Source organism: Lissotriton vulgaris, chromosome 6 (assembly GCF_964263255.1).
Source record: "Lissotriton vulgaris chromosome 6, aLisVul1.2, whole genome shotgun sequence".
NCBI lineage: Eukaryota > Metazoa > Chordata > Amphibia > Caudata > Salamandridae > Lissotriton > Lissotriton vulgaris.
In genome coordinates, this window is record NC_141694.1 from 1,534,850,899 (window position 1) to 1,534,995,077 (window position 144,179).

Here is a 144,179-nt window from a genome sequence, read left to right on the forward strand (position 1 = left end):
CTGCGAAGCACAGCTCTGCTGCCCAGCACAAACCCACTGTGTATATTCATTTGTGAAAGATTCATCAGATGACCTACCTCTCCTCCAGCGTGGACAACATGAAACAATTTATTTCTAGTGAAGACCCAGGAGGACTTGGTTAATGGCAGATTTTCAAGATAGCCATTGACCACGTAAATGAATTCCACTCGCATTGTCTGCAAAGTTATCTTATGTGAATAGCCTGAAACATCTGGCATGAAACTATCCCTCTTGGACTTCATTGTTTAGGCACACCTGCTCCCTGGAGGGGTACAACAATAACACATACAGAACAAATGCCATTAGACAATCTGATGTATTTAAAACTAGATCAGGAAATGTAAGGAACTCCTCTCTGTTGTTTACCTTCGTTTCCATGTTACTCAAAAGCAACACTTCACTCATTTGTATGTTGATTTTCATTTTACCACTGGGATGTCCCATTCATGTCAAGGTGACACTCAACATTGGAGAACAGAATTATTATTTGCACATTGACTGCATTGAGAGGGATCATTGGTTATTCGTACTCGTTTGGATTTTTTAATGTGTGCCTTTTCTTTCAGCTGTTCTGTCAGTTTGTGTTTCATCCTTGTCATTTTAGGTGTATTTGTAAGGTGCACTGTCACTCACAAGGTTATCCTGGCATTGAGCAGGTGTATGCACCTAGCCCCACCTATGGTAGGTTTGCAAATTGAAAAGCCAGGGGTCTCATTTATGAGGCTGTGCGTCACTTTTTCGCCGCTGGTGCGTCACTTTTTGTGACACACCAGCAGCGTAAAAAATGCGCCTTGTTGCGCCATATTTACAAAGTGACGCATCTAGGTAGATGCGTCACTTTGTAAACCCCTGCGCCACATTATAACTGCTCCAGGTATAATGTATGCAAGGGGGGCGTATTGACGCAAGGAAGGGTCATAGAAGTGACGCAGTGAAATCTATGAGGTTTCACTGCGTCACTTTTAGGACGCCGTTGCGTCAAAATATTGCGCCTGCCTCAGAGCAGGCGTAAGACTGATGCAGGCCCTTTCACATGGGGCTTGCCCCATGTGAAAGGATGCATTGCTGGAGTTGCGTCACTTTTGTGACACACTCCAGCAATGCGTCACTTTTGCGCCAGATACGTCAGAAATACTGACGTATCTGTAACTCCTTGCGACATGATGCGTCATACATTAAATATGACGCATCAGGAATGTCGCCAGGAGTGCGCACTGAGAAGTGACGCATCGCTGCTTTCAGGCAGCGATGCGTAATTTCTCATAAATGAGGCCCCAGGTCTGTAGCTTCTTGCGGAATTCAAGAGAGGAAGCAGCTCTGATGTGAGTGCTTGAGTGCTCGTTTAGCAGGTTAGTCCCTTATGTTTGCTGGTTGCTGTGTTTATGTATCTGTATCTGTATGTTGAGATGTGCTGGTCCCAAAATAGTTTTTCCTAAGTCCACATTTATGTTTTTTGTGTTACAGACAACCTTTACAGAGCTTGAAAGAAATATATAGCGCCTGGTGTGATGTCAGTAGTTTGGAGTAGCTGTGATGATACCGATCTGGTTGGTGTTGTCAGTTACACTGTGTTGCTCTTGTGACAAGTTCCAAAATTCCTTCAGGCCCAGCGGGCAGTAGTGGAATCTTTGTGGCCTGCATACAAGGTTACCACCGCCATGCACAGTACACTTAGGGGGCTGCGCCGGTCTGATTTCTGTCAGTTATGGATTTGACCTCTTTTGTGCTGCACAGAGAACAGAGAAATGTAAGTCCTTCCTCTTGAACTTCACCATTGTCAAACCTTGCCAGAGAGTATTATGAATTGATCAGAGGCCCTCTTTGAAGCTTTAGATCATGATGCCCTTTGGGAACACCCTGCAGTCTCATGTACCATCTTGATGAGGCCCCCACCCTACATATAAAACATGTCACAGGCAGCTGCTCTCTGGCCGCATGGTGAGCAGGGAGCTGGAATTCCCTTTCTTTGCAGCTAAGAATGATCAAGCACAAAAAGCCGGTTAGAGTCAAATTGAACTTGTTTAAAGCAGCTTTTGACTGGCTTCTGCTATACTGTATGGCATCAGTGCCATTGCCCCTAAGCCGCATCTTGCACCTCTGTAGTGCGTTAAAATACAGAAATTGTCAGACAGATGCTGAAGATAGACCTTTGTTTGCAGATGTATTTCTATATGGTTTTTAAGTATGGGCCCAACACTCACCTTTATAATCTTAAAGTTTCCCCAAAGGGGATAATTCATTTTCTGTAAGCAGTAGTGAGAAGACGGCAACAGCAAAAGTAGGTTCTAGGAACCAGGTAAAAGCCTGCAGCTCAAGGAACCTAGAACCAGAACACACAGCCCGATATAAACGACCTCGCCTTCAGAAAGAAAATACATCAACTTTGCACAGTGCTGTTCTAAAGAATCTACTGTGAATTGATGTAAAGGGAATTCATTTATACAGCCTGGGATTCTTGGTAAAATTCCAACTTTCAGAAGCAACAGAGCAGAGGAGACAGAAGGTGAAAATCTTTATATTTAAAAAAATTCCAAAAATGTAATATGCAGGCATGCTTTTAATAACCTAACAAACTAAAATTCAGCTCAAGTTGCTGTTTCCAAAGACGAGTATGGGGATTTTTTGTCAAGACACACTGAAGGCCGGGGTAGTAATACAAGTGGAAAGTAAACTTAGTAATTAATACAAAGAGAAAAGATACAGAGACATGAGACATTAACTACTGAGAAGGGAGTAGCTAGATCTTAGGGTGCCGGTTTGATGGGTTATGAGTATGGTCTGAGGGTGTGTAAAACAGGTGAAAGGCTGAGATAGGAGCATTTTGGTGTGCTACCTAATTCAAATATTAATTCAATGTCTGCAGAGTCATTTCTTTCCTTTTCCAGCGACAAGCAACAGAATGCACATCCTCTTTAAAGAGGGGTAGGACATTCTAGGGTTAAATCCAAATCAATATTTTCTGTTTTACATCACAAGATCAGATAAATACGATATAAGAATGTAGGAGAGTACTTATGAACTCTAAAAGTAATAAGATAAACCAGATGGTTGCAACAACTACTGGCTAGATGGGTAGAATAAAGTGAATGTGATAAAAAATATTAGAAACCCACGTGTCATGCTCTGAAGCTGCTCAATATTTAAAAACAGAATAAACATAACTGGGGGGTTGATTACGATGATGGAGGGACCACCACCAACAGCCCGTTGGTGGCGGTCCCACCGCCATCGGAACCACATATTCCATCCCCCATATTACCACGGCAGGCGGATGGTTGGCATCGGAAAGACCGACCGACACGCATCCGACGGGCTCATTGAGCCCGGCGATGCGTCAGAGGGAAATACAATCCCTACAATGATGGCGGTGCCTGCTAGGGACAGCAGTATGAATTATGATGTCCCTTTCTGCCCGCCTTTTCATGACTGTTAACCTGCCATGAAAAGGCCGGTGGAAAGTGACTTTGGGGGCCCGTAGTGGGTCTCCCTTCCCCCCTGGCCCTAAGCTGTGGGTTTTGGAGGGCACCTACGCATGGTGACTGCCATGTAGTGCAGGGATATGTAAAGTGTTTCTTTTTGCATTGTGGTGTGTGCTGCAGCCAGCAGCACCTGCCGCAATGCAAAACATAGGCATTGCGTCCACCGTGGTGGCAGTCGCATCCTAAGGCCTCTGGCGAGACCACCGACAGCCTGACGGGCGGTCCTGTCCACGATAGGGTGGCGGTCGGACGAAAGACTGACCACCGTTTCTTGTGTTCATCAGGAATTGGTACTGGGAAAATATTATGCAATAACTCAGAAAGATAAATTATAAGAGAGTCACATAGTGAGTTAGAAACCGTAACTACTGCAGGGTTCTACACTCCGAATTATCATGAATACATTTGAAACAAATAGGCAAAGCTCTTGCAAGATTTAAAAAGTAGTCCATAATAGTAGATGCTGGCTTTAAGTTGACACAACATCCTGAAAAGGAAGACGGCTGTAATGCCAGAAACCGGTCCCCGGGAGCTTGTTTCCTTCCCAGTGTAAGAATTGACTTTTGTAGTTTGGTTTGCCCTGTTCCCATCATGCACTGGGACAGGAACAGACTAATTTGCATACAGCCAGGTTCTGAAACTGGGATGGTGCAGTGAGCTAAAAAACGGTGTTGGATCTAGCCCTGATCTCTTGACTGGGTGAGAGCTTTCTGCTTAATTCAGAGACTCTGTCCCTCACCACCCCTTGTTGTAAATACAGATTTATAAATGGGCAGACAGTCCATTGTTTCGCCAGGGGTAAGGAGTAAATTACTCCATCTCCCATGTGGAAGGACCACCTGCCATATTTATTTTTTAAAAAACACCAAGCAGGTGGGCATTGATCATGCATTAACAGGAATCAGTGTCACTGGGATTTTGCCAATGCATTTTGCTGTTTGGTACAGTGATCCATCAGCAGGATAGAGCCCTGGATCAAACAGTTTCATTTTTTTATTTTCAAAATAGAAAATCTCCAAACTGGATTTTCTTTTTGAAAATGAAAATGCCCTTGATCACCATTGGAGTCTTCTCTCATGGCGAGTGGGGCATTATTTCTATTATACTATCCCTCACCACCAGGGTTTTTGCCTGGCGGTGATGGATAGTAAAAAACGGCCATGTGTCTGCCTATCCTAAATGGATGAGTGGACATATAGCCATTTCTTCGACAGCCCTTACTCTGTTGGGCTGTCGTAAAAGTTAGGTTATGGCTGTGCGTCTTAAATGCCTTTGAGATTCAACCTAGAAACGTCCAACTCCCTAATAATAAAAGTGCAAAGAGAACACAGTCTTTTCTATTTGTACTAATTGGATATGAATATTCCCTGAATATTCCGATTTTAATTGTTTTGACAATTCACTAAGGCATATTTGAGTACGTGCAAGAGTACTAAAGTAACCCTTATTTGTGTACTCCAAAATGCCTTCCTGAATAGGCTTCAGAGTTAATAAGTTAAGAAATCATGAATGCTTCTTCTGCCCAATTACTGCCACATTTCCTGATGTTATTGATAAGTAACAGCATGACTGATCAAAAAGTACATGCCTGTGTGATTAATCTGACTATAGCTGTTGTGGCTGCACATGTAAATCAAAAACGTATATCTCCAGTGATAATTTAGGTAGAAAAAAGTATTTTTGTGGCCCGTTATGTGAGAAATGGGGTATTCCACTATATTGATTGATTGAATGCATATGGATATTATATCACCCCCACCCATCCTTCAGGTGCAGTGTTTGGCTGTCAGTAAGTGCTTGAATGTAGTGTCATTTAAACGATGAAAAACATCTGGATGAAATTTTGAAACAACTTGTGAGATTGTGGAAGTAAAGTCTATTAATGGTTGGACATATAAAATATCCTAATCTGACCATTTTATTCATAATTCTGTTGTTCATGATCCCACTAATGTGGAAGTATTTTTCTGAGATAAGATAATTGTTAATGAGATTCATTTTGAAAACAAGGTTCAAGATGGGCTAATATAAAATTAGTTCAACATAAAAGTGATGGTAGGTGGGAGCTTCCAGACTTTAAGAAATATTACCAGGCTGCCTTCATTAAAATGTTTGTATCCTTGACTATATGAACCAATATTAGATTTTCACGAATTTAGTTAGTTGAATGCATTGAGCCTGAAAGAGTTCTGTATATGATTTTGCATCATAAATATTTTATAAAGATGAAGGATAAGTATTAGCATGAATTGCTAGGTGGCTGACAAATATTGATTCTCTGCAAAAAAAATAAAAAAATACCTCAACCTATATGCCATTTTGGACAATCCTGTACTGCCAGGAGTATTTAAAAAAAAAAGGCGCAGAAGAGGTGGAGGAAGGTTAGAGAGACCTAGGTTAAAGAGGTGCAGTGTTTATGGGGTAATGAGCAATTTATATTTTCACAAGATGCAGCTTAAAAGCAGACCACAGGGCATATTACCAAGCAATAGCGATAATTATCGCTATTGCTTGGTTAGCGTGAAAAAATTAACGCTGAGCTGCGGCGATTTTTATCGCAGATAAACCTTGGTATTACCAAGGTTTATCGCAAATGCGATAAAAATCGACCGCAATGCATGAATATCGCTGAAAAGTCAGCGATATTCATGCATTAGCGAGCTAATGCTCTTAGCCATGTTATCCACCTCCCATTGGATAACATGGCTAAGAACTGCTCAGGGCAGGTGTTAGCTTTTGGAGATATTCGCGCTTAGCGCGAATATCTCCAAAAGTTGGTAATAGGAGATAGCGATGTTAGCGACTGTTTTCAGTCACTAACATTTTGGCACGCCCACTTTGCATGTCATTAGTGATAAATATCACTGACATGCAAAGTGGGGCCCAAGATGGTCGCTATCTCCTACTAGCTGTCGCTAACTGGTGTTAGCGACAGCTAGGTAATAGGGAGATAATTTTATCTCCGCTTTCTTGGCTTTTAAAGCCAAAAAAGTGGAGATAAACCCCCTTGAAAATATGCCCCCACATTCTTTCATTACTTTCAGATCCAGTTATTTATAGCTCCTAGGGTAAAGGACAAAATCTCCTACCAAGATACCCCTAGGGGTGATTCGACTGCCTTATAAATGGCATTAACATTAACATTAACAAAACATAGTAGACAAATGTATAGGTCAATACTACACTATTCTAAGGTTGCAGTAAAACATTGTATTGGCTGTAATTTATAAATTGAACAGTATTAGGATAAAAAATGAAATGAGCCCTTGGTGAAGCTACACAAAACAGTGAACTACACTAATATGCAGCATAATTAAGGCTCCCTGTTTTCCGTTTTTACTGATTTTTACAGATAAATGCAGACAGAAAACATTGATTTTCTTGTCTGTATATATTTTTTAATGTGTATAAAAACAGAAATTGTTTTTTTTTTTTAGTAATTCTAAATAATGACTGCCATGCCAACAGAACTGTGGATTGATAGATAAGGGGGTTTACCAAAGGAGTTTTAGTAAAGAGGCTTTAGCATTTGTAGATATGCAGAATGTTGATACTGAAATTTGCATATTTTCATTTAAGTGCACTGATTTATCTTTCGCGGCTGTTCACAGCACTGAAACCTGGCAGACATTCAAGCATGAGTGCAAATTTATCGGTTAAAAAAATGTGGAAATATACAAATTTCAACATAATTTTTGCACAAATTCAAAAATAAATATGGTTAAATACAGATGAAATTAGCAAAAAATAAAGATGGATAAATACAGACGGAAATGGCAAAAAAAATACCATAAAACCGGGAGCCCTAGGCATAATCAGTATTAGATGGTATATAGATTGTATTTCAAGCTAAGTATAAGGCATAAAATGAATTACCCCCAGGTCCCTCCTGACCTCGTCCCATTCCTTAAAATATGGAGATAACCATCTCCACGAGAGAAAAAAAGAAAATGAGCATGCGGGGATACCATACCCACTCCCTCCCACTGGGAGTACATAAGCGGTACCAACCCAGCATGCAGCCTGTTCTTTTTTTCTGTCTTCCGACAGAAAGGTTGTGGAGTTTGCTGTTCCTTACCTGCTGTGGACTTCCTGGGACGTCTCGTCGGGCTGCTGGGCTGTCCTCTCCGTCCCTGTTGTCCTCCTTCTTGCCATGTCGTGCTGCTGGGCTTCTCGACGTTCTGCTTCCACGGTCTCCTGGCCTGCCGGGCTTGCCGGGAGCCGCGTTGTGGGCGGCCGGTCCTTAGTGGCTGGGGCGCCGCTCCTCCGGGCTTGTTCCGGGTTGTTGGCCGCGTCTTCCTTTAGCTTGGCTGGTTGGGGAGACGTGCTGCTGCTTGGAGCGCCACGGGCCGGTCTTGAGGAGGCTCTTGGTGTTCCTGGATGCCGGTTGGAGCTATTCAGGGGCGCCTGGACTTTCTTTGGCTTTCCTCCCTGATCTCGGCTTGAGTGCTTAGGAGTTACTGTTGCTCCCGGTTTCCTGCTGACTCGGCGCTCGTTCCTGAGGGCGCCTGAGCTGGTGTTTGGGGGTCAGTCTCTGGGTCTTGATGTTTGACTGCCCCTGTGGTGAGTACCGCGTAGCGGTTTCCTTTGCCCTTGTTTGGTGCTCGCTTCGGCGGCTCCTGTTCTTCCATGGGTGCAGTCATGGGGAGTTTTGGCTTGACAGTATGTGGCCCCTGCGCATTGATTTTCCTGCACATTCGTGTTTCTTTCCTTTTTCAATTTTGCTTTTGTGCGGGTGCCTGGTCTTTGCTTTCTCCTTCAGGTGCCGAGTCTTGTGGTTTGGTTTCCTGCTTCTTCCTTTGGCTCCTCCCGGCGCTGGTTTCCTGGTAGGCGCCAGGGCTGGATTCATGGGGGTATTGGGCTGGTGGTGCGCCCTTCCTGCCCCCTGGGTGAGTACCACGTAGCGGCCCCCTTTTCTGCTTGCTCGTGGGCCTGTGTTTGCCTGTGGGTTGTTCACTTGGTTTTCCTTGTGTTGGGTGCGGGCCATGGGGTTGGGTGGTCATGGCCGCGCTTTCTGTTGCCTGCTTTGTGTTTGGCTGGGGCTGTGTTCATGTGCCTGTTGACGAGGTCCCGTGCTCTGGCCGTGGTGTCGGGCTTGCTCGCCCCTTATCCTCCTTTGGGGGTTCGCCTTCTGGCATTGTTGTTTGGGGGTTGCTCTTGCTCTTTGCTGATCCATTTGTTTGGTGCATGTGGGTCTCTGTGTGTGCCTTTCCCGGTTGGGTTTGGTCTCTTGGCCTGTTCTTGCCTGGTGTTTTTCCAGGGTGGCTTTCTTCTTGCCTTGCTGGGTCCCTGTGGCCTGGTATTTGTGGTCATATACTCTTTTATAGCGTTCTCTGTGTTTCGCTCTATGGTGTTTCGCTTGCTGTGTTGGCTGTCTGTGGAGGGTGGTTTTGCGTTTCCCCACTTGCCGCCTGCTGTGGGTCCGTCTGTGCTGCTTGTGGTCTGCTGTTGCACTTTGGATGGGCTTGGTGCTGGGGGGGGGGGCTGCAGCGTTGTTCTCGCCTCCTTTTGGTGGGTGGTCGCTTGTTCCCTGGCTGCTCTCCTCCTTTTCGCTGGTTTGCTTCCTCCCTGTGCCCCTCGCTCCGGGGGATGGTCGGGGTTTTGTCCTGGGGCCTCCTCCTTGCACTGCTTGCGCTCTGCTCTGGCGCTGGGTTCGGCTGGTCTCGTCCGTTGCTGTTCCCTGAGTGCGTGGCTGGTTGCTTTTGGTCTGTTTGTTGCCTCGGTCCGGGGTGTTTGGTGTCTCCTGCCTGTTGCTCTGTCTCCGCTGCCCTCTGCTCTGGCTGCGCCGTTGGCTCCCCTGTGTTGCTACTCGCTTGCTCGGCCCTTCTTGCTGGTTTGCGTCTGGGCTGGGGTCCTGTGGGTCTGCTGTGTCCTGTACCCTTGGTGCTCTCCGCCTAGCGGTTTCTGCCTGTGTTACTGTCCCGTGGCTTTGTCGCCTGCTGCCCGCCTTGTGGTTTGGCTGTGTTGGCTTTCTTCCTCCCTGGGGTGGTGTCTGCCTCCTGGGCCTTGGCTCGCTTTGGGCGGTCTCTCCTGCTGTTTTTGTTGGTTTCCTCTGGGACCTCTTTGCTCTGTCCTCGGGTTGTTTGGCCGTCCTGTCCTTCGGGCTTCTATTGTCCCTGGTCGTACCTGGGGGTTGACTGGGTTGCTGTGCGCCTGGGTTTTCCCGATGCGGTTGCCTTTTTCTGGTCTCCTCTGGCTGCTTGTCGCTGGTGCTGTGGGCTTCTTGGTCTTCCTTTGGTTGCCTGAGCCCTTCCGCCCCTTGGTTCCTGCCCTTTTGTGGGTTCGGGCCGGGTGTGTGCTTCTCTGGGTCCCGGCCTGTCTGCTGCCTGAGGTTTTCTGTTGGGTGCTTCCTGCTCCCTTTTGGGTGCTTTTTGCTTTCCCCGTGCTCGGGGTGTATGACTTCTGGTGTGGTCTCCCCCTTCTTTTACGGGTGGGGGGGGGTTTGTTGTGCCCCTCCTCTGTCCTGGTGGGCCTTGGCCTTGTTGGGGTGTTGGCTCACTTGTCTGTTTCCCTCTGGTGGTGGCTGGGATTCGTTGGTCTTCCTTGGCTTCGGCCTTGGGTGGCCTCTTGTTCTTCCGGGGCTCGGCTCTTGTGCCCTGTCCGGTTGGCTGTGCCTTTCCCTGCTTCTGGGGTTGGATGTCTGCTTCCTCTGCTGGGTGGCACATTTTTCCCTTCTCGCCCCTCTCCTTCGGCTTTTGGTTGGGGTTGGCGTTGTTTCGGGTCGCGGGTTTTGGGGGCCTGTCGTTGGCTCTGTGCTCGTGTGCTGGCTCTGTTCGGCCTGGGCCCTTTGCTCTCTTTTTCATGCTGTTGGTTCCTTCCCGCTCCCTTGTTCTGTGTTGGGGCGCCTTTGGCTTCTTCGGGCTCCTTTCCTTTGCTTTCGGTCCCTGGGTGGTCCCGTTGTGCTCTGGGGCCTGGGCTCTGCCTCTGTTGGTTTTGGCTTTGGGTTTCCTGTTTTTGGCCTCCCGTTCACTTGTGCGTTTGGGTCGCTGGTGCGCCTCTCGGCTTGGTTGTGTGGGGCTTTGTGCTGTGGGGCCCTTCTTTGCTTGCGGTCCTCTTTTTGCCCTTGCTGCGGTCCTTCCCTGGCCGCTTGTTCTCTTGGGCTTTGTCTTGGTCCTGGGCTTTTCTTCTGTCCTTTCCTGTGCCGCTTCTTTCGGTTGGCTGTGGCGCTGGGTCCTTTGTGTGGGCTCTGGGCTTCCTTCCTCTGCTTCTCCTTTTCGGCGGGTCTGGCTGTGGTTGGCTGCTGTACCCTTCCCTGTGCCCCTTCCTGGTTGGGTGTTGTTTTTCCTCTCCTTCCGGGTCCTGGTGGTGCGGTCTTGTGTGCCTCCTGGCTGGCCGGCCTGCCTGTTCGGAGGCTGGCTTCCTGGGGTTGGGCGGTGGTTCTCCTTGTTTGTCTTTCCTGTTTTGCTCTTCTGCCTCTGGGGGTTCGCCTTCGGTGGTTCCGTGGTGTCCTCCTTTCTCCTCCTGGTGGTCAGTCTGGTTTTTTGGTTGCTGGGTTTTCCTCCTTCCGGTGCTGGGGTTTTTGTTCCCTGGCTCCGTGTGGGGCTCCTTTGGTCTTCTTTGACTGTGGCCTGGTTTTACCGGGTCTGTCTTGGGTTGGGCTTTTTGCTCTCCCTCACCTCTGTTTGGTGGGTTGCTGTTTTTTTTTTGTCCCGGTGGCTCCTGCTTTCGGGTTGTGCCTCGCTCCTGGCCGGTTCTTGTGCTCCAGGTTCTTCTCCCGCTGGGTTGGCCTTTGTGGGGTGCTGCCGCTTTTCGGTGTTTCGGCTGGAGTTGGCCTTTTGGTCGGTCCTGCCCTGTGGCATGGTGGTTTTGTGGGTTTCTGTCCTCCGAGTCCCCTGTTGCTCCCTTGCGTCCGCCCCGCTCTGCTCCCCTCCGCCGGGCGGGCGGGTTTCTTCCTCTGACGAGCTCCCGTGTGACGGTGGGGCTCGCGCGGCTGTCCGGTCGGGGAGGTGGGCGCGCGGCTCCCGCTCCCGGGTGCGGCGATGCTGTTGTCGGCCTGGGGTGGGGGGAGCCTTGTTTGGTGCCCTGGCTCTCCTCTTCCTGGCGGTTCCTCTGGGGTTCTGCTTGTTTGCCTCTGATGGTCGGCCCTCTTTGCGGCTCTGCTGGTGGCCTTCCCTGGTGTGTTGGGGGTGGTCCTGTGGTTGGTCTTGTCTCTTTGTTCCTTCTTGGCCCTTTGGCTCTGCTGCTCTGTGCGGGCTGTTCTCCTCTGCTTTTGCCCGTTGGGCTGGGTTGGCCTGTTTGGTTCCTGGTTGGGTGCCTGTCTGGTGGTGCCTGGGTTCGGGTGCTTTGCCTTTGGGTGTTTCCCCATTGGTCGGTTGCCTTTCTGGCTCCTTTTTCCGGTGGTGGGGGTCTTGGTTTTGGCCCCTCTGGTTGCTCTTGGGTGCTTGCCTCTGCCCGTGTGGCCCCTTTCTGGCTTGCCGGTGTGGGGTGGCGGTTCTTGTTTATGCTGGCCGTCCCCTTCTGGCTTTTTGGGTCTCGTTTCTGCCCGCTGGGTTGGGGGTCTGGTTGGTTTTCACCCCTTCCTGATTTTTCTTTTTCGTCCTTCTTGGGGGCTCCTTTTTGCTCCTTTGGGGTGCTGTTTTCGGTCTGGTGCCCTTTTGTGTTGGTGGGGTCCCGGAAGGCCGGGTTCTCTGCTTTGGTATTCTCCATATTTTAAGGAATGGGACGAGGTCAGGAGGGACCTAGGGGTAATGCCTTATTACTTACCGGTAATCTTCATTACTCCTGGTCCCGTTGACCTCGTCCTATTCCTTACTTCCCTCCCTCCCTCCCTCCCTTGCGGCCGGCCTTCCTGTTGTTGGCTTGGTGTTTTCAGGCTGCATGCTGGGTTGGTACCGCTTATGCACTCCCAGTGGGAGGGAGTAGGTAGGGTATTCCAGCATGCTCCTTTTCTTTTTTCTGTCGTGGAGATGGTTATCTCCATATTTTAAGGAATGGGACGAGGTCAACGGGACCAGGAGTAATGAAGATTACCGGTAAGTAATAAGGCATTATTCAAACTCGCAAATATGTCACATTTGTGGACTAAAAGACGGTCCTCTGGTAGATATGTTAGTGGAATGCCCACAATTACATACATATTGGTACAAAATTGCTGAACGTCTTGACTCTATATTTTTCCTGAAGCAGGTCAAATTGATCATTGTGTGTGTATGTCTGGAGAACAGTGAAGCAAACAACATTAAACATTTTTCAAATAGAATCAAACCTGCTACTTTTGTTAATTACAATCACCTGGTAGCAAATAATGAAATAATAGATAATAGATTCCGAAAGTATAGGACTGTACAGGTCTAGAGGCTGGGACAGATGTACCCACATTAGTGGACCGAAAGCGGTACCTCGCTGCGCCTTGATGGGCCACTGCTCAGCAGTACATCAGACTGGATACCAAGGCATTTGAAACATGTCTGCTCCCTGGTTCTCTTCCACACTGAGAGAGGAAAAGAGCAGATGCAAACAGTTGGAACGAAAATGGCGCAAGTCCTACGACCCCATCAGCAAATCTGCCTATAAAACGGCATTAAATAAATTTCAAAAACTTAAGAGGTCCACAATGAGAGCTTACTTTTCTAAACTTATCCAACAGGCAGAGAATTCCTCAAAAACCCTCTTCACTGTCGTTAAGGATTTTGTGAATCCGCCTGCCTTGAAAGCCCAATCTACTCCCACTCAGGGTCTCTGTAACGGACTATCCGATTTTTTCCAGGAAAAAATCATCAAACTATCGTCTTCCTTTGAGCCCGTGCCTACCAGTCCCCAGCTAGGGCCATCAGACACCCAGCTCTGCTCTTTTAATACCTTTGCTGAGCTGACCTCAGATTCAGCCCTGTCACTTTTAAACCAGGTGAAGACTGGATCTCCTTTGGACCCAGTTCCGGCGAAAGTGATGGTCAATCTAGCCCCTGTTTTAATCAACCCTCTCCTCGCTATATGGAACTCTTCTTTGAATCATGGCCATTTCCCTTCAGTTTGGAAACAAGCCAGGCTGCTTCCTATTCTAAAGAAACCAGATGCAGATCCTTCCCAATTTAGCAATTACCGTCCCATCTCCCTTCTACCTAAACCCGCCAAAATTCTGGAGAAAGTGGTCCAGAAACAACTGGCCCTTTATCTAGAAACTAACCAGCTGCTGCATGATTCACAGTCCGGTTTTATAACGGGTTACAGTACTGAGACTGCTTTGCTAGAGGTATCGGAGACGATTAGGGAATCGGTGGACAGAGGCGAGGAGGCCATGCTAGTCCTCCTGGACCTGTCCGCCGCATTCGATACTGTGTCTCATGATATCCTGGTGACTAGGTTGCAGCAGTTGGGGATCGGAGGCACAGCCCTGGCCTGGATCAAATCATTTCTCACAGGGAGATCTCAAAGGGTACTTCTCCGTCCTTTTGAGTCTGAAGACAAACCCCTTCTTTGCGGGGTGCCTCAGGGCTCTGCTTTGAGCCCTCTTTTGTTTAACGCGTATGTGGGCCCTCTTGCCAGGGTAGTCGAATCGTGGGGAGTCAGGGTGGTCTCTTATGCTGATGATACCCAGCTAATTTTTTCTTTTAGAGACCATTCTGACTCGCATTTTTCCAACTTTCGTAACTGCCTTGGCAACATCTGCACCTGGATGGCTTCCAATCATCTGGCCCTTAATACAGACAAAACCGAGGTGCTTTTCTTTAGCCAGAAACCAGCCCCCCCGGCCAACCTGTGGTGGCCTACGGTGCTGAACCCTCCTCCCAATCCAGTAGAGTCAGCCCGTAATCTCGGCTTCCTTTTCGATAACACCTTGTCCTGCAAAGCCCAGGTTAACAAAGTCACCGCAGCCTGCTTTGGCAAATTGCGCATGATCAGGAAGATCTTCCCTTACCTTCCCCAGACTTCCCGTAAAACAATTGTCCATGCTCTCATTACGGCACATCTGGACTACGCCAACAGCCTATATGCTGGAGCCCCCCTCTATCTCATTGACCGATTACAAATCGTTCAAAATGCGGCTGCTAGGCTTATTGGTAACATCTCTGCCCGCAACTCAGTCAAAGCATATCAGAAAGATTTACACTGGCTCCCTATCGCTCGTAGAGTTCAGTTTAAAATCCTTACCCTTGCCTTTCGAGCCATTCATGGAATTGGCCCATCCTACCTGAGCCAAAGACTCAAACTATCGAAGTCTGATAGAAACCTAAGGTCCAATAACCTACGTCTTCTGGTTGTCCCCAGATTCAGGCTAGCCCGGAGCGGCGGCAGAACGTTCGGTGTGACGGCGGCTAAATTCTGGAACGACCTCCCGCTGGACCTTAGGTTTATCGAATCTGAGCAGATCTTCAGACGCAAATTAAAAACTTGGCTGTTCACCCAACCCTGAGTAGGAGGGCATCTGCTACACTGGGCCCGGGTTGCCTCCTCTGGTGATATTCTTGCTCTCTCCGCGCCGGGACACCCCCGACGGGGGTAGCTGCGCGCTTTATAAGCTTCTTAAATAAATAATAAATAAATAAGCGCAATGTTCAATGAGATGTCCATACTGTGCCAGAGGAGTGCCGCCCCACTGCTCTTTGAGCAGTGCAAAAAGGAAAAATAAAATTATAATAACTCAGTGTTAACATTTAATTTTTCTGTACTGAGGCAGTTTTGCGGGGCGGGCGGGACTGGGCTGTTGTCACAGCCAGCAGGGGTAGGAGTGGTGGGAACTTAAGTGCGCATGATGGTTTGTTTTCATTTCTCCTCTTTCTTTCCACTTTCAATGCGTGATGCATTTTGCAGCACACACAGAACGAGGAAATCACCTCATGTGATTGTTTATGTGCAGGAAGGCATGCCTTCCTGCACATAGACAATCATTTAAAAAAATGACGTTTTTCAACTTCTATGTCTGCTGCATTAAACAGCACACATAGAAATTTAAAAACGCCATTTCAGATTGTTTATGTGCAGGAGGAACACCTTCTTGCACATACACAAACATTCCCCTCATTGCAGGCACCCTTGCACTAAAGTGCCAGGGTGCCTACGTCGGCGCATGGCAGAAAATTGTGCGCCCGTGCAAGAAGAGCAGAGGGATCCGTCATATCATTGTAGATTTGACGCATCCTTGTGCTTTGGAATTAACGCAGCATGGCGCAGCAAAATGGCTTGTGGCACCCCGCTGCGTTAATACCTTGTAAATGAGGCCCACAATGCTTAGCAGTCAAGGTACAATAGTAAGAGCAGATCTGGTCAACAGAAGCAGTCTCAACCGGTTGAAACTTGTACTGAGGAAGTTGCGAGGAGACTGCCCTTCCGTGGCTACGTCTTTTTGTAGGTCTTTCTCTGATTACTAATTTTTACTTGGTATGCTGCCTGGATATATGAGAGAGATAGCACAGGGCCCTAAATGGGACTTGCATTATAAAGGCTGAACTTACTCGCCAGCAGCTTCCAGGTTTCTGCATTGTGTTTGTGCTTCTAGGGGCCCTTTACTGTAAGGACGGTCACCCCTTCCCAATGGCCACTGCCCCCATTGTGCTCTTCTCATCTGCCACAGTCTCTTGATGCCAAGATTCCTGTGACTATGCAATATGGGTGAGTGAGTATGGTTTGCCTGTAGTGGGTCGGGTTTCGGTGGTAGAACGCGTGCAATGGTACCTCAGTCCTAACATGGACTTGTGGTGGAATTTGTTTATTCATACGTGCTTTGAGCTCTAAGACAATGATTACGATTCTATAACTAACTCAGGGAAAGGAGATTTAGGGAACGAAGAAAATGTGGCAAATGTGTAAGGAAACAACCTTGGATCAGGAAACGTGTGATGTAGATTAATATTATATATTCTACATGAAAAACAAAACAATTTTAAGCGTTAATTTAAAGTAACATGCATTAAACCATTCAACAAAATTGCAAAGTGAGTGGTAGTGTCCTCTGTGCAGTGTTTAATTTTAGCCGGAGGTTGCAGGCAGAGCCCACCGGCACTCATTTTTGGGACCAGCCCATTTTTAGGTTTCGCCTGGGGCACGGAGCTTTAGCTCCGCCCCCAGGAGAAATCTTTTGTTTTGCAGTATGGGGGACTTGAATCCGCCCCGTTTTCCATTGGCTAGCTCCATAAATGGAGGCTAGCCATTGGAAGATGGATCTGCCGTCAAGGCCCGACCAGATTCGTGGGCGTTCCCGAGATTTTTTCCCTCTCCACCCTTTTTGCATCGTCATCGGGCGGTGGGCGGGGTTTCGTTTTTTTTTTGTTATGTGTTTGTTGTCGTCATTCCATGCCGACCACGGCCGCCGGAAGAAGTCCAGGTGAGTCCCCGTTCCCGCCCCCCCTCCCGCTGACCGTGTGCTGTTCCTGCCCCCCCCTGTCCGTGTCCGCCCCCCCCTCCCGCTGTCCGTGTGCCCATAGGTGCTTGTTAAAGCTCTTTCCCCGTGGCTTAAGGGACCGGAAGAAATTACGTTTAGTACACTGCAGCCAATCAGAAGAGGAGTATGACAGTTTGCCTCTCCCCGACTTCCAGCTCATCCTCTCGTGTTTCTTTGCACGTAAACGGGAGACCTTCCCTCGCACAGCATGGCCCACCGACACTCTCTTCGCTGCTGAAGTTCTCGAGCAGGACGTATTTTGTGTGATTTACGGGTGGGGGCGTGGTTACGTTTCCTTATGTGAAGGGGGTGTGTCCTCCTACTTCAATTCACATTTGTGAGAGTCGGCGGCAGTTTGCGAATCCTACTCTTCACCCGTCCCCTGACTCTCGCTTCCTACTCCGGGACAGCCATGTCGGACCAGGCTCCCTTCGACACCAATGTCAACACCCTGACCCGGTTTGTGATGGAGGAGGGCAGGAAAGCCAAGGGGACAGGAGAGCTGACTCAGCTGCTCAACTCCCTCTGCACGGCTGTGAAAGCCATCTCATCCGCTGTCCGGAAGGCTGGGCTTGCCAACCTGTGAGTGTGACTTCTTTCAGCCCCAAAGGGGCCAGTTTGCATGGGTACCAGAACGACACCCGCAATTTAACAAATCGCCGCCCAAGTCTTACCGAATTTGAAGGCGTGTCCTCGGTTTCTTTACAGCTGGTCTGTCTCTCTGATTTCTTTATAGCGGGCCTAATGCGGATTTTGGCATTAAATGCCTCCATGAAATTTAATAGAAACACGACAAGTTGTAAAGATTCTGTGAAATGTTTGTACTCGCCCATGCCAATATTTTTCTTGTCAAGAAGGTAACCTTTTGTTGAGAGTAAGAAATGTATTACGTTGAAAACTGATCGGAACCACTTCCTTGCCTCCCTGGTCTCTCTGAAACTGGTGTAAAATCTGGATTGTAAGGTTTTAAGGCGCCTAGAGGTATGCCGCCGTCTGCCTTTGCATGCTTTGTCCCACAGTTTTTACCTGCCTGAACTCTGCCGCCTGTAAATTCTAAATGCAATAGCTTTGCGCCACGCCTCGCTTCGCCACCGCTTTAGGACTGAGTTTAAACAGCCATGCATAATATCGATGTATTTTTAATTTCTCAATTTAGGCTCAGATTGGGACCAAAATAGCCCTAGGCTCGCCAAACAAGAGGCACAAGTACGCGAATCGCGACCTCTCGCATAACATTGCTTGCTTAGTATCACTGGGCTAATACATTTTGGATACATATGTTGCGGAATAAGTGTTTTAAATCTTGCCGGGCAATAACGTTGATCAGCACAGTAGCTCTTACCTGTGCCTTTCCAGAAGCCCACTAGGCCTTAGGAGTGCTTATGCAGCTGGTCCCCTGATTCTGGACTGGGGAGTAAATCAAGGCTTTAGACATCAAAGGTGCTAGCCGGTGGATGGGTCACTGAAATTCTGTGGCTGATGGGCACGTGAGGTAGGAGCATTGACTCACAGCGATGCAAAACGTGCCCCACCCCTCCCCCCCTCCCGCAGCTGCATGGCGATGGAGCCCTAAAAGGGCACTCAAACTGTCTGCTTCGCTGCTTTACAAAGACATTTGGCCTGATGGGGGAACCCCCGAGGGGCGTGCAGCCTGCCAGGCAGGTCAGCGTAGTCTTTCAACTGTGGAGCTCCGCCTTTCAACCGTTTATATTACTCGTATTGGGCCGTGCTGCTTTGGCTGAAACCAGCAGCTCTCACGAGGTACCCGCACTAAATACTCTCCATTTTATGTGTTGTAGTATGGGTATGCCCATTCAGTAGGTTGATCAGAATTTTAAAGGCAAAAACCGGGACATTTCACAAAAAATAGAAGGGCTACACTTTTACTTCATCCGAGCTTTAGGGGAGCGCTGACTTCCATACAATTACAGAAAAGGCAGTAACAGATAAAGGAAAGGCAATTTTAAAAGCCAGTATCATGCCTCTTAATTAAAGTGCTTTATCATAACAGTTGATAACCATCCCTGCTTTGGAAAACATTATAGGGCACCTCCCACCGTTTTCACTAGACCCTCTCTAAAAACCGGGACAAGACCTATATTTACCAAAAATCTACCGGTACAGCTGGTGGAAAACCGGGACTGCCCTGGCAAATCCGGGACGCCTGGTCACCCTACCATTCAGTTTTATGTGGTCAGTTTATTTGAGGTCAGTTTCATATGAGCGCTCCTAGGCAGGGCTTTAAGAATGCCGGGTCCTGCCTTTGCTCAGCACGGCCAGTTCTTAAAAGCGGGTTGTGAGACGGGCACCTTTCGGTACCACCACTGCTCAAAGCCTTTGATGTAACCTCAAAGAGACTCGTTTTATTTATTTTTTTACAGTTTCATCGTTTCAGAATGGAAGCATTTCAATATTATATACAACAAAGCCACAGTTGTTGCAGAGTGACTAGGGAGTGCTATGGAGTGCTAGGGACTGCAGAGTGACTGCAGAGGCTAATGGCAATGTAAATGACAATGCCATTTATTTATCTGTTTTCAAAACCAACACATAAATACAAAATTTTGTCATTTACAATGCCAATAGCTCTAACTTTTCCAAAGGCGAAACCATTGCATTGTAAATGCTTGTTTCTTAATCGGAACGTTGACCTGGAGTGGGGGGAAAAACAGAAAAGGGGGAGGAGAAAAGCAGAAAAACAAAAGAAACAAAGGAAGAAAGCAGGGATGAAAAACAAACTGCAAGAGTGACATATGGGTCAGGAGTGTATGGCAGAGGCAGAAAGAGGCTTGAGAGATGGAATCAACTCTATGCAGCCTTGGTACTCTGCCATTCTGAGATTACTCAGTTCCAGTTGCGGGCTTCTGAAAATACCTTTGGGCACCGGCACTTATTATTTTACAAATAAAGCGCTGCCATTATGTAAGGTTCAATCCCTAATCTTTGTTGGACCAGCAGTAATCGGAAAGGATACACAAAAGATAACTAGATGAGAAAAAAGAAAAAACAACTTGTCTTTATATACAGCTTGTGCACCCATTTTGTTACTAAGGGGCTGAGCTTTACATCTGTTTATTTTTGAATTTTGAATTTGAATTTTAAAATATTTATAGAGCGCACTTATACCAGAATCGGTTTCATGGCGCTAGGTGGCAGAAAACCAGTGGGTGCGGAGGAAGGGTTATAAAGCTACAGATCTGGAGAACAAGAATGTTTTAAGATGTTTGCGAAATTCCAGGTAGGAAGATGACGACCTGAGAGTAAATGGAAGTGAGTTCCAGAAGGAAGGAGCCAGCACTGCAAATCTGGCCCCACCGGACTTCTGTTTTCTGAAACGAGGGACTGACAGAAAGGCCAAATGAGTGGAACGGAGTTCTCGGGAAGGAAGGTAAGGGGAAATGGCTTCACACAGGAAGACGGGAGCGGTCCCTGATCTGGCCTGGTAGGTGATACACCCAAGCTTAAAAAGGGCCCTCTCCCTCACTGGGAGCCAATGGAGAGATTGCAACAGAGGGGTCGTATGATTAAACCTGGGGAGACCGTAGATCAGGCGGGCCGCCTGATTCTGAATCTGTTGAAGCCGGCGGAGCAGATAAGCCGGCGCACCATTGTAGATGACGTTCCCATAGTCAAGGCGCGAAAGCACCATGGCCATGAGAATGAGCTTGAGTGCAGCAGTTGAGAAAAAGCGGGCAACCCTTCGAATAATCCGCAGAGAGAAAAAACAAGCAGATACAACTGCATTGATCTGCGTATGAAGGGTAAGCATGGGATTAATGAAAATACCCAAGGTTTTAACCTTGGAAACAGGAAGAGGGGAAGGGCCAAGGGTAGAGGGCCAGAAGGAAGGAGACCAGGGACTGCAACCACCCCCCGTCAGGACCAACTCGGTCTTGTCCGGGTTCAGTTTGAGGTGGTTGCAGTTCATCCACCCTTGGATAAAAAGCATAACCTTCTGGAAATTAGAAGCCGAGGAAGGAGAAGAGGAAAGGTTGAAAACAAGTTGGAGGTCGTCGGCGTAGTTAAACACCGAGACCTCCATCTGCTGTAAAGTAAAAATGAGAGGTGAAATGTATAGATTGAAAAGCAAAGGGGACAGGGAAGAGCCTTGGGGAACTCCACAAGTCACCCTCCTAGGAGGAGCGGTGAAGTTGGCAAGCTGGACAGCCTGTTCCCTGTCCGTCAAAAAGGAACGGAGCCAAGCATAGGCCGAGCCCCCAATGCCCGCCGCCACGACACGGGACAACAAGATGTCATGGTCCACCGTGTCGAACGCGGCGGACAGGTCTAACAGGACTAGAGCCTGTGGCCGGCCAATATCGATCCCCTCTCTTAATTGATCCATCACCGACACGACTACCTTCTCGGTAGAGTGCAGCGGGCGAAAGCCCGCTTGGCGGGCGGCCAGGCAGCCTGTGGATTCCACAAAGGAGCTCAGGGACCTGGTGATATGAGCCTCTGAGACCTTTGCGAGGTATGGGAGGAGAGAGATCGGGCGGTAATTGGCGGGCGCAGAGGGATCGATGCCAGGCTTTTTCAAAATGGGAATGATGACTGCTGATTTGTGGGCAAGGGGAACAATGCCCGAGTTGAGGGAATGATTGATAAAAGTAAGTGGTGGAGAATAGCAGTTAGAAAATAGCTCTTTTAGGACAAAAGCAGGACCAATGTCCCGAGGGGAACCTGATTTGATCCGAGCTAGAAGAGGAAGGAGAGAGTCTCGGGTGAGGGGAGGAAACTGAGTGAAGGAGGGGGGAGGGAGGGGTGAAGGGATAGCAGAGGGTACCGTGGATGGGGGAGGAATGTTGGCCCTAATGAGGGCAATCTTCTCAAAGAAAAAAGAGTTAAGGGAGTTACAAAGTGTTTGGGACGGGGGAATTTTAGAGACCGCCCTATCGGAGGCCGCCAACTCATGAATGGTGTTGAATATCTCTTTCGGTTGGTTTTCTGCAGCCAAAATTCTGCCAGAGAGATACTCCGTTTTGGCTTTTAGAATGTCGCGTTTGTAATCTTTTAGGGACAGGCAGTAATTGGCCTTAAGGAGAGGGCAGTAAGTGCGCCGCCAGGCGCGTTCCGCTCTGCGGGTCGCAAGTTTTTTCCCCCTGAGGGCGGGAGTAAACCATCGGTTGGCCCCATGGGCACGCTTGACAGTCACTCTCTTGAGGGGAACGATGGGATTACACGCCTTTAGCAGCCAGTTGTTAATGGCTGAGAGCTGGGAGGGAGGGGATAAATCTGTTTATATGTTCATTCATTCACCCTCTGGGTGCAAGATTGAACTACTTTTAAATCATCAGAAAAACTGGATTGTAGATATGTTTTTTAGCGCATTGGTTTCCTAACTGAAAAGCTAAAATGATTATAAATGGACACATACTCTAGATGCCAGCGTAAAAGGGCCATCATATGCGCATGTTAGGGCCATTGGCGAAGGACCTGTGGAGGACGCTGGAGATTTGTCCCCCACCCCCCCAATTGTTGAAGTTGGGGGAAACAGGGGATAAGGGTGGTGTGGATGAGGGGCACAAACAACCCGGAAGTTTAAAAAGAGACAGCTATGCAGTCCCTGTTTAAACTTCATCTGTTTTTCAGTGCATTATAAACATCAGGACTTAAAAACAAATGACATTTAAACGGGTTGCTCACTTAAATTCAGCATGTCTCTTTTCACGAATCCAAGCTTGCAACGTCCATTGCACTAAAAGGGCTTCATATCTCTTCCCAACCCGCCTCATGTGCTGTAGCACTAGCTGCTGCAGCTTTCATGAGACAGAGGACGCTTAGGTGATATGTGGTCTAGACTCTAGTACTACACAGGTCATATAAAAGTAGAGGAAGCTTTTTTGTGTGTTTGTTTATTGTGACTCCTGTGGCCCACTTGCAAGGTGTCAATTAAATACTTACAGGCACATGCATCAAAGCATTTTGCGATCGCAAACGGTGCGAATCGCAAAAATCGTCCGTTTGCGATCGCAAAAATAGCTTTTGGAATGCATGAAACAAGAAGCCCCTCGAAATTTAAGAAATCGCAAAATTAGCGATTTCTTACATTGCGATTGCATTTAAGGAATCGCAATTTGCGATTCCTTAAATGCAATGCAAGAAAGTAAAAAGATTTGCGATTTTGCAAATAAGAATCGCAATTTACCATCACTTGTAAGGTGATGGTAAATTGCGATTTTCTTGAAAAAAGCATCAAAGTGCATTTTTCAAAGTCCCATGTAACGCACACACATGCCCCTAGGGCATGTGTGTGCGTAACATGGGTGCACATATCAATTTCAGGGGTGCAACAGGGTGTCCTTTGGACACCCCTGCACCCTTGAAATCGCAATCTCCATTTGCGAATCGCTAATTGCGATTCGCAAAATGTGAATGCCTTCCCATTCAGGTCCCTAGGAATGAATGGGGAGGGATTCCTTAATTGCGACTCGCAATTTGCGAGTTGCAATTAAGGACTGTTTAGAAATCGCAAATTTTTCGGCGATTTCTACATGCATAGGCATTTGCGATTTCTTAATTGCGATTCCTTAAAAATCGTAATTAAGAAATCGTAAATGACTGCAATGATGCATGTACCTGTTAGGGCCTGATTATGAGGTTGGCGGTGCGGGGGTGGGCCTGCCATGCTGGCTGCCTGCTCCCACACTGCCAAATCTGTGCATTCACCGCCCGCCAGATTACAAGTTTTTGTGTCGCTGGCGGGTGGTTTTTTGGTTGTCTCACGGCGGTGCCTAGTAAAGAGGCACCGTAATGGGAATGTCAAAGGCAGTACCTGCAAGGCATGGGCTGGTGCAGTCCATCTTGTGCAGGTACTGGGGTGCATGCACATAGGGGGGCACAACATGGGCCCTCCTGCATGCACCCTATGGCCCTGAGGCACAAGGGGCCTGGTAGGGTACCCTTTGTTTCCTCTCTGCCACGGTTTTCATGGAGTAGGAACCGCCATGAAAACCATGGCGGAGAGAAAACTCGTAATATGCTTGCGGGACTGCAGCAGCCTCCCCAAGCATATTGCAGCCTCAAGACTGCTGCGCCACCGCCATTGATCTCTGATCCCTGATGGTTGCACTGGTGCAATGGCGGTCCACCTCCCTAGTATAATAGGGTTGTTGGATCGCCGGTGCAGCGGCAGCTGGAACACCACTGACCTACCCCTGTGAGTCTGACGGTTCACAGACCACCAGACTCATAATCAGGCCCTAAGTTGGGACAGATAAACAGGGATGAATGGCTCCATTAGGATATCTCTCCACATTGGCAAACACACTGCAGCAGAACCTTGTGACACTCTCAACTACTACAAAGGGGAGTTTATGCAAGTTTCCTTTAAAATATAAATGAGCAAGACTGTTGCATTGTATTATATTGGCATTTCAATAGTGCTTTCCTAACCCTTGTGAGTCCCATGGAGCTGTTACATAAAAATGACAGACTATGATTATTAATGACGTTATATTTTATCTTCGGATCGCCTTAAAACCATTTATAACATAAGGTACTATTTAAACAGAATCTTTAATGAAAAAAGTTATATTCTGTCGCCAGGTTCTATAAATGATTGCATTTAATTGCCCAGCCCTGTATGTCCATCCACTCATCTCATTCCCGGTAATTGTTGCCTTTACCAAAGTGTATTGTGGGTGCTGTAGGCCCTGTTGCACTGTAAAGTGGATGTCACATTTTCCTGCTTTGGGAGTGATTGGGTGAATTAATGGGTCTTTTAACTGCGTGAAGCACTGGATTTGCAACTCTGAAGGTCGATACCCTTCATCTCATACCAAAATTGTCAAAACACAGGCCACAAGGCACTCACACACTTTTATCCATCCATACATTAGATTCACTTGAGAGTGACCTATCTCTCACTCCTTTTCATCCATACGAGCAGCAAAACTATATGGTAAGATCACAACTATGATCATCACATACAACATATATGCAACCTTTGGGCGTTAGACTGGTACTAATGAGGTAAAACCTTTGCCCATACAGTGTTGGAATTGTAAAAATGGCAATATAAAGTAATGCAATCACAAAAAGTGTCACATTATACAGCATATTTAGTTTTTTACTGCTGCATAATGTAGTTAATGCTGTCCTTGTTTGGTCCTCCCTGCCATATAATCTCAGTGGCCTTGACCATGGGCAGTAACTGCATGTAAAAAATAAAATTGCAGACACCTTAAATGAAAAATAAATGTAAGATAAACTAACCTGTTGGAAATGCATTCTTCTAAGAGTAAATCTCAGTTGGTTAATATGGAGGCGGGAGAGGCAGCAAATTAACATGGTGAAGCAAGTCAGTGCCGAGTCAAAGGTCAGGACTGGCTCTTTAGAGACCGTGCATTTGCTAAGCCATGAAAATGTTTTCCATGAAATCACACACCTAACAACACTTAAAATATGATAAAGTCTCTTTAAAATGGAAAAAAGGGTATATCTTTAATATGTGGAAGTTTCTAGCACTGCACTGAGAAGTATTTATTAAAAGTGATAATTTTAGACATAAACTTAAAACCATTCCTGTCCTGACAGTTTCCATGTGAATCATTTATGCTGCCCACATTCTTATAAATAGAGTAAATATTACAGCCTATTAAATAAAACACAACAGGCTTTGTACAGCTCATACTCTGAACTCTTGTATTTGAAGGTGCATTTATTTGCAAAACTGAAATAAGGAAGAAGGGTAAAATAAAACATTTGCCTAAGATCACACAATTTGGGTAACCTGGAAAGCGATGATTAATTCAGGTTATCTTTTTTCACTTTGAAAAATCCAGCCACTAAATTGGTTTTTATTTGTCTCTCCTTTGTACTTCAAATGTTAATGTTTTGTATTTACCTTTTTGTGCATGAGGGCAGAATGAGGGTGGCAGTCTTAAGCCACAAGAAATCTCTAGTTGTTATGGGCTCGAGTTTCCAACGAGACCCTGATCTGAGCCAGGGCCAGGCTTAAGACTTGAGCCTGCTTGAGCTTTCAGTGGCTCACCAACCTCTAGGTTAATATGATCTGTATGTATAAGTGTTTGGTGAACTGTAGATTGGAGGCTTGTGTGATTATAGACCTATGCGGTTCCAGCTTGGAAGGTAAAGGACTGTGAATATGTAGAAACATTTATAAATGTAATACCAGCTGCACACAGTATAAGGCACACTGCCAGAAAATGTGCAAAAAGACTCGAAGGGAAATTTCCTAACATTTTCACCAAGTTTCCGTCACAAAACAAATTGACGCAAATTAGGGACCAAGTGCTGAGCTGGAATTTACATTCCACACACATCCTGATTTGCGTTGGAAAGTTACCTAACATATCCCAAAGTAGAGCTAATCGCTACTTTGCGTCAAGGTGTGGAAATTAGCAAAATTAATGTACCTAAGCGGCGTTCATTTGCCCTCTCCCGTCCCCCTCCCTGTAGACACCACGTATACCCTGAAATATTGACCGTATCACTCCGCCAGTAAAAGCCCGTGCCCATATGTACCTGACAGCCATTTTAGGCACCTTGGCCTCTTGCCCACTCATTAGAATCACTGGCTTCCCTCCTGCGCGCATTTGAGCACCCCCCTCCCACTCTCACATGCATAGACCATGAAACCCAGCACTCTGCGCGACCCTGCTATGAAAGGCAACCCTCCTGCTTGACCCAGGCACCCCCCCCCATTTCCCTCTTGAAGAAGCATCCTTCGCCTCAGCTGACATAGCCCCCCAGCTGTATCTGACGGCCCCTGTTCTCTCATGTACGGGTCATAAGATCTCTCTCTCTCTCTGTGCGACTCTGACCCTGCGCGCACCCTGACCCCCTCCTTCTCCCTCACATGGACAAGTCATAAAGCCTTCCTCCTCTGCAAGACCCTGTCCTCGGGAGTCACGGCCGCGCCTGACCAACACCTCCTTTCCTTCCATGAATGCCCCTCTGTTGACGAGCCTTCCCTCCGCGCTCGATTGTCCACGTGGCATGAATACCACTCCTTTGATGACCCCTTCCCCCGGGTCCAGCTGACCACACATGTCCGAGGCCATCGCCTGAGTCAGGGGATACCATTTACTGCCCTTATTGTATGCCACTATTGATCCTAGCCACCCCACCCCCTGGGCTATGATCAGGCGTACACATCCTAAACAGTTGACGGAACACTCAGCTGCGTGATTGCCCTCCCCTCTTATCAGCAGGTCAAGGGTCCCCATTGTGAACACATGTGGGGTAGGATCACCACGAGGATTATAGGGATGTTCTTCTCTTGCGTCATACAGCCCTGATTGTGTTATCAAGTGTTCTATAAGGTATAAAACCAAGAGTCTCAGCTCACTTGTTAGAGCACTTCCCGATGGCACCTTGTTCGTGTCTGACATGACTGGCTCTCCTCATGAGAATTAAACTCTGTTCTTGATTCCTGCTTCCAGCGCCCGTCTCTTTATTTTGGTAATTATTCAGAATGGGAACTAAGAGGCGACTTGCGCCAGCAGCCTGGGCATCGATAGGATTATGGGCTCTGTTTCCACAATTGGCGCCCAACGTGGGGCCCATCAGTGACATAAGGTTCAGTAAGAGAGATCCAGACGATGAGGTGAACATCTAAATGATCGGAGTATACCTGCCTTGAGAGGGCCCTCGTCCGGCTGCCGATTGAATGAACTTCACCTATTCTGAACGGACCTCTCTTGAGTGACCTATTGTCCTGACTGGAATCCCACAGGACTGCTGCGGTAAAATCATGGAGTAAGAGAACGATCGGGCGCTGGAAGGAGGAAGGCGAAGAACTGCCCACACGGTCCGGTCCGGGTAAGGTCGCGTAAATGCGACAAATTGTTGTGAAATGATTGTTTTGGATAATACTAGTATTACGCTTTGTTGAAACCTCTGGAGATTCACCGTCTGCAAACGGAGAAAACAACAGGCTCTCTCTTTGCAAGCAGTGAAGGATAGGTAACGCAGACTTTTGTCCCCATTGTAATCCGTCGTACCTGTCTTCCTCCCCCACTGTTTCCCGAACTGTCGTTCGTGGATTATTGTCTGGAGATTCTTTGTCTGCAAACAGGGAAGAACAAGGTCTCTCTTTGCAGGTAGAGAAAGAGTGGGTAGCGATAACTTTTCGTGCCCACTTATTCTCCCCACTGAATTGTTTGATTGGCCGATTGTTCGGTATTGGTTCTTTTGAGGTATTCACCGCCGCCAAACAACGGAGAATAGAAATATTCTGCCTAGTCTTTGCCCGCTGTGATAAGATAGGTAATGCAGACCTTTGTCCCCGTTGTAATCCGTCATGCCTATCTTCTCCCCACTGGTTGGTAGCCTGTTTAGCCCGGACCGCTTATTAGAGATGAACCACCCAGCTCCACTGGAGGGTACACCTAATAAGGACATGTTCATTAAGTGTGGACTAGTCGCTATAGCTTATAATAGGTTATGGCATAAAAATACAAGAAAAAGAGTTGAGCGAAATCAGTAGGCCACTGATGAGTTATCAACTTCGCTAAAAATAAAATAAGAAATGTTAGAAATAACTTGCAATAAGAAACATAAAAATGGCGAGGGAAGACAAGCTTGACACCAAGGCAGCCACGAGGTAGCTAGGCTCCATTGCCTACTCCTGCTCCAAACATGTCTGCCTCGTTGCCCGCCACGCCCAAATAACGGTCACATGAGATAGAAACAATTCAATAGGTACCTACCCCCATTCCGGAAGCTCCCGAAGTGCAACAGGTCCGCGGTTACGCCCATCCGGAAGGCGAGGCCTCGAGGCATGCGAGGCTCGCCTGGCCGCGGTCAGAAGGAGATGATGTTGGGCAGGCGGTCCAAAGAATGGCAGAGTCCTCTCCTTCTCTCCTGCTGCCCTGCGGGCCACGGGGGGGGGGCTGTCTTGCCTCAGCCACCGACCACCCCCCCCCCCCTTCTGTCTCCCGCCTGGTCCGACCCACGAAGAAGGCCGAAGCCAAAAGCGAGAATGGCGGAGCTTGCAAGTAGTCCCGCCACATGTCAAATCCCTGGATAGTTACAGGTAGTGCCGCCACATGTCGACGCCTGGACAGTTCCAGGTAGTCCCGCCACATGTCGACGAGAAAAGGGGGGGATGTCTTGCCGCAGCCACCGACCCCCCCCCCATCTTCAATGGCTGGCACGGCCAATATCGAAACGACGGAGCCGAGGAACGGCGCAGGGTCGCTGGAAGGGGGAGGTGACGCGAACGAGCCTCCCCCACCTCCCTCCAGGTGGAGGCTTCCAGCGACACCCCAATGCTCTTACTTAAAGAGGGTCAACATCAAAGAGCGGTCTTCTGCCCTGGACGGGCGCACGCCCCATGTCTGTTCTTCTCCTCAACCTTGAAGATTCTATAAGATCCCTCCGCATGGGCGCCCCCGTCCCCCTCACTGGGAACCGCGACATCGACGCACTCCTGCCAGCGCCAGCTTCAGTTTGGAAATGGCTAAGGTGCAGCCACGGCACAGACTTGTTCAGTTCCGGAGGAACACCAGAATGACCCGGTAGGAAAAATTGTTGCCGCCCTCCCCACTCTTTGACTATCGTTAGACTGTTACCACATGATTCAAAACTTTTTGAACTTCCAACGGAAGGCCCCGGTCCGACCACGAATCATTGGAGACATTCTGACTGTGCTGGAACTCGCCTGACCCCACCCAAAAATGGCGCCGGCATAAAATGAAACGTTTTGAATAAACTTTGTTGCACCCTGATTGCGCAGCCTTTTGTCCCGAGATATATGCGCAGTGGTCTCGTGCTGTGGTTTCTGCAGAATTCAGACTGGGAGATATCCAGGACATTGTTGGCTTCGATGAAGTTTGCTAGTTGGGCGTTGATGGCCTTTTCAATGACCTTGGCTGAGAATGGAAGCAGGGAAATGGGCCTGAAGTTCTTGAGGTCCGTTGGGTCTGCGGATGGTTTCTTCTTGAGGGGGTTGACTTTGGCGTGTTTCCAGTCATTGGGGAATGTGGCAGTTTAGAGGGAGCAGCTGATCGTCCAGCGTAGTTCGGGTGCTATGGTCTTGGCGGCTCTGTGGAAGATGGTGGGCAGAGGTCTGAGGGTGCTCTGGAGTGGATGCTCTTCATGGTCTTTAAGATGTCTTCTGTCGTGAGTGGGGTCCAAGTGGGCAGGGTCTGTTGGGTGACGTCACTGGGGGTAGGAGCTGGAGCGGTACAGAGGTCTTGGTTTCCAAAGATGTTGTAGATCATCTTAATCTTGAGGTGAAAAAAGGTACTGAGTCTGTTGCCAATGTCTTGGGAGGGGACGTCTGTTGTTTCACTGCAGGGTTTGGCAAATACCTTGATGATGGAGAATAGTTCTTTGGTGTTGTGGGCATTGGTGAGGATTCTGTCTTCGAAGAATGTATTTTTTGTGGATTTGATGAGTTGGGGGTGTGCTGTGGTGGCTGCTCTGTAGGCGGTGCATGTTTCTGGGGTGTTGTTGTTCCTCCATGAAGTGCAGAGGTGAGCTGGTCTTCAGTGACTTTGTTTCAGCTTCTACTAGAGAGGCAGTGGGGTGCTTGTACACAGGTGTTTTCTGAAGGATAAGTGGATACTGTGGTGGTCTGTCCAGAGGAGTTCCGTGGTGTGGCTGTAGGAGAGGCAGTTTCCTTCTGCGAAGACAGGGTTGAGTGTGTGCCTGGGGGCGGTGACAAGTTGCTTCAGTCCTATGTTGGTGAGTTTCTGTAGAGGGCGGTTATGTTGGGGTCATTGTGGTTGTCCAGGTGAAAGTTTAGGTCTCTGAGTAGGAGGTAGTCTGTGGAGTAGGGGGCGTGGGGTGCAAAGAGGTCAGAGATGGTATGTCGGTGAAGGGAGTGAGGTCCCAGGCGCCCTGTAGATGAGGGCTCCTCAGAGAGTACATAGTACAAACCTTTCCAGAATTGGTAAAAACCTTAGCGTGCCTTTCAAAAAGGAATAACTCTTTGACACCAGGAAACTTCAAATGATTCTATGAATTAAAGCCTGTACTGGCTCCATAGAAGCCCTTAGATTTGCTTATTAACCAAGCAATACCCACACCCACCTCATTCTGCATAATTCTCACAATGCTGTGCCACATTTCTCATTGTTTCAAGCATCCCACATTGTAGGGTACTCTGTGTCTCATACAGCAAGCTTTATGTGTTTGTATGGCCTGTCAAATACACACTGCAGCTTGTTTAGCGAACATGTTACACACACATACACTGCATCTTGTTTTAAAGGCATCTTACATACTAGGCCTTATGTATCTGTTTCTTTCACATAAACCTTTTCATATTTGTATAGCATCTATCTCTAATACACACACACTGTGCATCTCATTTTGCGAGCATCTCATACAGAAGGCATATTTCATGTCATGCTTGTCTGCGTCTTCAGCTATTCAGTTTGTGAGCACTCTACACGCATGGCATCCATCTGCATTAATTCTTCCAGCAGAGTAGACAGCAAAAGTTTCAAGTGTTTTTTCTAATGTGTTTTATATTTTGTGTTGTGATGACTGCATACAGTGCCTCGATCACCAACGTTCAGCCACAAGAGAGCAAGCAGTATTCTTCAACTGTCTGTGGATGTATCCTCACTTCCCCTCCACTACTGTGCAAATGACAGCAGAGTTATATGTTGAAAATATTATTGACCATGAGCACACATTTTTTCAACAGGGACGCTGGGAATAATAATAATTTTTCCTGGTTCCACATTGATAACAGCAGTGCAGTTATGGTGGGGTAGGTTCTGATAAAAATGCCCAGAGAATGCCTGTATAGACAAATGTCACTGTTGAGAGCCCTATGTAGATCTTATTGCAGTGCTTATTGCATCATACTTTTATTTAAAAACGAGAAGCTACACCCAGGACCGCATTTAATGGATTGATGCTGTCTTCTAACGCCGATGACTTGTCCACGGGAGGCATGGTCAAGTGTTTTATAATAGCATTGTTTCTAAGTGCTTTCATCTTTTCACAAGCAGATTGTTTAGCCTCTTCTAGATGCATGGGGTAGTAGGTGGCTACTGAATCATGGATACTGTAAGAAATTTGGTTTTTGATTGAGTGGGATGAAAACCCTTCTCAGGTAACAACCAAAATCCTGATCAGGGTAAAACCACTAAAGACACTACATTAACCTGCACTTAACCCTCTGGTAGTTTGGGACAAAAGCAGCCAGGCTTAACTTAGAGGCACTATTTTAAGTATTTATGCAGCACACAAAACAGTATTAATGTGAAAACCAAACTCAAGAAAATCCTCACACATATTTAGAAAACATATTAACAATTAATAAACAAAATGAGACTAAAATGACACTCCAATCTGTAGAATCAGAGAGATGCAATTTGAAAGGTTTAAGTAAAAATAGCACCAGGAAGCAGAAAGTTTTAACTGTGGCTATCTGGTCGCTAGACTGGGGCAAAGTCACAAATTCAGGCCGACCTCAATGTTGTGTGGGCCAGATACAGGGACCAGGTTAGTCCAGCTGAAAATATTATCTTCTCAAAGTTCTGCGCACAAAGTTCAAAACTTCAGAATTTCAAAGAAGGAGCTAAACTAATGCCAATATAGGGTCAGACACTGGGGAGGCACCTTTTGGGGATCAGGAACTCACTCCAGCAGAGACCAGCAGGGCTCCAACAGGACTCTGGCAGATCGAGCTGCAGGTCCAGGCATGGCCAGTTACAGCAGGTCAGCTAGGCAGTTGCAGGGAGGCCCCTGGAGCGTGCTGTGTCTCTTTAACTCACAAAAGGAGATCAGCCACGTGAACCTTGAAGTCACTCTGGTATTCCTGGGTTCAACCAACAAAGCAGGCCTCAAGAAGCAGGGCAGTCCTCTGGTGGCAGCAGGTCAGTCTTCTGAGAAACAAGGCGGTCCTCTGGTAGCAGCAGGGTAGACCTCAGAGAAACAAGGCAGGCCTCAAGTAGCAGGGCTGACCCCTGGAGTACAAGGCAGTCCTTCTGTGGCTTCCACACGTCCTGGAGTGTACTGAAGAGTTGGTCTGAGGGTCCAATATTTATACCTGGTGCCAGCCTTTGATGTGGGAGATATTTCTAGACTACCCCCAAATCTGGTTCTGGAATTTCCTTCCTTCCCCTGCCCAGCCTCCCAGGGGCATAGGGTGACAATAGACTAGTGTCAAGTTCTTTGTGATTGTGCTGACGCAGTCCCTTTGAAATAAAATTGGGCCAAAAAACAGCTCTGCATCTCCAGTCCTGCCAACATCGAATCCCCCTCTGTCTGGGAGGAATACACAAAGGCCATCTGCCAACTACACCCAGTAATGTGACCCAGGCTGCAGGTACCAAATAGTTAGGACAAATAAATGGCCACTTTCTAAAAGTGGCATTATCATAATTGCAACTTAATATCCAACTTTACAATTAAAGATAGTTTTAAATTACCATTCTTTAGACACCAAACCCGAACTTCCTACCTGTTCCCAATTGAAAGTAATCACTATGGGAGAGTCAGGTCTTGCAGTAGTGAAAAATGAATTTAAGATATTTTCACTACCAGGACATATAAACTTAAAAGCACATGGCCATCTTTTTAAATACACTGCACCCTGCCCTATGGGCTGTTTAGGGCCAACCCTAGTGGTGGCTTATATGTATTCAAAGGGAAGATTTAGGCCTGGCAAAAAAAGAATTTGCAGGGTCGAAATGGCAGTTTAAAACTCCACTATAGGCTGCAATGGCAGGCATGAGTCCTATTTTTAAGGGCTAATTAAGTGGGTGGCACAATAACTACTGCAGGCCTACTAGTAGCATTTAATTTACAGGCCCGGGGATGGGAAACAGCCATTACAACGTGGCTGTTTCCCTGCATGCCATTACATCGCAAGTGTTACAATGCATGCGATGTAACAATGCGTAGCCATTACTATGCATTTTTTTACATCGCATGCGCTTTTATAATGATGGCGACCCACCTTGTTGTGTGGAAACTGGGGAACTTCTGTGTTTCCTCAGAATGACATGCACCTAGTTCAAGTTCAAGTTCAGTAATTTGTATAGCGCACTACTCACCCAGAGGATCTCAAGGCGCTTGAGGGAGGGTGGGTGCATTACTTATCGAATAGCCAGGTTTTTAGCTGCTTTCTGAAGGAGAGGTGGTTCTGTGTAAGGCGGAGGTGAGTGGGGAGAGAATTCCAGGTTTTAGCCGCTAGGTAGGAGAAGGATCTTCCTCCCATGGTGGATCTATTGATGCGCGGAATTGCGGCGAGGGCTTGATTGGATGAACGTAGTTGGCGTGTGGGTGTGTAGAAGGACAGTCGTTTGTTGAGGCATTTGGGTCCTAGGTCATAGAGGTGTGTGCGTGGGTGAGGAGACGGAACGTTATTCTCTTGTTGACGGGAAGCCAATGGATATCTTTCAGGTGACCGGAAATGTGAGCTTGACGGGGGATGTCCAGTATGAGTCTGGCTGAGGCGTTTTGGATGCGTTGGAGTTTTTTCTGTAGTTTGGCTGTGGTTCCGGCGTAAAGGGTATTTCCATAATCTAGTCGGCTAGTGACCAGTGCGTGGGTGACTGTCTTTCTTGTTTCGGTGGGGATCCAGCTGAAGATTTTTTTGAGCATGCGTAGGATGTTGAAGCATGAAGATGAGACGGCGTTGACTTGTCTGGTCATCGAGAGGGAGGAGTCTAGGATGAAGCCCAGGTTACGTGCGTGATCTGTAGGTATGGGTGCTGTACCCAGAGCCCGTGGCCACCATGAGTCGTCCCAGGCAGAGGGGGATGATCCTAAGATGAGGACTTCCGTTTTGTCCGAGTTTAGTTTTAAACGGCTGTTCTTCATCCATTCGGCTACTTCTTTCATTCCTTCGTGTAGATTGGTTTTGGCGGTGTTAGGGTCTTTGGTGAGGGAGAGGATCAGCTGGGTGTCGTCTGCGTAAGAGATGATGTTGAGGTTGTGTTGTCGCGCGATGGATGCGATGGATGCGAGGGGACTCATGTACACGTTGAAGAGGGTGGGATTGAGTAATGATCCTTGTGGTACGCCGCAGATGACTTCGGTGGCCTCTGATTTGAATGGGGGGAGGCGGACTCTCTGGGTTCTTCCGGCGAGGAACGAGATGATCCAGTCCAAAGCTTTTCCTTGTATTCCGATGTTGCTGAGGCGTTGTATGAGGGTGTTATGAGGGTGTTATGACAGACTGTGTCGAAGGCGGCGAAGAGGTCAAGTAGGATGAGGGCAACTGTTTCTCCGTTGTCCAGTAGCGTTCGGATGTCGTCTGTAGCAGTGATGAGGGCGGTTTTGGTGCTGTGTTTGGCTCGGAAGCCGGACTGTGAGGGGTCGAGTGAATTGTTGGATTCAAGGAAGGCAGCGAGCTGACTATTGACGGCTTTCTCGATGACTTTGGCCGGGAAGGGGAGGAGTGAGATGGGGCCGTAGTTCTTAAGTTCAGAGGGGTCTGCTGTGAGTTTCTTCAGAAGGGCGTTGAGTTCGGCATGTTTCCAGCTTTCTGGGAAGGTCGCGGAGTTGAAGGAACAGTTGATGACATCGCGGAGATGGGGTGCGATGATGGAGTCTGCTTTGTTGAAGATGTGGTGGGGGCATGGGTCAGTTGGTGAACCTGAGTGGATGGAGTTCATCAGGCGGATGGTGTCTTCAGTAGTGATTGGGTTCCAGGCGCAAAGGTTGTGAGAGTGCTGTTTTGGTTCGGAGGTGGGTGGAGTGGACTGTTCTTCGGACTGATTTTCAAAGCTGTTATGAATGTCGGCGATTTTGTTGTGAAAGAAAGAGGATAGAGAGTCGCAGAGGTCTTGGGAGGGAGTGATGTCGTTGGTGCCGGCGGTGGGGTTTGTAAATTCTTTGACGATGTTGAATAGTTCCTTGCTGTTGTGGGCGTTGTTGTCGAGTCGATCCTTGAATGCTGATTTCTTGGTGGATCGGATCAATTGGTGGTGTTTGCGGGTGGCGTCCTTGAAGGTGGTCAGGTTGTTAGTGGTTGGGTTTTTTCTCCAGGTTTTCTCAAGGGTACGACATAACTTCTTGGATTTCTGCCATCCCGACCGCTTTGTGGGCTCAGCGCTGCCTCCGCGCTGACAGCCGATTCCAGGGAAGGTAACTCGGCGCCATTGCCGGTGTGCGACTTAACCACGCCCCCTTGGTGGCCACGCCCCCCCCACGGTGTACTTAAAGCTGAACGCTTAGCTTTACCTGCCAGAACCCTTGATACTCCTGAGGCGAAAAGCCGGGAGCCGCTTGTTACTCTATTTTAATCTTTGTGTGTCACTTATTTGCATAATTGCCGATTTTATCAGCACTCTTTACCTGTGTTATTAACTTGTGACTGCCATCCCGACCGCTTTGTGGGCTCAGCGCTGCCTCCGCGCTGACAGCCGATTCCAGGGAAGGTAACTCGGCGCCATTGCCGGCGTGCGACTTAACCACGCCCCCTTGGTGGCCACGCCCCCCCCACGGTGTACTTAAAGCTGAACGCTTAGCTTTACCTGCCAGAACCCTTGATACTCCTGAGGCGAAAAGCCGGGAGCCGCTTGTTACTCTATTTTAATCTTTGTGTGTCACTTATTTGCATAATTGCCGATTTTATCAGCACTCTTTACCTGTGTTATTAACTTGTGACTGCCATCCCGACCGCTTTGTGGGCTCAGCGCTGCCTCCGCGCTGACAGCCGATTCCAGGGAAGGTAACTCGGCGCCATTGCCGGCGTGCGACTTAACCACGCCCCCTTGGTGGCCACGCCCCACCCCACTCCTACATAAATCATGTGTCACTTCCGTACGCGCAGCGGACGGGCGCAGCGGGCGCGCCTAGGGCAAGCCCGTCTGCGCCCGTCCGCGCCTGGACCGTGCCCAGGGCCAGACCCCCTGCCAGTCCCGCTGATTCTACCCGCACGTGCTGGACCAACACCCAACTACATCTATTAAATTCCTCCCCCTGCTCGGCCACTATTCTCTGCAACCCTGACCATTTGGAAAATGTTCCTTTCCGTTGCCCTCAATGTAACTTTACTCTCCCGTCCTACCTACCTCGTTTGCCTTCTTATCCCACATCGCAGCTCTCTTCGTCTCACCACCGGACGCTGAAAGCAGGCCTGGTCAACTGCCGGTCACTCCCCCGCCATGCCAACGATATCTGGATGTCAATTTCCTCTGACGAGTGGGATATTTTATTTCTCACTGAGTCCTGGATCACTGATTCCTCCTCTCCGGATATCTATCTGGCCATCCCCCCAGGCTACGACATAAAATGCATCAACCGGGCTGGAGGAAAATCTGGAGGCGGACTAGCCGTCATCCTCAAATCCCATCTTCAGCTGACCACTACCAAACTTACCAACATCGGTATAATTGAAGCCATGTACTTCTCTGTATCTGACTCCGCGGCAGTTATACTGGCTGGCACCTTAGTCTACAACCCCCCAACTGCCGCCTCCCCTTCTCTTACTGCACTTACCCACCAGCTGGCTGACCTATCCCTTAAACACCAATATTTTCTAGTCCTAGGTGACTTTAACCTCCACGTAGACAACCCTCTCTGCGTGAAGGCGAACAATCTGTTGGAAACCATGGATAGTCTGAACCTCACACAATTAGTCACCGGTCCCACTCATGTTGCTGGTCACACCTTGGACCTTATTTTCGCCAACTTTTCGACTATCACAGTCTTCCCCCCCCTCCCCCTTACTTGGTCCGACCACTATCTTATCCCCTTCTCTCTTGCCCTAGGCCGGAAATCTGCCCCCCTGGCCCCCAGGAAGGAGTTGGGAAGAAAGTGGCATAAGGTCACATGTGCTACCTTGGACCCGGTATTCCACTTCCAGACGGAATACCTCTCCACTGATATTGACGGAAATGTCTCTAGGCTAAATACTGCCCTTATCAAAGCTATTGACACCATTGCTCCCCAGAAAATCATTGCCTCCACTAGATCTCGCCCCTCCGCCCCCTGGTTCTCCACCTCCCTCCGCGAGGAAAAAAGCAGATGCAAAGCACTCGAATGTAAGTGGAGACTAAACTATGACCCTGAAGCTAAACTTACCTACAAGTCTGCTTTGAAAAAATTCCTCAAACAAAAAAAAATCACTATGAAAGATCATTTCTCTCTTCAAATTGCTAATGCCAAAAACTCGTCAAAAACCCTCTTCACCATTGTCAAAGACTTCATTAATCCTCCGGCTAGGGCCACTCAGAACTCTGCGAGTCAGGCCCTATGCGAGGGACTCTCTGACTACTTCCTTGAAAAAATAAACAAACTCTGTATCTCCTTCCCTAAAGGGCTAGCCTCCCTGCCTCCCTCCACAAGTCCCCCAGCTTCTCCGTCCTTCCTCTCCTTCAATAAACTCACCCTGGACGATGCTATTAGGTTACTCACCCACTGCAAATCTGGCGCCCCCTCGGACCCTGTCCCTGCTAAACTTATGGGAGAGTTGGCTCCCTCGTTAGCCTGCTCCTTCCTCTCCATCTGGAACGCCTCCCTCCACCATGGCTTTTTCCCTACCACTTGGAAGGAGGCTTTGGTGATTCCCATCCTAAAAAAGGCTGATGCTGATCCCACTATCTTCGCCAACTACCGCCCCATTTCCCTTCTCCCCAAACCCGCAAAGGTCCTGGAGAAAGCCGTGCAGCTGCAACTCACGGAGTATTTGGAAAGCAACTCTCTACTGCACGACTCACAATCCGGATTCCGGGCGGGATTCAGCACAGAGACGGCATTGCTGGAAGTATCGGAAACGATCCGGGAATGCGTGGACAGGGGCGAGGAGGCTATGCTGGTCCTCCTCGACCTGTCCGCTGCATTTGATACTGTCTCCCACCTCATCCTCCTTGACCGACTCAAACAGATAGGCATTGGCGGCACTGCCTTTAACTGGATCGAGTCCTTCCTTTCTGGAAGAAGTCAGAGGGTGTTGTTGCGGCCTTTCAAATCGGAGGATAAACCCTTGTCATGCGGTGTGCCACAGGGCTCTGCCCTCAGCCCTCTATTTTTTAACATCTATCTTGCCCCACTGGCCGACGTTGTGGAGTCCTACGGAGTCAGGGTGGTCTCTTATGCTGACGATACTCAGCTGATGTTTTCCTTCAGAGACCACTCGGACTCCGCGTTCACCAACTTCCGCCAGTGCCTCAACAACATCAGTGTCTGGATGACTGATAACCACCTTAGACTCAATGCAGACAAGACAGAGGTGCTGTTTTTTAACCAGAAAAATCCCATCCCTTCCTTTTGGTGGTGGCCCACGGCACTTGATCCTGCTCCCTCTCCCGTTCACTCTGCTCGTAACCTGGGATTTCAGTTTGACGACTCCCTCTCATGCAAAACTCAGGTCAATAAAGTGACCTCTGCCTGCTTCCTGAAGTTGCGCATGATCAAAAAGATACTTCCCTATCTCCCTCTGGACTCCCGCCGTACAGTTACCCATGCCCTCATCACGTCTCACCTGGACTATGCCAACAGCCTTTATGCTGGTGCCCCCCAATATCTGATAGACCGGCTTCAGATTGTCCAGAATGCGGCGGCCAGACTGATTGGGAATATCCCCTACCGTCAATCAGTCTCCGCTTATCGTAAGGAACTTCACTGGCTACCGGTGGCCAGCCGGATCCAGTTCAAGATCCTTACCCTCGCCTACCGAGCCATCAACGACCTTGGACCCAACTACTTGAAAAAACGCGTCTCAATATCCCGTTCCATCAGATCCCTGAGATCCAATGACCTCCGCCTTCTGATCTCTCCCCGTTTTAGACTCACTAGAATGGGTGGCAGAGGGTTCAGTGTTATCACGGCAAAATTGTGGAACGCTCTGCCAATTGATCTTAGATTCTGTCCTTCTGAATCCATCTTCCGGGCCAGACTCAAAACTTGGCTCTTTTCTGGACTCTGATTTTTATCCTGCTGTTTCCCTCCCTGCCCCTTTCTTCTCACCTTGAGGTTCAGGTTCTAGCGCCGGGACACCCCCTCGGGGGTAGCTGTGCGCTCTACAAACTACATAAATAAATAAATAAATAAATAAGGTCATCGTTGAACCAGGGGGCCTTTTTGCTACCTTGTTTGATCTGGTGGTTTTTCAAGGGTGCTAATTCGTCAGCGCTGTGGGTGATCCATTGTGTGAGTTTGGTGGCAGCTTGGTTTGGGTCCGATGATATGGCAGGAGGGTTTTGGTTAAGCGATGTGAAGAGTTGGTCGGTGGTGATTTTGTTCCAGTTTCTTCGAGGAATAGGTTGTGGTGGGATGTGGGTCGTGGTCTTTTTGTAGCAGAAGTGAACGCAGCTGTGGTCCGTCCAATGGAGAGCTGTGGTGTGATCGAAGGAGATGTGTTTGCTGGAGGTGAAGATAGGGTCGAGCGTGTGTCCGGCTAAGTGGGTGGGGGTGTCAACAAGTTGTTTGAGTCCGAGATTGGCCAGGTTGTCCAGAAGGGTGGTGGTGTTGCTGTTGTTATTCTTTTCCAGGTGGAAGTTGAGGTCTCCCAGTAGAATGTAGTTCTCGGAGGTGAGGGCATGTGGGCTGATGAAGTCAGTGATGTCTTCGTTGAATTGTGTGCGGGTTCCTAGTGGTCTGTAGATGAGGGTGCCTCTAAGTGTGGTCCTGGGGTCGGTGTGGATCTGGAAGTGAAGGTGTTCGGCGGTCGCGAGGTTATCGTCGGAGCTGGTCGTTATTCGGATGGTGCTCTTATGGGCGATGGCGATGCTTTCTCCTGTTTGGTTGGTGCGGTCTTTTCGGATGATCTTGTAAGCGTCCGGGATGGCTATGGCGATGTCGGGCGCTGATGAGGCGTTCATCCAAGTTTCTGTAAGGAAGGCGACGTCCGGCGATGTAGTGTCGAGTAGGTCCCAGAGTTCAGTGGCGTGTTTGTGGACCGAGCGGGTGTTCAGCAGGATGCACTTCAGGTGGTTAGAGTCGGAGCTGTGTTTGGAGGAGGAGGATTTGGTGTGGGTCCTGATGCAGGCGAACTTGCAGGAGTGGCAGGCGAATGGTCCGTGGGTGTGTCCTGGGGTAGCTACGCAGCATTGTGGAGTGCGTCCGGAGTTAAGGGCAAAGAGGATCGTGGCGTCATACGTTAAGTGAGTGGAGTGGGTATTGCGAGGACCAGGGTGTGTGGCACTGGGCGCGGTCCAGGCACGGACGGGCGCGGACGGTCGTAGACGGGCTTACCTTTGTCGCACCTTTGGCGCGCATAGGGCGCGACCGCTGCACGTGAATGCTGCGCGCAAATGCATCTGACATAAGTGGATAGTGGAGGGGTAGGGGCGAGGGAGGGTCAGCTGGGAGGCGGGAGCGGGGTGGAGGGGCGGGCTGGAAGGCACAACAACAACAAGATGGCAGCAATAATGAAAGGAAACTGGACGAGATTGGGGTGGGCAGGCACAATCAGGCACAGATACAACAGAGAAACACAATGCGAGCCTGTAAAAGCGCTACGCTGGCACACAAGCGCTACAATATGCAAACACAATCTGAACAACTCGATGTGGGCTGTGCAAAATAGCGTTACGCTATCATTAGGCAATGCGGCAATTTTAGATGATCAGGACGGAGCGCAGTCAAAATTAAAGCACCAGACAATGTTAGAAATGAAGCGCTACGATACCAGCAGGAGTCAGGGAGCGAGGGGAGCGAGGGGAGCGACCGCTACTGACGGAGTCAGGACGGTCACAACGCTGTGGTCTACGAGATCGTCCTAACCTTTCCTGTGGGAGGGAGGGTCAGCTGGGAGGCGGGAGCGGGGTGGAGGGGCGGGCTGGAAGGCACAACAACAACAAGATGGCAGCAATAACAAAAGGAAACCGGACGAGATTGGGGTGGGCAGAGGCGCAGGCACAATCACCTTGAACTGCCCATCATCCGACATGAGAGGGGGAGAGAGGAACATGAGGTGAGAGAGGTAAGGGGGATTGAGCCTGCATGGGGGTTACTTTTTTAGGGTTTAGGGTAGTACCAGGGGGTTGTGCCGGGTAGTGTTTGAGTGTAGGGACCAAACTAGGGGTCTGGGGGCCATGATAGGTGTAGTTTTGTAGTGTTTATGGTAGTGTTGTTGTGTGTGTGTAGTGCAGGGTAGTGTTTTAGGATTTAGGGTAGTGTTGGGGGGTTGTGCCGTGTAGTGTTTGAGTGTAGGGACAGGAGTGGGGATCAGGGGGGTCGTGCTGGGGGTAGTGTTTTTGGGTTTAGGGTAGTGTTGTGGTGTGTGTATAGTGCAGGGTTTAGGGTAGTGTCGGGGTCGTGCTGGGTAGTGTTTGAGTGTAGGGACCAGACTGGTGATTGGTAGGGGTTGTGCTGGAGGTAGCGTTTTAGGGTTACGGGTAGTGTTGTGGTGTGTGTGTGTAGTGCAGGGTAGTGGTTTAGGCTAGTGGGTGGTCGTGCTGGGTAGTGTTTGAGTGTAGGGACCGGACTGGGGGTTGGGGATCATGCTGGGGGTAGTGTTTTAGGGTTTAGGGTAGTGCTGTGGTGTGTGTGTAGTGCAGGGTAGTGTTGTAGGGTTTAGGTAGTGTTGGGGGGTCATGCTGGGTAGTGTTTGAGTGTAGGGACCGGACTGGGGGTCGTCCTGGGGGTAGTGTTTTAGGGTTTAGGGTAGTGTTGCGGTGTGTGTAGTGCAGGGTAGTGTTTTAGGGTTTTGGGTAGTGCCTGGGTCGTGCTGGGTAGTGTTTTTGAGTGTAGGGACTGGACTGGGGGTGAGGGGGTTGTGCTGGGGGTAGTATTTTAGGGTTTAGGGTAGTGGTGTGGTGTGTGTTTAGTGCAGGGTAGTGTTTTAGGGTAGTGTCGAGGGTTGTACTGGGTAGTGTTTGAGTGTAAGGACCGGACTGGGGGTCAGAGGGGTCATACTGGGTGTAGTGTTTTAGGGTTTAAGGTAGTGTTGTGGTGTGTGTGTGTAGTGCAGGGTAGTGGTTTTGGGTAGTGTCGGGGTCGTGCTGGGAAGTGTTTAAGTGTAGGGACCGGACTGGGAGTCAGGTTGGGTCGTGCTGGGGATAGTGTTTTAGGGTTTAGGGTAGTGTTGTGGTGTGTGTGTAGTGCAGGGTATTATTTTAGGGTTCAGGGTAGTGTCGGTGGTGCTGGGTAGTGTTAATGTAGGGAGAGGACTGGGGGTTGGGGAAAGGTCGTGCAGGGGTACTAAATTAGGGTTTAGGGTTGGGCAGGGTAGTGTCACTTACATTTCATACTTTTACCATGCATATACCTTTAAGACACATGCCTTTGCGTTTTAATGGCATGCGTGGTAAAGGCAAACTTGTGGTAAAAGTTTGCGATGTAATGGCATGTCGTTGTAATTGACAAAGCGTAGAAATACCCCTGTTGTAATGGCACTCGTGGTATTGGTATGCGTTGGGGACATGTAGTACCACTTTACTAAGGACTTAGAAGTAAAATAAATATGCCATCTGGATGTAAGTCAGTGTTACCATGTTTAAACGCAAGAGCACATGCACTTTAGTACTAGTTAACAGTGGTAAAGCACAGAGAGTTTTGAAAATCAACAAAAACAGGTTCGGAAAACAGGAGGAGAGAAGGCAAAAAATTTGGGGGTGACCCTGCATAGAGGGCCAAGTCCAACAGATACTGTTTTAATTATTGATGTTCCATTGTCTGAAATACTCTTAAATTCCAATTCAATGGGCCTTTATACTACTAACTCTCCAGGAGTAGCAATAGTGGGCAGTCATGATTTAGTTGAGGTAATAGAGCGATGGTGGCCTCCTTACAGCATGATTCATTAATCACACCCAATAAAGTTCAAAGAGTGAATGCAAGATTTCTTTCAAAAAGATTGAGGGCTTTTTGTGGAGAATGTGGATATGTACTGAAACCTCAATAATGGGCACAGAGACACACACAAGATACCATTGCTCAGTTTCAAGAAACTGACCCTTTGCTACCCTTGCCTCAGTTAACTATGTTATCAAGTATGTGTAAGTACTCTTCAACGCCAAAACTGGCAGATGTACTTGAAAAAAATGCTTCCAATAGAAAGAGCTTTTTTGTTTTACATAGATTGAGAAGCTACAACAGGTTATCTTAGTTATTTCAGTATCTTCCTTGAGGCTGAGAGAAACTTCATTGGCATCCAACAATTGAAAACTTGGTTAAGGCCAGTTGTGTTCCAGAAAGGACTGAATCATGCAATATGCAACATAAATAAAGAGATAATGGAATGATTTGTCATACAGACAATAGCAAAATAAATTGTCCTCCTCGCTGAACAGTGCAGGAAAATATTTGTTTTTTCAAACAAAAGTTCAGGATATTATCATAACTGTCTGCAGCAAAAAGGATGATTTCTGATTAGTTCAGTTTAATTTCGAAGCTTATGAATGTCGCTAAGAAGATATTGTTTGTTCTTCCTCTTTTCTTTTTCACCTTTGTTTGCTTGGTGCATGAAGATGCAAGGTTTGTGTTTTATCACATATTTTCTAATTAATTTCCAGAATGAAATTAACAATAAAGCATACTTACAGACTGTGATATGCCCTCCTTTCTTGCTATTTCACTTCGGAACTGTTCGACTGTATACATTTATCAAACTTTGCAGCTCTGGGCACTTTCTATAGTGTAAATGAAAAGTCCCCAAGGCTGTCTTTGTCGTCCCCAGTCGTCCTTAGAAATGTAGTGTCCCCTACACCCATGAAACTTACAGCCCTGAAATAGCATCTCATTTTTAGAAGGGGGGAGAAATTATTAGCCTAATACAAGGAGAGACGTTGCAGCTAAACAATACAACTATTATTTTTAACATTTATTCTAAAATGAAATCATAGGACTCTTTAACAAAACCATACATGCAAATACAGGAATGGTGACTAAAAACGTATGTATTTTAAATGGAAGAGGAACTTGTTTGTTAAAACTGAGGATTACGTAAACGTGTTTTCTAAGATGCCACCGATGGCAAGGGTCACCTACCCTGTCACAAGATGACTGGATTTCTTCTTTGGGACTGTGAAGAAACATTTAGACTACTGTGGGACACGATTTGTAATTAAGGTAAAATTGTTATGCTTTAAACATTAAATATTAGCTTGGAAAATGTAATTTAATAAACTGTCTATTTTTTCTGGAAATGTTGTCCTAGAATACAGGTTATTACAAAATAAGTAAAACATAAACTGTTTTCCAAATACTGTCTATGAACTAAACCATGATAATAATGTTTACACAAAAGAAGGTTGATTTATTCTGATTACATGCCTCTAACCTCAAAGACGTATTTGAGATATTGCCATTCAGATTTGAGTCCCCATTATTTGCATGACAAGGTTTTATTTTTACAATATGTTAACTAAGTGCTGTGCAATTTTATTTAGTTTGTTATTCATTTCTCACTGGTTTTCATCAGTGCAGCTGATAGAGATCACTATTTTATTAGTTTTATTCATTTGAAATGGTCTTATAACATTTTCCTGGGGGTTCTCTGTCCTAAATCCTTGCCTAACTGTTGTAGCCATATAATGGAGCCCAGACTGAGGAGGGTCTTCATGCGTTCGCACATGAACTAATTGGCATTTTTAGTTCTGACTCGCAAATGGTATGTTGTCATGGGCACCAATTATCCGTACAGGCTTTGTAACTTGAAAACTAACCCTGAACCATTTTTACGTAATTAACAGGTTATATTATACCCCAAAGAAGATTGCCAAATTTTCACCCCTGGTTTCTTCAAAGTGCCCTAGATGTGACACCACTCAAGCTGACGATTTGCATATATTTTACGAGTGTGGGGCCTTAAAGGGGTTCTGGCAAAACGTAGAGTGTGCGTTGGGTGCCATTTTGAAAGTTAATTTTAAGCTTGATCTCCCTACGGTTATATTCGGCATAGATAACAACCCCTTGCTTGCATTGACTGATAGGCAGAAAGGCCTTTTAATGTATCTGATTTTAATAGCCCGAAGAGAGATATGCAGGCTATGAAAGGATCCATCTCCCCCACTTTATGAGAAATGGCTTTGGGGTGCCTTGGCCATGGCGCAGCTGGGCTCGGGTCACTTGGTCAGTGACGAGCCCAGCATAAGGTCACAGCTTCTTGACTGGGGCAGAGAAATGAGGCTAATCTAAAAAAAATGTAGTCCAATGATTACACCAGGCTTTTTTTTCACAAAAAAAAAAAGAAAGCCGGCCTGGTTGGGCCCACAGCGAATGCAATTGCAGAAACCCCGGGCGCACAAGTTAGAAGATTGGTTTCTAGCTTATATTTGCATGCTTAATGGTGAGATGAGGACGAAATAAAATAAAAAAAAGGAAATAAAACAAAAAAAAAAGAAAACTAACCCCCAGAAGCATCAAGAACCCATTTTGCTATTCCTTAATAGCGAAAAATAACGATTCACTATTAAGGAATAGCAAAATGCAATGCATGAAGAAATCACTAAAAAAAATAGCGATTTCTTAAAATTCCTTAATTGTGACTCGCAAATTGCGAGTCGCAATTAAGAAATACCTCTCCATTCATTCCTATGGGCCTAGTGGCCCATAGGAATGAATGGTAAGACATTCTCAATTTGCGAATCGCAATTAGTGAATCGCAAATTGAGAAAGAGATTTCAAGGGTGCAGGGGTGTCCAAAGGACACCCTGTTGTACCCCTGAAATTGATCTGTGCACATATGTTGCACACACACATGCCCTTAGGGCATGTGTGTGCGCAACATGAAACTTTGAAAAATGCACTTTAGTGCATTTTTCTAAGTTTTTGCAAATTACCATGAAGTTCAACTTCATGGTAATTTGCGAGCCCTATTAGCGAAATCGCTATTTTTTAAACTTTAATCCATTGCATTTAAGGAATCTCAATTTGAGATTCCTTAAATGCAATAGCAATTTAAGTAATCGCAATTTTGCGATTTCTTAAATTGCGATTTTTGCATTTGGGATGATGCATCCCAAATGCAAAAATACCGATCGCAAAGGGGCAGATTCTGGGAATCTGCCCCTTTGCGAGCGGATTTTTTGCTTGATGGATCTATGCCTAAGTCTGAGACACCCATAATGTAAGCTGTAAAGTTTGGAAAGCTGAACAGGTTCATTATATTTGGTCTGTAATTAACCTTTCTTAAATTAACTTGAATTAAGGTGAATATATCGTCCTTTTAGAAGAGCAGTTTCCGGTACTGGCTTTTTAGACACATTTTCAAACAATACTGAGGCATATTTCCATGTTTCAATTAATTTCAAAGGAGAAGTGAAACAATTAATCCTTGCATGTGTTTCTTTTATTTTCTATTTTATCAAGTGTCAAATTACTCATTCTTAACAAAACACTCCCTAACACTTCCCATGACTTGATGCACATAGAAAGCCTTTGAAATGTGTTAACAACAACGATTTGAAACAGTCAAGGCTTTAGGCATGCATTTTCTGCAGAAATAAAACTTCGAGTATTTCTTGGGAAGATTCCACAAGTGGCTGGGAATCGTGATCAAATGTTGTTCCTAGCTGCTATAAACATAAGCACATGAAAGTCTGCCAGTAGCCCCCCACACTTTCAAGGCATTGCTTAAAACTGGCATAGCATACCTCAACAATTGTGTCTCTTTCCATAAACCTTTCAGACACCTCTTCACATCTGAACTCCTACTTGTACAAATCCCCCACATGCAGAAAACCAGAATCGGTGGTTGAGCCTTCTCTTACATCGCTCCTAAATTACCTGCCGCTACATATAAGAGCCTCCTCTTCACTTCTTGAATTCCATAAGAAAATGGTGACATGGCTTTACAAGTAGTCCCACTAGGCCCTAGCACCAGCTCAGCACCAGGATACCCTTCTGGGTGATACTGCACTCCACAAATCTGCATAACATAACCTAACATTAGGTGCTCCCCTTCTTTCCCTAGTAAATGGTCTGGCCAAAATGGCTGATGGTCCCCTTCCTTTATCAGAAGGATCTTAACCAAACTTTTTGTTCTTTAGTCTATGGGTTTACTTCTCAGTCTTAAGGTCTTTGATTACTGGTCTGTGTTCTCTGAAGTATTTGTCTCCATGATTTTATCTCTGATCTCTCTCTCTGAGTTACTCTGTGGGGCTCTATTTCATTTTGTGCTGTGCTTACTGATTCCTGGATATCTGGCTTTCCCTGTGCTGTACATATTCAGTTTCTGGATGATTCTTCTGAGGACTTGACTGTATAGAAGCAGGACAGTTGAATCGCCCTGACCCAAAGAGTTGAAAGAACAAGCTGATTCTTAAGGATAGATGCATATTCTACCAGTTATGTATTTATTTATTTTTATTTATTTAATGCCATTTATAGAGCGCGTACAATTACCCTTAGGCGTCTCGGCGCTGAAATTGCATTAGAGTTTCACCCTAGACAGGAAATGCGGAAATGAGAGTTACTGATTAAAGAGCCAAGTCTTCAGTTTTTTTCTGAACTGAAGAAGAGTGGAACTGGTTCTTATGTGGATAGGTAGGGTGTTCCAGAGTCTAGGGGCCGCAATTAAAAAGCGGCGATCGCCCCAGGAGGCTGTTCGACTGCGTTGAACCACCAGTTGATTAAGAGAGGTAGATCTGAGCATTCTCGGAGGGTTGTAAGGGATCAGTTGCTTTCTGAGGAATCTGGGTCCTAGGTCCTGAAGTGATTTAAAGACAATACACAGAGATTTGAACTTGACCCTGTTGTGAATGGACAGCCAGTGATATTGTTTAAGCGTGTCCGAGATGGGTGCAAATCTAGGTTTTTTTGAGAGGACTCGGGCGGCGGCATTCTGCACTGTCTGTAATTTTTTAATGACTCTGTTCTGGGCATTGAGCAACAGACCATTGCAGTAGTCTAATGAAGACAACACTAGTGAGGAAACTAGTGTTTTTGCTGCTGATTCTGGTAAGTAAGGAGTGATTTTCCTTACCATTCGCAGCTTAAAATGAGCATTGGCAGCCATCTTATTCGCATGGGCCATGAAGTTGAGCTGGTTGTCAAAAGTGACACCTAAGTTTCTAACTTTGGCCGTGTGGCAGGGAGGAGTGCCCATGGCCGCTGGCCACCAAGTTGCCGACCAGGCTGGGGAGAGATTACCGAAGATAACCACCTCCGTTTTATCGGAGTTAAGTTTCAGGCAATTTCTTGCCATCCACTCACCAATGGCAGGCATCCCATCTTGGAATCTCTCCGCCATTTTCTGTCCATCACCCTTTATGGCCAGAACCAACTGGGTGTCGTCGGCGTATGAGGTCAGGCCCATCCCGTAGGCTTTGATGACACTGGCGAGGTCCGACACATATATATTAAATAGTGTCGGACTCAGGGATGAGCCTTGTGGGACCCCACACGGTAACGACAGGTCGGCCGACTGGAAGGGACCCAGTGTAACCGCCTGAGTTCTGTTGGTCAGGAAAGAGGCCATGTACTGCAAATGACTAACAATGCTAGAAGAAATCTCAATATAACCATAACACTTATAAAACCATAACACTAAAGTAAGTTGCATGTAGTCATTTATTGGGAAAATACATTCAATAGTGCAGATTTCCAGATATTTCATAAGTCACTCTGAAGCTCAAAACTAGAAGCTTTCACCTTTGGAATTCAATATAAAGCCATTCACGCTCCATGGGGTCCATTTATTTTCTTATTTTTTCTAATGACCTGGGGCCACATGCACCATTTACTGGTCAAAGAATATTCGTCACAATTTTCAATCAGCATTTTTGTCACCAGTGTAGAATTTTAAGAACCAACCTATATACTAATAGTGCGGCTCTTAAATTTTTTTTTTTATCCTAGTGCATATTACCTCATGCATATTAATGCGGTAGGTCTCAAATTCCAACTCACTGCAATTTTTGGAGGCCATCACAATGGTGGTGGCCTGCTGCAGTTAGCAGATCGCTTTGTCTGTGATTGCTTTTTAAACCTTTTCTCAAATTCAGCCCATTTATCTCTATTTAAAAAGAAAAATGTATTTTTAAAGTTTGAGTAAGAGAAGGCAGTAGTCCTCCTCTTAGAGAGACTTTTTTTTTAATTCACGAAGGTTCCTTTCGAACCAGATGATCGCGCTGAGATGGGTGCACTTTCCCTGACACACTTTTATTTGAGCCTTTCGAATCAATACACATACAGTGTTTGGATATACACATTTTTCAAACCACCTGAGGAAGGGTCACACATAAGACCCGAAATGCATTGGGTTAATGTACTTTTCTGCTAAATAAATTACTATGGATACAATATGGAATATGAAACATGAAAATTGAAAGAATTGATAAAAAATAAAAATGTATTTGGAAGAAGAATTCAATCGAATTGGTTAATACTTGAATGAAAACATGAAACTTTTAAGTTCTTTGTAAAGTGCACTCATCCTACTGGAACAGAAATTCCTGCACCATATACCTTTGGAATTTTAGAGGGCTTCTCGAGACAAGGAGCCAGGATGAAGTAGCACAGTGTGTTAAAGAGGAATACAGTTTCGAACAAGATTAAATTTGAGTGCACGGAAGGACTCTCTTTTTATTTTTATTTTTTTACCACAGAAGAAAATGATTTAGTCAGATCACTTGTTGAAAAGTTGACCAGAAAAGGTTACTTTTCTGTTTAGTTGAATAATCATAAGAGGTTTCTGTAGCTGTGGGTCTATTGTCTCACCTGTCTGTCCCAAGCATCATTGCCTAATCATGGGATCTGGGATTTAAAACTTAATAATGTATTTAATTAGAGTTAATAGTTGTGCATGGTATGTTCAGCCTGTGTTACTCATAACTGTATGTTTTTTTCTGCAAGCCGAGTATGTTCTAATATGTCTGTCATACTTCCCTAAATGTTGGTAGATTTTCATCCAGTTTAAAATTTCCCCCAGTTTCACCACATTTCTGATCATTTGTAATGCATGTTAAGAAAGTCTTTCAAGCTGAAAATTATTCAAATTAATATTACATGCTAATAAAATGATAAACATACACGTTTCTATGTAGATTGTGGTACCAGAAAATACTAAACGGAGGGTATCATATTTTAGTGGAATGGGTTGAGAGAGCTATTTGGCAAACCTGTTCTGTTTGAAGATTTTAAATTGAATTCAGTTTATTAAACACTTTTCCCTTAATTAATCTGTTGTAAGAAAATATGACAAATAAAAGGTTTCTGTAGCTGCCAAATGGCTCCTCTAAACCCATTATACTAAAATATGATAGCATACCGTTTTTGACATGGATAGGGCAAGATACCTCTTTGTGCTGAGGCATAGCTTGATAGTGAGAGACAACAGCCATTTGAGTGCAGAGACTCATAGGTGCATAGCGTAGAGATGATAGAGCTTCAGCGTGTGCATGGACATACCAGTGGTCATGCTGGGAGAGGACAGAGTTGTGCAGGGCAAACACACGGCAGAGTAGAACGCATATGAATGCAGAGCAGAGTCCCTACATGTGCAAGGACAGATACATCATGAGAAAAGTGGGCAGAGCTCCTGTGTGTACCTGGACACACAGGCTTATGATGAGAGAGCACATAAGATCTACATGTTCAGAGACACAAATGCACAAGAAAAGAGAGGTGACAGTAATTATGTATGCAGGAACCCTTCATAGGGATATGATGAGAGAGGACAGAGCCCATGTGGACAGAAACAAGGTGAGAAGGGGAATACGCACAGTGACACACACACATCCCATGATGAAACTGGGGGAACTGTATGAGTTTAGGGAGACACATTGACACTGGTGAGAGGGTAGCCATTAGCCTAATTGACATCTCCTGAGGCGGAAGCCGGGAGGAACGCTCGCTCGTTTTCTAAAACATAAATTGGGAAAATAATTGTTGTTTTTACCTGCACTGCACTTGCTCCTTGGCACTCCCCCTCCAAAAACTCGCTCAAGCACACCCCGCGCAGCCGATCTTAACGCTGCAGCGGGTCAGATACTCATTTACCGGCATCAGCAAGGAAGCTGGGCCACGCCCACCACCCTGAGGCCACGCCCCTTCCCTTCCCCCCCAAAAGGATGTGCCTTGGCTGGACGCGCAGCAGACGCGCGCTGCGGGCGTGCTGCTGCGCGCCGAAGGCGCGCCAAAAGTAAGCCCGTCTGCGCCCGTCCGTGCCAGGACGGGCCAGGGGCCCAGTCCCTCTGCACCCTCCAGCTCGTCACCCCTAACTTACTCTGCAGATACCCTCCGGCTCCTCATGACTAGTACCCCTTACCCCTGCCTCCATTCAATCTCTCCCGAAGAGCGTCAGAACAAATGCAACCACTGCACGTACAGACTCACCCCCCACTCCCCCCCCCAAAGTCAGTACAATCAAAATGGCCCTACTCAACTGCAGATCCCTCCCCAAACACAGCACTGAAATCAACATTTTAGTACTGGATAACGATATCGATGTGCTGTTTCTAACAGAAACCTGGATCAACTCGGCATCAGATGCAGACATAGTCCACGCCTTACCCCCGGGCTACCTAATTAAACACCTAGACAGACCCTCAGGGTCAGGAGGTGGCATAGCGATCATCACCAAAGCCCACCTCTCCTGCCAACTTAAGGACAGCCCAATCCTCGACTGCGAAAATATTCATTACTCCATTCACCTATCCCCGGAGAAAACTTTGACAGGACTTTTGATCTACCGACCCCCGGGCCCACTCGGACAGTTACCCAACTCACTGGTGGACACAGCCACTCCCCTAGCCTGTCTTTCCTCCAACTTCACAGTGCTAGGAGACCTCAACATTCACTTTGATGACCCAGGGAACAAATTAGCGGGAGACCTCGAAGAAGACCTAGTCGCACTCAGCCTCCTTTCGAAAAATCTTCACCCCACCCACAATAAGGGCCATCTCCTGGACCCTATTTTCTCAAACATCCCGGAACTCACCTCATGTCTACCCCTCCCCATCCCCTGGACAGATCACCACATGATCCTTCTCAAACTTCCAATCACCACCGAACCCACCCACAGCCCTCCACCCCAAGCACCCTCTCGCCCATGGCACAAACTAGACACGGACACTTGGACCAGCCAGCTGATAGCCTCCATCCCCACCTTAGATCCGTACCCCTCTCTAGCAGATACCCAAATTCGTTGCTGGATAGAAAAATCCTTAGATTCGGTCCTCCCTTGCAAACACCTTCCCAGTAAGAGGGGATCATTTAAGTCACCCTGGTTCATTCCGGAACTGCGTGAGCTACGAAAAAAAATGTAAAAAACTTGAACGTCTCTGCAGGAAAGATTGGGCCTCAAACTGCAAAGAAACGTATAAATCAGCTATGAAACAGTATAAAATCCTCATAAAAAATACGCAGACCGCCTATTTCGAAGGGAAAATTCTAGCTGCAGCCAACTCCTCCAAGGAGACCTACCGCATAGTACGGTCTCTCATGAAAGTCCCCGACCGCAGCCTGCCGCGGATCCCACCGGCGCCAGATGCTCCCAACTCGCCGAGTTCTTCTCAGCTAAAATTCTCAAGATCCTAAAGTCCTTCCCCCAGCTCCACCCCCCGACCGACCCTCCAGCTCGGCCCATCAACCAAGATGCCCCGTCCCTGGACGCCTTCCTTCCCATTTCCATCGAGAGGTTGGAGGCCACTCTCAATAAGGTGAAAAGTGGGTCCCCGGAAGATCCAGCGCCCATGAGCAAGCTAAAATTAGTTTCTCCCACTATATCCCCCCTCCTAACCAGGCTCATAAATTCCTCCCTCTCCCAAGGGTCAGTCCCCTCCAACTGGAAAAGAGCGACAGTACGCGCTCTCCTTAAAAAACCCCACCTAGACCCCACAGATCCCTCAAACTTTCGACCTATCTCCCTCCTCCCAGGCATCAGCAAAGTGGCAGAAAAAATCGTGAACGAACAGCTTTCATCATTTTTAGAGACCAACAACCTCCTCCGCCACTCCCAGACAGGGTTCAGACCAGGACAAGGGACTGACACCGCCCTCGTAGCCGTGACAGAGGAGACTAGAGCCATCTTGGACACAGGGGGATCAGTGGCAGTGATCCTCCTGGACCTGAGTGCCGCCTTCGACACGGTGGACCACACCATCCTCCTCCACCGTCTCCACAACACCGGAGTCACTGGGACCGCCCTGGGCTGGCTAAAATCGTTCCTGGAGCATAGGACCTTCCAAGTGGCCGATAATCACGGTCACTCCAAAGCTCTTCCCCTTCGATGTGGGGTCCCCCAGGGATCGTCCCTGAGCCCCACACTTTCTAATGTTTACATGGCCCCCTTAGACGACATAGTTTCACCATTTGGCGTAAAGGTGGTCATGTACACCCAACTAGTCGTCTCCATCAACCAGGCTGATCAATCCATGGAGAATCTAGCTACCTGCCTGTATAATATATCCAAATGGATGGGCGACTCCCAATTAAAACTCAACGGTGAGAAATCGGAGATCATGCTCCTAGGTGACCCACACAGACTCCCTAAATCCCTCTTCTGGCCACCTAGCATGGGCACCTCCCCCACTCCAAAAAATGAAATCAAGAGCCTGGGAGTCTGGCTCGACCAGGACCTCAGCTTCAGATCCCAAGCAAGAAAGACAGCCGGCACTTGCTTTGGCCTCATGCGTGCCGCCCGGAAGTCCTCCCCTTTATCCCCCCCAGTCTAGAAAAATTCTCATCCAGGGCCTTATCATTTCTAGACTGGATTATGGAAACGCCCTATACCTGGGCGCGCCAGTAGCTGTCATAAAAAAACTTCAGCACGCTCAGAATGCCGCAGCAAGACTCCTCACGGGAACGAAATCAAGATGCTTGGCGAAACCCTCTCTCAAAGCTCTTCACTGGCTCCCCATCCAGGAGCGTATCACTTTTAAGACCCTATGCATTTCCCACAAAATTTTACAAGGCAAAGGCCCACCCATACTAAAACCACTCATCAATCGCTTACAACACCCCTAAGCTCTGAAATAGCCTGCCCCTTAACATCTGTAGAGAAACCAACCTGTTGTCATTCCGCAGGCTATTGAAGACCTGTCTCTTCCCCCAATAATTTCACCTCAGGAGCACTCTTAAGCTGATACTATAGCGCTGGGACGCCCTTGGGTAGCTACGCGCTTTACAAATCCAAATCAAATCAAATCAAATCAGGGTGTAGCAACCTGTCATGGGGCACCACAGCAATGTGCCTCCACTAGATCGCTTTTCACGCCTAAACGCAAATTCACGACACCTGCAGTTGTTTTTTTACAGTGTTTTATTAAGCGCAGCCATTACCACCCTGGTATCAGAGTGTTGTACAAAGAGAGTGCTGATGAGGGTTGCAGTACAGTAAAGCACCTATCTCTTATGATACGCTGTACATAGAAGTCAAAGAACAAGGTACAAAAACAATAGGATACAAAATAAATAGGGTGAATGACAGTTTCAAAAGAGATCTCTATGACACATGTTTTTTTGGTAGTAAGGCTTTAACTTCCTTCTTGAAAAGCCTGAATGAGGTAATTGCTCTTGTTGCGATTGGTAGAGAGTTGCATATTTTTGGAGCAGATCCTGCGAAAGTGCCATTGCGTGTTAGCCTTTCTTTTTTACCTGGCTGGTTCTAGCATGAGGGATTTAGCGCCTCCTGATAGCTTGATCCTATTCGCCATGTATTTAGGACCAGAATTGTGTAGGGCTATGTGAGTTATGCAGTTGGTCCTAGGTTGGTACTAGTTAGGCCCTGATTCCAAGATTATCAGAATCCATATGCTTTTTATTGCACCAGATAAATATTGATACTCTGGCATACGTTTTTTATCAGGTGTGATGAATAGAACCTATTGTGAGTTTCTGGGGAATAACATGCACATTTTAGTGATTACTGCATTAAATCTGCATGGTATGTATGTACCATGCATTTTCCCCTGTTAAGTTCCAGCAGTTTTCACCTGCTGAAATTTTAGGTAGGGTGAGACAATCAACTCACTCGGTTGGTCTTGGATTCATGATACTGAATTCTGACCCCTGCACACACACAGGGGTTTACACATGGGTTGGAAAACACCAACCCACTATGCGACAAGGCCAGAATCTTAGGCCACTTGCTAGCTCAACACATAGCTGAACAAATGCAAATAAACTCAGATCTTGATTGGAAGACAAACTGCTTCTCTTTGACACTTGTTGCCCCACACAGATCTAGCAAACCATTTCCCTGCCCTGCAACTAACTCCTTACTAATTCAATAGCTACCCAAGTATAGCTCTGTCATCACTCCTCATTGCTTGCCATCTTCTTCCTACCAAACCAGCCTCCTGTACGTCCAGGAAATTGTTTTTAACTATTTATTCTACCAATATTATGGGTGCCGGATATAAAGGATGTACCTTAAGTTAGATGTTTAGGACATTGTACGGTCTGATACTGGACAGCTATTGGGATGTTAGTGTCACCCACATGATTTTACAAGTGAGCTCCCCGGCCCTGAGTTACCCAACTGCAAGCATCCTTTGTATTGATTTTCAGTGCTCACTGTGCACACCAGTCGTGCATATACAGAGGGCCTGTATGCTTAAAGGTACCGGAGACCTGGAGCGGGACTCTGTGATCTGGAGGGGCACACAAAGCGTGTCTTCTTACATGTGACTACTGTCCATGTACCAGTTTATAGATGCTTAGCATTGGTGGCAGATTCTGTTTTTGAATCTTCAGCACCAGACAGGGCGTTTTTACTTTTCTTGGTAGTGAGTGAGAATCGCATCACCTTCGCCCTCCAATGTTCCACTGAAGCGCTTAACTGGGCACGTTGCTGGCATCCTGAGTGTGTGGTATGTGTGCTAGGAGTATTAGAAAGGTGATATTACCTATCTATATTATATGGGAGCCAGTGGGATTTTATTTGGGCTTGATGGTATATTCTTTGGTTTTGGTGTGCAAATTTTTATTTTAGCCTGCAAGTTTTGCTAAGATCTTGGATTTTTAGCCTTCTTGGCACATTACGAACTCTGCCTATCAGCACGAGCCCCTTCACACCCTGCAGTCCATCACCGACTTCATGAGTTGGGCAGACTTCCTGACTTATTCGAAATTTCAGACTCAACCCCCGTCAATATTACTCTCTAAGCTACGCCCAGGAGTTTAGGGCCTCTCATTGTATTAGAAAAATGTCAAAATGTCAGCACAAGAGTGGCTTCTCTGTCTTTTGGCTAAGATCAGAGGTAGAATTCAACTGATGTTACCCTTACCATACGCACGCGCGCGTGTGTGCTTGCGTGTGTGTGTGCGCGCGCGTGTTTGCTAAAGAAAATATGTTTCATTCGAAAGGCTTCGCATAATCTTTTGATCTGAAGAAGGACATCTGCGTAATTTTTAATAAACGTTTGCCTCGGTGAAAGCCACCTACGAATTTGACACTTTAGCTCCATGAAGCCCAGTGACTCTCAGAGAGAGGCACCTTCCACCCGTGTACTGGAAACAAAGCCAGCCCTGGCCCCGCTGATGGGAACGCTGGAGCTCTTTTTTCCTCCTGACCAGTCCCCTTTGTGTGCCTGGCAGATGTCGGGGGGCTCGCGAGGTGCGGCCTCCCCAGCAGGGCCCTGACGGTTGTCTCAGTGTCCTCGCGGACGCGGGGCCTAAGATGGCGCGGCCTTTGCACTCTGGGGTCGGGTTCGTGGCAGAGTTTCCTGCAGGGCAGGGGCCTGATGCCGCTGAATAAAGGGCGGCCGGCTTCTCCCCAGGCCCCGGCCAGAGGTGCCACGGCACCATCAGGAAACTTTGATTTATTAGCTGAGAAATTCCCCCGTCCGTCTGAATATAGAGTTCACAGAAGCGACTTCCCTAATGTGAAACTGAGACCCCCATTACCTCCCACTTACTGCTACAAGCATGAAGAATTGCTCCGACTGGGGCAGGCCGACAATTCTTGTTGCTATGGTTAAATTAAATGTATAGGGTTTGCTGCAGCGGTGTGATTCAGTCGGGGGATTTTTAGTGTGCGCGTTTGTTTTGTTTTACCTACAAACTCCTGCCACGTTGCACATTTTTTGCTAATTAATGCCACCCTGGTGGAAATGGAGCAAGCCCTCCAAACAGGCTGCGACAAATGGGGTTTTTACTGCCAAGGCGGCGCGTCCGGGGAGCCCTGTGCCAGCCCGCGGGGAGCTCTGGAGTGCAGGCCTCCCTCGGCATTAGTAATGGGCAGACTGGCAGATCTCCCAAGGGAACGTTTGGGGATTTTCACCTACGGATACGTCTGGGCTGTCAGCTGCACCCTGCATGCTCTAGTTTGACAAATGTGGGAAAATGCGTTCTGAGATGTCAGACAGCTGAGCCCGGTGCTGACTAATCTGTGCCAGGGAAACTGGCTCTGTTTTGCTAAATACTGTACGGCGGCCAAACACTCTCGCCCATAAAATATTTTCGACTCTCGTTAAACAGTATCCCAGGAAGAGAGGGATCGGCAGCAGCGCTTGTGAGATTCCTGCTTCGCGGGGTTTCATAAAAGACGCACAAGAAAGTTCAGGCTATCAGACTGGAAGCACAGAAGCGGGGGCGGGGGAGGGCGGCTGCGGAGTGTTTTTCTTAAAACTGGAATGTTCAGATGGAATGCTGTCAGCAGACGATTTATTGACTCAACCTCCAAAGTAGAATGGGATGGGAATGTGCTGTTGATGCCACAGTGCCCGATGTATAAACCGTGAGAGTAGCAGGCTGGAGTTGCGCTCGAACTATGTACCAGGCGCAGAAAATCACTCCTTTAGGGTGGAGACGAGTCCTTGGCCAACGTGGCAGGTGCCAAAGTGGGGGTGCACAATAATTGTTCTCTTTGAGTATTCTTGTTTTTGACTCTGAGTATATAATCTTATGTTTGACTGTTTGAGCATATAACCTTGTGTTCAACTCTGTTTGAGCATATAACCTTGTGTTCAACTCTGTTTGAGCATATAACCTTGTGTTCAACTCTGTTTGAGCGTATACCCTTGTGTTTGAGTCTGTTTGAGTATATTACCTTGTGTTTGACTCTGTTTGAGTATATACCCATGTGTTTGACTCTGTTTGAGTATAGCATCTTGTGTTTGACTCCATTTGAGTATATACCCTTGTGTTTGACTCTGTTTGAGTATAGCATCTTGTGTTTGACTCCATTTGAGTATATTACCTTGTGTTTGACTCTGTTTGAGTATATACCCATGTGTTTGACTCTGTTTGAGTATAGAATCTTGTGTTTGGCTCTTTTTGAGCACAGAACTTTGCATTTGACTGTTTGAATATATACTCTTGTGTTTGACTCTGTTTGAGTATAGCATCTTGTGTTTGACTCCATTTGAGTATATTACCTTGTGTTTGACTGATGGAGTATAGCATCTTGTGTTTGACTCCATTTGAGTATATTACCTTGTGTTTGACTCTGTTTGTGTATATACCCATGTGTTTGACTCTGTTTGAGTATAGCATCTTGTGTTTGACTCCATTTGAGTATATTACCTTGTGTTTGACTCTGTTTGAGTATATACCCATGTGTTTGACTCTGTTTGAGTATAGAATCTTGTGTTTGGCTCGTTTTGAGCACAGAACTTTGCATTTGACTGTTTGAATATATACTCTTGTGTTTGACTCTGTTTGAGTATATCATCTTGTGTTTGACTCCATTTGAGTATATACTCTTGTGTTTGACTCTGTTTGAGTATAGCATCTTGTGTTTGACTCCATTTGAGTATATTACCTTGTGTTTGACTGATGGAGTATAGCATCTTGTGTTTGACTCCATTTGAGTATATTACCTTGTGTTTGACTCTGTTTGAGTATATACCCATGTGTTTGACTCTGTTTGAGTATAGCATCTTGTGTTTGACTCCATTTGAGTATATTACCTTGTGTTTGACTCTGTTTGAGTATATACCCATGTGTTTGACTCTGTTTGAGTATAGAATCTTGTGTTTGGCTCTTTTTGAGCACAGAACTTTGCATTTAACTGTTTGAATATATACTCTTGTGTTTGACTCTGTTTGAGTATAGCATCTTGTGTTTGACTTCATTTGAGTATATTACCTTGTGTTTGACTCTGTTTGAGTAAAGAATCTTGTGTTTGGCTCTTTTTGAGCACAGAACTTTGCATTTGACTGTTTCAATATATACTCTTGTGTTTGACTCTGTTTGAGTATAGCATCTTGTGTTTGACTCCATTTGAGTATATTACCTTGTGTTTGACTGATGGAGTGTAGAATCTTGTGTTTGGCTCTTTTTGAGCACAGCACTTTGTATTTGACTCTGTTTGAATATATTCTCTTGTGTTTGACTCTGTTTGACTGTATAATCTTGTGTTTGACTCTGGATATATAACCTAGTGTTTGACTGAGTATATAACCTTGTATTTGACTCTGTTTGAGTATATAATCTCGTGTTTCACTCTGAGAATATAACCTTGCGTTTGATTGTTACTGATGCCTGTTACATATCCACCCTTTATGGGTTTGAGACTATGAAGGTGGAAAGAGCTGGGTCTGGTGACACAGTGGACTAATGCAGGCTCTGTAAGGATCTGCAATTGACCACATGGTGACCTGTTTGAATCTCGGCGGGTCCACTCAGCCTTTCACCCTTCTGAGAGTCGATACGATACGATGAGTATCATTGAGTTGGGTAATACCCATCTGTTATTTTAGGACAAAAATGTCATTCTGGGTAGCATGCGCTTTACAACTACACTTTATCTTAAGGTCATGTTAAAATTCCACTAGACCTCTAGGCTCTAACATTGTTAAGTGATTGTTTCCGGCTAGGAAAATAATAATTTCTAGAAGATACCAGTGAAGTGGAGCAGTAACAAAAAAAAAATACAGAAGAAGCCTAACTGATTTAGCATGTAACAATGCCTAAAATTACAGCATTTAAGGTGAAGTATTTCTCATATGGGCATTTCACAAGAAAGAACATTCTAATCAATCAAGCTCTATGTCACGTGCTTATGGTTGTAATGATCTTTAATAGTACAATGAATTATATAAATCTAAATCTAAATAAGAACTGAAGTTCTATTATACCATCCAGAACCATTTTGTGGGCTGTATATTACACATTCTTGAAGCTTATCCCCCATCATTAAAAATATAGAGTTGAGATCTTGTTCCTGGTTTGACAATGGTTGTAGACAGGCCCAAAGAGCATTGCTTATAGCCATTAAATCTAGATCACCAGATGCTATTCGTAGCTGCAGGGCCACATATAAACTTGCCCAATTAAAAGCAAAGAGGAATTGGGACGAGGATCGCTGGAGGGGGTTACTCCAGGCTTGTGATGGGCGGAATATGACACAATTTTGGCACCTCCTTAAATGGGGTTACCGCCCGCAAGATATGAAACCCACAACCCATGTGGAGCCACAGCAGTGGGTCTCGTATTTTGAAAATCAGTTTAAGTCTAAGAGTAGGTCTGTGGTTGTAACACCGTCCCTCATTTGTGAGGAAACCTTGGTATTTGTCACCAGTGAAGTGAAGTCTGTCTTAAAGCTAATCCCGAGTGGCAAAGCACTGGGGTCTGATTGTATCCCTGCTGATCTATTCAAACTTGAGCAAGACCTGTGGGTTCCTTATCTGACAATGTTAGCTAATGCCCTTGCTAATGGAGCATCGGTTCCTGATTCTTGGCTAGGGGCAGAGATATTGCCAATCTACAAGAAAGGCGATCGCTCTGCCCCGGCCAATTATCGACCGATTAGCCTTATAGACGCGGTACAAAAGATCGTAGCCTGTCTACTTTTGGGACGTATACAGGGCTGTATGGCCGATTCTGATATATTAACACCGCTTCAGGCGGGTTTCCGGTCACATATTGGGACCCTTGACCAAGCATTTAGGTTCATGCTTCTGTATTGGAAAGAGGTATTCCTTGGGGGTGGCATGCTCTTTGCGGCCTTCGTGGACCTAAGGTCCGCATTTGATGTTGTACCAAGGATCAAGTTGTGGGAAGTTTTATTGGGGATGGGCATGCCTAAAGAGCTGGTGGCTCTCCTGATTAACATGTACGAACACACGCATGCCACGGTTCGATGGGGCAAACCAGGAGAGGTGACTGAAAGGTTTGAGGTCTCCTAAGGGGTTAGACAAGGGTGTGTGCTAGCCCCCACCCTGTTTTCTTTGTTCATCAACGGGGTTATGAATTACTTTTCTAACCATCCGACAGACGCACCCTCCCTTGCCAGTATGAAAGTCCCCCTGCTCATATTCGCGGACGATACGCTCTTAATATCCAAGACGAGACAGGGTTTACAGCTAGCTCTGTCTTGCTTTGAGCTTTTCTGCCACGAACATGAGCTGGAAGTTAACGTAGGGAAGACAAAATTCATGGTCCTTCGTGGACCAAGATCTGTAAAAGCAAGGGTTAATATGGGTGGAGTTATCCTCGACCAGACAGCTGTTTTTACTTATTTGGGAGTTACCTTCAGTGAAAACTTAAGTTGGAAACCCCAGATAGACCTCCTTACCCTTAAGCATGCCCAACTTGGTGGAGCTCTGTTGAAGGAACATAGAAACTCTTTAACTAAACCATTGGCTCCCCTGATCAAAATCTATGGTTCTAAAATTCTTCCAGCCATTATGTACGGAGCGGAACTGTGGGGCTTCAGTGACATGTCCCAACTTAAGGTGGCACAGAATAAATTCCTTAGGTCAGCAATAGGGTTACCTCAATCAACACCTCGTATTCCCCTATTATATGACCTAGGTTGTCAGCCCGTTGAGGACATGGTACGGTATAGACCACTGGCGTTCTGGCGACGTCTGTGGACGACACCGGAATTGTCCATGTTTGCCAAGGCCCTACTAGAAGTTAAAGGGTTAAGAGGCTCGTACAGGATTCCCTGGTTATCTGAAATAAAAGAGGTCTAAAGGGAGATGGATCTATTCATCCACTCAAAAGGCGCTACTGTAATTGCATCAGTAGAGGATACAAAGATTCCTATTCAGCCTGAATACAAAGCACACGCTAAAAAGTCAATGATCGTGAGCACAAGTGATTGTAAGCGAGACTCAATTAAAAAAAGAAGGATTCCCATCAAATGTCTTGTGATGATCTATATTCTCATTTGGTCATCCATGGCCGTGGGGGGGTGTGTCTCTAGATCATTGAGACGATTTCCTCTCCCACTTTCTTACGAGAGTAAATGAGTCTTGTTGCCAATCAATGTGCTGACCATGAGATAGATAGAGTAGCTGTGGGAATCTGTGCAGTGCAAAGAAATAATAAATATGTGGTGAGTTAAAATAGGGTGGCAAAAGCAGAAAGACTGAACATTTTATTCTAACAATCCATAGAAAGTGGGAGCGGAAATGGTCTCAATGATCTAGAGACACACCGCCCCACGGCCATGGATGACCAAATGAGAATATAGATCATCACAAGACATTTGATGGGAATCATTCTTTTTTGAATTGAGTCTCGCTTACAATCACTTGTGCTCACGATCATTGACTTTTTAGCGTGAGCTTTGTATTCAGGCTGAATAGGAATCTTTGTATCCTCTACTGATGCAATTACAGTAGCGCCTTTTGAGTGGATGAATAGATCCATCTCCCTTTAGACCCCTGGTTCTCTGGTGTGTTAAGATTGTTGTATGGGGATACGAACCAAGGCAGGTCTTTAAATATCCCTGGGACCCCCCTTTTCCTCGTGTGTTGTTATGATATCTGAAATAAAAGCCACTCTGATTGATATGGGGATGGGGACCTTATGGGCCAACCCTTTCACTGCTGTTTTTCCCTCAAAGAAGCTTTTTAAGGAAGCTTATTGAAGCAGGATCAAGGCAAAGAGATTAGCATCTGTTCTGGGTAGTTCTATGACAGCATTATTCCTTGTTATTAAGGATGACGTCATTTATGAAGTATATTGGGACATTATAACAAAGCCATTAGATCGCAAACTGTATCATCAGTTTAGAGTAGGCTCTCTTCCGCTCCGAGGGCTAACGAAAAACTGGAATCTATCTGGTAATGATAAATGTCCCTTTTGTGTGGAAGAGGTAGAAACTGTTGACCATTTCCTCTTTTGTTGTCCAATGTATTTACAACCTAGACGTGTATGGCTAAGGCCCGTTTGTCGTTCACTGGGAACCAGATCCGCACAGGCCGCTAGAAGAATCTTGAAATCTGACACTTCACAACCTATAGTTATAGGTGTAGCTAAATTTGTCAGTTGGGCCTGGATAATTCGGTTCCGGAACATGAGTCTTTAATAAAATTGTGTATATGATGTTGTTGGTGGCTTTAGCAATACTGTCTATATTATATGAATACTGGATTGTGCTTAGATGGTTTTATCGATTTATATCAGTCGCGAGTCCTTGTTATATATATTTAATAACTTTTTACTTCTGGTCTTAGCATGTTATATATTTATGGATTTTATAGCCTATTTTATTACATTTTTATCTATGAATTGTGTAGTGTATTGTATAGCATGTCTTTTATGATGTAAATCGAAATAAAGACCTTTTTGACTGACTGACTGACTGCATAACCACAAATACATTCCACGTAGGCCAGTCTATCAACAAACGCACTTCTTATCAAGCATACGTACAGAGTAGTGAGATAAAGTCCACAAAGTTCTTTGGTGCTGCCTATACAAGGGGTTGGAAGCACTATATGAACACCATTAGAATACAATACAATATAGTTTAGACAATTGTAATGTAGATTGAAGTTAACTAACCTGGGGTGGATGATGCCGGGGGATACAAAGAGGTAGGCAGATCTACATTAGGACTCGTAACAACAGATATTCTCTGTAGCTAAAGTTGGCTTCTTAAATACCTCGATTTAGAAGATTCTGACAACATTGTTCTTCTTTTGGCACATACTGTCCCACAGTGTGCATTATTGAGGGCTTGTTTGTCTGCTCCAAAAAGTTTTAAGGGCAGTTCTGCTAATCTGAATTACATTGGAGGTCGAACCATCACTGTGGCTCTTCTCTTGTACAGTATGGATCAATGACAAAATATCGACCTACAAAATATCGAACTACAGGAATATCGATGCAAAAATATCGAAGGCAAGAATATCGACATCCTATCTACAACATGGTAAGTACAAAAATATCGAAAATAAAATATAGATGTTAAAAATATCGATGGTAAAAATATCATTTTTTTTCTGTAAAAATATAAATGTAAAATAAAGTAAATAACACTAATAAATAAAATCAACATAGTTAAAAATATCTAATAATGTTTAAAATTAATAAATAATACATATATAATAATAATACAATAATTAAACATATACAGAAAAAATATAATATATATGTACTTAACAATAAGTTGTAATAATTATTTTAATAATTTATAAATTAATAAAAAATATTATAAATTACAAATACATTTACAAACATAAAACAAAAACATAAATAAAAAGTAAAGAATTATGTTTAATAAATTAAAAAAATTAAATATACTTTTAATATTTTTAAAATTAATGATATAAAACGTTGGATAGCGTAGGGGTAAAAATTACTATTCCAACTCCAAAAAGTGCAACAGTAGGGAAAGCGTTGGATAGCGTAGGGGTAAAAATTACTATTTCAACTCCAGAGAGTGCAACAGTAGGAAAAGCGTTGGATAGTGTAGGGGTAAAAATTACTATTCCCACTCCAGAGAGTGCAACAGTAGGGAAAACGTTGGATAGCGTAGAGATAAAAATTACTATTCCCACTCTAGAGAGTGCAACAGTAGTGAAAGCGTAATGGTAAAAATTAGTATTCCAACTCCAGAGAGTGCAACAGTAGGGAAAACGTTGGATAGCGTAGGGGTAAAAATCACTATTCCAACTCCAAACAGTGCAACAGTAGGGAAAGTGTTGGATAGCGTAGGGGTAAAAATTACTATTTCAACTCCAGAGAGTGCAACAGTAGGGTAAGCGTTGGATAGCGTAGGGGTAAAAATTACTATTCCCACTCCAGAGAATGCAACAGTAAGGAAAGCGTTGGATAGTGTAGGGGTAAAAACTACTATTCCCACTCCAGAGAGTGCAACAGTAGGGAAAGTGTTGGATAGCGTAGGGGTGAAAATTACTATTCTCACTCCAGAGAGTACAACAGTAGGGAAAACGTTGGATAGCGTAGGGGTAAAAATTACTATTCCCACTCCAGAGAATGCAACAGTAGGGAAAGCGTTGGATAGCGTAGAGGTAAAAATTACTATTCCCACTCCAGAGAGTGCAACAGTAGGGAAAGCACTGGATAGCGTAGGGGTAAAAATTACTATTCCTACTCCAGAGAATGCAACAGTAGGGAAAGCGTTGGATAGCGTAGGAGTAAAAATTACTATTCCCACTTCAGAGAGTGCAACAGTAGGGAAAGCGTTGGATAGCCTAGTGGTAAAAATTACTATTCCCACTCCAGAGAGTGCAACAGTAGGGAAAGCATTGGATAGTGTAGAAGTTAAATATAACATACTTATAAATAATTGTTGTAAATAAAATAATTAAAATTTTAATTTTTAAATAACTACATCATTTGCAAATCCCCATTGATAATTACTAAAAACATAATTACAATTAAATAATTAATTAACAATAAATTAACAATAAATACCAATAAATATTAATTAATAAATATAAAGAAGCAAATAATATTGAACACTAAAATATTTTTCAAAACAAAAAACATATTAATAATAAAAAATTGATTAACAATTAAAAAATGGTAAACAGTAAATTTATTTTCAAATAAAAAGTATTTTTGAAAAAAAAATATTTACCAATTAATAAAATAAATTTCCAATTAATAAACATTTATTAATAAAAAATATTATTTACCATTTTCAAATAATTAATTACCAATTAAAAAAATGAATTGCCAATTAAAAATTGTAATTACCAATTACAAACCTTAATTACCAATTAATAAAATTAATTACCAATTAAAATAATTAATTACCAATGAATAATTAATTAGAAATAAAATAATTATCAGTACCAATCAAAAATAAATAATTACTTAATTACAATTAAATGACTTCCCACCCAATTCCCCTATAAACCTACAACCCGCTACAGAACTTAAACGCAAAAATTATTTAAAATTAATTTACAATTACTAAAAATGTATAATTAATTTAATATAATTAAATTACTTCCCACCCTATTACCCTATAAACCCACAACCCGCTCCAGTACTAAAACATAACAATAAATTAAAAATAACATTTTTAATATATAATAAATAGTACACATATAATTTAAAACAAATAAAATACTTAACAAAAACATATAACACATACATATAAAATACCTAATAAAATACATAACAACAAACAAATATCGATATTAGTAACATCGAAATTAGTGACATCGATATAATTGATATCGATATTACTAACTTCGATATTACTTACATCGATATAAAAAAATCGATATTACTTACCTTAGAGTCGATATTCTGTCCAACGATATTCTGTCCAACGATATTCTTGACCTCGATATTCTTCACCTTCGATATTTTCAACTCGATATTACTGTAGATCGATATTTTGACTGTGCACCGTACAGTATATGTGATAACTAGCTGGCACTGGTACTTTCAAGAGGTAACCTCCACGGAGTTGCAAGTGCAAAGGAAATGCACCAAATGCCAACATGTTCAAAAGTGATGTAGTGCAGATATAGGTGTGAAAGAGGTTGATCTTTATCCAACTACCAGTCCCTAAAAAGTAAAAAAAAAAAACAGAAGACCAAACAAAAAAATACCACATATGATTAACTTACAACATCCTTCTATTTTTTATGCCTTCAGCAACAGACACCTTTAAGCTGTCTACCGTAGAAGACCTATTGTGTGCAATGCCAATTCTTAGATTGAGCTATGGATCAGCCCTTTGCAAATATTTTGGTTGACTTGCTTGTCATTCTCATTTGCTGGCTTCTTACTCAATGGCTTTCCTTTCTCTCCTGTATTTGTCCTTTCCCTTGAGTGCAGCTTCCTTACAATACTTTTGATTGGCTGACTTGTAGCCTTCCACTGCTGACATCAGGAAACGATCTTTTTCTTTTTTGTTCCAGCACTCCATGATAATGCATGTGTTTTCTTGCTCTCATCCTTGTGTGCTGATTGTCAACTTACATCCCTACACCACACTCTCTGCTTGTCGCTCCTTCTCCCCCAGCTCATGTACATTTGTTTTTAACTCCCAGGCTTTTCTTTTGCTACCATGCTCCACCACACTCCCCATTGCGCTTGCAGCTTAGTGGTATTGACTTGCAATTCCCATAACCCACTCTCCTCTATTATTCCCCTGCTCCTCCCTGTTGAGTTCCTGTTTTACATTTTTTTTCTTTTTTAAAGAATTTAAATTAAAACAAAGCCAAAATGGCCGCTGTGTCATGACGCATGCACGTGCATGCATTGTGATACATACACTTCGATACACCATGACACAGCAACAATTTTGGATTTTTTTTGCTGATGTTGTTCAGTATAAGCAAAATCGCATTTTCTTTCTTTTTGCCAGGGGGTTCAGAGAATATAGGCACTGCCAAAGTCAAAAAGTTAGTCAACAAATGAGAGACCTTGTGATTTTGTCAATGCTTGTGTATGGTTTGATTTGGTTTGGAGCTCATTTATTTGTTGCACTAGTTTTACTATTTCAATTCCTAGGATTATTGCAGAGCTAATCCCAATTCTATTTCTATGGCTTTCTAGCTTGATTATAGTACCCTACTTTTTCTGAGTTGGAGCACAAAAAAGGAGAAAGGCAAAGAGAGAAAATAGTAGAGGCACAGTGCATATTCTGATCCTTACTGAGTGAAAACACAGTCACACAATACCTTGTTAAGAGAGGGTGACCATAGATGTGCATATTCCTGTAATTCTAAAAAGGAGAAGTGTTGTAATTTTTCTGCAGTTCTTACTTACAATATTAAAAGCTATTGATGACACTCCTTGTGGTATTTGCAAATGTTTTTTTTCTTTATTATAGCTTTATACACACTACATACTCTTATGGATTAAATCAGTACTTTAATGTTCAGGATACGTCACCAATTCGAGTTTCTTGTGGCAACATAAAGGCAAAGAAACTCTGCTCTCAGGCCAAATAACGTCCTAAAATGTTTATTAAAAAAAGGAAAAATACATCTGTAAATCACAGGTCCGTCCAACAGACGTGTAAAGATAGCACTGCAAAGCAGTGGCATACTTAGCATTTTACAAAGAGGCTTCCAATGAAGATCACATGGTTTCAAGAAAACAAACAGAAAACACAGGTACCTGTGAACGAGATCACGAGAAAGGAAGGAGACAACCTTCAGCTGTTACAAAAATTAACATTTTCTGGGCTAACCAAGCTAATCAACTCTTTCTCGTCTCAAGAGTCATGATGTGAGGGAGAGGCTCTTAATAGTCATATAATGGCACCCCCATTCAGGCATAGATAGTTTGGAAAGAAAACATGGCTGCAGTGGTTACATGTATGCGAATTCAATGGTATGTATTATCAATAATGTGCAGGGTATTAGATTTGTGGCCAGGAACAGGCGATGGTCATGTAAGAGTCCCTGCTGTTACTCATTTGGGTTCTGTGGACAGTTTTTAGTAGCAGAACTAATAGATATGCTTATAGTAGTTTATTGAACAGATTCATAAAAATCTAATACAATATAACAGTTAAATACAAGTCGAAAATGATAAAACACAGATTGACATTATTTAAATCAGGCACATCTTGCCAACTATAAGTACAAAATAATAAACTGTCAATAAAATAGGTCATAAAATGTTAGAAAAATCAGTCAAGAAATATCAAGCAATCACTGTTTTGCCATAATTAAGTGGCTCTGAACCACTAAAATATGTAATAGTGCATCCTATTGTTAGGTTTGATAGACCGTTCGAAACAAAATAAGATGGCCTCCTTAACTGTTCTAATATTAGCTGCACCGAAGATAATACACAAGTTGATTTAATTTAATTCAAACAGATTTGGACACAGGCAGATTGTATGTTTGTTTATTCAATCTGTTTGCATAAAATACATATTCTCTGTTATATGAACATATTTTGCTAAAAACTCTCTATTTGAAGACTGGAGATGTACTATGGGCTCGATCTTAATTAAGCCTTTTTAGTCTTCACCTTTATGCTGGGGTCTAATTAAAATTGAATAGGATCTTGCTATTTTGCTTTTTATTAACTGTTTACATTTTGAATTGTTCATGTAATAAATTGTTTCTGTTGAGGACATCTGAACCTCATTGAAGATTGTGTTAACATGTTTACTAATCGGTAGCTGTAGAATGGAGGTGGGGGAAATAGTTTCATTGTAAATATGTTTTTTCAGATTATTGTCCTCTGCATTCCTACAATCACAGAAGTAGTTGACTAATGTGATGTTATCCACTGCGAACAAAGGTGTAAATCCTAGTTAAGTGTAAGGGCCTGATTTAGGGTTTTGCGGATGGGTCCCCCATATTACAAGTGCCATTGGATATAATGCACTTTTAATACAGAAAAAAGAATATTTGTTGCATTTGTGATGGAGTAAACTGTCCACTGAACTATAAATCAGGCCATAAGTCTACAATGAGGCATAGAGTATCTAAGATTTAGTTGCTGATATAGTCTTCTTTTCCAACATTTAGATAATCGTTGTATGGAATATCAATGAGCTATAAAGCAGAATGGGAGCTATTTTTGAGCTAGCTGCAGCAATGGACGTCCCAATTGCCAGTCCCTAATATGCTTTAGAAAAGCGTTTACAGCATTTGTAACACCCACACTATTAGTATTCAGCTTTGCAACATGATTGTTTCTAGTTTGTATATTATGTATGTACAAACCGATGTATGGATAATTTGATTCTTGCTTAACTGAAGAAGTACCTAATCCCCAATGAAACATTGCAGAAGAATAGCAGTTTAGCATGATGTTGTTAATCAGTTGATGTTATTTTATTCCAGTAAACAGTTCAGTTGTTGTGTAAGGACAATTTGGTAAATGAAAAAAATACTAGGTCATTTGCATATGCAAAGCAGGATTTTTTTTTTGGCCAAGCTTCAGCTCATAACCATCAGGATATTTCAAACAGTCCAGCCAGTCCTGTAGATCGCCCTACGTATAGAGAAAATAATAAAAGGCGATAAAATACAGCTCTGTTTTATGCCATACTTGGTGTATATTTAGGGTGTTGGACCAAAAACATTTGATAATTTGACTTACACCCCTGTTTCTTTATGTAATTCAATAAAAAAAATGTAGTACAGTGTTATCACTATCCCATGAGTGTAATTTATGCAAAATTGATTTCTGTTTGCTCTGTCGAAAGCATTCAATAGTCTATAGAAAAAACAAATTGTTCTTGTTTTCCCCTTTTTAGTTTGCCAGTATAGTTAAAGCTGTGATATTATCAACTATAGAGTATTGGAATCTGAAGCTGGTTTGAGAAAATGAAATGATGCTTCTAACAGAAACGTATTCTTAATTAGGCTCAACAAATATCTGGCAAAAATATTCCCATCAAAGTCCAAAAGACCTATTAGGCGAGAACTGTTTTGCTTGATATCGGTCCTCACTTACAAATTGTTTTTAGGTTTTGCGCCTAGCGTTTCAATGCACAGCAGTGCTCGCGCTGCGAGAGACTTCTTGTAGGGGGTTTCAAAACTAACCTAGGAATCTCACACGCTCGTGCATATGCTTTTTGTTTTGGCCCACACTATTGGCCTTTGCGTACGTCTTTTTAACAAAGACGGCACGCAATTGGCCAAAGGCGGGCGCATTGCTCTGCCCATGGCCTATTGGTGGCGGTTACCCGCACGGCCGTCATGTGGTTTCAATTATCGTGCCCAGACACGGGTGCGATAATTGAAAACACATACCTTGCTGTGGCACGCACGCACCGCTCGCAGACTTGTTCTTTTTTGGATCCATTTCACAGGGAAACAACTAAATGAAAGAAGCAAAGAGAAGTTGTGAACTGTTTCTTCAAGTCACGGTTTTCAGTAAGTGAGGAGCAAGACACAAAGAGAGGGAATAATAGGAAGAGGGGGGGGGGGCGCAGATGCCAGCACAGAAAAGAAGAGGACATTGTCCGTGTCTTCGCTGGGCAGTAAGGAAGAGACTGAGTCCTTTTCCTTCTCTGCCCGTCCCCGAATGTCCACTAAAGCAAGCCGAGCCTTACCTGAATGCCTTTGCTATTTCTACCGTCCTGGGACATGCTTTTGAAAATCAAAATGTAGGGGAACTTAATTGTTTTTATTCTTGCCAGGTTACAGCCCGTTTGAAGCGTGTCTGCGTCGCGGGCTCCTTGGGTGCAACTGAAAGTGGCGGCTCCTGCATCCCGAGGCCCTCCAGTTCAAGCGGAGGCAGCCACCAACATCCTCGCCATCCTGGTACCAGGTAATGGTACTGTACCTAGCATGAGCAGTGTGCACTTCAACCAGCGGCAGGCCTCCCTCCGACTCATCCCCTTCCCCTCCATGGGCATGCTTCTCTACCTCAGTCTACCCAAACATCCTTCCCGCGCCTGTTGCCCTGCTCTGTAGTGCCCCCCCTCCCATCTTATGGCCCGTTGAACACGGAAGGTGATGTCATGGGGCAAACCCGGCATTACCTTGTAGAGAAGTTCTAAAGTTGGCATGATGCGGTCACCCACCCAGTATCAGCGGTGCTGGGGTTTAGTGTCTAATTAAATTACAAAATGCCCTAGTTTCCGCTATTACATATGTTACCCTTTTTCAACCATGTTTCAACAGTGGCGCCCCATCTGTCTTCCCTTCTAACCCAGAGTGTACCCCTCCCTTCTGCCAACGCGTGCTCTCGCTGTTCTGATCTGTGCTCTTCACAGAGATGCCCGTGTTGTTAGCACCACTAACTTTGTCCCTTGTCTCGGTCTGCACACCCAGACAGTGCGCCACCCTGTCTGAAGCTGCGAGCCCTTCTGCACGGGCTGTGCTGCCTCGTATACCCTCTATTGTGGTTGTGTGCTCTCCTGGACCCAGTTGTGCTCTCTGCGGGGATGGCAATGGCAGCTGTACCTCCTTCCCTGGCCATATGCCTCCTCCGGGCCACAGCTGTATGTTGCAGCCTACAGTGGGGTGCACTCCTTCCCTCTGGTGACTGGCTCCCTCGTGTATCGCACTATGAGGTCGGTTCTGTCCAAGTCTTTTTTGTCTCTGCTGTACTCACTCCTATGCTAGACTCCTCTACCTCAGAGTGAAGCCCTCTTCAGATCTCCCTGCAGTCTGAGACTGCTCTAGTCCGTCCTGATCTATGCTTTCTCCTCAGCCCATCCTGAGCAGTGTTCACTCTTGCCTTGGCACGTGCTGCAGTCTAGGCAGTGGTCCCTCTATCTGCTGTTAATACTAATTCAACTGCCCATGCAGCAGCCCTCCTGTTCCAGAATCTCCTCCCAACTTTTTCTCGGGCAGTGCTCCATCCAGTCTCGGGATGTGCTCCTTCCTGCTCTCTTCTCAACGCCCTCATGTATGCGCCGTTCTCCCTTCTGCCTCGCGCTGTTCTCCCCTTCTGCCTCGCGCTGTGCTCCCTTCTGCCTCATGCTGTGCTCCCTTCTGCCTCTCGCTGTGCACTCTCTGAGGTTCTGAAAATTACGAATTCGTTCGTGCTCAGCCTCCATTTTGAGATCGCCGCCATTTTGTGTTGCCCTCACTCGGCGAACGCAATGTTTTTTCTTGTTGTTTCTGCTTTGTGTGTCAGGTGGCTTCCTCGCCTATGTTTACTAACGAGTGTCAGGGTCTGGCCGAGTACACTAATTCCTGTCTGAGCTGATTAATCCCCGTCTGGACTACATGTCATTTCACACCATTGTTTCCTTCAAGTTATCTTATCTGCTGTCCTTCGCTACACAGCTCATGCATTCTCCTGTTTCTCGACTGTCCTTCTATGACACACAGCTGTGTTTTCCCTGCTTGTAAACCGAATTGTGTGGATTCACTTGTGATTTACTTAAGGGGTCGAATGACAAACAGAACCGGGAACTTGAGTTGCTTTGGCTTTAAAACATTGCCTGTAACATTTGCCTATAGCTCATGCTCGTGTTTGATTGCATTTTGCATTGTGTTGTATGATATATAAACTTGTGCGCCACGTAGTTAAGTGGCAGTCTCTTTTGAACATCGTTGTACTGACGACTTCTAAGACCACTGTACTAGCTGCAGCTAATAAATATCATCTTCTACGCCAGACGAAGAGTCCGTGTCTCTGTTTTGACAAGGCAGGTGAATCCCGGGGATTTAGGTGTACCCTGCGCCACCGGGCCTTAAGGCTGCGGTTCTCCGACTGGCGCCCAACGTTGGGTGACTTCAGCGGTAGCGGTTCAGCCCGAGGGTTGTGAGAAGCTCCGCCAGAAAACTCTGGAGGAAGCGCACCACGTGATCGACCCCTGTATGTCGGAAGTGGACCAAAGGTCTTTGACGGCGCGGCTACTCCTCTCCGACGGCTGCTGACGACTGCTGCCCTGACTGTCGCCCTGCCTTGGACCCTTCTGAAGTTTTGGTAGAGTGAGACGATAGACGGACCTTCGCTGGCGCAGAACGATTCTTAGTTAAGTATTTGGTGGGTCGCTCCCACAGACCTTTGTTTTGTTTTTATTCTTAGTCTCTGTTCAGATATTGCAATAGCTGAAGCCAAGGGGTAAGTACGATTGTACTGTTTCGCTGATCTATACCCCTTGTTGTTTGTGATCAGTCTAGAGAAGTGACGATGCCTGGACTGAGTAAGTGCAAGAGATTTTGTTGTTTGGGTTGTACAAGGGATTCCCAGTTGGAGGTGTCATGTCCGATCCCTCCAGTTGGAATTCCGACTTATGAGCTCTATTCGAAACACGGTATTGGTCCCATTACCTTTAACGAGACATGGGTCCGATATACGAAAAACAGTGGAGTTTTGAGATGGCCCCAGAATGGTAGTTTCGATCCCGGTATATATGATGATTTGGAAACAATTTTGTTTAAAAGAAAAGCCCGGCCGGCTATGTTTGACTCCTTTCGCCTCTGGCGCAAAGAAGCCAAACAGAAAGAAATAAAGCAAGCGAAAAAGGATAAGAAAGCACAAGACATGAAGGTCCTTCAGGCTGCCCAGCAGTTTAAGGATAACGAAGTAGATGATGCGAAGGAGATATCAGAGAGACAACATCATATGGCGATAGATAAATGCTATCCGATGTTGCCTACTTCCTCTTTAGATAAAAGTAAGGAATTAGAAGAAGATTCCCTAATGTCTTGTTTATTAAATTTCCCCCCCGCCCTATGTTCAGAATGCGAAAGCACCTCCGGTACCCCCTCCTGTTGCTCAACAAGTGGTTGCTCAGTTACCGATTGTCCAGCCACCAGCTCAGCCCATTAATGCTTTCCTGACGGCTTCTGCTCCGCCCTCGCAGCTTGTATCTCAGCCCCTGCCTTCTCCAGCTCCTATTCTTCAGTCTGCTACGTTTCAGTCTCCGTTGCCTTCTACATCTGTAATGCCTCCTATTCCTTCGAGGGATTCTCCTATTTTACAGAGGAGGATAGCAGATGCTGTTACAAGTTTCTTTTCTCCTTTTGTTAGGTCTATACAAATGTCTCCAGCTTTTTCTAGACAACAATCTCGTTGTCACCTTCCTTTTGCGTATGAGAAAGTTGCTTTGGGTTCTCTCGCTCGCAAATGGATTGAGCATGGACCAGAATATAGTACAGATGATATCATGAGTTGCTTTCATCAATGGGGGGAGCCCCCGCAGAGATATGTTTTCAACGTCATGTGTCAAACTCTTATTAGAAGTTGGGAAGATATGGAGTTAGATACAGTCCCTTCGGACCTTCTGAAATTGAAAGGTGATTTTGACAAAGGATTTATTGTAGGACATCGAGTTGAGGAGGCAGTAACTAGACTAATTGCGTTTCGAACGATGTTCCTATCCCTGTCCTTTTCTGAGGTTGATCCCGTCAATAAGAAGGGTAGCAAGAATTATCCGATGCGTGAAGTCCCTCCCGTATGCAGAGAAGAGGTGATTGGTCCACCTCTAATCCCTGCTCATTTCCAGCGTATATGGGTTCACGAACCATGGAAAAGGTCTGAAGTATTGGCGCTTAAACAAACTCTTCCCGACCCCCGTAAAATCCTGCTGGATATTACAAAGAATTGTCCCAAACAGTCGATGCTTGTATTATGAATTTGGCCGACATTGATATGTTATTTGGAAATGTTGTTCCGCAAGGTATATGGGCACGGATTCGTAGGGAGAATCATTTTGACTGAATTAGGTGGTGATTGGGCTGCTATTAGAGCTGCGGATGCGAATCAGGTGGGTGGTGAAAAACCCGAAGATTTGATTACGGCTCCTCCAGGTAGAATAATTGAATTAATGAAGACAATGATGCCTGCAGTACGAGTAAATTGGGATAAGTTGGCCGCGTGTAAGCAAAAGAAAGATGAAAGTGTCTCGGATTTTTTCACTAGTTTCGAAGAGACCTTTATAGACCACAGTGGTCAGGACTTGAGTGTAGAGGGTGGTCAGCAATTGTTTGTGGACAAGTTTGTATATAATTTGCCTTCCAAATTATCAAATAAATTGAAGAGTTCTGAAAGTGCATGGGCTGTCTCCTCTCCTGCTAAAATATTGGCTACTGCACAGTATTATGAAAATAGGGATATGGAGGAGAAGGAGAAGCAAGAGAAGAAAAATAAATATTTGAAAACTAAAGTTCTTTTACAGCAGGCGTATCCCCCTCGCTCGAATGAGAATAAGCAAAACACTCAGTTTCAGCAGCCTCCACGGTTTTAGAGACTGTTGCAAAAGCCTGAGTATTTTACTCCAAGACCTTCATTAGGTTCTAATCAATGTGCATATAGTAGGGAGGAAGGACATTTCAAAAATAGTTGTCCGGTCCTATTACATCGTAATAATGGGATGTCTGCTTCTCGAGGTCGTGGGAATTTTCAGACAGGATCTAGAGGTAGAGGACGAGGTGCGCACTCTCAGGAGCAGCGTTCTCGTGTCCCATCTCCCTCGAATTACTTTGACCAACAGACGGTTCCGTCTACGCAATATTACAATGATGAATATTACGTTGAAGACAGGGCTGAAAATTTTCAGACTGCATAGGACAGCCATGGACGAAGTGAGGGAGTTGTGTCGATTCCAGTCGATCAAAATGGGCCGAATGTCACTGTCAATGCAATGGGTGTTTCAGAGCCATTTCTTTTGGATACTGGTGCGATGAGAAGTTCAATCATTTATTCTAAACTCCCTGGGGCACCTTTGTCTGGCTTAGTAAATACTTCTGTGGGATTTTCTGGCGGTCCAGTCCGTAATCCGGTTTCTTGACCCTTGCCTGTTTCGATTGGTCCTTATGATTTGGAAGCTCCACTTATCTTAACAACTGGTTGTGGTGAGAATTTACTGGGTTTAGATCTGTTAAAACGACTGCATGCAACATTGTATTGTTCCCCTTCTGGTGTGCATCTTACGTTAGGAAAGAGATTGATGTCCTCCATGTATTTATCTTGGGACGAATTTCCACCTGAGTTACGTTCTCTCCCAGAAAGTCTTTGGGCCACGGGCCCGAATGACGTGGGTCATCTTTCGATCCCACCATACGTTGTCACAGTTAAAGATAATGTTCAAATGCCACGTATTCCTCAATATCGTATTTCTAGTGATGGAGAGAGAGCATTATTGGCTATTGTTGATGACTTCATTCAGAAAGGTGTGGTCGAAGAGACCAGAGGAAATGTCTGTAACAGCCCAGTCCTTCCGATCCTTAAGAGGACGGATCCTTCACAGCCTCCTGTCTATAGATTTATTATTGACCTAAGGGAAGTCAATAAAATAGTGGTACCACAGTTTCCTGTTGTTCCGGACATTACAGCTTTATTGACAATGATTCCTGCTTCAGCGGCTTGGTTCTCGGTGATAGACCTTAAGAACGCTTTCTTTAGCATCCCCAATGCTGAGGAAAGTAGGGATACTTTGGTTTCTCTTTGGGTGGCCGAAGCTTCAGATTTAAGAGAGCTCCTCAAGGCTATTGTGAAAGTCCCTCTATTTACAGCAAAGCTCTTAAATGTCAACTTGATACTTTCCCTCCAGGTGCTACGCTTGTTCAGTATGTGGATGATTTGTTGGTGGCTGCTGATACGGAAGATGTGTGTAGGAATGTGACTGTTGCGTTGTTACACCATCTAGCTGTTCTGAATCACAAAGTATCGCCCTCCAAGTTGCAGTATGTCCGACAAGAAGTGACCTATTTAGGTCATCTCTTGTCGAAGGAGGGAAGGCGATTGACCCCAGAACGTATTCATGCCATTTCACAGATGTCTGTACCCACCACACAGAGAGAAGTACGTGCCTTTTTGGGTATTACTTCATACTGTAGACAGTGGATTCCCAATTTTTCGCTTTTGGCCAAACCATTGGTGGCATTAACGTTGAAAGATACGCCCCATTCGCTCCCTTGAACGGATGAATGTCAGAAAAGTTTTGTTGATTTACGTACTGCCCTGTGTTCCGCTCCAGTGTTGGGTACCCCAGATTACAGTAAGGCCTTTACATTGTACGTTCATGAGAGAGAAGGTTGCGCGTTGTCAGTCTTGACACAGCAATTCGGAGAAAAGCAAAAGCCATGTGCCTATTTCTCCGCTGCGTTAGACCCAGTAGCTAAAGCTTTGCCCAGTTGTCTTAGAGCTACAGCAGCTGCCGCAATTTCTATTAGACAGTCTGCCGGATTAGTATTGGATAACACACTCATTATTATGGTTCCACAAGCAGTGGATACTTTGTTAAATAGAACTAAAACAAAGCATCTCACGAGTGCTCGTTTGTCTGGTTACGAGCTGACACTTCTAGCGAGTCATATAAATATCAAAAGATGTAACACACTAAATCCAGCTACACTGTTGCCACTCCCAGATGAGAAAGACGATCAGGAAAAGCATGATTGTTTTCTGCGAACAGAAGAAGAGACGAAGGGGAGGATTGATTTAAAAGACACTCCGCTCAAGGACCCAGATGGGATCCTATGGGTGGACGGTTCTTGTTTTAAGCTCCCGAATGGAGAAACCACTTCTGCCTATGCTGTCACCACCTTATGCACTATTGTTGAGACAGCACGTATTGGACATAATTCAGACCAAGCAGCTAAATTAATAGCCTTGACTAGAGCGTGTGTGTTGTCGAAGGGAAAGAGAGTGAATGTGTACACAGATAGTCAGTACGCGTTCGGTGTTGCGCATAGTTTTGGAAAGTTATGGAGAGAGAGAGGATTTTTTACCTCTCACGGGACAAAGATTCAGCATGGTCAGTTGGTGACTGATCTTCTTGAGTCACTTACTTTACCAGCAGAGATAGCAATCATAAAGTGCAGCGCACATAAGAAAATCACAGATGATGTGGGTCGTGGAAATGCGTTTGCAGATGAGGTAGCGAAAACTACAGCTAGAAATACCACTAGTCGAATGTATGTGGCAGGCCCTGCAAATTGGGTGAGGGAAATTGGAATGTGTGAAGATACGATTGAGAGTGTGAAAACGATTCAGGGAGAAGCCACTGAGAGAGAATTGAGCATGTGGAAAGAAAGGACAGGAATGTTAGATTCGACGGGTTGTTGGGCGGAGTTGTCGGAACATCAGCGATGGTTGTTACCGGACGCTTATGTGTTGCCGGTCGTGACTATGGCTCATGGCCCAGCTCACATTAGTGCAAAAGGCATATGTAAGCTTTTGGCTCCGGTATGGCAGAATGAAGGAATTCCGAAATGTGCAGAAAATGTGGTTAAACATTGCATTGTTTGTCTAATGCATAACCCAGGAAAAGGAACCCCAACTCCAGCAGGTCATTTTGCTCCCCCGTCATATCCCTTTGAGGTGTTGCAGATCAATTACATTCATATGGATCGCTGCAACAACCTCAAGTATGTTCTGGTGGTGGTATGTGCCTTTTCCCGTTGGATAGAGGCCTACCCCTTGAAAGATAACACTGCTTTGTCAACTGCTAAGGTGTTAATTAAGGAATTCTTCCCTAGGTTTGGTTTGCCGTGCATTGTCTGGAGTGACAATGGAATTGAATTCGTAGGCCAGATATTGCAGAAAGTAAGTTCTGGTCTTGGAATCAAACAAAAATTCCATTCGACAAACCACCCACAGTCAGCAGGTTTGGTTGAGTGTTACAATGGTACGCTCAAGCTTAAGCTGGCGAAGATCCAAGCCAGTACAGGTCTTGCCTGGCCTGATGCTTTGCCCTTAGCTCTTTTGTCAACCAGAACTACTGTGCACTCTCGTATGGGACTTAGCCCATATGAGGTGGTATTCGGACGCCCAGCTAATGTTTGGGGTGTCCCCGTCCCAAAAGATATTCAGATATACCATATCCTCTGTTAATTGACTATTTGCACGATTTGACTACTAAATTAAGTGTTATTCGTCAACAGGTACAGAGTGTTCTGCCAGAGGCCTCCACAGACCCAGGTCACACTATCGTGCCCGGCGACTGGGTCTGTGTGAAGAATTTTCAAAGGACTAAGAATTTGGAGCCTCGGTGGTCCACGCCTACGCAAGTTTTGCTCATCACTCGCACGGCCGTCAAGGTGGTGGGAAAGCGCAACTTGATACATGGAGTGCACTGTAAAAAAGTGCCACTTCCATTACCCTTTGATCAGTGGACTCGCAGGGGTGTAAGAGAATCGGACACTGCAGCAGTTCCTTGTTTTGTCCCGTTCAGTGATGCTCAGATTTATGGGACTCAGTCTGAAAAAGCGGATGACGATATTCTTCAAGCTGCTGTGCCTGTGCATCGTCGAATAGATACCACCAACCCAGAAACACTGTTCAAAGATCAGACCGTGCCGAGCAAAACACGCTACAATTTAAGACCAAGACCAAATTAACTGAACTCTTGACCACTTTTTATTAACGAAAGACATTTTTTTTGTCCTTTGGCTTTTTTTGTGTAATATTAGTATTAGATGTGCCATCTGACTCCGTCGCAGGGTCACGGTAGGAGACTCAGACTGTAACCTGACTCTGTTCTTTTAGTAAGCGGCTAGTGCCTCAGGATATACAGAAGTGATTCGCTGAGTGATCGAAGAAGAGTGCCGTGAGCGACATTTTTTTTAGATAAAGATGGATGGTACAATAATTGTAGGTAGGGAAAATAGGAAGCAAGAAATGAGATCAAAATACTGTAAATTATTACGTAGTTGATTTGGCGTAGCTTTGTGTGTTCTTATGTTTTTGTGTATTTTATTAGCCTGCACAGGATGGATTGTTCATATTTTACAAACAAAAAATGTTGCTAATACTACTACTTCTTTGCCTTCTCGACTTTCTGTCTTTTCACACAAAATGCATACTTTACCCCCTCATGAACAGATAAGGAGAGCTGAGTATATGAAAAATATGTTTATCCAGTTGTTGCACCAACATCAGTTGGCTATTAATATGACTGATTGTTGGGTGTGCGGACTCATGCCACACAATACACAAAAGGGAATGCCATATCTGGTTCTTCCTTTCTCATACGAAGGTTCAGCTTGGGCCTATTTGACAATGTTTTCGACCGCATACCACAACAGGCTTAGAAGACCTGTGAGAACTCCTGGGAATGGATTAGATTTTAGTCACAGCTCCTTGATAAAAAGCATAGTGGTAATGGCCAAGATCGTAGAGAAGAGTAAGATTCCATTAGATGAAAAGAAAGCTTATGATGGATGGAATGTTACCCACTATGTCTCCATTCTCAGCGACAAAACTAGAAAAGGCGAGTCTTCCCCGGTGTGGACTGTGCCCCATAAAGGAAATCTTTGTCTCCAGATTAACAGCAAGAAAGTTGACGATATCCAGAAATGTACATATACATACGTTCTTTCATCCCTTGATTTTCCTCTGCTAGTTCCTTCTCAAGGAACATATTTTGTCTGTAACGATCGAGCATGCACTTGGTTGCCTTCTAACTTTTCTGGAACCTGCTATATAGCTTTTTCTCCTTCCCCCTACATATACAGCTTCGTCAGACCATCACAGAGTTAGACATAGCAGAGGCGTATTTGATGCCAAAGACACGGCAGAGCAAGAGGGAGGAGATTTCCTTAAAGGATTCCTTCCCTTTTGGGGACCGATGGTTAACAGCAGACACATTAGGCAATTGGTTCGAGTGGTTGAAACCACTATTAATGTTACCGCAGGTGCGATAGGTAACATTACAGCAGAGCTTCAAGCGGACCGTCTTATGACGCTTCAGAACCGAATTGCGCTAGACGTGATTGTAGCAGATCGAGGAGGTGTCTGTAGATTGATCGGATCTAGTTGCTGCATTTATATTCCAGATGACGCTCCAGCAGTATACCAAGCTGTTTCTAAATTGCACACAGTCTCCGAGTCGATACATCAGGACGAAGGAGATTGGTCTTTTATGGGATGGTTTTGGGGAATATTGTTGACTTGGGGATGGAAGATCTTAACGTTCCTTGGAGCAATTTTAGCTGTCATATTCTCTTGTTGTTTATGTGTTCAGTGTGGTCCTGCAGTTTGTGGCCTGTTGGCTACTTTATGCGTTCCACGATCTGCTGCTCAGAAGACAGAGAATATTAGAATGATGGTGCAGCAACAACTTGAAGATCTTATGAACATCAGTATTGACTCTGACTCAGATTAACATGAGTTGGTTTCTTTTTGCCTGAGTAATGGCATAAGGAGGGTCTGAGGTTCTGAAAATTACGAATTCGTTCGTGCTCAGCCTCCATTTTGAGATCGCCGCCATTTTGTGATGCCCTCACTCAGGCAGCTCGGCGAACGCGATGTTTTTTCTTGTCGTTTCTGCTTTGCGTGTCAGGTGGCTTCCTCGCCTATGTTTACTAACGAGTGTCAGGGTCTGGCCGAGAACACTAATTCCTGTCTGAGCTGATTAATCCCCGTCCGGACTAAATGTCATTTCACACCATTGTTTCCTTCAGGTTATCTTATCTGCTGTCCTTGGCTACACATCTCATGCATTCTCCTGTTTCTCGACTGTCCTTCTATGACACACAGCTGTGTTTTCCCTGCTAGTAAACCGAATTGTGTGGATTCACTTGTGATTTACTTAAGGGGTCGAATGACAAACAGAACTGGGAACTTGAGTTGCTTTGGCTTTAAAACATTGTCTGTAACATTTGCCTATAGCTCATGCTCGTGTTTGATTGCATTTTGCATTGTGTTGTATGATATATAAACTTGTGCGCCACGGAGTTAAGTGGCAGTCTCTTTTGAACCTCGTTGTACTGACGACTTCTAAGACCACTGTACTAGCTACAGCTAATAAATATCATCTTCTACGCCAGACGAAGAGTCTGTGTCTCTGTTTTGACAAGGCAGGTGAATCCCGGGGATTTAGGCGTACCCTGCGCCACTGGGCCTTAAGGCTGTGGTTCTCCTCTCCTGCCTCGCGCTGTGCTCTCTCCTGCCTCGGGATGTTTCCTGACCAGAAGGTGTGTATTACTACTGTGTACCCTGTTGTAGGGTATTGATACTCGACAAAGAACAATAGGACATAAGAGCTGTATTCAGATTAATAGTATCAAAAAAGACCTAGTTCAGTCAGTTATAAAAAGTGTTTCATATTGTTTCGCTTTGTATGAGCAATACAAGTTTAAGTACTATGCGCAATATGTTGATGTCAGTACTGTGCATGGTACTCCATGGTATTAGTACTGAATTCTGCTTTTGCATATGCTTTTGCCTGTAGAATTGCAGTATACGACTACTGCTGTATGTGATGTTGGTTGTCGGTAATGCTTTTGGTTGTGTATGTTGTTAATGATACACATGGTACTGGCTTGAACTCATGCTACACGCAGTGGTTCCAGGTTATCAGTACAGCCTGCAGTACTCTTAAGTGTCATTCCTGCTCAGTGCCCTTCAGGATATGAACAATCAATACTCTATGCTCCTCACAGCCCTGCTCTAGAGCCAGTAATCCTTGACTCAGCTAATCAATACTGACACTTTTTGCCACACAGTAATTGACGAAATTCCATAACACATTTTTATTCCGTTACAAATTGCTTTGAGAGCTTGAGTGGTCTTAACTATCAGGGAAGTTATAGGATGTTCCATAACAGTTGATGTCCTATTTAGACCCCTATGGAACTATATGTGGCTCTTGTAATACAAAAATGGCAAAAGAGTACTTCAACAAGTTTTCAATACCTTGACTGCTTTTTCCAATCTGTGTAAGTATTTTGAATGGTAAAACTGTATTTTTCTAAATTACACAAACGTAGCACTCTTGTCATCTAAGGCTGTTTACAATGATTTACTTGACTTATAATTGTAGCCTCAGTATAGTAGCAGCACTCCTTAAAACAAACTGCATGTATATTTTCCATTATAAAATCATGGTAATTCACAGAAAACTTCCAGAATGGGATGTTAAAATTAGAAAAGCACACAAGTCCTGAAACTCAAAGTCCAAAATTTACTGGAATTCCTTTTTTTTACTTCTAAAGTAGATTTATGACAAACATGTCAATTATGTTGTGTGGAGTTCACATATTGGGAAGCCTATCCATTTTTTTAACTTTATTTTTGTACAATAAGAAAGACATATGAAACTTAATATTAATGTATGTGTGTATTTTTGTAGCATATAGACTATGTTGTAGCATTGTACAAGTAAATGATAAAAAAATAAACAAGATATATCATCTGCATATGTTAAACAAGCATTTGCAATGCAATAGGTCTCGCATTTATGCAAGTTTAAGCTATTGGCATTGCAAATGTCAATGCCTTTTATTTATATTTTAAAAACAAAAATAAAAAGCATTGTTATTTGCAATGTCAATAACTCAAACTGACGTAAATGCGAGACCTATTGCATTGCAAATGCTTGTTAATATTGAGTCTTCTCATCATATGGAAATTAAAAATTTTAAAAATATTATGTATGTGTCTAGTTTTTCGTTACATAGACAAAATCAACGTAGAGCTGCACAGGGCATAACCCATTTTACGGCAATCTTTTCTGACCCCTAAAATTAGTTTTGTACATATCAAATAGAGGTTTGGCTGTTGCAATGCCAGGGAATGCAAAATCCTTTAGCACATCTGGTTCTGAGCTTCCAAACCAAGACTGCTTCAGCCCTGTTCAGAGCCTACCAGACAGTGAAAGATATCTGGCAGCAAGAGACCTATTTTGGGTTTACCACGAACTTACAGGGGCTCCCAGCCTGCCCCATGCTTAACATTAGTAGGGTTTATTGTCACTCTCATTTCCTTGCTTCTTATGTAATGGCTTTTCTTGTGTTTGTTCCTCCTCTGAACCCCAGCCTCTTTCCCACCTCTCTGATTGGCCAGCTTCCGTCTTACCACTGCTCACTTTGAGGGAACATTTTTTTCCTTTGTTTTAAGTACTCCATGAGAGTGCATTTTGTTTTTCAGCTCTAAACTTCTCTGCCCTGTGTGTTCCATCTAAAGGTCTATCCCCGAGCTCCGTGTTTCTCTCCCATGCATTTCTACCTCCCTTGCGCTCCATGTTGTTCTCATGTGCTTCTTCCTGCTCCACGTATTGCTATAATTCTGTTTGCTTCCTGCTCTCGTGTCTGCTTTCCCCCGTTCCTGCTCTCTGCGTTCCTCTCCCCCTGCACTCTTTGTTGTTCTCTCCATGTGTGTACCCCCACTCCATCCCCATGCCCCATGTCACTCTCTTCCTCATGCAATGCTTTTCCTTTTGTCGCCCCACCCTCCCCCTCCCATTTGCTCACTCTTCCCACCCCTGCCGTCCAGTTTTTTCATAAATTTCTGTTTTGGTACTGTAAAAAATCAGCTTTTTTTTAATGTACCAGTCTAAGTAGTATCCTATCAAAATGTCAGTCAGGTCATTCCGCTGATGTACACATGCATTCAGAGTGCGTGATCGCCAGAAAAAGCCTGGAGCTGTAGAGCATCGACCAAAGGCATTGCCAAAGCCAATAGGTCCCAAAGGGGGTACCTATTTGCCTTGTCAGCATTTGTTTCATATACTAACCATGACACCCTACATGCTCCTGTATGACTCTACAGAGACCCCAGTCCCTCAATTAAAAGTCTTGTTATTTGTGAAGTATTTTCGCCATAAAACTTAATCCAATGCTCAAAGGGTTTTTATTTCTGTCTGATCTAACTCACAGTTCTCAATTGGCAACCCCACTGAACTTGGATGGGGTCACATGAAGAATTCAACTGAAGAATGTGTTCTGGATAGTCACTTTGGGCCAGATGTAGGTAAAAAACATTTACCGATTTCTAAATACCGAGTCCTACTGATTCGTTATTCTGAAATCGGTAAACGATATGTAGGTAAAAAATCGGTAAATATTTCCGATTCGGTACAATTCGGAAACTGTCAATCGGATTAGACCGATTTTGAAGTGACCGAATCCGAATTTTCCGAATCGGTATTTGCCATACAACCTTATGGGCCAAAAGGCCCATAGGAAAGCATTGTAAACACCGAATCGGGAAATTCCGAATCGGGTAAAACCGAATCGGTGAAAATCCGAAAGGGGAGGCAAACAAAAGTGCAACCTAACAAAGCAGCCAATCAGATGCCGCCACCCTCCCCCACCCAACCAGAAGTCGAAAACCAGGCAGCTGAAACAAATTTTAAAGCTCAGTAGAGGCAGTCAGAGCACAGCACAGGCACAGAGCTGCAGGGAGTGATCGATAGAAGTTTACCACAGTCACAATGGCCAGCAGCAGTGAGAGCCAGAAGGCAGAACGGAAGAGGAAAGCAAAGTTTAGCCCTACGGAGCTGCAAGTTCTAGTGGAGGAGGTGGTAAAAAACCACAAACAGCTGTTTGGCAGATACTCTCTCACAGTAGCAGAGTCTGTAAAACGCAAGCTGTGGCTTGAAATAGGTGAAAGGGTGAATGCTGTGGGAGTGAAAAGCAGGAGCCTGGATGACCTTAAAAAAAGATTCTATGATATCAGGAGTCTTACCAAGCGAAAGATGGCAGAGATACACAAGCAGGCTGGTCTCACTGCCGGAGGCAGGAACCCAGCGACCCCCCTGACAGACCTTGAGGAGTTGGTGGCGTCCACCATTGAGCCAGACAGTGTTGTGGGCTTGGGAGACGTGGACAGCTCAGCCAGAGCGTGAAAAAGAAAAGGTAAGATGCATGCGCAGCGTAACACCCCATACCAGCTTGCCTCCCTTAAGCCTTATCGCACAGCCAAACCCTAGTCCAGTCAGCATCTGACACCAGCAATGCATTATGGGAAATGTAGTCAGCTAGCATTAGAACATGTGTAACTGGCCAGAGGCATTGAAAGTAATGCAGAATGACGACAGTGAAATGTGTAATGCATTTATTGAAGCCAATGTGACACAGTACCACACAGTTGACATACGCTTATTTATACCTAGGGCCAACACCAGCCAGTCAAGCCACAGCTACACCAGGAACTGCCTCAGCAATGGACCAGAGTGATGTGCCAGGCCCAAGCCAAGTCAATGCCTCACTGGAGGAAGAGCTCACAACTGTTGCCTCCCAGGATGAGGACTTATTCAACACACCGGACTTTCCCCACTCCCCACACCTCTCCCAATCGCCTACTCTGCAGTTCTCTCCTGAGACCTCCCCAACACTGTCTCAGCCTGCACCTGCAAAGTCACCAGACAGGAATCGAGTTGTGGGCACACTGCCGCTGATGGAGGCAGCTGAGGGACACGGCCAAAACACTGCACCTGTGAGTCCAGCTGCACTGCAGCCCACGACAGAGTCTTCCACCTTGCGCAGACGTCAAGGCAGGCCCGGCAATACAGCTGCTCATGGAGAAGGCTCAGTGTTCCGTGGACTGGAGGGGAGTATGGTAAAAATACAACGCCAGCAGGGTAAAGCAATACAGGCCTGCCACCGCCAATTCCGTGCCCTGAACGATAAAATAGGAGAAATGGGAAATGGCATTAGAGACATGGTGGAAACCAACAGGGAGACATCCAAAAACATTGGTGACTTAGCTGCAGGAATGCATGAAATGAGCACTTCTATTACCCTGCTGTGCTCTAAACTGGACAGCCTTGCCTAAAGTCGCCGCAGGGACGCCCGTGTTCACAATAGAGCAATAAATCGCCTAGCCACTGCCATGCAGGAAAGCCTGAGTCACAACACGGCTGAGGTTACAAGGGGCATGGCTACGATCACCACTGCACTCGAGGCAATGATAATATCCAACACTGCATTGGATCCAGCCCTGGATGCGGCTGAGGGAGATGGTAGCAGCAGCCGCAGCAGCATGTCTACCGCTGTGCATAACCCACGTAGGAGCAGAAGGCGTCCAGCTGAGCCTTCAGGCAATGAGGGAGGCAGTGATCAGCACCCCAGTGGGTCTGGAAAGCGTCAGCGCAAATGACTTGAGCGTTGTGGGTGATGTAACCCAGGACATGTTTGCACCCTCTTTAATTTGTTTTATGGATTGCACTTCTATGGAATGACGTTGTGACCACATAAACATACGTTTGTTCCATACACTACCTGTCTGTGACTCATTACTTACTCAGAAGTAGTTGTTTGTAATTTCATCACGTCTGTATCTGCCGTCACTTGGGGTTGTCACTCCAGCAGGTTGTCTTTCAGGCACAGCATTGTAGTCGTCATGATCCTCGTAGTCAGACAACTCCACCTCAGTTCCTTTCCTCACAGCCAAATTGTGCAACATGGCACAGACAGCAATTATCTTGCAGCAGGTGATGGGGGTATACTGCCTTGCACCTCCGCTCTTGTGAAGGCATCTGAACTGCTCTTCCAGATGCCAAAGGTTCGTTCCACCACATTACGTGTACTTTTGTGGGCCCGGTTATACCTCCTTTGGCTGGGAGTTGAGGGGTTGAGGTAGGGAGTGAGGATGAATGAGCGGAGGGCATATGCACTGTCTCCTACATGGGAAAGGGAATACATTACTCACATGCATAACAGTAATTTGTTCGGCAATAGTTGTGGATGGGGTTGCACACTGTCTCTTACCTAAGAGGTATCCTTCGCCAAATTACCCTGCAGACAGCCGTGCATAGATGCCGCATTTCTGGAAAATGTATGAGTCGTGGGTACTTCCGGGGAATTTCGCTACAATGTCCGTGATGACACACTTGGCATTGCAGATGACCTGAACATTGATTGTGTGTGTGGACTTCCTATTCCTGTAGATGTATTCCGTGTCAGCAGGGGGACAAATGGGGATATGTGTGCCATCACTGCATCCGATGATATGGGGAAATCTGGCCATCTGGTAGAAATCCGATTTGGTTTGAACCAGTTCTGCTTGGGTGGATGGGAAAGAAATGTAATGCTCCATCCTCTGCAACATTGCGTCTATGAACTTGTGAAAAATCCTAGACAGGCTGCTTTGGGTCACACCACCCACTGCAGCAACAACACTCTGGTAGCTCCCAGATGCGAGCAGGTGGAGGCTGCACAGCACCTGTACATGGGGTGGTATTGCATGTGCCCTTGGGGTAGAGTGCTGCAGCAGTGGTTGGAGGTCCCTGATTAGGTCCTTGATGGTGTCTGGATCCAACCTGTACCTCTGCAGTATCTCTGCCTCCGTAAGCATGAACAGGGTCACTCTCTGCATGTAGACCTGCTCCTGTCTCTGCCATTCCCTCTCTCTTTGCTCCTGTAGGCGTAGCCTTCTTGCGATTACATAAAATGCTGCCATTTTGCAAGCACCATTGCATTTTGGGACTATTTTTATAGGCTGCACCTTGTTACCACCTGATTTGAATCCATGGTAAAGTCCGACTCGGAAATACCGATTTTGGAGCAAAATTGGTAATTCTGTGCTTTCCTACATCTCGATCTTCACTTTTTTCCGATTTTTCGTTTCCGATTCGGTTTGTTTCAGATTCGGTAAGTTTACAGAATCATAGATGTTAACGAATCGGTGATTTTCACAAATCGGTAGGTTTACGATTCGGTATAGTTTCCGATTCGGAAAATATTTTCCGATTCGTTAAATGTTCCGAATCAGATTATTACCGATTCGCTACAGTTATCGAATCGGAGAATTTGCCGATTTCGCACGATTTCTGACACCTACATACCGATCACTCTGTACCGGTCGGTAACGGCCGAAAATACAGATTTTCGGCCGTTACCGACCGACCTACATCGGGCCCTTAGTTTTTACTTCCTAAGCCGAGGTTTCCACTTTATACGGTGTATTTTTCAAAAGAAGGCTGTAATTGGGGCCTCTACGAAACATCCACCTTTTCTATAACATGTAAGATAGTCATGCTCAGTCATTTTTAGGGGTAATGGCTAGTAAGATCTGATTTGTATCGAGCAATTTTATTTTTCCATAATTCTTAACTCTCAGGCAGTCCTATATCTGTACTCATTCAAGGCGTCCTATCATTTAGGAAAAATGCCAAGTTGACTTGTTTTCCGTCCCCCAAGCCATTGTTGTGGGCTTGATGGTATTTATCACCAGATTTCTACCTGACAGTAACATAAATGCTATGAAGGTTAGGAGTGTGTGAGAATTAAAAAAGTCTGATTACTTTTTTTTCAATTGCTGTGACCTTAGCACAGTATAAAGCTTGCATTAAAAAAATGCAGTTTCTGCAATCTTTCACTTTTGTAGGTACAGCATCCACCCCAGTTCCTGAGCATGCAAATGACTACGCCAGAAATACCCATCTTTATTCTTCGGCATGCAACTGTTAACTGAATGCACTGCATCATAGACTTTATTGACTACACTCAGACACACTTAAATACCTCTCAATTACTACACTACATCTCCCCTGTTGTTAAATAAAAAATACAGACAACATATATACATTAGAGTTCCTCAATGAGTCGTCAAAGTGCTAGAACCAATCTTCCATATCAAGCCATACGAGGTGAAGGAGTTTCACTGGCATCTTAGATGTATATTCAGATACTTGACTTGGACACTCACGAGGAGTTTTTTCACTCGTGAGGTCTGGAGCTGATGAACGGATCACTGACATAATATCGATGACACAAATATAGAGTTACCAAAATATCGAGGAAAAAATATAGAATGCAAAAATATTGAATCCCTATCTCCAAACAGGTAAGTACAAAATATTGAATCAAAAATATCGTTGTAAAAAATATAGTTAGTCAAAATATCGATTTTTTTTTAATGTCTTAAAAGTAATTGAAAATTAATGAAATAATAAATATAATTAACTTAAACATACTTAAAATACTTAAATACCCTTACAATTAATAAATAATTATTGTAGGTTAAAAAAGAAACATACAATTAAATTTTTTGATACATATATATATATATGAACATAATATTATTAAAAATATACAATATTTTTACCGTACGATAGCGGGAGGGTAAAATTTACTCTAGTAAGTGCAACAGTAGAGAAAGCGTTGGATAGCGTGGGGGTAAAAATTACTATTACCACTCCAGTGAGTGCAACAGTAGGGAAAGCTTTGGATAGCGGGAGGGTAAAAATTACTATTCCTACTCCAGAGAGTACAACAGTAGGGAAAGCGTTGGATAGCGTAGGGGTAAAAATAACTATTCCCACTCCATTGAGTGCAACAGTAGGGAAAGCGTTGGATAGCGTAGGGGTAAATATTACTATTCCCACTCCAGAGAGTGCAACAGTAGGGAAAGCATTGGATAGCGGGAAGGTAAAAATGACTTCCCACTCCAGAGAGTGCAACAGTAGGGAAAGCGTTGGATAGCATAGGCGTAAAAATTACTATTCCCACTCCAGTGAGTGCAACAGTATGGAAAGCGTTGGATAGCTTAGGGGTAAAAATTACTATTCCCATTCCAGTGAGTGCAACAGTAGGAAAAGCGTTGGATAGCGGGAGGGTAAAAATTACTATCCTCACTCCCGAGAGTGCAACAGTAGGGAAAGCGTTGGATAGCGTAGGAGTAAAAATTACTATTCCCACTCCAGAGAGTGCAACAGTAGGGAAAGTGTTGGATAGCGTAAGAGTAAAAATTACTATTCCCACTCCAGTGAGTGCAACTGTAGGGAAAGCGTTGGATAGCATAGGGGTAAAAATTATTATTTCCACTCCAGTGAATGCAACAGTAGGGAAAGCGTTGGATAGCGTAGGAGTAAAAATTACTATTCCCACTCCAGTGAGTGCAACAGTAGGGAAAGCGTTGGATAGCGTAGGGGTAAAAATTACTATTCCCACTCCAGAGAGTGCAACAGTAGGGAAAGCATTGGATAGCGGGAAGGTAAAAATGACTATTCCCACTCCAGAGAGTGCAACAGTAGGGAAAGCGTTGGATAGCATAGGCATAAAAATTACTATTCCCACTCCAGTGAGTGCAACAGTAGGGAAAGCGTTGGATAGCGGGAGGGTAAAAATTACTATCTTCACTCCCGAGAGTGCAACTGTAGGGAAAGCGTTGGATAGCATAGGGGTAAATATTACTATTCCCACTCCAGTGAGTGCAACAGTAGGGAAAGCGTTGGATAGCGTAGGGGTAAACATTACTATTCCCACTCCAGTGAGTGCAACATCAGGAAAAGCGTTGGATAGCATAGGGGTAAAAATTACTATTTCCACTCCAGTGAATGCAACAGTAGGGAAAGCGTTGGATAGCGTAGGAGTAAAAATTACTATTCTTACTCCAGTGAGTGCAACAGTAGGGAAAGCGTTGGATAGCGTAGGGGTAAAAATTACTATTCCCACTCCAGAGAGTGCAACATTAGGGAAAGCGTTGGATAGCGTAGGAGTAAAAATTACTATTCCCACTCCAGTGAGTGCAACAGTAGGGAAAGTAAATACTTCATATATGAATAAAAATAAATTAAATATTAATACCAACTACAAATTAATTAAAAGTAATTAAAAATATATATAATATAATTAATCAATTAAAAATAAAAATAAAAATTAATTACTAAAAATAATTACCTATTATTACAAATTATTTACCAATTAACAATTAATTATTTAACAATTAAAAAAATATATATTTTTTTAACTCTTTTTATTAATGAATGGACAATACAAAAATGAAATAAAAACATCAGGTGATATCATATATTGCGCTACACACAATTCCTCCGGCCAGAAGCACGAGATTAATACGACATTTTGCATCGTAAGGGCCATGGGGATTCTTTCACTTCCAAACTCAAACTTGGCAATGGTGGTTCACACATTTCTCCCCGGTGAGTACTCCATGCTCCTCACACCTTCTCCCATTTCCTCGGGCATCCCCTAGCTATGAACACCGACTTTTCCCTGAACATGCACCAGTCAAGGTCCTCCATCCACTGGCAGACTAGGGCGGTTGGCTGGCCCCCCATAGTCGAGCAATGTTCCGCTTGGCGTCCATATATGCCAAAATGACCCACTGCTTCTGATACACATTCAGATCTGTGGGCTCCCACACATTCAATAAACACCTTCGGGCTTCCGGCAGTATCTCCGCCCCCACGACCTCCCTCAATACATTGAGAATCTTTACCCAATACTTCTGTATCGCCACACAATGCCATAGGATATGAATCAGGGTGCCAGATTCTCCACATTCACTCCTGCACTCACCACTCTCTCCCTGTCTCATTCTTGCCAATCTCAGGCCTGTGATATAAGATCTATGCAGTGTCTTCAACTGTACGAGCCGAAGCCTCATCTGAATTGCAACGACTTTAGGAGAGGAAATCGCTTCCACCCAGTCTACGTCATCCAGTTCCAGCCCGTCCTTACACCATTGGTCTCTAATGTGGCCTAGGGGACTCTCGATATTGTTGACTAGCTTCCTATATATCAAAGAGACCGTCCTCTCGGGGATATGCCCGTCTAGCACACGGTCCTCCACAGGTGACGACTCTGGAAGAACCGAGCCTCTAGGTATATGTGTATGAAGGGCGTGTCGCACCTGTAGGTACCGAAACCGCTCATTATTACGTAAGCTATATGCTTCCTGTAGAGACTCGAATGTAAGCACTCCGTCCTTCCCCCAGACATCCTTTATACGAGTGATACCAATAGTGTCCCATTTATCGAAGCCCTTGGTTTTCCAAAGGCCATCCAGCTTTTCGGAATTCAACAGGGGGCAGCCAGTGTTAGTCTACCCTCCCACCCTAGACTTTTGTTAGCTACGCGCCACACTTGTACCGCATGCGCAGTCGGGCCGGTTAAGGCGAAATTCCCGGTTTTAGAGTATAAAGCTCTGTCTATCATTCCTCCCGGCGCCTGTCGTTGGTCCATGGCAAATCCCGGGTTCCCGGGAGGGACCATAAACGATATGGTTCACTGCCGCTAACTGCGAGGCCCAATAATATCTCCGCAAGTCTGGGAGACCAAACCTGCCGTCATACCATGGGAGAGTTAGCTTGGCAAACGCAATTCGGGGCCTACCATCCCATAGAAGCCGCCTCTGGAGAGATTCTATCTTTTTAAAATAGGAGGCCGGCGCCGGGTCCATCGAATTCTGCAAGGAATATAAAAACCGGGGCAAGGCCATCATCTTAAAGAGGACGGCACGCCCGAGCATAGATAGTGGAAGAGCCTTCCAACGCTCCACATCCTTCCTACATCTATCCAATGGGAGAGCCAGATTTTTGGTGAATCGCAACCGCGAGTCCAGCGTGATATATATACCCAAATACTTGAAACCTACCCTCTCAATCTGGATTGGACACGATCGCGGGACAACCGGCGGATCTCCAACTAGGCAAAGAGCACCGACTTTGTCCAATTTATGGCTAAGGCCGAGTATCTGCCAAAGATATCCAGGACATCCAGGAAATTACTAGGGGAGGCTCTGGGACTAGTAAGGTAGAGCAAGACATCATCCGCATAAAGTGATATTTTATATTCCCATTCAGTCGACCACCGCATGCCCCATATCGACCTGTCCCATTGGACCTAGCTAGTGCAAAAAGTAGCGGGGACAACGGGCATCCCTGCCTCGTGCATCTTCTCAGGAAGAAGTCCCTGGACCTACAGTTTATAACCACCACTCTGGCCAGTGGTTCAGCATATAACAATCGTACCCAACTGACAAACTCCCGCCCAAAACCCAGTTTCGCCAACACTGCAAACAGATACTGCCATTCTACCCTGTCAAACGCCATGGTGGCATCTAGGGACACCACTACCGTTGGCTCATGAATCTGTGAAGAACCCCCAAGGATTGCTCGAGCCATGCAATTAATTTACCTGCTTTGTCGCCATGTTCATAAACGCGACTCTGCACGGCACTATTGTGGACTATTGCCCTATCTCGCACCAGTCTCTTATATTCCTCCTGTCGGAGTCTCAGATGGTGGAGTTCTACAGCCGCTACTCTCTCTTCCAGGCGTATCACTTCCGCCTCTTTCTGCATCATCTCGGCTTGGCTCTTCTTCTTTTTCCCTGCTACCAAAGATAATACCTCCCTTTAGCTACAGTTTTGTAGGCTTCCCAAAGAGACTGTGCCTAGTCAACTGAGCCACTATTTTCCAGGAAGTACCGGTCAGACATTCGAAGTATCTCTTTTTTAATAAGTAGGTCTTTTAACTGCCACGCACTAATCGGAGCAACCCTACCCGTGGCAGGTCTGTCGGTCACGAGCTGTAGCCATAGTGGGGAGTGATGAGAAATGCCTCTAGCAAGATATTTCACCTCTTGAATCATAGGGGCCATTGCCGCCGGAAACAGGAGATAGTATAGGCGCGACAAGCTGCCATGAGCAGCTGACACGTGCGTGAAATGCGTCAGGGTTGGGTTGCATACCCGCCAGCTATCAGTTAGCCCGAGTGTTTCAATAAAGTCTGAGAGCCATCTCTGTGATTGTCTGAACGCATGTGGTGGGTTACGGTCGGCTTCCCCATCCAGTACAGCATTAAAGTCTCCACCCAACACCAGACCACCCAGTGGCAATGCAAGGAAAACAGATCCCAGATCTCGGAAGGTATCTGACTGGAGAGCCGGGGGGACGTAAACCGACAACAGAGTAATGATCTTACCATCAACAAGCCCCGAGATTCCTGCATGTCTTCCCCTCTGATCTAACCAAGAAGCCATGGATCGTCAGGGGAAAGGAGTTTTTCACCAGAATCCCAACCCCCCTGGACCCAGAAGTGAATCCGGCATGTGCCACTAACTTATATCCCCCCCTCTGGAGGGCCATACACTTGTTACCCACCAGGTGCGTCTCCTGCAGCAACACTACATCAGGAGAGGGTCTCCTAATAAGCTGACTGGCCATCCCTCTCTTAATCTTGTCTCCCAATCCATTCACATTCCAGCTCAGCACTTTCATCCCGGACCCTCGATTACTCAGCGCCATTAAAAACAAAAACAAATACAAAAAAGAAAAAAACACCATCACAAACACTCCAAAACAATCCCATCCCTCCGCCCCCCACCCCCCACCCCTGCTCTCTGCATTTGCCAACCCACAACCTGCAGTGTGCCTGTCGCCTCATAATCTAACTAACCAACTATCTAAATATAGATTAGAGAAGGAGGTCGAAGCTCCGCCACCCCGCTCCCGTCTATCCGGCCATATCTTGCGCCCACTACAATACACAGTTCAGAGGGGCCGGCCCGCAAGATGTCTCGTACTCGACTTCACAGCTACAAGGCCACGTTGATCATGATGTGTAATACTTATCAGTCTTGTTGCTGAGCACCTTGGTCATCCTCGCCACCTTCCCCCCGGGGTTCCTCTCGGGGGTGAAAACTGTCCAGCCAGTCCGAAGCTATTGCTGAGTCATCAAAGACCCAAATTTTCTCCTCAGTCTCAACCCGCAGCTTAGCAGGAAACAGCATAGCATATTTCAATCCACGATCCCAGAGCCACCGGTTGACTCCAAGAAAACTATGTCTCTGCCTCTGGACCGCCTGGCTGAAGTCTGGAAAGAAATTCAGGGTGGAGTTTTCGTACCGCAAAGGTCCTCCAGTCCTGGAGGCCTGCAGGATAGCATCTCTATCTCTGAAGTTGAGCACCCTCGCGATCATTGGGAGCGGCGGGGCCCCGGGTCTAGGTCTTCCTCCTGGGATCCTGTGCGCGCATTCAATAGTGAAGAATTTCCCCAACCCTTTTGGTTTCAAGTGATTGAGGATAATGTCCTCCACAAATAGGTCAGGGGTCACTCCTTCCGCCTTCTCCTGGGCTCCAATAATGCGTACATTATTCCTTCGGATCCGTCCCTGTAATTCATCCACTTTGCAATGCATCGGAGCGCCAGACTCCCTAATATCACAGATATCCTGCTGCATCTGCGAAACATCGTCTGTCAGACTCGTGGTTTTGATGCCCAACGATTTAACCTTCTCACTGGTTTTGGTGAGATCGGCATGAATCAAGTTGACTTCTATGGTCACAGTATCCAACTTAGGGTCTAGTGACGCCATCTGTTGCCCCAAGGATGTCTTTAGGCCATCTATAGCTGCCATTACGTCTTGCAGCGTAGGCTCCGTCGCAGCATCCACCGACTCTCTGGCTCCCTCCAATACTCGACCCGATCCAGAGGCCAAGCTCTTGGGTAGCGCATAGCGGTCCAACTTGTTGGACTGTACTGCTCTAGATCCCCTGGTCGATTTGGAAGGATGTTCACCGCTCTCAGTCCGCAACGCCATTATGGAGCAGTCACCAGAAGGTACGACGTAACTGACTCACAGGCTGCCACTATTTACAGTGACGTAGTGTGTGGTAACCAGTCTGGTCGAGATCCGCCGGGTCTAGCGCTCCCGGGCCAGTTCTATCAGTCTGTGATCCCCCAGAGTCAAGGGTCGGGCGTCGTTTATCCACCGGGTGCTCCGCAAGCTTTGGCCCAACATTCTCCCTCTCAGGACCCCCGGTCTTAAGCAGCAATGTGATGGGCAGCAGAATCCATGCGGTCCAAACTCCAGCCATCCAGTGAATCTAGGAGATGTCTGCCGATATACTCGGCGCTCAATAGTAGAGGTTCTCAGACCGCTTTAGTTCGATTTGGGAGCTTAGGACCTGATCTTCCGCGGTGCACCCAGTCAATAGTGTGTCAGCGATAAATCTCAGGGCTCGGGTCGCTACAGGGCATCTGACTTCTCTGCCCGCATGTGCGGCGCAACAGCGGGTCACCACCTTATCCGACGGTGAGGCTCAATCAGGAGTATAGGCAGCTGAGGGCCTTCGAGGGTCAGCGACCTCGCCTCCAACACCGGCACCAAGCAGAAGACTGGGGCGCAACTAGTCGATACCCATCTAGGCATGTCAATGAGCCAGAGCAGTACGACAATCGTCCATCTCCGCAAGGGAGCATCTGGTTGTACCACTTGTCATTCCACTCCACCTCATTGGGATCTGCAAGGGCTCTGTGCGGAAATATTGGCCCAGCCACTCAGCACACATCTACAGGCTGGTCGGTGCCTCAACACCTGTACTGACGATAGTTCCTCCGATGTCGCACCCCGCGGGTCTCCTCACACGGGCCCCGGCACCTATATCAGTAGAGGGGGGCTGGACAGGTCTCCCCCCTCGCCGACCGGATGGATGGCAAGGCGGCCTCCCCGATCCGTCTACAAGGCTATGTAGGGACGCGACTGGCGATTTACAGTCTGTCCCTCCTATGTTGTTGCACTCCGGGTCGGTCTTAGAAGCAATCAGATCCCTGGCTCCTCTGTTGACGGAGGCCCTAATTACCGTCAACTACAGCTCCGGAGTCTTCTACTCCCGTGGGCCCGGAGTTGGATCGATCGCCGCCGCAACCCCTCCTATGCGGTAATCTGCTCTCAGCGCCACAGGATTACTGCAGGATAGATTAGGCGAGGCGCGGGTCGCACGAAGCTATAGGCTCACGCGGCCATATTGTATGGACACGTAGCTCCTCCTCAATTCAAAATTAATTCAAAATAAATACCAATAAAAACAATAAAAATTTTAAGTAATTACAATTAAATTACTTCCCACCCTATTCCCCTATAAACCCACAACCCGCAACAGAAAATAAATTAATAAAATGAACATAAATATCAATTAATCAATTAATAAAAATGAATTACCAATTATAATTAAATTAATTACCAATTAAAAATTAATTAACAATTAATTCAAGATAAATACCAATAAATAAATTAAAACATTTAACTATTTAGAATTAAATTACTTCCCTCCCTATTCCCCTATAAACCCACAACCCGCTACAGAAAATAAATTAAGAAAGTTAACATTATTATCAATTAATCAATTAATAAAAATTAATTACTAATTATATTTTAATTAATTACCAATTAAAAATTAATTACCAAATAATTCAAAATAAATACCAATAAATAAATTAAAATATTTAAGTAATTATAATTAAATTACTTCCCACCCTAATCCCCTATAAACCCACAACCCGCTACAGAATTATATTACTCAAAAATTAAATACCATAACATTAATTACTTAAAATAAATTCTAAAATAAATATACACTTTTCACACATGTACTAACATAAACAACACTTTAAAAAAATGTATATTATTAAATAAATCGATATTAACTTACCTCAAATTCGATATTTTTGTTGACTATATTCTGTCCATTCGATATTTTGTCCATTCTATATTTTGAATTCGATATTGCTGCTATTCTATTCAATATTTTTGTTGACTATATTCTGTCCATTCGATATTGTGTCCATTCTATATTTTTTATTCGACATTACTGCAATTCTATATTTTTAACTCGATATTTTGACTGCATACCCTGATGAACATCGAGGCAGATGTTTGAAATGGGACAAATCTATTGTAATAGACTTTACGGGATGCTGAGCTGTCACCATATGTCCTTTAGTTGTCACAACTCTCAATCGATTTGCATCAAAGGGAGCGTTAGTCTTACGTTTCTGTTTTTGCATGACTCGGTCTCCTTCGAAAATCATGTCCTTAGCACATCTGCGCTTATCTGAGTAGACCTTCATCTTTCGTTTGTGAGAAGTGTCTGTGACATGAACCTCATCAGTATCTAGTGCTCAGCTCGTGGTCCATTGTGGTAGTTTTATCTCGAGGGCTCTCCCAAACAGCAAGGTAGCATGGTTTTCACTTGTTGTAGAATGGGGAGTTGGCCAATAGGCTGGAAGGGCTGGAAACAAAGCTGATGTGAGATCAAGTCCTTCAAGCGTAGAGCACTGGATGACTTTCTTCAGGGTGCCTATAAATCGTTCAACAACGCCATTAGCCTGTGGCCAGAGAGGAGTGCTTTGAAGGCTATTGAAGAGCAGACCATTGTCAGATTTGATGATGGAGGGAACACCCCATGCTGCAAAAATATAATTCGATTACTTTGTCATGTTAAGTCGATGATAAATCTTCCACTAAGGGAAAACGTGAGTACTCATCAATAACTACCATGCGATGATGACCATTGTTCAAAGGTCCAAACAAATCAACTTCAATTTTTCCCCACACTTGCTTAGACAGATCAGACATATTTAGTGGATGCTGTGTTGTCTTGGGAGACAAACTGCTACACAGGTGACAGTTTCTTCTCGACTCGTTCATCAAGGCGATGAAATCACACTGAGAGCTTAAGGGCTCTCTTGGAGGCTACAATGCCACAATGTCCTTCGTGTGCCAGGTCAATAACTTGTTGTCTGAAGCTTTTAGGTAGACAATTCTCAAACCTCTAAGTATGATACCTTCTTGACTGAACATTCGTACAAATTTGATATTCAACATCATCTGTCGGGTATGTTTTCTACATGATTGCGCAGCAATTATATACTTGAGTGTGAGCATGTGTCAGTCTGTATTGGTAGCAGCAATGATCTGCTCAATGGATGGGGCGGCAGGGGTACTCAACTTTACTATGAACTTTAATATGCTTCATCCGCTTTAGGCACTGTGACGCTGCAACAGCACTTGTGAGAAGTAATCTGCAGGGCTCCGATCCTTCCCTTGCTTATGCACAATAGTGTAATCATACTCTTGCAATCTCAACCCCTACCTCTCAATGCGAGGGCGGGTGCATCTTGGTGTTCAGATTTACAAAAATGGTAGCAATGCCTGATGGTCAGTGACAAGGGTGAAATGCTTCCTGTACAAAAACACATTAAGTTTACAAGCCCATACTATAGCCAAGCTCACTTTCTGGATGAGAAAAGGCACGTTCAGTCTGAGATAGGCTTCGGCTGGAGTAAGCCACAATGTGTCTCTGAGCATTTGGATGTACATTGTGTTGAGCAAAGATTGTACATAAAGCTACCAGGCTAGCATCTACAACAATCTCAGGATGTAACTTAGGATCAAAGTAAGCTATTTCAGTTGCATTTTCAATTGTGTTTGATTTTCTTGAAACTTCGATCACATTCAGAGGACCAATGAAATGGAACAATCTTCTTCATCAACTCTCCTAATGGGGCACTCACCGTGGCAAAACCACAAATGTATCTTGAGCAAAACTGGCCATGCCTAAGATGGATCGTAGCATGGTTACATCTTGTGGGGGGCAGATGGATGACAATGCTTGTACTTTTTCAGGATCAGGAGTCATCCCCCTTTCAGAAAAAATATGCCCATAGAATTTGAGTTTACTTTTGTGAAACTCACACTTTCCTGCATTTAACTTGAGACCTGCATTGCTGAGCAATCAACATACTTGCTTAGAAGCTTTGTCATGTTCCATTTGGGTGTCCCCAATTACTAATATATCATCAGTGTAGTTAAAAGCATGTGTCCCATGTTTAATTACTTAGCGAATTATATCCTAAAAGCTTTCTGAAGCTGACAACACACCAAAACTGAGTCTTTTGTATCTGAACATGAGTTGGAAAAAGTAGTAATGTATCTACAGTTCTCTTCCAGCTCAAGCTGATCATATCCTTTGTTCAAATCAAGACGGGAGAAGACCTTGTCGCCATTCAGCTGTATAATCATGTCCACTATGTGTGGACCTAGATGTATTTCTCTCTCGATTGCCTTGTTGGCCTGGTGCATATCAACAGATATGCACGCTGCACTTTCACTGTCCCTTTTTGTCACTACCACTGTGGGCGAAAACCATGGCGCTGGACCAGTAGAGCACTTGATGATGTCATGCTTTAATAATGCTTCCAGTGGCGGGGAGGAGCCAAGATGGCGACCGGAGCAGACGTGTGAGCTCTCGGCTCCACCAGCCCTTGAGCCCCGCACCAACATCCTGCTTCTTATCCTGATGGTTTTTGGCGGTGGAACGTTTGGGATGCTGTGCTGATTTTATCCGTGTTCCCCCGAGATCTCCGCCTGCCCGGTGGCCGGAGATATCTGCAAAACTGCTCGCAGCCCTGGACCCTCGCCTGCACTGTCGCGCGCCGCCGGACCTCGGAGGATCAGTGGCGGCCGGGCTACCCGCGTGGTGCCGGGGACTTGGAGGTGGTGCCATTTGCACGAGACACGGTCCTGCCTACACTGCCTGCCGCGGTCTATCGCAAGCCGAGCCTAAAACGTGCTTGCTGGGATGAGACGCTCTGAAGATGCGGTTTCTTTGATCGGAGCTGGATGTGCGCGGCATAAATCGCTCAGTTATCCCTGTTCGACATCGGCTGCCTGCTTCTTTGTCCCAGCGATCAGCCTGATACGAGGCGGCTCTCAGTGACGGGTGATCGATTGAACTCGACCCTGGTGGCATCGGAGACCCGGCTTGGTGCTTGTTCGTGCCGCACCCGCCCCGGCTACTACACTGGATTATCGGCACCATGGCTTTGTCTGGTGACTCGTGGCATGGGGAAGATCGCCCATCCCTGCCCTTCGACTGTGTTACCCTGCCTGCGCTGTGGGCCAGCTCGCATGCACCCTCTCGGGGTTTTGAGACAAAGGGGCTGCAGCCGCCACTGTCATGTGGGACCATTATGGCCGCCCTATGTGAATTTCGATCAGCGACGCGCAATGGCTTCCACGTATTGGGTGAGAAACTTGACGAAATGGTGTCCGGTCTGGGGCGGGAGCGCAATGTCTATTCCCAGCAAGGCTTGGACCTGCCTTTGCCGGTGCTTCGTGAGGATACAGTGTTTCTCCATGCCTACAGTGATGATGTGCCTGTTATTGACTCTACTCGCACCCGGGGCCGTCCGTCCGCCAGATCCGCCTGTGATACTTTGTTTCCCTCTCCTCCGGGGACTGAATCATTGTTTCCTTCACCATCGTTATTGACTCGTGAGCCGGCTAAGCAACCTCTGGCCCCCTCGATGGCTCTTTCTTTGTGGCCCTCGCTCTTTCCACTGCGATGCCTATGCTCTCAAGATGTCCCGGAGGAACTTTTCATGGTGGACAAAGGACTTCATGGTGATTTTCGACGGCCATTTTGCGCTCCTGAGTCATTCCCTCCCTCTATGCGGCCATATTGTCTCCTTGTTTCAGAGGGGGCGGGCTTTCCTCTGGGAGTGTATTCAGGGATGCATCCACGATCGGGTCAGGGCTAGGCTGCTTTTCTTTACTTTCGGCTTACTGGCTGGCGGAGACGGGGCTGGGACTGTTTTTCATATGTTTCAGATGCACACTGCGATATGACTTTCCCCATCTGTATTAGCATTGATACTTGCTATTGTACTGGTATATTTAAGGTGGAAGATGTACCTGTGGATGGGGTGACCGGGAGCATATAGCATTGGCCCTCCTCTTGACTCATTTGTGTTCTATGGGAGTTGTAGATTAGGATGCTCTTTTCTCACTCTCTATATTTTGGATATTATAGTACTCTTTTTTCTTTTTCTCTCTTTTCTTTTCTTGCTCTATATTATTGGACGACAGACACACTGCTGGGGGGGGGGGGGTAGGCCGTAGCCTCTGCATGCGTGTAGGGTGGGGGGTTGGGGGATGGGATTTTAGTTTCTTGGTTTCAGTTTCTATGGTGCCTTATTTTTCTCTTCGCTTTTGTTTTTTCTTCTTTATTCTATCTTGGGTCTGTGTCTGGGATTGCTAGGGGGTGGGTGGCGGTGGACATTGGGTAGGACGTTAGGTCTGATACCCCTACTGCACACGCTTCTAGCCGCCATACCGCCTGGGGGGACTTGACTTTTGGGCTGTTAGATTACGTGGTGAAATTGTCGCTAATGTCATGTTACGCCTGCACGGACTCTGCTTTCTTAGCCTATTGTTTCTCTTTCAAAATTTTAAAAAAAGGACAAGTCGAACTTTAATAGCTGCAACAAAATTTAAAATTAACCTTCATTGCTCCTGGGACATGGTATCACAATGCTTTACAGTGTAACTCTTAAATGCTTGCTTATGGTAATAATGTGTTACTGTGTCGCCGTATTGCATGCGCTGGTGCTTCATGAGTATCTGTGGCCGGCCTGATGGTTGTGGGCCCGTATTTGTTCTTTTACTGATGCACAATAAAGGTTTTCAAAAATTAAAAAAAAAAAAAAATAATGCTTCCAGTTCATTCTCAACAGCCTCCTGTAAATTAAACACAATCTGACTGTGTCGCTGAGCAAAAGGACGAATGTCTTCAGTAAGGTGAAGTTGCACCTTCATTGTCTTAACATTCCCTAGTTCATTAAATAACAATGGGAATTGACTTACTATTTCAAATGTGCAATGAGGTTGTAGTTGATGGCTATTAGTCCCATGTCAGTAGCAGTGGTGAAACTGAGTAGAAGTGTACTCGACGAAGTACCTTGGAGAACATGAATTAGTGCTTGTACTGTCATTTTCTGATGCCTCATGGTTGCTATAAATGACACTTGACTTTGCAATGGCGTAGGAGCAGCCAACGTGTACACCTTTATTTTCGATGGTGTTAGACGTTGTATCGGAGACAGTTCATTGTATTTTTCTGCGGGGCATTCCAGACCATAACAGTTCCCTCTGTGTGGCCTCAATAGCGACGAAGTATGCCTTCGGGACCCGGTCTTGGTGGTTTTGTAGAGCGTACAGGAACCTAGGCAGTGTCATCATTTTAAAGAGTGCTGCCCGTCCAAGGTGGGACAGCGGGAGTAGCCGCCAGGAGGCAGTGTCTCACTTGAACCACTGGAGAGGCGGAAGGAGGTTCTTCTCGTATCTCACCTCCGGATCTTTGGATATGAATACCCCCAGGTAGCGGAACCCCTCAGTGGCCACCGTGATAGGGCAGTTCCGTGGGAGCATGGGAACCTCTCTCTGTAGTACTTTGAGAACGGATTTGCCCCAGTTGATGCTGTAGCCAGAGTTTTTACTGAAGTTGTTTATGATGTCCATGAACACTATTAGGGACTTGTTATGTTATGTTATGTTAAAAGAACTTGTTACCGCACACGGTCACCAATTGGTTTCATGGCACTCAGAGACAAGTGGAGAGAAGAAGCAGGTGAGTAAGGCACTAATCGTGAGCTAATTGGAACAGATACGTTTTCAAGTTCTTACGAAAGGTGATGTAGTCAGGAGTGAGCCGGATTGAGAGAGGGAAGGAGTTCCAGGAGGAAGGAGCAAGGAAGGAGAAACAGGCACCGCCAGGTTTCTTCCGTTTGTACCTGGGAGTGATCAAGAGATTGTGAGCAGAGGACCTGAGATGCCGTGAGGGAATGTGACGATTGAGGCTGAGAGAAATAAAAGCAGGGGCAGAAGCAGATAAAGATTTGAAAACAGTGCAGCCCATTTTGAAGATACAGCGGTACGCGACCGGGAGCCAGTGCAGTCTTTTCAACAAGGGCATGACGTATTGGTACTTGGGTTGTTGAAAGACCAATCTGGCCGCCTGGTTTTGTACCAGCTGAAGCCGATGAAGGTGGTATGCGGGGATCCCCACATACAGACAGTTTGCATAGTCAATGCGTGAGGTGACCAGGGCCATGATTACGAGAATGAGAGCCTCAGGGGATAAGAACCTTCGGATTTTACCAATTCTGCGTAGGTGATAAAAGCAGGCCGAGGTAACAGAGTTGATTTGAGGCCTCATCGATAGGTCATTGGAGATGATGACACCAAGGCTCTTCACGGAGTTGACTGGGCAGGGGGGGGAACCCAGAGCTGGGGGCCAAAAATTAGGACTCCAAGGGTTTGTGGGCCCACCGATCAGAACCAACTCGGTCTTGCTGGGGTTGAGCTTCAGCTGGCTGAAGTTCATCCACTCATAGATGGTAAGCATGATTGATTGAAAATTAAAGCAAGAGAGAGGAGAGGGAGCGATGGGAAAAATTAGTTGCAGGTCGTCTGCATAATTGAATATGGTGACAGGAGAGTGACGAAGAGAAGCTAGAAGGGGTTGCATGTACAGATTAAATAAAAGGGGGGACAAGGCGGAACCCTGGGGAACACCACAGGAAAGTGAGATTTGGGGGGCAGAGAAGGTGGAGAGCTGAACCGATGGGGAGTGTTGTTGAAGGAAGGACCCAATCCAGGACAAGGCCAGGCCCTGGATACCCGCATTTCCGACACGGTCGATCAAGATAGCATGATCGACCGTGTCAAAAGCGGCCGAAAGATCTAGTAATACCAAGGCCTGGGCCATATTCCTATCAGCCCCCTGTCTCAGTGCATCCATAACAGCCACAACGACTGCTTCCGTAGAGTGGGCCAGTCGGAAACCGGCCTGCTGGTCATCTAGGAAGTGAGTTTTTGCAATGAAGGCGCTTAGGCAGCGGGTGACATAAGTCTCTAATACCTTCCCCAGATAGGGGAGGAGGGAGATAGGTCGATAGTTATCTAAGACAGCTGGATCAGAACCGGGTTTTTTTAGGATGGGTACTACAACAGCTTTTTTGAAAGCATTGGGGACAGAGCCTGTAGCGAGGGAATGGTTAAGCAAGTCAAGTGGGGGGCCTGGACAGGCCATGAAAGCATCCCTCAGGATTTGAGGGGGGCAGCAGTCGTTGGGGGAACCGGAGCTGACTACATGTAATAAAGAAATAAATTCATCCAAAGAGATTGGAGGGAATTCGTGTAGACAGCAAGGGTTCGAGGGAGGGAGGACACAAACATTGGACGGGGAAGGGGGGGAATATTATTTTTAATGGTGGTGATTTTATCTATAAAAAATGAGTTGAGAGAGTCACACAAGGCCTGCGAAGGTTGGGGCTGGGCCGTGACGCGGTCAGGGAGGGAAAGTTCGGCTACGATGGAAAAAATGTCCTTAGTTTTTGAGGCTGATCTAATGATTTTCTGGGAGTAGTAGGAGGATTTGGCCAAAATAATAGATTGTTTGCATAGTTTTAGTAGGTCGATAAAAATGATCTTTAGTGAGGGGTCATAATTTTGCCTCCATCGACGCTCAGCTTGTCTGAGGAGTAGTTTATCCACTTTTAGTTGTTCAGTGAACCAGCGCTGTGCGTCATGTGGGCGTTTGGATTTGATGATTTTCACGGGAGCAACCGGGGACTTGCGGGGTTTAGTGAGGTATAGTAGGACATCATCCGCGTAGAGTGAAATCCTGTCCTCCCAGCCATCAGCCCAGCGTATCCCCTTCAGGGATAGATCTTGCCTAATCCACGCGGCTAGGGGCTCTAGTGAGAGGGCAAAGATGAGGGGCAAGAGGGGGCAGCCCTGTCTCGTTCCCCGTCCAAGTTAAAAAATCGTGGAAATTTTGTTGTTAACGGAGACTTGGGCTAAGGGCTCTGTGTACAAGAGGCGCACCCACCCTATAAAGCTAGGGCCAAATCCCAATTTGCGGAGGACTGCCATCATATAGGACTACTCAAGCGTGTCAAACGCCATCGTAGCGTCAAGGGAGAGCAACACCGCATCCTCTTGGAGAGTGTGGCATCGGCCCAGAACTCCATGCAACCTTCGGAGGTTGAGCGCAGTGTTCCGGTGTGGCATAAAGCCAGACTGGTCCGGGTGGACTAGAGCGGGAAGGACAGGTTTTAGTCTGTTGGCGAGGACTTTGGCCAATATTTTGGGCTCTGCATTCAGAAGGGATATGGGCCTGTAGGAGGCACAGGAGTCTCTGGGTTTCCTTTCTTTGTGGATGGCCACTATCGTGGCTATGCGCTGATCTCGCGGCAAAATACCTAGGGCCCGATGTAGGTCAGTCGGTAACGGCCGAAAATCGGTATTTTCGGCCGTTACCGACCGGTATTCAAGGATTGGCATGTAGGGGCACAATTTTACAGAATCGGTAAATTTACCGGTTCGGTAAATTTACCGATTCTGTAAAATACCGAATCGGTATTTTTACCGATTTGGTAAATCTCAGATGTAGGTGGAACTCTTCTGAGTCCCAAAGGCCCTACAAAATCGGTATTTTACCACACAATCCTATTGTGTGGTAAGATACCGAATTCAGGTGTGCATGCACATGTGTGCATGCACACCTAGCCATGTGACAGACAGACATGCCCTTAGGGCATGTCTGTGTGCCACATGGCGCACATGCCTATTTGTGGGGTGCCAGAGGGTGTCAAAGTGACACCCCCTGCACCCTTTCAAAAATCGGTATTTACCGATTCTGTAAATACAGAATCGGTATTTCCCATTGATTCCTATAGGCTTCAAAGCCCATAGGAATCAATGGGAAATACCGATTCTGTATTTACAGAATCGGTAAATACCGATTGTTACAGAATCGGTATTTCCACATCTGGAAATACCTACATATCCACCCTTTAGATTTACCGATTTGTAATTACCGAATCGGTAAAATTCAGTAATTAAAAATCGGTAAATCTAATTTACCTACATCTGGCCCCTAGTGCCTTGCACTCCTTGGACATCTTTTTTAGGTGTGGGCCAAGGCCAGAGGGGTTTAGCTTATATAGTTCTATTGGCAAGCCATTGTGCCCTAAAGCCTTTCCAGATCGAAGGTCTCCGATTGCTCGGGTCAATTCCTCAACGGTGATTGGCGCCTCTAGGTCCTCTCTCTCCAAGTCTGAGAGAGAGGGCATTCGAATATCTGTCAGTAAGGAGACCGAGTCCTCCTCTGGCCTATCCAACACTTTACTGTATACCTTTTGGTAGTGTGACGCAAATTCCCTAACAATGTCTCGGGGTTCGGTAAGTACGTCACTAGACTCCGTTCGGAGTTCAGCGACTATTCTGTGTGCCTGTTGCTTTTTGTCTAGCCAGGCAATGAGCTTGCCCGCCTTGTCCCCTTGGTCGTACAGCCTACCCTGTTTGTCCCTGGCTATGGTCTTGGCCGCATCAGTGACTAGGGCTCTGTACTCCGCTGCCTTGAGTTCCATAAGATGAACTGCCGTGGGCTCACCCTCTGCGTTAACCTCTGCTTCTCGGTGTAGAAGGTCTCTCTCCATACTTACAATTTGCTCTGCAAGCGGACGAGGCCACCGTACCATCGTTTTCTGCGAAGTAACGGTCTATAGAAAGTAGGAGACTACGTCTGATGGGTTCGCAGCGCAGGTACCACGTGTTAATCGGTGCCGTGCAGCCCTCTTGTTTGTCGCCCATTGTGAGGTGGGCCAACAGCGGCGAGTGGTCTGAGATTCCTCTCATCAGGTGTGTAACCTCCTGGATTGTTGTGTCGTGATATTGTGGCGCTAGTATGTATTCGAGGCGTGAGAACGATCGGTGTGGGCCCGAGAAGAAGGTGTACTGTGTGTCTCGTGGGTGGCGGGTGCGCCACAAGTCTAGAAGGCCGAATGCATCTAAAAAGTCAGTGAGCCATCTGTGACCTTATGGGATGTCTCTAGGTGGAAATCTGTCTAGGGTCCCTGACACTTCAGCGTTAAAGTCACCTCCTATCAGAAGGCACCCCTCGGGAAGCGAAAGGATCAGCTTACCCAGATCTTGGTCTGATTGTGTCTGAAGACCAGGTGGTATATAGACCGTGACTAGGTTAACCTTATAACCCTCCCAGGAACCTGACACCGCAGCGAAGCGTCCCAGGTGGTCTGAATCTGAATGTTCTATGACTAGGGGAAAGTTGCGCCGAAGCAATATGCCTACCCCTCGTGATCCTGAAGTGAAGCCTTAGTGTGCCGCCATATAGTAGCCCCACCGGTTCAGTGCGTGGCATGCATTGCCAAATAGATGTGTTTCCTGCAGGAGTACTACGTCAGGGAGGTGCCTTTTGATAGCCTGTAGAACGATGGTACATTTGAGCTTTTCCCCCAGTCCGTTGACGTTCCAACTCAGTACTTTTAGACTCTTATCCCACTTCATCAAGACGTGTATCAACTATCGGATTCTCCCTCCAGACCTCCTGTAAGTGTAGAGAACAGTATTTCTGGCCTGAGGCCCTGCCCAGAGTAGCGCTACTTTTACCAGAACAATAGCATGATTGATGTGACATTGCCAAAATCATGAAACAGATCCCAACCACCTCCCAACCCTTCCCACCCACTTCCCTAACACCCTGTGCTCCATCTCCCGGCCCTGCCGCCCTGCTCCGCAGGTTTAGAACGACCCACATCCCCAATTAGCAGAGTGCCTTTTGCCTCAGTTACACACCTCTGAATGGGAAGAGGCTACAACTCTCAACAACCCGTCTTCCCTCTAGATGGACCTTTTACTTGGAGCGTGTATTGGCCCAGCCCCACCCGCCGTCCGCGACCCTCCCCCCCAACTTCAATATAAGAATTGTCCACAAGTCCTGCAACTTGGAAAGCCCAGTGTCTACACTTATTTATGATGCCTGGTGGGTCACTAACCCCCTTTAGGTCGGCACTTCAGGGCCAAAAGCAGCAGATCAATATACAAAGTATTTAACAACAAGGGGTGGTGATGGACATAGTTTCTGAATTAAGCAGAATACTCTCACCCAGTCAAGAGATCAGGGCTAGATCCAACACCGTTTTTTAGATCACTGCACCATCCCAGTTCAGAACCTGGCTATATGCAAATTAGTCTGTTCCTGTCCCAGTGCATGATGGGAACAGGGCAAACCAAACTACCAAGCCAATTCTTACATTCGGGAGGAAACAAGCTTCCGGGGACCGGTTTCTGGCATTTCAGCCGTCGTCGGCCCGGCTTGCTTGAATCCTGATGGTGCAATGAGCAAGGGACTCACATCTGAGTATACCCTTCCACGCTTAGGGTGGACAAAATATTTAACAACAAGGGGTGGTGATGGACAGAGTTTCTGAATTAAGCAGAATACTCTCACCCAGTCCAGAGATCAGGGCTAGATCCAACACTGTTTTTTAGCTCACTGCACCATCCCAGTTCAGAACCTGGCTATATGCAAATTAGTCTGTTCCTGTCCCAGTGCACGATGGGAACAGGGCAAACCAAACTACCAAGCCAATTCTTACACTGTGAAGGAAACAAGCTTCCGGGGACCGGTTTCTGGCATTTCAGCCGTCGTCGGCCCAGCTTGCTTGAATCCTGATGGTGCAATGAGCAAGGGACTCACATCTGAGTATACCCTTCCACGCTTAGGGTGGACAGAATATTTAACAACAAGGGGTGGTGATGGACAGAGTTTCTGAATTAAGCAGAATACTCTCACCCAGTCAAGAGATCAGGGCTAGATCCAACACCGTTTTTTAGCTCACTGCACCATCCTAGTTCAGAACCTGGCTATATGCAAATTAGTCTGTTCCTGTCCCAGTGCATGATGGGAACAGGGCAAACCAAACTACCAAGCCAATTCTTACACTGGGAAGGAAACAAGCTTCCGGGGACCGGTTTCTGGCATTTCAGCGGTCGTCGGCCCGGCTTGCTTGAATCCTGATGGTGCAATGAGCAAGGGACTCACATCTGGGTATACCCTTCCACGCTTAGGGTGGACAAACTATTTAACAACAAGGGGTGGTGATGGACAGAGTTTCTGAATTAAGCAGAATACTCTCACCTAGTCAAGAGATCAGGGCTAGATCCAACACCGTTTTTTAGCTCACTGCACCACCTCACCCCCTTTTCTGAATCGTTTTTGGCCACTATAGGTGTGGCAGGGTATACTCAGACATGAGTCACTTGCTCACTGCACCATCAGGATTCAAGCAAGCCGGGCCGACGACGGCTGAAATGCCAGAAACTGGTCCCCGGAAGCTTGTCTCCTTTCCAGTGAAGAATTGGCTTGGTATTCTGGTCTGCCCTGTTCCCATGATGCACTGGGCCAGGGACAGACTAATTTGCATGTAGCCAGGTTCTGAGCTGGGATGGTGCAGTGAGCTAAAAAATGATGATGGATCAAGCCCTGATCTTTGGACTGGGTAAGAGTGGTCTGCTTAATTCAGACACTCTGTTCATCACCACCCCCTTTTCTGAATCGTTTTTGGCCACTATAGGTGTGGCAGGGTATACTCAGACATGAGTCCCTTGCTCACTGCACCATCAGGATTCAAGCAAGTTGGGCCGACGACGGCTGAAATGCCAGAAACCGGTCCCCGGAAGCTTGTCTCCTTTCCAGTGAAGAATTGGCTTGGTAGTCTGGTCTGCCCTGTTCCCATGGTGCACTGGGCCAAGGACAGACTAATTTGCATGTAGCCAGGTTCTGAGCTGGGATGGTGCAGTGAGCTAAAAAACGGTGATGGATCAAGCCCTGATCTTTGGACTGGGTAAGAGTGGTCTGCTTAATTCAGACACTCTGTTCATCACCACCCCCTTTTCTGAATCGTTTTTGGACACTATAGGTGTGGCAGGGTCACTCAGACATGAGTCCCTTGCTCACTGCACCATCAGGATTCAAGCAAGCCGGGCCGACGACGGCTGAAATGCCAGAAACGGGTCTCCGGAAGCTTGTCTCCTTTCCAGTGAAGAATTGGCTTGTTAGTCTGGTCTACCCTGTTCCCATGATGCACTGGGCCAGGGACAGACTAATTTGCATGTAGCCAGGTTCTGAGCTGGGATGGTGCAGTGAGCTAAAAACGATGATGGATCAAGCCCTGATCTTTGGACTGGGTAAGAGTGGTCTGCTTAATTCAGACACTCTGTTCATCACCACCCCCTTTTCTGAATCAATATACAAAGTGACACTTATCGGCATTGTAGTTCTCTCGATTCTCGCCTCAGGACGTCTCGCTGCTGTGCCTCTCATCTCGGACTGGAGGAGCGGGATCTCCAGGAGCGTTGACTTTGACCATCCTGTTCAGATCTCCCGGCCGCAGAACCTGGGGATGCAGTCCGGGTCTCTCTCCAGTTCTGACCTTCCGCACCCTCGCCAGCAGCGGGCACCTCCTTATCAATCCAGTCCTGCGCCTCCGACGGCAAAGTGAAAAAGAAGGATTTATCTCCCACGAGAACCTTGAGTTTGGCAGGGAAAAACATCATGTATTTGATGTATTTTTCTCGAAGCGCCCTCTTCACACCCGCAAAGGATCGCCTCTCCCGTTGGACCTGGAGGGTGAAGTCAGGGAAGAATCGAATTGTGGCGTTCTCGTAGAGTAGGTCCACAGTTTGTCTGGCCACCTGCAGGACGGCATCTCTGTCTCTGTAGTTGAGGATTTTAGCGATGATCGTCCTTGGCGGTGCTCCCGGTTTAGATTTTGGGATGGGCGCCCGGTGTGCACGCTCAACAGTGAATATTTTGGACAGGTGTTTTGGCTTGAGGTGATTAAGGATTAAGTCCTCAACAAAGAGCTCCACACTGGTCCCCTCGAGGTCCTCCGGAACACCTACAAGGCGGACATTACTTCTTTGGGCCCTCCCTTCCTGGTCGTCCAGCCGTATCGTCATCTGGCGGTGTTGATTGACCAGATCATTTACGCGCCTTTCCAGTTGCCTAGTAGACGTCTGCAGGTCCGCAATGTCGGCCTCATTAGCCTTAGTCTTTTCCAACGTTTTGTTAAGGTCGGCTCGGAGAAGGTTAACTTCTATGGCCATTTTGTCTATTTTGGATTCCAGGGTCGTGCCCAGTGATTGAATGGCCGTCATAATACTGGCCAGCGACGGTTCTTTCGGACTCTGACGGTCGTCTGCCGGTACCTCCGTCCACCGCGTGCCCCTTTGCACTGTGTATTTGTCGAGGTTATTCGATTGGGTGGACGTTCCCTGCTTAGGTCTCATCGTTGTGCTTCATTTGTAGACCAGTCCCGTGGGTAGGAACAGTAATTTGTCGCGACAGGCAAGCAGTGGGAAAAGGTTCACTAAGAGGGACGCTACCGAACACGCGCCGCGGCTCTTCAGAATGTAGTCTCGCCGCAGCCGCCTCTCCAGCACACCAGCGCGCCAACCGGCCGAGCAGCGGACCCCACTGCGTCCAGGACAGGACCGCAATGCCAGGTGGAGTAGACTGCACTCCAAGAAAGTGCATTAAGGGCCAATGAGTGTGAAACAAGTGATAAGGGCACCAAGGGCCGCACAACCAGGTCGCCCGGCACTGCTGTGATTTACTGGCAAGGTTGGTAACCGCCTCCGCGCCGTCCCGTCCAAACTACAGTTCAGGGACCACCTCTCCAACGATAAGGCCCTTCTGCTACTCAGGCCCAGGCACAATAGGGCCACAGCCACCCAGCGCAGGCGCGCCGTTGCGCCAGAGGTAACAGCCGGTTCCGCCTTCTTCGGCGCCCCGCAGCCTCTCACGGGCCTCCTTCCTCCTCAGTCCGGTGCGCCACACTCACGGTCCCGCCGGCGTTGTGCCGAGGATCTTCGCACCCAGAGAACCTCACCCTCATGGGGCACCGCACAGAGAAAGTCGGGCGCGTGCACCAGGGCTCAGTCCGCCCCCACAGATATTAGGCCGCAAGCCGGGGCCTCGCTTAGTGCACTTACTTCCTGGGCCCTCTCCCGGGCCGCCACTCCGAGGGCCGCTTCTCGGCGGCGGAAAGACGCAGAGGGGCTGGAGTTAGACCGCTGTATGCGGCGAGGTTAGGGGAACACAGTGACACTGGGCATCAACGGGAGTCGGCGGATTTTGGGCAGATGGAAGGAAGTTGGAGGCTTGGGCCGACGGAGCTCCCGGTTCAGGCGGCCATTTCAGCCGCCGCCAAGCCACGCCCCCTGGTTGTAAGTATTTACCTACAAATTGTCCGACAGGTTTGTGAATGCTCCCACAGGTCGAAACAATTGGTCTGAAAGGTGGGTCTGTGATATTCTTGTGGATTTTTGGTACCATATATAGTACCGGACTCTTTGGGTTCTCTTTCAGAAGGAATGTCCTCGTGTTCTCCTGTATTGTGCCCATTTCATAAGCTTTGTCAATAATGGTTCTTAGATCTTACAAAAATTCCTTAGTTGGATTGTTATCCAATCTCATGTATGTACTTGTATCCATTATGTGTTCTTTCACCCGATTTTCATAATGTTCAGTGTTCAATATTACTAAAGCTCCACCTTTGTCTGCTTTTTGGAACACTTTGTTGGGATTGTTTGCTAGTTTCTTCAGGGTGGTCCAGTCTTTTTGAGTTAAATTTTTTGTTACCTTCTTTTTGTAATTGATTTGAGGCACGTCTTGTTTAACCAGATTTTCAAAAAGGTCTAAGGGTTTATGGCTAGTTAGTGCCATGTAGGGGCTTTTATTTCTTAGCCCACGTAGCTCATCTTGGCCTTCATTAGGTCTTTGGTCTTGTAAACCATTAACAAAGAAATTTTTCAATCGAAGCTCTCTCATTAATTTAAAAACACTTATTTCCAATTCCAACCTGTTGCAGTCCGTTGTTTGTACATATGATGTTCCTCTTTGTAACAACTTTGATTCCTCCAGAGTTAACTTATAGTCTGATATGTTTATGACTAGGTTTTTTTCGGTGTTTTCTTCTTGCCACTTAGCACGCAATGGTGACTCAACCAGGCTTGGTCGTCACACCTGATTTAACGTTGTGTGGTACTTTCCTGCTCGTGCTGGTAAATACGTCTGTACTTTCTGTACCCGGTTGTCACTGTCTTCAGAGATTTCTCACACCTGGTTACCACTGCCTTTAGTGTTCTTTTGCACCTGGTTGTCTCTGCCTCTTAAGCTTTCTTGCACGTAGTTGAATCTAGTGCTTCTTCGTACCTGGTCATCGCTGGCTTTAGTGTTTCTGTTTTATGTTGATGATGGCTGTATGTTACTGTGTGGCGCAGTATCTCTTCTTTCGGCCTTACTGGTAGGCTTCTGGTGGGCTTTCTGACTGTCCTGCTTTATAGAGCCTTCACCTCCTTCGAGGGTTTTGTATGAACTAGAGCGGTGCTTTGACTTCACATACGCCAACCGTAGCTTGCTTCTTTGGACGCACGTGGCATGCATGAGTAGTTTGTTGGACCTCGGAAAACTCTCAGGGGGAGCAGTATAGTTTCTTTGAGGCACACATCCCCTACTTATCACCAGTTGTAGCATCTACCCCAGCTGTGGAGCATGTAAATGACTGCACCACACACAGAGTTCAGTAACACACATCTTTATTCTTTGGCATGCGACCGTTAACTAAACACTCTGTGTCAAGGACTATATTGACCACATCCAGACACACCCAAATATCTCCCAACTGAATACATAACTTTGTAAGGAGTCCGCCTAAGGCCACAAGGACCCTACTGCACATGATCACCTTACACCTCAGCAGGAAATTGTCCCAGTGCCTTGAACCGGCAGAGGGACAATTACAGCGGCCAACACATGACTTCCTTACACAGGGCATTCTGCCCATGGGAAATCCTGCGCAAGGAAGTCCTGACCTGCAGTGATACTGGACAGATTTACTTTAGCTTTTTTGAAAGTGGGCAAAGTCACAAAACTTCACACTTTGGAGAATATGTGGGGTTTCCCAAAAAGGATCACATTATCCTCAAATAGTAGGGTTGGTAAAGTAGGCCATCGTTGTTTAGGAACATTATTATCCAGATCCTGACCTACTCAACTTACACTTTTTAAATAGACCAGGTAGAATGTGGAGGAAATATACAGCCTTCGCAGACACCACATTTATAGCAAATATGTCCCTAACTCAAGTACCTTGATATAAGGCTACTAACAATTCATGGGCACTACCTAATCCCAAGATCCGTCAAGGTTAGGCACATGAGCCCTCTATTTACAGGATAACTCTCTCGATGCAAATGTAAATTCATACATTGATCAACAGTGCTTTCATGGGTGCTTACTCATATGCTCTGTTTTCCTGAAGTGTACTTGGAGTTCCCAGCACAGGAAACTGCCACCCTTTAAAGATGTGTGGTGCTCTATCATATGCTAAAGTCCTTATTTTCATTACTCATTCATTATTCTATCCTATACCTCCTATATGTTTTAGTTGTGTTAAAAAATACGTTAACAGTCAACCCCCATCCAGATGCTTCATCTTGCACTATACACTGATCTGATTGTATTGGGGAAATGGCCTTTTCATTCTTATTGTAACTTTACTTTCAAGTAATGCAAACACTAAGAAGCCATCAAGCAATCCAGTAGTTGAAACTCAGTAAAAGAAGACTAAAACATCATGATAGAGCTGGGCATACAAAAGCGAGCTATGTATTACACATTCAACCAGAGAACATTGGAGATTATCAGTGGAATCAGATTCCTGACTCTGTGTTGTCCCTTTGAAAGGAATGACATGTCTCTCACTCTAAAATTGTGGTTGAGACAGCCAAGTCAAAACATGTTGATCGAAGGATTATGGGTTAACCAGTCCTATGGCTAGGTCAAAGATTGTGAATGATATTTTAAGCCAAATCATCAATGCTATCATGCACTGTGTCCATTAACCAGCCACGGTTCGTGCAGGTTAGAGCAGTGGGGCCGGGTTGGGGGATGGAGTTCGACAGATGACTACAAGAGAAAATTAAATAAATAATTAATTTTCCCTCGTCATCGCCTGTCAAAAGCCCCCCTACACGGCCCCACCACCCCACCGCACTGCCATTAACTATTTTATTTATTTATTTATTTATTTATGCAATTTTATATAGCGCGGACTTTACCCGAAGGTGTCAGAGCGCTTCACAATAGGAACAGAAAAGATACAAACTGAGAACGTTACACGAGCAACAGATTGCAGAGGCATTCGTTATGTTACATACGGTAAAGTGATAATTGTGAGCAACCAAGAATACATGAGGTAGTAAAAATTGTGAGAAACCAAAAATACATGAGGTAGACAAGGTAATTGTGACACTTGTGAGCAAACAAAATACATGAGGTAGTAAAAATGTGGGCTACCAAAAATACATGAGGTAGTAAAAAGTGCTCAGGAGGGAAAAGTGACAAGTGTGCAGGCTACAAGAGAAAATAGAGTATAATTTGTGGTATAATACTGCAGTATATGTTACACACTCAAGCACAAGAACAACCGATTACGTAGGCAAAAGTGGCACTTGTGCAAGAATCAAAGGTAAAAAACCTGTGAGAGGAAGCAAACCGTGTGTTACAGGGGCAAAGTGGTGAGTGCAAGTTGCAAGAGGGTACCAAACACAAGTACATGGATAATACTGCAATAAAAGGCAAACACTCTAACCGCAAGAACACACTGGGAAGGCACTTCCATGGACATGAGAAGTAGAAATTATCAGTAGTGGGAGATCTTCCTACAGACAGAAGAGAGTTACTTTTGGAGGTGTCTCTGGAGGAGGAGAGCTTTGAGGTCCCTTTTAAAGGCCTGGGAGGAGGCTGTGGTCCGGAGCTGAGGCGGCAATGAGTTCCAGATTCTCACTGCGTTGCCTGAAAATGATTGGGCCATCGTTCTTTCCTTCTTGAAAGTGGGAGGTTCAAGCAGTAGATTCTCCGCATTGCGTGAAGGTCTAGAACCTCCAGAGAGTTTCAGTTTATTCGCCAGGTAGAGAGGAGAAGAGGAGTGCAGGGCTTTGTGGGTGATACAAGCGGTCTTGTAGATAGCTCTAGCCTCCAAGGGAAGCCAGCGGAGGGTAGATAACATCGGTGTGATGTGATCGCTTCTTTTGGCCCCATAAATGAAATGAGTTGCTGAGTGGAAAACAGACTTAAGTGGGGACACGTGGGATTTGGGGAGGCCAGTAAGAAGAGAATTGCAGCAGTCGAGTCTGGAGAGGACCAGTGCTTGCACCAGGGTTATAAGGTCCCGCTCCGCGAAGAAGCGACGGATTCCCCAAAGAAGGCGCAGTTGGTATCGAGCTGATTTCGCAATGGAATTGATGTGGGGAATTAGATTAAGTTTTTTGTCTAGTATGACACCAAGGGATTTGGCGCTGTCGACAATGATGGGTTTATTGTTTAGTAGATTCACCTGATCCATCCATGATTGAACCGGGGGAGGAGAGAGTGAGGAGGAGAAGAGGAGGAATTCAGTTTTGGAGGGATTCAGAATCAGTTGATGAGTTGACATCCAGTTTTGAATGGAGTCGAGAGTGGAGCTTAGGATGGAAAGATCGTGAGTAGAGGCAATCTTGAGGTAGAGTTGAGTGTCGTCAGCATAAAGATGATAGTGAATCCCGGATTTACTTAGGAGATTTCCCAGTGGTTCTAAATAGAGATTGAACAGTGTGGGAGCAAGTATCGAGCCTTGGGGAACACCTAGCGCATACTGGTACAAAGCTGACACCATAGCTATCATTCATGGCACCACAATCTGCCTTGCAGAGTGTTGGAGTACAAGCACAACTGAGTGCACTGACCTTCATAGAGAAAAGTAAAATTTCACATATTGGGTTGATATCCCATAGCCAAATGATGCATCTAGTAGTCATTTAATCAACAGAATAACATAAACTCAAGAATAAATGAGGTCACACTAGTTTCCTCTTGAAGAAAACTATGTTGCAGGTTTATTTGACAGGGTACTAGGACTGATATCTCTTTGTCAGGTTACACATCTAGAGCCATTTAATCTATAAAATAACATAAAAATAAGAATAAATGAGGCCACACCAGTTTCTGCTGGAAGAAAATTATGTTACCTTTTTATTAAACAAGGTAATGAGCCAACTTACAGGTGATCCAGTGATAATGACTTAATACATCTGCCCACCTGACTTGCTAATCACCAGGAAAACATATCATCTGGTGTTTAAATATTTTTGAGGTGACCCCAAATCGGGACACTTTAGCACCAGGAAAATGTAGCTCAGGCAAAGTGATTCCAAGCCTTAACCTAGTTGTTCAGGCTTCTGAATGTTCTAAGGAATAATGGGATGCCATTGTGTTCATCCTGAGGCCTTGCCACAAGGACTCTGAAGGTATTGGCATTCAGCCTCCTTTGTGCTCTTTCTTGGATTTGCTTTCTACACTAAAGTCCTTTGGATCCTCCTGGAGCTGTACCTGCAGGTATCAGAATGTGATGCACAAAGTATAATAACACCATAACAAACGCATTGTAAAAAAGTTTCAGTAAGGGTTAGTGGTAGGTTGTGTTTTGCCTTCAGTGCACCACAAAGAGGGGAAGCTTTGTAGGCACTAGGACAATGTATCAATTTCTAGGCCTCATCCCACACTCAAGGAGATAAAACTGATGAGAGGAAGGGGACCTTCCAGATATCTGCGCCTTTCCTGAACTCCCCGTGTCTAAAGTCAATGAGGGAATTGTAACTCAGCAATGGGAAACAACACTACATTGTCGCTCCCTAAAACGCTACCACCCATGTGACACAGTCTGATTCACTTTTGAGTTAATTCTTCTTGTGGTCCAGAAAGTAAGGAGAGAGGATTTTATTTTGTAGAGTTCCATGTCTTTCTATTCCTACATTTCTGATACCCTCTCCTGAGGTTTTCCATTTTGCTATTTGACTTTTAAGAAGAATTTGAAGGATTCTGTTACAAGTTTGTCTTAAATGGGAGTTTACATTGCACCTTGTTTAAAGATGGCACACCTTGTATGTAGGTCATCCTAAGAAAACCGAACATCAGAAAGTACTTCTGTATAAGCCTCAAATAACCGGGCAGAGAATGTGTCTGTTGTTTATACAGATGTATGTACTGCCTTCCTTTAGGGATCTGATTAATACTTTGACTTGAATTCACAAATGTTTTCATCACCACTAGCCAATGCATCTTTGCAACAAGATAATATTCTTTCCATTGCTAGGCTATAGACATAGTTACCACTTGGTGGTGCAGTATTGTCCACTGGACAGTGATGAGTGGTGACTGGTAGCCACCATCCTGCCACCATATTGCAGTAGTAGACTGGGGCTCATTTGCTTGGGTCTATAGCTCATGCAAATGAGTCCCGTTCCCTTCTTCAGCAGGGGTTGTGTGTTCATTTTGGTGTTTTAGTGCCAATGGGGTGAGATGGAATATTGCCCACACTGAGACCAGCTTTCTGCTGATCTCATGAAGAGAAATGTTTTAAGGGACAAGATCAATGCTCCTCAAGACCTGCCAGAGTGTGGAACCCGCTCACCAGTAGATAGGACATCGAGTAGGAACTCTATTGGAGAGAACTACACTTCCCACTGCTACTAAGCCTCATCTTCCCAGCAGCCCACAGGAGTGTTCGGCCGAAATGATGTGTGGCCGAAAATGACACATGTCCAAGTGTCCCATTTAATCACCTCCTTCAGTACTGAGCAATTACTTTATGTAGTCCCTCCGCTATTCAGATCTACTGCAGGATGGAAAGCAATGAAATGTTCTGCTAGTGTATAGTATTTTTCTTGTGATTCGGGTCTATATACATGCTGAAGAGTTATTTCTTTCCCAACCCTTTACATTTTAAAGGAATGGATGGGAATCTCACAAAAACGCATGTGAAGAGAACAATATCTTATTGCTTTTCTAATTATGTTGAATTTCAATCTCATCTGACATGTGGGAGAACTATGTTGGCATATTTTATTAGTCAGTGGTTGAAGCGGAGTCATCAGTCTATTGCAGGGAGCATCACCCCACCGGATTATATTTTTGCTGCTGATATTTTATTATCAAAGTTAATTTTATTTAAAAAAAAAAGTCTGCAGTTAATGGGCAGGGTAATTTATCAAACGCCTGAATTCTTATTTGCCCTACTTCCACATGCTAAATTGTTTTCTTGAATTCTGGGAGACCATCTTTTTGAATGGGTTGATAAATGTAAGAATGGATTTAAGATGGGATATCCACAATGCATAATTTAGTGGCATTGGTTACCATGGTGCGGCCAGCAATTAAGGCTTGTGCCCTGCAGCTGCATTGTGCATTCATAGATTTCTCCACAGCTTTTGACACCATTGGATGATCACATCCCTGGAACAAGATTATTAATTGGGTCAGAGATGTTTTAAGGCATGGGCAAAGTGGGCAATTAACCACGGTCCCCATCGTACCAGGGACCCCCAGAGAAGGTGTACTTTCTCTCCATTTCATCTGTCTCTATTATGCCTATTCCTATATCTACACCTCTCTACATCTCCCTCTCTCTGTCTGCCTTTATCACTGGCACTGTACCTCTCTACCAGTGTTACTTTCAGGAGTTTGGGTGCCAGAGCAAGACATATTTCAAATATGTATGTGTGTTCCTGTTTCCAAAAGTATATCATATAATTCAGTACTGTTTGGCATCATGCTGGCTTGAGTTAGCAGGTAGTGGATAATAAGTTCAAAGTTATTTTGAACTGGGGTTACCAAAATATGTCTTGACTGGGGTCCCCAACATTATTAAGGTGACACTGAATTGGGTTCACCAGGCAGGTTTAATAATATCTTTAGTGGTCTTCACATCGTAAATTAGGCACAGGTGAGACAGTGGAAGTAGAATTACACCTCTGAGGGAATAGGTATGTGGGAAGTTATAGAGGTATGGGAAGGGGTGGATAAATGATTAGCGAATAATGCAATCCTCTCAAAAATTAGCCAAAGGATCTACAGCAAAAAGGCCTCCTGGTTAGCAGATAGAGGCATGTTGGCATCAAAGAAAACCTTAGCCTCCTATACTAATATTGTAGCACCTGTAAAGGCTCCTTTACTATCTCTCCCCCATTCATTCAGAGGTTCATAGAAACTATTTGTTGTCTCTCCTAGGAATATTTCCTTTTTTATATCTATGTATCTGGAATTTGGCTAAGAATATCCGGAGTGTGTTCAAGGAGGACACATGATGTGTGGGATAGAGCCATATATGGGCGGCTGGTATATTGATTGAGGGCTGCTATCATGCAAGATGCATGTTTACAGCAGATTGCAGTGACCAGTAGAAATTGAACCAAGAGGGATACTAATTATATTTAATTGTATCTATTGTGTATTGAGTATAACGATATTTAGCACAGCATGATTTCACATGTATCTAATTTCTTTTATGTGAAAGCTGTGATTATTTTGATAAAACCACAGCTGTGTATGTTTTTAAGCATAAATATCATTAAAATTATTTTAGAATGTAGCTAGACCTAATGCAGCATGCTGCTACGCTGTTCTTAATGTTCTTACTTGAAAAAGCCAAATAACATATTTGTGAACTCACCCCATACCAAGAAACTCACAGGAAGTCTTCTGTTTTGTTTAATCCTACAGCATTGGCAAACCAATTCGAATATAACGATTAAGAAAAAAAAAACGAAAATCTCCACAATCCTAAATATGATTGTCTGAAAAGTCAATAATGGCTGGTGACGTGGGCCAGGTAGCAACACTGCGAACTTCTGATACAGAGGCATCTTCAAAGGAACCAGCTCTTGAAAGCTCTGCAGATGTAATGCCTTCAAGATATTGTTTGTGTAAATTACAGGTACAGGACCTTACAGTTTCTTCAAATGGAAGGCATATTTCATGAACACAGGCTGCATGCAATATACCATACCTCCCACCCTACTGATTACATTTCACAATGCGCTATCAAACAAATCTCTGTGCCCATAAGAGGCGCAAAGTAAATACAAATATATTTGGCGCTCAGTTTTAGTCACTTCACAAAAGTTCCCTTAAAAATGTGTTCCAGGTCGTAAAGCAAACGTCTTACCAGCATGGGTGTGATGTTCATTAAGGGAATTTCATATAAAACGTTGCTAAATAAAATACTTAAATACCAATGGGTTCCTCCGTTTTCTAATGAGCTTCATTCACAGGCCCTGGAGGGTTCATTAAAGGTAAAGATGTTATCTTTGCAGCAAAAAACGCCTCTACCAAAACTAAACCAACTCGCAAATAAGCAAATAAAGTCGCTTTAAATGGTCAGCAGCGCAGCAAGCTTTTCCGCTTGAGCTCCCCGTATGCCTGGGAGCAAAAAAACGGATTAGAAGGAAGGAGATCACAGGCCCATTAAAGAACACATTTACATGTGGTCACATGCAAGATTTGAGATGTTGCATAAACCACAACAAGAATGCTTTACAGAACCAGCAAGGCACAGGCGGAATTAATGACACGGCAGCCCCCAGCCGAAACACAGAGAAGCATGTAAAACTCGAGCTGTTATTAGTCCCCGCGTCCCACACTCCAGAGCAAAACAAGGGCACGCGGTCATTAACTTCTCTGTTCTTTTCCACAAGTTCATTCGCCTGGCTGGTGTAGCTGCATAAACTGTAACCTGCGAGGCCTTGAGACGCTAAAGCTTCTGTGACTTTTTCCTGATTCACTTGGTTGTCTGATTACTAATTACATTGAACGACCATCGGCAAAGCCTGAAGGTCTGGCTTTAGAGTTTCTGACAGATTTTAAGCGAGATGATGTGTTGTTCGTGCAGATTTTGAATGACTGTATTGCTCAAGAGATACTGTGTGTCCCGCATGCAGGCCATGTATCTCGCTAATAATGATGCCCAGAGGTCATTTATACTTCCGATCCAAAGCAATTATTATGTAAAACCGAAAACAGAGATGGTGACTAAGTGGACCAGCAAAAGAACAATTTATAAATGTAAACAATTTGATTAATGTGTGCAAGGAATACAAAGATTTGAAAATGTAATCGGAAATCGGTTTACTTGTGTACATTGTTATACAGCATAGGTGTTTTATTGCATATGAAGAAATCTTACTCAGGGAGGGAACATTCTAGGGCGGAGATTACATGGAAAGTTTGGAACATTTAAAGATTGTTTGACCCACTCCGTTTAGGAATGGTCTTAGATTTATGCATTTCAAGGCCAGGAATAAATGCATTTCTCGTGTGAGATCTTGGGGGGGAAAAGGAATGAAATTAAATAATAGGACATCCTTGGGGGCTAATTAACCCTCCTATTGCCTCCAGTAAGTCCCACACAGCAGGTTTGCTGAGGTCTGATAGCAGGCCACGTCCCTTTCTCCACCACTCTGCAAACCTGCCTCCTGCGCACTCTTTGTTGGGGGATGAAGTCCCCTTCACTGCTGAGGTTCCTTAGGGGCCAACTAGCCACCTGTAATCCCCTCACAGTGGGATTGCTGAGTGGTCATCAGAGGCCACGCCACCTTCCTCAACCTTTACGCAAAAGGGCCTCCTGGTGCACTACTATTTGGGAGATTAAGTCCCCTTGCTTCTTGAGGGTCCCTGGGTGCCAACTAGACCTCCTGATACCTACAGTAAGCCCCACACATCTGGATTGCTGAGAGGTGGTCAGCGTCCCCCTCCCCTTTCTCCACCACTCTGCAAACGCACCACCTGGCTCACTGCTGCTTGGGGGATGAACTCCACTTTAGTCCTGAGGCCCTCAGGACATAAGAAGACCTCATCGCCCCACCAGCAGTGCGCCAATAGGCGCGTTTGCAGAATGGTGGAAAATGGAGCATGGCCTCCGATCACCTCTCAGCAATCCCACTGTGTGGGGCTCACTGACGGTAACAGGTGGGGTAGTTGGCCCCTAAGGACCCTCAGCAGCGAAGGGAACTTCATCCCCCAACCAAGAGCGTGCCAGGAGGCGCATTTGCAGAGTAGTGGAGAAAGGGGGCGGGGCCTCCGGAGAGTTGCCGGCTTTGTATCTTTTTTGTTATTTTAGGAAGAGGGACTGTGTGGCCTTCCTTCCCAATGACCATTTTGGGCCCAGGGGACCCCGACCCCAGGGGCCTGACCCATTTTTAATTATTTTCTTGAATTAAAATGGGAAGGGGCTGTGCGACCCCCTCTCCCGAGGCAGATATATACCACGGGGACCCCTTGTCCCGGGTCTGGGCCTTCGTCTATATTTTTATTTTTAAAGGGGGGAGGGCTGTTTAGCCCCCCTCCCCAGGGCGATTTTGGCCCCAGGGACCCCATCCCTCGGGGCCCAGCCATTTTTTGTTTTTTTTAAAATGTATTTTCAGGGGGGTCTGGGAGCAGTCCCCCTCCCAGGCCAATTTTAGCCTGGGGACACCATCCCCTGGGGCCAGGACATTTCTTTTTTTTATATAGTGTTTTAAGAGAGGGGGGACACGAGGCCTCCCTCTTCAAGCCAATTTCTGTCTGGGGACCCCATACTCCGAGGCCAAGCCATTCTTTTTTTTTTAAAAAGGGAGGGGGGCCTCATGGGCCATTTTAAGCCCAGGGACCCCATCCCCTGGGGCATGGTCATCTCCTTCAGGACCGTGGGGGGTGCCTGAAGGCCCCTGCGGTCCCGGCTGGCTCCCTCCCTCCTGCATGCAGCTCCCAGGGGTAAAAAGCAAAGCCTGTGCAATATCAAAGGAGGGTGGCAGTGTGGCTCACATCCTCCAGTCCCCAGGGCCGGCTTCTTATGTCCTGAGGTGTTCAACCTTGTGACATAGATATTTGTTTTCACTTGGCAGGAGTTTTGACAGCTCCCGCCAAGCAAGAGCAAACAGTAAGTCCACTCCCAGTAGGACTATCTATCTATCTATCTATCTATCTATCTATCTATCTATCTATCTATCTATCTATCTATCTATCTATCTATCTATCTATCTATCTATCTATCTATCTATCTATCTATCTATCTATCTATCTATCTATCTATCTATCTATCTATCTATCTATCTATCTATCTATCTATCTATCTATCTATCTATCTATCTATCTATCTATCCATCTATCCATCTATCCATGTATATATGTATATATATATATATATATATATATATATATATATATATATATATATACGCAAAGTGTAGCTCTCTCCTGTGATAACCGCAACTGCCGCAGCAATGTCGAAAAGAAGCCACGCCACTCCAACGTTCGTAATGGGCCAAAAAACAGTTTATTTGCGCTTAAGCCACCAGATCCTACGCGTTTCGGGCATCCGCCCTTGTTCACAGATCGTTTGTCCATAAATCTCAACAGCTTAAATACAAAAGTTTTCTCCCGGGCATTTTTTTCACAACCTCGTGATGATAGACATTAAAGACACACTACACATCTTAGGCTGAGCAGTCTTTCTTCTCCAAATTCAGTGCCATATAGAGTCATTACATGAATATTATACCAGCATAAATGCATAATCATGTTAAAATCACAATGATATTACAATTTATTTTATGGATTAAAAAACATAAATACATTTTAGTTTATAAAAATATATTATTGATTTCTATAAAGAACACGCAACAGAGACAATGTGCAAATATCGCAACCAGCAAATTTGTGCAAAAAATGCAGGGATAGTGCAAAAAGCAATGCATTAAAGTGCCGTGGTCTAAAGTGCAATGTTGTTTCAATAGTCAATGACTAGAATTTGTAAACAAAACACTCGGTGCACAAAGAATTATTTGTACATACTCCACCGGAGCTAAGACCTGTTGTATGTTGTCTCGAGTCTGTTAGATAAGAAACTCATCCAATATCAGCATAAATGCTCTATAGATCCATTCTGATTTTGTATTCTGTTTAGAAATGCTCATATGGTCACTGGAATAAATCGCATATTACGAAAAAGTGTTACCACTACTCGTCATCATGCCCCCTTTGTCTGTGTCAATGTTAAAGTGCTATGATAAACCCAAAATCATGAGTACACCCAAAAGAAAAAAAGAAATGGAAAAAATCCTAAATGGTATTCTTCCAATATGAATGGAGAGTGAAAGAAGAACTCTTACCCAATTCCAAACATGTGTGCCGAAAAATAAAGAGATGAAATTAAACATATATTTCATTCAGAGACTTCAAGAAAGGTAGTTGACCAAGATGTATTTAGTTTTAATGGCAGGAAAGCTTAAAACTAAATACATCTTGGTCAACAAATAACTTACAGGAATACATGGAGGTCTTCAGTCGTATTTAGACCGTTAGGAAAACGACTGTCCAGCTCAAGGATAAACTGGGATTCCAGTCTCCTCAGCATTAGATCCCTGTCCCCTCCTCTGATAGGTTTAGGTATGGAGGCTATGACATAGTATGTCAGGCATTCAAGGTTGTTGTGGTGAATAGCCTTAAAATGTCGAGCCACGGGGTATGAGCTGTCGTTGTTAACGATAGCTCGCAGGTGTTGCAGTATTCTCACATGCACCTGTTGGCGTGTGCTGCCAACATATCTTAAGCCACAGGTGCATGTCAGAACATAGACTGCGAACTCGGTTTTGCAGTTATGTTTGCCCTTAATTTCCACTAGATCAGGTCTGAAGGGTGTGGGGTACTTGGTGGTGTTCACCCCAAATTTACAGGCTCTGCAGCTAGAACAACGGATGAAGCCAGGCTTAACCATCCAATTGTCTTTTTTGATGATTTCAGGGAAATCTCTGCTCAGCTGGGTTCTCAGGCTAAGGCCTTTCCTGTATGTAATGTTGGGTCCTGCCGCTATTCTGGGTGCCAATACCAAATCAGTTTTTAAAACCGGCCACCTTTGTTTAATAATAGACCGAATTTTACGTTCCTGTCTATTAAATGTCAATATCAGTCTAGGTGCACTGATGTCTGAATCTGATGCTTTCTCCATAATGGATTCTGAAATGGGTGTGTTGGAGTTTGACAAGAGAGAATCTCTGGATCTACTTTTAGCTTTCTCAATCGATTGCTTCAAGACAGATTCTTTATATCCCCTCCCTCGAAATCTATTAAGGGCTTCTGCCGCACAAAGTTCATAATCTTCATCAGTGCTGCAGATTCGTTTGAGCCTTAATAGCTCACCGAAAGGGATATTGTCAATGGTGTGTCAGGGGTGAGAGCTGCTGGCATGGAGTGTACTATTGCCCGCAGTCCTCTTACGATGTAGTTTAGTGCATAATTTGTCAATTTTAACAAATATCTTGACATCAAGAGAGTCTGCCTCTGCATGATTGATGTGTGATGTAAAGTGTAGATTTTCGTTATTGACATTGAGTGATTTTATAAAGTTTTCTGCACTCGTATTATCCCCCCTCCACACCAAAAAGACATCGTCTATGAATCGCATCCAGTGAATTACATTGTTCGCCATGATATCTCTGTAGGTGATGTTGAGTACCTGCTCCTCCCACCAGCCCACGTGTAAACACGCGTAGCTGGGGGAGAAGCAGGCACCCATCGCCACCCCTCTCTGTTGCAGAAATATTTCCTTACCAAACATAAAGTAATTATGATGCAAACACCAATTTGTTAGTTCTATCAGCATCTTATTATGTTTGTAGCAACTGATGGGTCTAGTTCCTAAGAAGTGTTCAAGCGCTCTAAGTCCAGTTTGATGATTAATGCTGGTATAGAGTGATTCTATGTCTAAGGTGATTAATAGCAGATCATCACTCCAAGGAACATTCCTGATCTTATTAAGAAAGTGGCCAGTATCCTTAATGTAAGTTGGCAATGCTTGCACCAAACTTTGAAGGAAGTAATCAATATATTCCCCAATATGCTCAGCCACACTGGAGATAGCAGAGATGATGGGCCTGCCAGGAGTAGGACTCACCATCTTGTGCACCTTAGGTAAAAGATATAATTTGGGAAGCACTGGATTTTCAACATTTAAAAAATCGAATTCTTGTTTGGACAACATATTTTCCCTTTTCCATTTAAACAATAGTTTTTTAAGGGCCTCTTTTGATTCGTTATACAATCTCATGGTAGTTCTCATGTAGCAGGTCTCATTGTTTAATTGCAGCATCGCTTCATCAAAATAGTCTTTTTGTGGCCAAATCACGACGTTGCCGCCTTAATCTGCCATGGTGACTATGATGCTTTGGTCCTTGCTTAACTTATTTACCAGAGTTGTGAAGGCCTGTTCTCTATTGCTTCTGTATCTCTTTCTGTGTTTCACTTTGTGGTAAAGTAGTTTCAAATCTTCAATAACCACATCGTGAAATGTGTCAATTGAGTCACGGGGCATAATTGGGATGAAACTTGATTTTGGTTTGAATGGACTTAAATTCATTCCTACCTGTGGTATTTGTGCTGTGCAAAGTTCATCCTGTGTTAGCACATCTTCAGCAACCGGCGCATCATTCCTTGCCAATTGATGTACAGTCAAAAAAGCTCTGGTGTCTCCAGCCGGGACGTTGAGCAAGCTTGAGGTTGATGCAATTTCAGGTTGCTTTGAAAGATTGTTTTTTATGCCCTCCTTGATGTTGAAAAACTTCATAAGTTTTAACTTGCGAATATAAAGAAAGATGTCTACACGTGTTTTAGTGTAGCTGAAGTCGGAAACAGGGCAATAAGTGAGTCCCAAACTTAGAAGCTGTTTTTCTGCTTCAGTAAGTACAATGGTGGATAAATTAATGATTACGTTGTCCATTACTTCTTTTTTCGCCAGTATTGCCTCTTTGGCTTTTTTGGTGATTTTTTGCTTTTTGCGGCGCTCTCTTCGGCGTTTGTTTGCCCTTGCTCGTTTTTCTTGCTTTGCGGCTGCTGTTTCTGGTTTCTGGGTCTCAGTGTTTGCAGCCGGTCTGAGCATAAAAAATCAATCTCCTCCCCGAGCAGGGCCGGTCCTAGCCATGGGCGGTATGGGCAGCTGCCCAGGGCCTCGCGCTCAGGGGGCCCCGCCGCGGCGCCACCGGCCCCGCAGAGTGAATGGAATAGCGCTGCGCACAGCACTCTCGTGCTCGCGCAGGGCCGCAGGCAAAAAGAGGCAGGGAAGGGAAGGGAACTAGTCCGTGTCCATCACTGTCTGCGCACGCACCATGATGCACGCACCCCACCACCTAGCTTAGTGTTGGTGGTGGTGGTGCCTTAGTGGTGGTGACGTGACGTGCGCAGTGGGCAGTGGGCAGTAACCGGGCGGATGATGCGGGTGACAGACAGTGGGTCCGTCCCAGGGCCATCAATCTGGTAGCGCGCGCGAAAGCGCTACCAATGACGGCCCTGGACAATGACCGACTCGTTCAACTTACTTTCGTTCGGTTTGTGTATAGCAACACGTCTTGGTTTTCAAGTGCTCCTTTTGGCAAGGGCGTAGTTTCCATTGTTTCAGCCGGTGCAGTGGCACCGGGGATCATATGCCCGAGGGACGCACTAAACCCCGAAAATTGCTGTATTTCACTGTTGGGGGGGAGGGGTGGCGGGGGGGGGCGTTTCCTTCTTTGCACTAGGGCCCATGGCAAACTGGCTACGCCAATGTCTGGCTGGGGGTGCTGGTGACAGCAGACAGGTGCCATCCACTTTTCACCTCTTCACGCTGCTCTACAATGTCCTTTCATGCATGTAAGAAAGAGGAGGACCTCTGCTGTGGGTGGGAAGGACAGACAAGGGACGCCGACTGGCCGAACATTCCTGTTAACAGAACCGGCCTAGAAGAAGTAGCAGACGTAGCCGGCGCACTCATCAGTAAACTGAAGCACGGTTAGTAATTGAAGTAATGTCTGCAATATGACGAAGGACAAAGTAATCCCTTGGAGACCTCATGCAGTGCAACTAACCCAGATATTCTGCTGCTGTGGTCCGATGAATCAAACACACAGCAAGTGATGGGAGAGCGCTTGCAATAAATCCAAACTCTGGCAAACGCTCCAGGCAGCATCCCGGCCCACCAATCTTCTGGCCACCATGCCGCCCACCGTGGATTAGACTGCAGCAGGGTCAAGACTGGTTTGCATACGGCTGGGTCCACACTGAGGTGGCATGCCTGGCAAAATAACGCTGGACTGGGCTGCAGCCCGCCTGATTACCAGTGGCCAAAATTAATTCAAGTATTCCATCCATTACTCTTTTGTATACTGTAGTAATGTTATGAAGGCTAACCCTTTTCATTTCTTTCTGTAACTTTATGCAGGGGAATGCAAAACATGTAATCTCCGCCTGTTATTTAATATATGCAAACTCAATTAGAGTAATCATTTATTTGTTAACTAACACAGAGTGAGTAATGCTTCTCTATGGGGCCATCCACGGCCCCCAACCATGGTTAATGCTTCTCTATGCGGCCATAAAACAAGGAATGGTAACTTTTGAAAGGCCATCAGGCAAATATGTTAGAAATGGTGAACTCGAAGCAGGAAAGAATAAAATCACAGGACGGTGCAGTTGTGACCCGAGAACGGCATTTATTGTCTTACATCCTTTTTCTTGAAACATGTGAAAGGTAAACCATGTAAACAAATAAAAGAGCAAAGTAAATCACGTATTAAACACATTAAAACAAATGGATCACAGGGAGTTACAACAGAAGTATTTTCAAGATACGTGTGTGCCCCATTTAGACCTCCTCAGTGCTTCCCATGCACCCGTGAGCTGCCAGTCCAGTGCACAACATTGTCCCCTTACACCTCCTGGGCAAATATGATGCAGATACAGCCTTTAGTTATCAAGATGGACAATGGCGCTAAGGGTTAAAACTCACGTTTGAAAGATTCACAGACAAAATATAGGACAACAAATGGGACTTAGACTCTCCTTCCAATCCATATCCTCCAGTCACCCTGCAACCTCTCATGCCACATGCATCATGGCACTCATTAATTTTTTTGTAGCCCTTTATTAACCCTTGAGCCTCTCCTATGAATTAGGGTCAGACTGATTTGCATATAGCCATGTCTGAACTGGGGTGGCAGAGTGGGCTAAAGAACAGTGATGGTTTAAACCCAGATCCGTTGACTGGGTGTGAGTGTTTGATTGGTTCAGATGCTCCGTCCATCTCCATCACCACCCCCTTTTGTACCGCTTTGTTCGCCATAAGTTGGCAGGGTATGCTCAGACGTGAGTCCCTTGCTCACTTTGCCACTGGATCCAAGCAAGCCTGGCTGAAGACGGCTGAAATGCCAGAAACCGGTCCTAGGAAGCTTGTTTCCGGTCCAGGGAAGACATGGCTTGGCAGTTCGGGCTGGACTGTTCCCATGAGGCACAGGGTCAGACCGATTTGCATATGGCCATGTCTGAACTGGGGTGGCAGAGTGGGCTAAAGAATGGTGATGCATTAAACCCAGATCCGTTGACTGGGTGTGAGTGTTTGATTGGTTCAGATGCTCCGTCCATCACCACCCCTTTTGTAAATCAAATTAAATGCATCTAAGCAAGAATGTGGTTATGGAGACTTGAGGGGCACTGTTAAAATGTGGTAGTGGAGGAATCCGTGGAAGAGCGAGTCATTGGGTGGCACCAACATTGTAGCACAGGGCTCCACCAACACTAAAGGCGGCCACTTCTACTTCCTACAGTTCTAACTCCAAATCAAAAATGTTGATTTCAAAACCCCTTGAATCTGAAGCATACCTTCAAGTTAATGTATGATTTAGTAGTGTTCTTGGTCGTTCTAAGTCTTTTTTTAATTATGTACAATCTTTATTTGTTTGTAATGGTGTCTTGTAGTTTTTTACTATATGTGTTGTGTTTTTACACTTAACATAATTCTGGCGAGAAAAGAGCCCACACACAAAAAAGATTGTTCTACGTCTCTTAGCATTGCGTGTGGGATACTGGTGAGAGGATTTACGTTAAAAGAAATTACAAAGTATTAATGTCATCCTAAGGTAGCACAATAATGGCATAGAAAGATGAGGGAGCCTTTTGAAATGTGCAATTATATCCATGGTGTGAGAGGTATTCTCTTGTATCATTTTATATTTTGAATGATCCTGGCCCTCATTACCTCACAGGATCTCCCCCCCTTTATGAGGTAGAACTGGAAATTGTATCATGCACTCATCTGGAAACAATCAGTTAACGAGGAGTAAATAATATACATCTTTGTAAGACCTGCACCTAGCTTTTCCATCAAATGTGACAAATGTAATCCATTTAATACAGTTTTAAAAAAATATATGGACTTATTTCATTTGTAGATTTATCTTTTTGTCCATGTTACTGATATCCACGTTAGGTCTCTTCAGGGATGCCAAATAAGATCAATAGTCCTGCGATGTCACTTTCTGTGATGTCACTTCTTGTGATGTTACCAAGGGCGGCTCTTCCACTACGGCGGAGGAGCGTCGCCCCACTGCTTTCTGGCAGTGTGAGAAGCAGAAACACAAAATGCTAAAACTACCATTTTATGTTACTGCTACTCGCACTGCGATAAAGCAGAAGTGTTTGGTTGGGGCGGGCGGGTCTGTTTTAGGGCAGGGTAGGAGTGCCTTGCCCACTGCTAAGGGCGCTGACGGTTTGGTCAGCCCTCAGGGGCCAACCAAACCAGTCATGCGCACTCTGCCATGTAGGCACCAATGCACCCTTCATGGAGAAAATGGCCTCCCCATAGGCGCCTGGCTGGTCGGCATCTCTCCCAATCACAATGCTGCCATTGCAGCGTTGTGATTGGCTTAGGGGAGGGAGGCTGCCTGCTTCTTCTTCCTGCTAGAGGCAGGAAAGAAGGAGAGCAGATCAGGAGCAGAGATGACGCAAGACCTGGGAAGGTAAGTTTATTTTATTTTTCAATTACACCCCCCGCCCCCCTTCCCCGAGCGACCTGCCACCCGCAAGTCATGCTGGCCGCGACTGGATTTTACATGCAAATTAGAGGGGCCTCACATCTTCCCTTTCGCCCAGGGCCCCAGAAGTTCTAGGACCGGCCCTGTCCCCGAGATTCAAAATCGCTGTTTGTGTGTCCATTGACTTATCACCTCTGCTCTCCCAAGACGAACCGCTGGTGAGGGACTCATTATCGCTGTTTTCAGATACCACGCCAGTGCCTGCCAAGGTGGGGGCAGCCACTGGAGTCTCAGTAGAGGAAGCAGGTTTCTTTGATGCCTGTTGTGCCAATCTTGTCCTTTTTGCATTCTCGTACTTTTTGGCAAATGTGAAAATTCTCCCTTGGGCATAATCCTCCTTGTCACGGGCGAATTTATATATTTTGCGATTTTTGATTTTCTCCTCTTGTTGTTTCAGACGGTCGTCAATTTCTTTCCGTAGCTTCCCAATTAAATCATTGGGTTCAAACGTGCAAAGCAGTTCATTTATGCCCTCTATTTCCTTCATTAGGGCTTCCCTGTCAATCACAGCGTATTTGACAAGTACCTGTATCAATTTGCTGGAGGACTCAAGATTGGTTTGCCCCCATTCCCTTAGCATATCCGGATTAGGATTTTCATAGCTCGGAGCTAGGAGAATGTGAAGACCGCGGGGCACCCGCCCCTCCTCCAGGTACTTAGTAAGGGATTTGTGTTCCCACCATTTGGTGAGTTCTTGCCGCATGCATTTTTCGAGGCGTTTCATGGCAGCTCTGATTTTATCTTCGTCGGTATTTTCAGCGGTATTGGGCGCGGCTTTATTAGCTCCCTGTTTGTTGACTATATTAGGGAGGTTAGAGTAAAGCACGTCTGCCGCCGCCTACCTGTCTCTCAAAGTCTCTGCTGACATGTTTATGGTGACTTAATATTGCGCAAAAAGATCGATGCAGTTAAGATACGAACACAGGTAGTTGCCGGTTTCTTACTGCCAAGGCCAAAGAACTCCTCCCCACCGCTTGCTTGCTCACTGTCACTCACCGCCGAGGTCAATCATGCGTTGAACGACAACCATGCAGGTCCGTTACCGCAGAAACTTTACGGAGTGAAATCCAGAGAGAGGTCAGGGGCTGCTGCTTGATTATTTCCTTTGAAGAAAGTAGCACGTTTGGTTGAACAGCTGCAGCCAATCTTCCAGGGAGTGGAGTAGCTTCGGAAGCAACCACCTTCCGAAGTGAAATGCGCAAAGTGTAGCTCTCTCCTATGATAACCGCAACTGCCGCAGCAATGTCGAAAAGAAGCCACGCCACTCCAACGTTCGTAATGTGCCAAAAAACAGTTTATTTGCGCTTAAGCCACCAGATCCTACGCGTTTCGGGCATCCGCCCTTGTTCACAGATCGTTTGTCCATAAAATCTCAACAGCTTAAATACAAAAGTTTTCTCCCGGGCATTTTTTTCACAACCACGTGATGATAGACATTAAAGACACACTACACATCTTAGGCTGAGCAGTCTTTCTTCTCCAAATTCAGTGCCATATAGAGTCATTACATGAATATTATACCAGCATAAATGCATAATCATGTTAAAATCACAATGATATTACAATTTATTTTATGGATTAAAAAAATAAATACATTTTAGTTTATAAAAATATATTATTGATTTCTATAAAGAACACGCAACAGAGACAATGTGCAAATATCGCAACCAGCAAATTTGTGCAAAAAATGCAGGGATAGTGCAAAAAGCAATGCATTAAAGTGCCGTGGTCTAAAGTGCAATGTTGTTTCAATAGTCAATGACTAGAATTTGTAAACAAAACACTCTGTGCACAAAGAATTATTTGTACATACTCCACCGGAGCTAAGACCTGTTGTATGTTGTCTCTAGTCTGTTAGATAAGAAACTCATCCAATATCAGCATAAATGCTCTATAGATCCATTCTGATTTTGTATTCTGTTTAGAAATGCTCATATGGTCACTGGAATAAATCGCATAATACGAAAAAGTGTTACCACTACTCGTCATCATGCCCCCTTTGTCTGTGTCAATGTTAAAGTGCTATAATAAACCCAAAATCATGAGTACACCCAAAAGAAAAAAAGAAATGGAAAAAATCCTAAATGGTATTCTTCCAATATGAATGGAGAGTGAAAGAAGAACTCTTACCCAATCCCAAACATGTGTGCCGAAAAATAAAGAGATGAAATTAAACATATATTTCATTCAGAGACTTCAAGAAAGGGAAGGGGGGCGGGTAATGGCAGGAAAGCTTAAAACTAAATACATCTTGGTCAACAAATAACTTACAGGAATACATGGAGGTCTTCAGTCGTATTTAGACCGTTAGGAAAACGACTGTCCAGCTCAAGGATAAACTGGGATTCCAGTCTCCTCAGCATTAGATCCCTGTCCCCTCCTCTGATAGGTTTAGGTATGGAGGCTATGACATAGTATGTCAGGCATTCAAGGTTGTTGTGGTTAATAGCCTTAAAATGTCGAGCCACGGGGTATGAGCTGTCGTTGTTAACGATAGCTCGCAGGTGTTGCAGTATTCTGACATGCACCTGTTGGCGTGTGCTGCCAACATATCTTAAGCCACAGGTGCATGTCAGAACATAGACTGCGAACTCGGTTTTGCAGTTATGTTTGCCCTTAATTTCCACTAGATCAGGTCTGAAGGGTGTGGGGTACTTGGTGGTGTTCACCCCAAATTTACAGGCTCTGCAGCTAGAACAACGGATGAAGCCAGGCTTAACCATCCAATTGTCTTTTTTGATGATTTCAGGGAAATCTCTGCTCAGCTGGGTTCTCAGGCTAAGGCCTTTCCTGTATATAATGTTGGGTCCTGCCGCTATTCTGGGTGCCAATACCAAATCAGTTTTTAAAACCGGCCACCTTTGTTTAATAATAGACCGAATTTTACGTTCCTGTCTATTAAATGTCAATATCAGTCTAGGTTAGGCATGGGCGGAAAATCCGTTCCGCTCGCGGATTTTGCGGATTTTCGGGAAATCCGCAATCCGCGAGATTTGCGAATTTCCTGAAAAATCCGCAAATCCGCGAGCAGCGGATTTTGCTCGCACTGCTCGCACTGTTCGCGTGAGTTCGCGCCCCGCGAATAAGTGCGAAATTGCAGAAATACGATTTTAGCAAAACTGAAAGTAACTACTTACCAGGTTCAAAAGTTCAGGCTCATCATTAGTAGCCATTTCCTGTAGTGCTTCCTGAGGGGCCCCTCCAGAGTTCAGTTGCCAGTTGCAACTATTATGTGACCCTGCTCTGAACCTCAGAATAGTTACACATATGCCACAAAGGTCCTGAATTACAGCTAAGGGAGACAAGCAGGAGCCAGGCTGGAAGTTAAAATCCATTAATCAGCCCCTAATTCATTATTGTCAGTTGGGGCAGGGCAGGTGTTGTAACTAATTTTGCAACAATGAAAGCACTTAGCAAGTGCAAAAGATCACTAATCAGGGCGCACTAAGGAAGCAGGTGCCAGCTAAAAAAATATTCTGTGACACATTAATCAGCCCCAAATTAATTCAGGTCACTTGAGGCAGGGAAGGTGTGCTTTGCTTTGCCAAAAATAATGTACACTGGACAACCAGAGGGTGTGGTGATGAAACAGAGGGTGGCATGGGTGGGCCAGAGGGTGGCATGAGTAGTCAGAGAGTGGCAGTGGTGACAGAGAGTGGCAGTGATGAAGAAGAGTGTCCCAAACAGGTTGGACACGTAGAAACAACAAGTTCGCAAAACTTGCGACCCGACAGGTAAGTTCGCAAATTGCGAAATTGTAAAAACCCTCGCGAACTGGCAGAAACACGGGCGAACACAAAAAAAAAAAAAAATCCGCAAATTCGCGGGAATTCGCGGATTTTGCGGATTGCGAGTTTGCAAATCCGCAAATTCGCGGATTGCCAATCCGCAAAATCCGCTCATGCTTAGTCTAGGTGCACTGATGTCTGAATCTGATGCTTTCTCCATAATGGATTCTGAAATGGGTGTGTTGGAGTTTGACAAGAGAGAATCTCTGGATCTACTTTTAGCTTTCTCAATCGATTGCTTCAAGACAGATTCTTTATATTCCCTCCCTCGAAATCTATTAAGGGCTTCTGCCGCACAAAGTTCATAATCTTCATCAGTGCTGCAGATTCGTTTGAGCCTTAATAGCTCACCGAAAGGGATATTGTCAATGGTGTGTCGGGGGTGAGAGCTGCTGGCATGGAGTGTACTATTGCCCGCAGTGCTCTTACGATGTAGTTTAGTGCATAATTTGTCATTTTTAACAAATATCTTGACATCAAGAAAGTCTGCCTCTGCATGATTGATGTGTGATGTAAAGTGTAGATTTTCGTTATTGACATTGAGTGATTTTATAAAGTTTTCTGCACTCGTATGATCCCCCCTCCACACCAAAAAAGACATCGTCTATGAATCGCATCCAGTGAATTATATTGTTCGCCATGATATCTCTGTAGGTGATGTTGAGTACCTGCTCCTCCCACCAGCCCACGTGTAAACACGCGTAGCTGGGGGAGAAGCAGGCACCCATCGCCACCCCTCTCTGTCCACTCCCAGTAGGACTATCTATCTATCTATCTATCTATCTATCTATCTATCTATCTATCTATCTATCTATCTATCTATCTATCTATCTATCTATCTATCTATCTATCTATCTATCTATCTATCTATCTATCTATCTATCTATCTATCTATCTATCTATCTATCTATCTATCTATCTATCTATCTATCTATCTATCTATCTATCTATCTATCCATCTATCCATGTATATATGTATATATATATATATATATCCAAGCTCCCGAAAATCCTAAGAATACCCAGCCGGGTTCCAGGACGAAAAAGCACTCACAGGCACGGCTCAGCTCGTTTCACAGGGCAATTTATTAAAGACAGACGCGTTTCGGGAGAGCCCTCCCTTTCTCAATGTATTTCATCTGACAAGACGTGCGCAGCGCCATTATGAGTGTTTTCAAAACATTACAAAAACAAACAAAGGACTGATTCATGTTTGCAGCACAGGGCGCCATCTTGAAATGTATAAATTTAACATATATTACACTTGATTCCCAGTAAGTGTACCACATCCAAATACTGCCGTGTATCGGCTACCTTGGTGTCTTAAAAGTAAAACCAAGTACTATATAAATATAGTACATTGCATGGCTAAGACAGCAAAATGCTGTTGGGAATTACCCAACCTACGACATAAACACAAAACTGGAATGTGATCAGGTCGAACATAATCTTGCCGTGGATCGGCAATTGCAGCCCCAGTACGGACTGCCAAAACATTCGATGTGGTCAAAAACTAAAACAAGTCATCTAGTTCAGTCTCAGTGGTGATGAAAACATCCATCACACAACAGACAACAAAAAACAAAAACACTCAGAACAATTCCAGAAAGTATTGCATCGATAATCAAACTGTAAAGTCGAGGTTGGAGACTCAGTATTCAACTAAACAGAACTCATAGCACAATAATACACACAGCTAACCCAAATGAGAGGCCAGTTCTTCTCCCATGTTTAAGCCTCCAGGTGCTTTAGTCTCCAAATCAATGATGAACCGGGACTCAAGTCTCCTGAGTGTGAGCAATCTATTGCCCCCTCTAGGATTCTCTTCGACTTGGTCCAAACAAAAATATCTGAGAAGGTTCCTATCACTGTTATGTTTTAAGGAGAAATGCCGGGCCACGGGATACGTAAAGTCCTTATTCACAATGGCCCGCATGTGTTCTAATATTCTCAACTTAACTGGATTAATGGTACTCCCAACATACCGTAACAGACAGGGACACATTAGGCAATAGACAACAAAGTCAGAATGACATGACATAAACTTTGTTATTCTCCTCCCATCCTTTTTACCCGGGACTTGGTATGTTAATGTCCTTTTACTTGAAGCACAGGCTTTACATTTTCCACAAGGGAAAAATCCTTTGGTGTCTTTCAAGGTTCCTAATGGTTTCTTCGTGGATGGTAGGTAGCTCTGAACTATTTGATCTCTAAGAGATCTGGCCTTTCTGAATGTAATAAGTGGAGTGTTAGGAATATCAGGCCCTACGATCTGATCCGATTTTAAAATGTGCCAATGTTTGGACAGAACAGATCGCAGTTTGAACGAGTCCGCAGCATATGGCGTTATAATGCGAAATTTGCCTTCAGTATCTGGGCCTTTCTTCTTGGCAAAGAGACTAGCACGTGGTATGCTCCTAACCCTATTCAGGGTGTCTTGCAAAAGGGAAGAGCTGTAACCTCTTGTTAGAAATCGTTCCATGCATTCACCAGCTGCTTTCTCGAAGTAAGTGTTGTGGCTGCAATTGCGCTTTAACCGCAAAAACTCCCCGTATGGGATATTATTAATCAATTTACGGGGATGGCCGCTGGAAGCGTGTAAAACGCTATTGCCGGCCGTCGGCTTGCGGTAACGTTGAGTGCAAATGCGTCCCTCGCTGACACCGACTTCTAGGTCTAAGTAATTGACCCTGTCCCTACTGATTTCACTGGTAAATCTCAGATGGTACTCGTTTTCGTTGAGCAGATGGATATACTGGTTAGCTTCCTCAACCGTACCATTCCACACCAGGAACAGATCATCTATGTATCTGCTCCAGGTAACCACCTTGGTGTTCCATGTGGCAAGTCTGGGGGCCCAGGCTACCTGCTCCTCCCACCAGCCGACGAAAAGATTCGCGTAGCTGGGGGCGAAGCAGGAACCCATGGCCGTACCAGAGAGTTGGCGATACATAGTGTCCTGGAAGAGAAAGATGTTATTGCGCAGACAAAATGAAATAAATTCCAGAAGCATCTTATTATGCTTTGCATATTTGAGTTCTTTTTTGCTCAGGAAATATTCCACTGCATGTAACCCCTGTTCATGGTCAATACAAGTGTATAAACTTGTTATATCCAGGGTAATCAAGAGATAAGATGATTGCCACTCCAGCCATTCCACCTTTTCAATGAAATCAGTGGTGTCTCTGATATATGATCTTAGGGACAGTACAAAGTTAAACAGGTGGTGATCCAAGAATTTCGACAGATTTTCAGTCAATCCTCCCATGGACGAAATTATGGGTCTTCCTGGGGGTTCCTTGATGTCCTTGTGGACCTTGGGTAGATGGTAGAAACAAGGTAATATGGGATTCGTAGTTTTTAGAAACAGATACTCCTCCAGGTCTAGCATTTGTTTATCATACCATTTCTTCAGTAAGGTATGAAGATCGTTGATGCTGGTAGAATATTCCTGTTTTTTGATCACAGCATAACAGGAGGTATCCTGAAGTTGGCGCATGGCTTCTGCAACATATTTAGGCCTCGACATGATCACAATGTTGCCTCCCTTGTCTGAGGGTTTGCATACGATGGTTTTGTCCTCCATGAGTGAATTGATAGCAGATTGTTGCTCCTTAGTGGTATTGTATTGCGTCTTATGGTTACTTTGTGTGTTTCTTAGAGTCATCAGATCCCTGGTGACCACATCCGCAAAGACGTCAATAGGATCCACCGCTAATTGGGGGACAAATTTGGAGGCCAGCTTAAAGTCACTCTTGGGTGCGACTTGGTCTATGTTGACATTGGCCAGTCTTTGCGTGAGTGTGTTATCCGCCACACTGGCTTCCATGTCGCCTTCTCTCCTTAAATTGTGTAATACTTCACAAGCAGTCAAGTCGTTAACCGTGAGGAGGTCCGTATCCTTACGATTCAATCTTAGTTGTTGAGCTTCTTTCGCTGTGGGCTTGGTTTTGTGAAACTTATGCAGTTTGACTTTCCGAATAAATTTGTACAAGTCTATACGCGTTTGCGTATACTCCATGTTTTTATTCGGACAAAAGGAGAGTCCTAGCTTTAACACGGACTCTTCAGCTGGCGTAAGGTGTCTCTCAGAAAGATTAACGATGGTGAGTTGCTCCGACGAACTCACCATCTTCCTCTCCTCTGACTCCTGGTAACCCTCGCGATGGTTTTGGTCTGGTTGGTGCCTCTGCCTCTTCCCTTTCCCCTTCCAGCCTCCCCGTCGGGTTTGTCGGCCTCTTCTGGTGGTTTGTTCTTGCCGTCCCTTAGCCAGCTCTCTTGGATGACCGTGAACTCCTGTTGAAAAGGGGTCTGCTGGGCCACTGTCTCAGATGCAGATGCCAGGCCAGTTGTTTCATCGCCTGACAGTTCACTGGCATTCACGTCGGAGTCTGATGTTTCCACTCTGGTTTCGACGTTTGATTTAGGCATTTGTCTTTTTCTTGCCACCTCCTTGCGTGGCTGATCATATTTCTTAGAAAAAGTCAGAACCCTTCCCATGGCGTAGTCCCGCTCATCTCGGTCAAACTTTTCTTGTTTGCGTAATTTGATTTTAGTTTCGTATTTTTGAAGTCTCTTCTTCATGTTAGCCCTTAGCGCTTCTTGTTCCTCTTTATCCGTATTTTGTGCTATTATGGTTTCTAATTCTTCAATTTCTTTTACCTCTTTATCGCGATCACTCCAAGCAAACTGGATTAAGATCTCCAGCATGCCTTTGCATGAACTGGCTATATGGGCAGCCCAGGCTTCTAGTAGGAGGGGGTCTGGGTTCTCGTATGCAGGGACGGTAAAAATTCTCAGACCTCTAGGTACCCTCTGTACCTCGATGTAACCCTGCAAAGAGGTACCCTCCCACCATTTGCGCAATTCACGTTCATAGAGTTTTTCCAGTTTTTGGAACTGCGTTGTATATATATATATATATATATAAACCACGAATCTTCACCACTTCCGACACACGGCGAAATGAAGACACGGACCCCAGGCTGTCGGCAAGGTAGATTTATTAACCTCACAGGCGACGCGTTTCGAGCAACGAGTGCTCTTGTTCACACACCATACACCTGGTCAGCTGACTATTTAAATACATTTCTTTGTAGTGATGCTCCACCTCTCTAATGAGTCACGTGCTAATACCATGAACATAAACAAAATACTGTGTGATACACCGCATGAATGCGGAGTGGGGTCAACAAAGGCATAAAAACAATATTACAGCATGAATGCATAATCTCATTATATCACATACACGATCAAATAACGTGGCCAGAAAAAAGATTCATAACTATAACCCATCTATATATAAGACCGATTAAACAGTGTATATACAAATAAATATAAGCCTATTTACACTAATTACATACATTACACCTATATACAAAAGACCAAAGATGTTATGTTCAGCCTTATGTGTATTAAACTGTACCTGGCTATTATTGAAACATCCTATAAACAGTTCTAAACCGTGTATAAGATATAAGCAACATAGTTGCTACAATTCATAATGTATTGTAAGTGCTCTAGTGACCCTGCATCCCCTCCTATAACTGTTTAAATATCAGTAATGAATCTTAGACATAGAAAGAAAAAGTCTTCCTACTACAAATTATCAGAGGAGAAGTGAATGTTCATGGAAACAGAGAAAAAAATACACCCTGTGAAATGGTGATTGACCTAAACAATTATTGTTCAAAGTCCTAAATAAATAAAAAATGTGTATATACCTTGAAACAATAGAAAAAAGAGAAGAAAGTACCTTAGAATAAATATAAACAATATTTACATAGTTACGTCTGGTTACACAACAATAACGGGTGAAATAATTCAGCTAATGGGTTCATGATAGTTGATTTCTTAAACAACTTGTTCACCCGTGGTGTACCAGGGGCTAGTCAAACTTCAAAATTCATTGTGAAATTCAGTTCTGGAGATCCCTAAATGATGGAAACATAAAATAATGCTTACTCAACAGATAGCAAAATACCGAAAACACATGCACAAATGTACAAATGAACTACTACAGAAAGTGATGTAAGTCTTCTGTGGTGTTGAGCCCATTCGGGTATTTACTGTCTAGCTCAACTATGTATTCAGTCTCCTTTTTTCTCAGTAATTTTTCTCTATCACCCCCTCGTTTGAGAGGTGCCACTGCATCAATGACAAAATATGTCAAATTGCTTAGATCGTTGCTGTGAGTTGATCTAAAGTGGCGAGCTACGGGGTATGCACTATCATTGTTGACTATTGCACGTAGATGTTGTAAAATCCTGACGTGCACCTGCAGTTTGGTACTGCCTATGTACCGTAGGCCACAGGTGCACGTCAGAACATATACTGCAAAGTCACTGTGGCAGTTGTAATTCCCTCGGATAGCTCTACTGACTTGACTGAAAGGCGTGTTGTAGTGCGTAGTGTTGATACCAAATTTGCACGCCCTACAAGTTGAGCATTTGTAAAAACCGTCTTTCTGTTTCAGCCAGGTGCTGCCACCACCTAGCTCTGGACTTGATTTCACCAAACTGTTGTGCATGCATCTAGACTTTTTATAGGTTATTGTTGGTGTAGCTGACAATGTGTCATTAAAGAACCCATCGGTCATAAGAATTGTCCAATGTCTCTTGACAATAGATCTGATTTAGAATACAAAAGGGGG